Genomic DNA, 142,796 nt, shown 5'->3' with positions numbered 1-142,796 from the left:
GAAAGCCTAAACACTACATAACAGACAGGACATCCTCATTTCCAGGTGGGCTTTCTGCTGAATATATGTACCCCTCGCCATGCTAACCATCTGTGCAGCCCATGTAACCAAAGGTCCTGCCAAACTCTCCAGGGAAAAGTCTCTGGAGATGGGCGAACTCCGCAGAATCCAGTTATCATAACTATGCAACTTGATGGGCATAAAAGGAGAGAAGAAATCTATCTAGTCTCACATTAAGTGGTTGAGTTAGGAGCGGTTGAGGTCTTCTCAGTGGGCAGTGTGGGACAGGGACCAGAACATGAATTTGGGCCAGGTCTGTGCTGGGTGGAATCATTATGCCACCATTTTAGAACTGTGTGACCTTGAGCTGGACAAACCCTCTGGATCTCAGTGTCCTCACCTGTAAGTTCTCAGGAATGTCCTCTTTGTGGTATTATCCTCAGAAAGAAAGAAAGAACACCTACCAAATTAAGTCCATCTGATCCCAAATTCTGCTCTCGTAGTCTACTGCTCCAACTGTCTCAGAACGTGGTGGGTGAAACAGTAACCATTTTACCATATCTCACAGATGCTGGGACCCAGGGACTCGGTCCAGTCTTAGCCAGAAGATTTCTCTGCTGCTCATGTTACTGGCTGGTGTTGTTCAGCAATACTCAGCTGGTGATGCGCTGGCCTGGAGAGAGCAGGACCAACTTCACTGATAAACAGACAAGTCTCATTATTCACACCAGCTATGTTCTATAAAACTGCCCTGAATCCTGAATTAGCAAATACTGAGCCATCACTCCTAGGGGAAATTCAAGGTTAGGTCCCTGAGAGCCTCTGCTCCCAACATTTCTATCAATTAAAACATATGTAAACTTTTTTTTTTAATGAATGTTTCTGTGTAGACACTTCCTTTATCACATATTTCTTCAACATAATTAATTTAATTATAATGACATCCTAGCAGTATTTCTTTATACTAAATCCTAAAACACCATCTAAGGAGGGTTTAACATCCTTCAGACCCTGAATAATGTGATCATGAATTTCTCTGGCTTTCTGCCTCACTATAGTGTCCTCCACCATCCTACATTTATTTATTTTTCTTAATCATCATCTCATGAATCCACAGATTTAGCTTTCTTTCCATAGCTTCATCTCACATACATGTGCAACGCTGGCATTTTCAGAAGTGGGTGGCCTCACGTACAAATTAGCAAATTTCCCCTTCCTTTTCCATGATGTACCATGTTGTTAGTGCATTAACACTGAACTCACCCAGAATTCACACATGAACGAAGCTTTTCTGACACACATATTCTCTCCATGAGCACACCACAGCCTTCCTGAACTCAGGAGCCACAGTGAGCACTTCAGCACTACCCTTGGGCCCAATTTGAACCATGAAATCACCAACAAAACACACAAAAGTGCCAAAAACATGGCACCAAGTGGGCCATGAAAAAGACATTTGTCTACCGTCTGAGAGCCAAAATGAGAAGGTCTAGCTCTACCTCTGCTGGGAATGTACACACTGGGAGGCCAACTATTGTCCCTCTGTACACATCCATGAATGACCACAAAGGTGTGGCAAGCACTGACTTGGGAGTTATGGATAAGTTCTGGAGAGCAGAAGAATTCGCAAACTCAGAGTCTATGAATAATGAAGATCAACTACATCTGGTGGGGGTTTTTGTGCATGGGGCAAAGGCTGGAGGACTGCCAGGACTTCCCACTAGAGCGTCAAGGTTGCCTCTCCAACATGGTGGCCTCAGCGTAATTGGGCTTCTTAGATAGTGGCTGGCTTTCCCCAAAGTGGGCATCCCTAGAGAATAAGGAGGAAACTTTTTATGATCAGTCCTGACCTAGTGCTAGGTGTCACACAGAGTCACTCCTGCCACATCCTGTTGGTTGTAAGTAAGCCCAGCTCCAAGGAGAATAAAATTAGACTTCACATCTTTGTGGGGGAAATGTGATGGCCATCTTTGTAAAATACAATCTGTTGGAAGACTGGAAGAAACAGTAGCTATTATTTGATACCAAACAACAACAACAAAAGATGTTGCAACCAAATGCCCACAAATTTAGAAGTAATGACTCAGGATTCCTTTTGTAACCATCTCCTACCCCAGAAAACTGTTAACAGCCAGTGGGATTTCTGTCCTGGCTATATCTTCAAGGAAAAGACGGACAGGAGCTAAGAAGAATGGTCAGGAAGCCAGACAGTCATATAATCCAGGATTTAAAAAAACAAAACAAACAAACAAACAAAAAAAAAACAACTTAGGGGCACCTGGGTGGCTCAATGGGTTAAAACCTCTGTCTTCAGCTCAGGTCATTGTCCCGGGGTCCTGGGATCGAGCCCCACATCAGGCTGTCCGCTCAGCCGGGATACAGACTCCCCCTTCTCTCTCTGCCTGCCTCTTTGCCTACTTTGTGATCTCTGTCTGTCAAATAAATAAATAAATTACAAAAAAAAAAAAACAACAACAACACAGAACAAAAACTTGGAAGTCCTTAAATCCAATTAGGACCATAGCCAAGAGCCAGGAATTCACATTTCAACCATGGTGATCTAGAACATTGGTTTACTGAGGAACAAGCACCTGGAGAACACGTTAAAATATAGATTTTGGCAATGTTGCTTTATGTATAGGAATCCGTAAGTCTATAGTACTTTTATTTTTTTAAGATTTTATTTATTTATTTAGTTGAGAGAGAGAGAGAGAGAACACAAGCAAGGGGAGGAGCAGAAGGAGAGGAACAAGCAGACCTTGCACTGAGCACCAGCCCGACGTGGAGCTCCATCTCACAAACCTGAGATCATGACCTGAGCTGAAATTAAGAGTCAGATGCTCAACTGATGGAGCCACCCTGTATTTTTAACAAATACTCCAAGTTATCCTGATGAAGCTACTAGAACAGGTGCCCTTCTCCTACCTGGGCACCTGGTGGAAACAATCAGCCCCCACACCATTAACTCAACTCAGCTCCTTCTGGAGTTACCAGAGATCATCGTGGGGCACTTGGAGACTCACTTCACATTCCCAGGATCTGCTGAAATGGTGTTGAGTGTTGGGCAAGGCCCATTTTCCCAACAAACCCAAAGGCCCTGGGTCTCCCTGACTCTGTCACAGAGCTGAGGAGGAAGATACCACATGCTCCGATGGGAAGATGTAAAGCCTCCTTGAGAGGCATCACACGATCAGAGAGGTAATATGATCGGCACCCGAAGCTCCCACCAAAGATGCTCATGTCCCAGTACCTGAACGCGTGAATACGTCGCCACACATGGCAAGGGAATGAAGGTTGCAGGTGGGATGAAATATGCCCTGTATTGCACGGTCATTAATTTCTCATTCTGAGAAAAGACAACACCATGACTGGCACATAGTAGGGGAACGGGAAATGACTGTAAGGTTTCCCTATTTTACCTTACTCTAATCTTCCAAATACTTTAAACTAAAGACTCAATTTCACTTTAGTCCAAGAGTAGTTAATCAAGGGAACTTTGCAGAAAGCATGCAGAAAGAAAAGGCAATTAACACGGGCTTTACAGGTTAACATGGAGCTTTTCTGTAAACATCAGTGACTGGTAGTCTGCACTGAATTCATGAAGTTTCTATAGTCACTTCCAATCTTTATAATCAAAGGCAATAGAAATGTGTTCAAACATAACAAGAAATATTTACAACTCAAATCACAGGGAAAGGGCCAGTCTCCTACACATGTTGAGATCCTGGAAAGTATTAAGAATAAGGCTTTCAAAAAAATAAAACAGAAGCAAGGACAAATGACCTGAAGGATAGGAACAGACACTTCATGGGGAAGAAATTACAAAGGGCTGTCGGTACAATGAATATGCACTGAACCTCACTCTTAATAAGAAAAAAGCAAATTAAAACTCTGTTGAATTCCAGAGTTTAACAACACTGCTGGCAAAGTTCTCAAGGAACAAGTGTTTTCATGCACAGTTGATGGAAATCTATAGAGTCCCAATGGAGAGAAATTGGGCAATATCTGTGAAAATAATAAGTCAGTTCCTTTTGTCCATCCACTCTCTTTGGGGAATTTATCAGACAGCCATATCCACAGAGAGATGAAATGATATGTTGAAGCTTTGTTGATAGTAAAATAGTGGAAGCAACGCATTCATCAATAGAGGACTGATTTCATAATGACTTACCCATGTTTTGGGCTACTATACAAGTGTAGAAAGAATGATAAAACTTTCTAGATGAGACACAGAAACTCTTCAAGACATACTGCAAGAAAATAGAAACACAGAAAAAAAAAAAAAACAGAAAAGAAAAAAGCAAGAAAGCAGAGCAATGTCCTGACTATGTCATCCTTTGGGTCACAAAGAGGGGATAGAAAATGAAACTCTATGATAGATTTTTGTTTGTATGTGTACATGGAGGGTCTCTAAAAGGATACACAAGATTTGAAAATGAGATTGGCAACCCGCTCAATGGATGGCATGGATAGGTGGTACATTTCACTGAGTACCATTTGGGTTCCCAAACATTAATGTGTACAAATGCATTAGCCATTAAGCATTTGATTAAATTAAAAGCATTATTTAGTAATTATAATTTTTAGTGTTCCAAATTGCAAACAGTAGATGTCTCCTCAATAAGATAAGGAACACAGGGGTGCCTGGGTGGCTCAGTTGGTGAACCGCCTGACTTTTGATTTCAGGTCGGATCATGATCTCGGATTGGGGTTGTGGGATCAAGCCCTACATGGGCTCCACGTTCAGTGCAAAGTCTCTTTGGGGTTTTCTCTCTCCCTCTGCCCCTCCCACTGCTCATGCATGCTCTCTCTAAATAAATAAAAAAATTTAAAAAGATAAGATAAGGAACACAATATTCTTAGTGGTGAAATATCTTCCTTTCTTGTAAACACAAATAAGAGTGTGTTGTGGGGGGCCTTAAGTAATGTCTGTAAGAGGATTGTGTTACTCTGTATTCATTTTCAAACATGTTAAGGACAGGAGAATTCTGTGCCCTGTTGAGTAGAGAAAGCTTACCCAAAAAGGACCATGATTTCACGTAAAATATGCTTTCTTTAAATACTTCTAGTTGTACTAAGTTTTGAGGGTAAGGAATCCTATACAAAATCCTATACAAAAAATTGTTTATATGTATGTTTGTGTTATGTATATGTACGTGTGTGTGTATATATATATATTCATATATGTATAATTATATTATAATTGGGTCAAAAGGCATTAAAGGGGGGTAGTTGTTGGATGTTGTCCTGTGTTGGTCCCTTAAGAAATTTCCAGGTTTGATATATTTAGAACAGAAGTCCATCACCAAATCATGGCCTTTTAATCACACAAACCTACATCTAGCCATAGTCTTTCTTTCTGCCTTGATTAACAAAAGGACCTAATCATTTATCATCCAGCTGGGAAACTATTTAGAACTAAAAAGACACTCGGTAATTATGCAGGGACAAAGGTCTAACCCAAGCTGCCAGCACAAACGGAGACACTTTATCTACTGTGATGTTCATAATAAATGTAAACCACAGAATAGTTATAAGACTGGTTTGGTTGCAATGACTTGCATCTTTCCAATTATGGTACAAATTGCTTCCACGGGGCACAACTTGAACTATTCTCTGTAAAGGCACATTGAACAGACCTGAATCGGTTCACAAACCCCTCAAACTATCTACGAGACCTATCCACAGAAGCTCCTCACTTTTGTCAAAACTAATGATGTGTCCGCGATGGTTAGCGACCGCCATGATAAACGCGATGAAGACTTTCTAACGTTCCTCTTGCTGCCTTTTGTTTGAATTTATTACACCTGATTCTTTCCCTAATCTGGAAATCATTTGTGTGGGGCTTTTTGTTATTGTGCTATATTGCTTCCTAGAAAAATACCTTTACATGTTAATTTCTCCCCATTCAAAACCTAATAGATCCTACCAAATGTATCAAGGCAGTAATAATCCGGGTGTTCTGTTCTTACACTAACATCTCCCAAAGAGAAAGATACAGTCCTCTTTGCACGATGTACCCAAGTGGCTTTCATCGTTTTGAAGATTTTGTCAGTTCATCCTCTTCTTACGCATGTACCCCAAATCCCTTTGTTCTACCTGTAAAGTAGGAGTAACATATTACTACAGTATCATTAGTATTGTCATCCTTGCCCAGAGGCTCGGAGACATGAGAAGGGCACACGTGTATCCCCTGAAATGATCTCCTGCCTATTTTGTGTTTGTGTGTGTGCTTTTCTTTTCTTGTGAAAAATGGTTCGGAGCGTTCCTCAGACTCCCGGAGGGGTTCCTCGAGGACTCAGGAAAGGTTAAAACAGACGCGTCTGAGTCGGGAAGGCAGCCTTGCTCTGGGCACCAGATGTGTGCAGAGAGATGTGTCCACTGAGGGGACAGAAGCAGCCTGCGGTCTGGGCATGCGTGGTGGCCTCGCACCACGGTCACACTGCAGATGGCCTCCCCAGCTTGCCCCAGTCTCAGGTTGTTCCTCTATTGTCTGCCGAATTCAAGCTTTCACAGAAATGACCCAGAGGACGCGTGTACTCCTGACTCATTCACTGACATCAGAAGGGACGAAATCGCTTTTCAATGACCTTTTCTGATGTTCATATTTCTCTGGTGCCAGGAAAGTACGTTCTCCCTGCCTACATGCCACCAACATCTTGGGGATGTGTTAAAATCTCCATAAACATAAGACTTGCCTTTCTAATCATCTGTTTTGACAAAGAAAATTTGCTCAAGAGAGAAAAAACTGGCCATTTTACACAAGTGAGAGGCAAACAGAATTTTCGAGAAATGACTCAGGAGTCTCTGAAATCCTCATCTTCCTTCAAGCTTCTCATAGTCGGACATATTAAATCTTTACCAGCACCCAGAGTCAGCACATTGGATCTGAGGACAGCTAGGGGACACTGCCGCGGGGCACCCTAGGGATCTTGGTTAAGCTCTCCCAGCCTGGCTGGACCACATTCAGACTCAAAGCTGGCCCTAGACCTCCTTGGGAATGGATTTCTTGCAATTTCCTCTCTTGTTTCATTAAAAAGCTCAGACACACTAAGTCACTTACCTGGGGGAGGTCTGGATGTCTGCCAGCTTCCACCTTCTCCAGATGAGATGCTAAGAAGCAGGCAGACTCATGCCTTGTCCTTTAGAGCAGACTCTGGCTCTGTTTCATAGGCTCGTGGAGAACACACCCAGGACGACACGGGACTGTTGGCAGTTCTAATGATTTTTCCTGGCCCTTTGATCCTGCGGGCAACTCTCTGCTTCGTCGGCCCAACAAAGAGAGTATCTGTGCATCATGCGCAATGACGTTCATCTCTGTCTTTGGGTCGCGTGGATTAGGAATTCCCGGTTCAGTGAATGGTGCCTCTGGCAGGTCCTGTCTCAAATCCGTGGGAATTTGACCCATTTTGTGTCAGTAACTGCCTTTGCAAGCTTCATTTGGCCTTCTTTTAAAACAACAACAACAGCAGCAACAAAACAAAAGGAAAGACTGTAGTCGGAACTGGGCCGGGGAGGCCGATTGGCGCTGAAGCTTCTGGAATGTTCAGTCGAGGGCCAACAACATCTCCACGGGAGTAAAGTCAATATCCACGGGCCTAACTTCCCTCTGAGGATGCAGCTGGTGGGGCTGGGACATTGTTTTCCAATAGGAGGACTTGAAAAACCATATGACTGAGTCTAGACTGAAGCTGCTCTCTTTATCCCCAATGTAAACTGGCCACATTCTGCTCTGCTGAGAGCCGGGAGGCAGAAACCCGTCCTCATTAGCCTTGCTCCTTCTCGTGTAGACGGTCACGCATTCATCTCCTCGACGTTTCAGAAAGTCTAGTTCCCTGCCCCTTCCTAAGCACCCGCGTGTCCTTCTGCTACATGCATTTTCTTGAACTACCTCATGTTTCAAAGTCAACCGCCTGGATAAATCTCATTATGTCCTCTCTCATATGGCAGAAATGCCCAGAGCAGAACTTGCTTGCCCTCTGAGGCTGAATCTGAAACACTTCGGATTATCTGTGATGACCTTATCTCAGAAAATGCAAACATAGTAACATGTGTCAAACACGCCAAGGTGATTATTTCTGCCTTACAAAGAATAACATTTTATAAATATATAAAAGCTTCACATCAAGGCTGATCTGTTTCAGTATCCCTGGGTCCCTGTTTGAACACTCAGCCGTGGACCCTGGGACATGGAGAGGAAAGAGGTTTCTCCGGGCTGAGTCTCTCCCAATTTGTTGCATTTTTGATCTCGTTTAATTCATGAAAGCCCAGAACTGGATATTCCTGAATTCCTGTTACATACAGATTAGGAAGCTGAACCTGGTTCTATACTTTGCCCATCAATCCAGCTTGCAGAGTCCGGATGTGAGCCATATTTGACTCCCTGTGAGCCCATCATGTCTCTGGGGTGAGGAATAGTGGACAGTCCCCCCCAGAACACAACCTTGAGCAGTAAATCAACTTCCTGCCAAATAATCCAGTGTGTGACCTAGACCTAGACTAAGTAACCAGAGAGAGAAAGAACCATCCAGTGCCAAAAGCCTATGTTTAGGTATGACCTAAACCTGGTCCTCAGAGGACCCCTCGGTGGGCCTTGGTGACCCATAGTACAAACTGGACAGCTTGAGGCGGTCTGGCCAGGAGGCATCAGGACTCTGACATCTATCCAGGAATAAGGGGGCGATCTCATCCAGAGGCTGATCTGAACTGTGTGTCCTAGGGTGTGGTGAGGTCGCACTGGATCTGTGGGCAGAACGTGATGGGAAGTCTCTATGGGAGGGTGAAGAGAAAGGGTCCAGAGGAGGGTCTGAGACTCAGGAAAACCCGTGGTCTTGGGAAAGTCAGAGAATAAGCCTAGAGGTGGCCAGGACAGACGCCATGGGAGCGGCAGGTGCCCAACTTCTGGGCTAATGGAAAGATGGTTGAGGGCATGCGGCAGGGAGCCTCTGTCCTGGGGCACCCAGCTTGCTCAGTATTGTCTGGGAAGCTTAGTAGGACAAAGCCGTCCACCACTGGCCTGGCCACTGCCGCTGCCCAGCTGCGAGGAAGCATGACTGACAAGAATCCTCAGGACAGATGTGGGAAGGCTCTGGAAGCCAGTGAAAAATGCATCCAAACTCAATCTGCTGGGAAATTAGAAAAGAAATATAACCCAGAAACAAACTATAGCTCTTCCTCGACTTGCGAAGGGGTTATATGCTGATAAACACATCATAAATTGAAAATGCCACATATAGAAAATGCTTTTAATACAGCAAACCTACCAAACATCAGAGCTCAGCCTAGCTGACCTTCCATGTGCCCAAAACACTTAAAATTAGCCTACCATGCCCCCACATCATCTGACACAAAGCCTTTTGGATCATACAAGTGCTGATACTGCTTGTGATGTACTGAACACCGTACTAAGCGTGGCAGACAGAACGGCTGGGTGGGCACACAAGGGAGGTCCGTGGCAATGTTGTTGACCGTGGTGATCGCCAGAGGGCTAGGAGTCACTGCTGACCAGCATCGTGACGGACGATCAGATCGCACATTGCTAGCCTGGGAAAAGACCCATATTCCAAGCTCCAAGCACAGTTTCTACTGAATGCCTATCGCTTTCCCACCATTGTACAGCCTAAAAATCGTTAAGTCGAACCATCCTACATGGGGGGGGAGCCCTCTGGAGGAGTCTGAGGATCAGAACTGAGAGGTCTTTTCCTCTGGAAAGCTGCCCCGGTCGGTGCTGGCTTTGTCTACAAAACCCATGAGGTATCTCCAGCTTGGGTAGAACTGAGAGGATGCAGTGTGTTCCAGGTGGAAGAAGACGAAGAGAGGTGGGAATGTTGGAAAACACTGGGAGTTTGGGTGATCTTGAGCCAAATGGCTGCACCCCAGAGGGCAGGAAAGGGGAGCACAGGGAGTGGGGCTACGTTGGGCTCTGCAGGTACCCTTCTCAGCTGTCGCATACTCAAGAGCAAGCAGAGCTGGGCTTGAGGCTTTAATCCGTATCCTTGTGAGGCTGAGTCATCAGCAAAGTGAGCCACATGGGATTCTTTCCCTGCTCTGTAACTTGCTGAACCATCAGTCTGAGCGTCCCTCCAAGCAAAAGTGCAGATACTGCCCCAGAAACACCTAGTGCTCAGGAGTCTTGGAAGGGGGGGAGGGTGGGAATGTACATCTGGTGCTTCCGGAGACTATCCCTGGACAGGAGGATGCGAAATTTCAGCCTGTCGACATCTGCCACGGCTTTCAACATACAGGCAAGCACGGTTCTGAGATGCCTAGGAAGGAAGAGCACTTCCCTGATCTGCTTTAAAGGAAGCGTATGGACTTCTCCAACTGCAGTCTAACACAGAAGCTTTATTTTCTCCGTTTTGCTCATTTTTCCCCTATTCTGGTGTTTATGGGTTTTTGTTGGTTTTGTTTTGTTTTGTTTTTTTACCAGTTGTTTTGTTAGTAAGAAGGGCATTTAAATCGCACCCATGAAGAGATGGAATTGAGAGCATCTTTACTTTTCCAGCATGCAGGTGCTCTCCGACCTGCCAATCTGCACGTGCCACCTTGATCCTCTACACGTCTGTTTCAGTGTCACTCTCCAAATTCTAAGGCCGCCACTCTGCTGCCTTCTGGATTATTGATTCTGTGGAGAAGGCGGAAGCCAGGCTGATTTCTGTCTCCTGTGGGTTTTTCTGACTTGTTTTTGTTTCCGTTACTGGTTTTTGTGTGTTTGTTTGTTTCTACTTGTTAAGAGTCTCTTCTTTATGCCTGAAATAAGAAAGTGTCCCAGCGTGAAATCCAGATGTTGGGCTCTTTTAGTAAATTTTGCTTTGATTTTCTAAGACCTTTCAATCTGAAAGCCCACTTTTCTTTAGCTCCAGAAAGTTCCTATGTGTTTACTGCTTCTTTCCCATTTGCTCTAGCTTCCCGACGTGTACGTGAGGTCCCCTTGAACTTCCCTCTGTCCCTTACTTTACCTCCCACCACATCACTTCCTTGTCTTTTTCAGGTCCTTGACCCTCATTTTTAGGTCCAAGACAATTTCTCATGTACATCATCTACTTATCTGAATCCGTTTCCTGCAGTGTAGAATCTATTACTCACCGCTTCCATTTAGGGTGTTAAATTCCATTACTATGTTTTTCATCTCCACACACTGTTGCCTGGTCCCACTATCTTTCCCTGCTCAATTTTCACAGGGGCAAACTTTTCCTGAACGTTCGAAGGAACACACAGTAGAAAGCTTGCAACACGTTCTTCTATTCCTTATGGAACTCCATGTCATCGGAAAACATCTGTTCTGGTTTCTTTTGAAGCAGCTTTTTTGTTCGTTTGTTTTGGTTTGTTTTGCATTCACTAGTGATTTTTTTTCTATATTATCACTTTATAAAGCTAATTAATTCTTTCTGTCTCTGTTAATTCTCATGAAATGTTTGTTATCAGAAATGAGTCTGGATTCTGACACATATTGTTTGAATCCCTTCCAAGCTCTTTGGACTCAATGGAATTTAGAAACACGGACAGAGGTTTGGTTAGTCAGATCAGGTATGCCACATTGTGTAAGGAAGGAGTCTGACCCAACCCTGTGGCAACCCAGAGCTTTGCTTCTATACCAAGGAGACTCTTCCCAGCCATGAACCCTAGAGCATAAATTCTGAAACTAATACTCCAAAACTATCCAAAATATCTTGACTTAATCCAAACATGTCTTGAGTTATGAAAGCAAATTTAAAAAATAGCACAGTAGGGGCACCTGGGTGGCTCAGTTGGTTGGGTGCTGAGCCTTGGTTTCAGCTCAGGTTATGATCTCAGGGTCCTGGGATCGAGCCCATGTCAGGCTCTGCACAGAGTCTCTTTCTCCCTCTGTCCCTCCCCTACTCTGCACTTGCTCTCTCACTCTCTCTCTCTAAAATAAATAAATCATTATTATTATTTTTTAAATAGTACAGTAGTCATCACATTAACAGACTAAAAAAAGAAAAATTTCATGATTACGTTAATGGATCAGAAAAGGCATTTGACAAAATCCATTACATATTCATGGTACAGACTCTCAGGAAATCAGAAATGGAGGGGAACTTTCTCAACCTGATAAAGAATACCTACAAAAAACCTGCAGCTAGGGGCGCCTGGATGGCTCAGTGGGTTAAGCCTCTACCTAGGGCTCAGGTCAAGATCTCAGAGTCCTGGGATCAAGCCCCACATCGGGCTCTCTGCTCGGCAGGGAGCCTGCTTCCCCCTCTCTCTCTGCCTGCCTCTCTGCCTACTTGTGATCTCTCTGTCAAATAAATGAATAAAATTTAAAAAAAAAAAAAAACCTACAGCTAACATCATACTTAATGGTGAGAAACTAGAAGTTTTTCATTAAGATCAAGTACAAGGCAAGGAAGCCTGTCCCCTCTCACCAGTCCTTTTCGACACTGTATTAGAAGGCCTTGCTAATGCAGTAAAGGCCAGAAAAGGGAACAAGAGGTAGACAGATTAGAAAAGAAAACATAAAACTGTCTTTAGAGATGACATGACTATCTATGTAGAAAATCCAAAAGAATCTACTAAAAAACTCCTGGAATTAATAATAAGCGATTATAGCAAAGTTGCAGGGTACAAGGGTAAGTAACAATATAGTATACAAAACTATACCATTGTACTAGCAAGGAATAAACACTGTCCATGCTATTTTGTAATTTGCTTTTACTTTTGTTTTTTACTTAATGGCATACCTTAGACAGCTTTCCCTTTTGGTACATGTAAGCCTCCTTCATTCTTTTTTATGGCTGTCTAGCACCATTATATGGTATCAAATTCACTCACCCAGCCCCCTACTAATGGCATTTACATTGTTTTAGGATTCCTTGGTTGGTTGTTTTTTTCATCAATGGGTGGCTTAGTGGGTTTTTCCTTGAAGTATGATTTCATAGGACTTCTTAGTACTTCAGTATTCCTTTAAATCTTTTCAAAAACAAAATCTTTTACAAAAATGTCTCCAATATGCTCATTTAGATAAAGATTTTAGAATAATATTGTTAACAACAGTTACCTCTAAGAAGTGAGATCAGAGAGGCAGGTCATGTACCTGGAATGTGTTAATGTATTTCATTTTATATCATTTTCTATTATCAGAGGTTTTATAACTAAATGTGATCTTTTTCTAATTTTAATTATTATATGTGAATAAAGGGGCATCTGGGTGGCACAGTCAGTTAAGTACCCAGCTCTTGGTTTGGCTCAGGTCATGATCTTAGGGTCATGAGATCAAGCCCCACACTGGGGTCTGTGCTCAGTGTGAACTCTCCTTGAGAATCTGTCTCCTTGTCCCTCTGCCTCTTATGCTTGTGCTCTCTATCACTTTCTCTTTCTCTAAAATAAATAAATAAATAAATAAATAAATCTTTTTTAGAGCCATGCAAATAAATAATGATAATTAATAATATATATAATAAATAAATGATAATAAATAATATGATATAATATAATACAAAATGCTACAGTAACAGTTGTACAAATTGTTTTTCTTCTTCTTTAGGTTGTGTCTCAAGGGAAGTATCCAGAAGTTAGATTACTGGGTTAAGCAATCCACTCTTCTAAAGACTGGGCCAACTCTCATGTTCTGGAGAGGTTTCAAAGGTTCAGCCTTTGGTAGGTGGTCCCAACCTGAAGGAAAAGTCAGAAGCAACTATATACAACGGAGTTTTGTCTCATAGTGGAAGTTTTACTCGTGTTTCTAGTGTGGAGGATTTGGTCTTAAAATCCACCGGAAATAATTCAGCTGGTGGAAATGCTGAAACAGCATGCATTCTTGCCTAGCTCTAGATCTGGATCAAAACCTAAGGTGAGGGCCGGAAACTCTCTCTTCTTACGGAAGCTTGAAGAGACAGCTGGTGCACGAGCGAGCGGGGGACAGAATGGTTAGGTAACTGAAAAGGGCAGCTCAGGCTTTGTCCAAACAGGGCTCCCTGCTGTTTCCTAGAGATGCTCTCTGTTCTGCCCTTTTCTCTTGCCGGCTTTACCAGCAGTAGGCTTCCCTTAAGATCACAAGACACCCTCCACAGCAGCCAGGGGTCCAGCTGCTTAGCTCACACACAGAGGGAGAAAAATAAGTCATGGAACTTTAGGTTGATGGATCCGTCCTTACCCAATCACCGTGCCCAGGCGACTGACCTGTGCTGCCCAGCTTTGGCCCGCAGCAGTGAGAATCGATCACACTGGCAGGAGGAGAAACAGGGAATTAGCTGAGGTCAATCAGGACATGGTACTGCGGGCCTGGAGGGGCCCGTCCCCATCAAACCTCACTGCTGCACAGCGAGAGAGGTGGTCAAAAACCCACTCTGTCCTACACGAGTGTTTTCTGTAGATGCAAACGAGAGAAAGACCAATAGGTACTGAGCCTAGATAACATGCTAGGCACTGAGCAAGGGGCTTTCTTTTATTATTGAATCTAATCCTCACAACAATGCTGTGAGATAGGCATTGTGATCCTTATTTCCCAGATAAGGAAACTTTGGCTCAGAGAGTTTGAATCATTTGCCTGAGGTCACACAGCTAAAATGCTTCAAAGCTTATCTCACTGCTTTCATATGCTGCTTGGCACAGCTTGCTAATAACCCTGAAGTGTATCCAAGTTCAGCAAGATAAATAGTTTTAGATCCTACTCCCTTGAGGTCTTTTTTTTTTCTTTTTTTTTTCTTTCTTTTTTTTTTTTTTTTTTTTTGCTTGTTTGTTTGTTATTGCTGTTTAAAAGTCATGTGGAATATTTTGAATATATATATATATATATATATATACATATACAAATACATATATATTTAAGTCTAAAGTCAGAAGGAAGAGAATATATTTGTTTTGTTTTTTTCCAGTTAGGCATCTTCTAGCCATTGAAGTATTTGGTTTGTGTTATCAGATGCTGGCTTAGAACCAAATGATAGGAATGAATCATAGTTGGTGTAAAATGCGCCTTATGGAGCCATTATGTGGTACCCAGGTGCACTGCGCTGTACAATATGAAATCAAATCTCTGCCCTTGTCTCGGGTGAGCAGTTATGACATCACAAACCGGGCTCTTGGATGCGGTTCAAGGAGCCAGGAACTAGTTACCAAACCCAGGGAAAGCAAACGTTGAAATTCCAGAGAGGTCACACAATTTCCCCCAGGCTTGCAAAGGTGCTGATACCAGCTCTCTGTGGAACCTCGTGGAGGAGAGCTACGAGGGCAGATTTGTGCTTTTTTTTTCCCTGAAAAAAGAGGGGTCGTCAAGAACTGCGTGGCTGCTGGTAGGGGAGTCTTGCAGAAAATGTTTGCCAAGAACTTCACAGGAGAGGAAATCCCACATTCCCTCCAGACTTGGGAGCTCTCTGCTCCATGACCAGGGTTTGAGATTGGACCCAGAGTTTCTGACTGCAGTTCTAGGGAGGGTGTGCCTGTGTGGGTGGGCAGCGGGGTGGAGGCGGGTGCCTGGGTTAAGGCACACAGACAGCCACACCCCAGCGTGGATGGTTGTCTCTGCCCAGGAAGGGAGCACTCCTGTGCACAGGGGGAGGGAATCCGCCAGACAAAAAAGGCTTATACATCCTCCGTTCTTTGTGCTTTGGAAGAACTGCAGTTAGGAGCTGCTGCCCATGAAGAAGGAATTATTTCCCACATCTGCACATCTAAACAACAAATAAACAAAGACCAAAAACAAAACAAAAAACAAAGAAGACTCGAAGGCCTAATATTTCATTATGATCCATTCTCCCCCAGAAAGACTACACAGAAATTCTGTTGTTGGAATAATTAATTGTGCTGAGCTTGTCATCTGACATGTTTAAGACAGCCCATTTCATCTTTTGCCATTGTTCAAAATAACCTGTTGCTTTCCTGTTAATACGAAGCCTAGCACATGGAAGGTGAATTTAAAAGGGAAGCGAGGGGCGCCTGGGTGGCTCAGTGGGTTAATCCTCTGCCTTCAGCTCAGGTCATGGTCTCAGGGTCCTGGGATCCAGCCCCACATCAGGCATTCTGCTCAGCGGGGAGCCTGCTTCTCTCTCTCTCTATCTCTGCCTACTTGTGATCACTCTCTGTGTCAAATAAATAAAATTTTAAAACAAGAAAAGGGGAAGCAACACCCATTTTAACAGTTTCTCAGACGCAATTAAGAAATGGCAGTCAAGTTTCCTAGGCTGAGGAAATGTTCCACCTCAAACTTGGTATGATATTGTTTAAAACAGAGCAATGAACAAGTGCTTGCTGGGGAAGAGGGATGGGAGACTTCCAAAATACTAGCGCTTAAAAAAATGGTCTTTTTCCCAGGGCTCCAACATGCTGTGGGCATGGGAGCAGGCCAGGCCTCTGGGCCTCTGACCTCCCATCTCCAGGGGGTATCTGAGGAACCAGCAAGACCAGCCCTCAGAGGGCACCTGTCAGCTCTCCCACAAAGCCTGCCTGCAAGTCTAACCTCAGAGGCAGCCCCAGGCTGACACAGGCGTCCTAATTCCGGTCCTGGCTCTCCTGCGGTGCCAACAATTCCTCCAGCATGCTGTGTAGAGACCTGAGCCATCTAAGAAAAAGACAGGAGAAGAAGGACCACCACTCTCTCGAGGAGGTCTACACCTCTTTGGAAAAAGAATGGCTGCCACCGTGGCTGCAGAGGGGCTGTGGGCCAGCATCCCAGCGACAAGATGTCCCATGCCCCCGCTGTACGATGATGAGAAAAGCAGTCACCTCTGTGGGCTTCCACCCGAATGCCAGGAACCTTGCCTTCAGAGTCAGACAAGCCCTGAATGAGGATCCCTGAGAAACTCTGAAGATGCTATGTATGAGGTGGGGCCAGGCCTGAGAATGACGCCCTGGGGCATCCCCAGTCAAGGGCCCAATGTTTTTTCCAAGGTTTGGACGGAAACATCATGGAAACCTGCCTGAGAGGCTGTCATCAGGGGAAACTGAGCAAGGGCTATAGGAGCCCTCGGCACCATCTCTGTAACATCTCCGCAAACCTAAAATCACTCCAAAGTAAAAAGGCTATAAAGGGGCGCAGTAGGTGGCTCAGTGGGTTAAGCCTCTGCCTTCGGCTCAGGTCATGATCTCAGGGTCCTGAGATCGAGCCCCGCATCAGGCTCTCTGCTCAGCGGGGAGCCTGCTTCCCTCTCTCTCTCTCTGCCTGCCTCTCTGCCTACTTGTGATCTCTCTCTGTCAAATAAATAAATAAAATCTTTTTTTAAAAAAAGGCTATAAAAAAATAAAAAATGAAAATGAAAAAAAATATATATATATATAGCACCTTCCCTTCTGATGAATACTTCCCAGGAAGTTGCCCCAGGCTCTTTAGGAGGCAGCCATATTTTATCTCACGTGACTCTTGGCTCCTAAACTGATTGGACCAGAGGCCACGCCCCTAGAGGGCACATGGAAACCCGTGGTACTGCTTCCTGTAGGTGGCGCTGTGCAATCTGTGGGGTCTTGGGCAAAATGAAAATACGGGTTCTCTGTTCAAAAAGAAGGAACATGTCATTAAATGTTATAAAATAATAAAGTGTCTTCCTTTCTTCTGCAGGCTTTCACACCTTATCATGGTGTTTTTTATTTGCTATTTAACGTTGTTTCAAATAAAGAAAAATTAAAATGTAAAATTTTTACCTTTCCTCTTTATACTGTGGGATTTCTGTTTAAATGCAAATAAAGAGCATTTAACTCATATGCTGAAAGCCAAAATTACATGATTTGTATTTTGTAGCTTGTACATGCTCATGTATTTCCTTCCTACCAGAATATCAGAAACCCTGCAAAGCATTAACTCAACTGGCTTTATTTCACTTCTTGATACACACATATTCTACTAACCCTCTATTTTTGACTTGCTTATGAGTAAGGAAGGACTGTCTTTTTTTTCCCCTTTCTTTGTGTGTCATTATTTTTGGCATAAGTCGTTGGCTCATACCGGGAGTAAGAATGGGTAATAATAGGGTCTGTGGTCATTAGTGCTTCTCACTATGCTATTGACTTTTTCTTGCACTTGAAGTTCTGCATCTAATGGAAAGTATGTCTCTTGGGTTCATCTCTGTCTTCCTCCCTGAGTTCAGCCATGGATGCAGCAAGACTATCACTCAACTTTTACTCGCTTTTGAGTCTCACTGAACTCTGCATGCATCCTGGGTCCCCAGAATTCTATGCCTATGAGACATCAAAAAGTTGCATGTGAATGGGGACACACACATTGTGGGTACCTACTCTGCACACATAGTTGTGCTCCATTGTCCCCCCAAGTTTTGCTTCCAAAACACAAATAATAGTTAAAAGACAGTAATTCAAGTAACAAAACATTAAACCAAAATCAGGGACCCTCTGCGCACAGGGATTACATATCCACAAAGCTGGCTCTGCTCCTGGTGACAAACATCACAGTAGTTAGTTTGGCCAATCAGATTCTCTTTGTTGGGAAGTTAAACAGAAATGTACAATGAGAGAAGCATCAGTCACTAATGACCAGAGGTAGGAGAGAAAGAAAACATCTTCACAAATGAAGCACCATAAAGAGTATTCATAAACCTCTGGTCCTGAGGTATCTAGAATTTTCCTTAGCTTCTGATACCCTCCCATTTCCATCTCTGCGTGGTCTGTGCTCTATCACAGTTTCTGCATCTTGCAGGAGGTCTGGATAATGTGACTGAAATTTTGCTGATTACCACACTTTTCCTTATAATGCGTCCCTTATTACTCAGCATAATTTGAATAATTCTTTGTTTCTTGCAGTGAGGAGCCTGATAAACAATTAAGGTAAATGATTGCTATTGGTACTATAATTTTTTAACAAAAGGAGGAAAGACAGCTGGACTTGAGATAAATGAATCCCAAGAATGAATACATCAATGTCCCTAACACATTAGCTGAGACAGTACCTGTGCACACAGCAACTTCCCTTCTTAGACATATGGAGATGAAATAATGACTGTAGTTATTAGATTATTCAGTGACACTCTCTCTATATTTATATGTAAGTATGTATATGTGTATACATCAGGGTGCTCTTCCTGAGTTAAAAAATATTTAACAGTACACATGTCAAGATGATCATAATTAGAAAGACAAATAAATGTGTATACTTATCTCAACATTGACAATTATGCTCTGAAAGTATAAATATTTACTTATGCACTTATTTATATGAATAGAACAAAAACTATGAAGTTACAAGCTATTTATCTCTGGCCTAGAGGATTAATAGCTTCTTCTATTCTCCATTTTATAATTCTTAATTTTTTATGTATTTTAAGACATGACAAAAAATTAAAAATTTTCTCCAAGAAGCTAATAAATTCCCGTCAATGTAATTCCACACTCAGTAAATAACGTTATAATTATGATTTGACCTCTCATGCAGTTAACTATAGTGATTAAGAGGATGTGTCTCTGAAGTCAAAGAGCTCTTGGCTCAAATTATAGGTCTGTCACTTTCTAACTATTTGACCTTGAGAGAGAAGACTTCATCAGCCTGTTTCCTTATCTGTAAGATGAAGTTTTCAATAAATGGCCATTCTCAGGGTCATTGTAAGAAGTAAATGAGATGATTAATTCCCTTCCGCTTATTGTCCTTTCTGTTCATTTCATATCTGAGTGACCAGGACTGGCATATAGTAGCTGCTCACGAAATACTTAATGAGTGGGCACATACCAATATGTATGCATCCAGAATGAAGTCAGTGGGAATCACCACAAAATCAGGCCAATATAATGATATCTTATTTTCTACTTTCTTTGTTGACATTTTGCATATCCCACAATTTGTAAAAATAAATATCAGCTTATAACACCTTCGGCTTCCTTTTATTAAAAAGTCTTAATGCTGTTTTGTTTTGTCTTTAATCTTTATGTCGAAGATCTAGGGTGACATTATAACTGATAACACCTCAATTTTACCATTTTTTACTTAGATTTATTTAATATTTAATAAGTAGCTGATTTGTTGCATTCAAATCTTTAAATAGCTTAAAAATGATATAAAGGCAAAATTCTCCTTTCCTATCCTGTTGCTTTCTCTCCTCTTCCTATTATTCTCTCCAAACAGATAACTGCTGCTATCAATCCATTATGTGATTTCCAGGGATATTAAAATCTATTGTCATTTAAATTTTGGTCTCCCCCAAATATGTCCAAGTCTGAACACCCAGTACCAATGAATAGGACCCTATTTGGAAATAAAGTCTTTGCAGATGTAATTAAGTTTCTAAAAGTGAGGCCATCCTGGAGTTAGAGTAGCCCCTCTGTCCAAAGCCAGGTGTCCTTTCAAGAGAAGAGAAAGGCAGAAGAAGATCTGAGACATAAAGAAAAGGGCCATACAGCCAGACAAGCACATATTGGAGGGATGGGATTTAGTACTTGAAACCCCCCGGAACTATAAAAGAATACATTTCTGTTGTCTTTAAGGGACCTAGTCTTTGGTACTTTGTTACAGCCCAAGGAAACCTAACATCTAAGCAACATGAGAATATCCATTGATTTGCATTCATTAGGTAATAGTTGTTCCTAGAGTTTCAGTGCGCCGTCTACACTGCCGTCACAAAAGTCAAAACCCTGAACAGTTTTTAAACCATAGGAAAGTTGGAAGAAAAATATTTTCTACTCTTTGACAATGCTGGGGCTTAATTATACGTTTCTTGAATTGCAGCTTCAGGAAATTTCAAAACCTGTAATTTATCCTTCTTCTACCATATGAAATATTCTATTGGGACAAACAAGATCAGCGCTATTATATTCATTTCATCTTACCCAGAAGGTAGAAGTAGTAATTCATACTTTCAGAGAGAAAGAGAGAGAATTTGCCTGAAGTGGCCAATTTTAATTTTTGCATTTTCTAGTTTTTAACACTGGGGTTAAGCTGCAGTTAATGCTGAAAATAAATGTGTTGCTTGGAGCCAAATGCAGAAAATGTGCATCTCGTGAATAGTGCCAGGCATTAACCCTTTTGTTCTAAGATAGTGGGAGTGAGACCAAAGGGGCCAATGGGTGGGTGGGGTGGTCAGAGACGTGAGGAACTCTGGGAGTGGGCAAAGGGGACTCAGGAGGGCAGCTGTTTACAAAACAAAGAACTCCAAGATTTAACAGTGCATCATGTTCTGGAGCATGGTACAGCTGTTTATAGTTCCAGTGATATTAGTATAAACACATATTACCACGTACTTTCCCAACGGTCATCCCGCCTGATTCTACGATTGTCCTCTGACATAACTGTTCCACCCATTTCACAGATGCATTCACTGAGGGTTCCCAGACATAAAATCACTCCACTGGGGTGGCCCCAGTAGGGAATCATACACAGGTTTGAACTCACAGTTTCGGATTTCAAATTCAGCCCTCTTTTCATTAAACAACAGCTACTTTTTAAATGACAGTAAATCCGCCCAGCCCAGGTATATGACCCCACTGGCTCCACTGCAGATGAGAGAACCAACTAAAGCTGCTCCTGAGCCCAGGAACCAGAGGGGAAGCTGAAGTCCAGGGTGTGCTGTGGGAGTTCTCATGAGGACCAGCTTTCCAAGCAAAGCCCTCTGAAGGCTGTGCTACAGGTGAGACCCTAACATCATGATGGGCGTGGGTCAGGAGAGTGTACACAACCCCCTTCAGCGAATTCTCTGATAGAGGTTGGCATCAGAGCAAGAAAACATGCCCACTTTACCCAATACGTAGCAGAATGCAATAGCCCAAAATGTCAAACAAAACATTCCAAAGGGAGTTTGTATTAAGATAGAGGTGATCACCCAGAGGGATTATTTCACTGAGAAGAGCACGTCCTTGCATTTGAAACTGACAACACAGCACCCCGTTTCCCTCTATCATGGTAACTGCCGAGCTGGCCTGACCCACAGCTTCTGGAGAGGTGAGTCTCGTGTTCTCCAGCTGCTGTGTGCTGATGGCGGGATCCCTGAAGGTCAGGTCTAAAGATACACAAAGCAACCTGGCGCCTCTTGTCAAGGAAATGCCAGACCATGGCTGAGGTTTGCATCTCTTTCTATAGGTTTGCAGGGAGAGGCACTGAAGCGTCTCTCTCTTTGTGAACTCCAGTGGGCCTAGCAGTTGCCAACACTGAAGTAGGACAGGTGCTGTGCGAGCACTTTTATGTGCTGCATTTGCATATTTTATTCCTGTTTGAAGGCTGAATAATGGATTCAGGTTCTGAGCAGTAGAAACTCTACAGAAATGATTTGCCAGGCTCTGCTCAGGTGAACCTTGCCCCACTCCTATTGCCGCTAGTCCTCAGAAATGAACCCAAGGCGTACACCTCTGACGATGCAGACTGGGAGATGCAGAAGGGTCTGGGGGAGGCTGATCCAAACTATAGGATGTTTTTCTCAATGATCAAGGACTTCACAGTCTGTAGAGTGCTAAACAGCATTGCTCTGCTCAACCTGAATATGAGTTCAAGGTTGCCGTGTGCTGGGAAGAAGTGCCCTTGGGCATCACATGGCGCTAGGGGTAGAGATGGTCTCCATGGGGCACACCACAAGCTGGGAGATGGACTCATGACCACTGGTTGGGAACCAATGTATTCAGACCCACCATGAATGACCCCCCTGATGTTCTGTAACGTGTTGGGGATGGGAGAGATAAAGTGAAAAGAGTCTCCACTTAAAAAAAACAACAACACACAATTGATTAATTACATGTTATCAACATTAACAAGAAAGGTAAGTAAGCTATCAGGCCCAACGTTAAAGTGAAGGAGTCTGTGGTAGAAATGATATGAAATCCACAATTTGCTTTAAAATCATTGGGCAGGGAAGCCGGGGTTGGGGGGAAGAGGGCATTAAAGGGCTAGAGAGGAAGTGAGATTAGCCATGAGATAATAATTGTTGAGGTTTGGGTTTCAGTATATTAGAGGTCCTTCTTGCCTCATGTAGTGAGCTTTTCTAAGTTTTCCCTGTAGAAAAAAATGTAGTATTTCATTTACCATGTCAAAACCCACCAGAAACATTAAATTAAACATTCTAAGAATCATGCTGTTGCTTTTAGAAAGAAATCTTTAACACCTAACTGAAAAGCCTAAAGACCCAAAGAGACAGAATATTCCTGGATGGAAATTGTTGTTATCATGATGGCATCAGATTTCACTGGAATTAATCTGTAAATTCAATATAATCCCAGTCAAAATTCCCATAGGAATTTATTAGAACTTGATTCTTAAGTTCATATGAAGTAAATATGCCAGAGGACCAAAAAAATATAAGAAACAAAGAAAAAGAACATATCATACCAAGTATCAGAGTACATTGCAGTTATAATTAAAGTAGTATGACACTGGCCTGAGAAAGGACATGTATTAATAGAATAGGAAGGGGAATTGAGAAATAGACATGTATATATGTGAGAATCTGGTTTAATATAAAGATAGCATTTCAAGTCCTTTCCCTCCTGATCTGGAACAAATTCAGTTTTTCATTCAGAAAAAAAATGCGTTTATGAATATTTATTTATATATCAGTATACATATATATATTTTTAAAAGATTTTATTTTTAAATAATCTCTACACCCAAAGTGGGGCTTGAACTCACAGTCCTGAGATCAAGAGTCACACGCTCTACCAACTGAGCCAGGAAGGTGCCCCTTAGTATATTTATATATTGCTATGTCTATGTCTATCCTATTTCCATATTTATAGAGCCATACAAAATTACATATTTACTTTAAATGTTTATGGTTTATGTTTATACATTTTCATTTGAAAAATATTTAATTAATATTTGTTTATATATTCCATGTAGATAAAGGTGAATAAAATAAACTTTCCTCCTGTGTGGCACTCAGTGTCTACATGTATAAATCTAAACCACACATGATATATATACACACACACGAATAGGCTTCTATATGTACACATACGTGTATGCATGTATGTATATATATATATATATATATATATATATATATATATATACTTTGTAACTATGTGTAAGTGCATGTGACAATATAAAGAGAGCTATGGAGACACAGAGGCATGTCAGGCAGGCTGAGGAAGGCTTCCCCAGTGGGACACCTGGCTGGCTAAGAGGAGGCGGTCTAGCCCTGGCAAGCAGCCCTGAGAGCTGGAGGGGAGAGGCCTGAAAGTTGCCGTGGTTGAGATGCCATAACCACGTAGTGTGATCACAGGAAGAGATCTACGGTGAAAGGCACCAACAGTGAGGGTGGAAATTAACGGCAGAGACAAATCATGGCTGTCATGACCAGGTGAGTGTAGAAGGACCCTTTGGAAGACAGACCAGACAGAAGCAGACGCATGTGGAAGCCCTGCCCCCAACCCCCCAGTGGGCCTTCGGGAGAACAGAGGACTAGAGCTGGGAGAGGAGGGAGGGCCCAGGTGAGGAGGCTGGCCTCTCAGTGGGAAGAGGCAAAAGGAAGGTCAAACATTTAGACGGGGGTCCAGCCCTGGTGCCCATGGCAATCACTTGGGAGCTTTTTTGGCATGCCAGTTAGGTAGTGGTGCAAGGACCCACTGGTGCTATTGTCAGAAGCTCCTTGGATGATTCCACCAAACAGCCAGAGCTGAGAACCACTGAGGCTCTGGGCCAGGTTGGCTGGGGGCAGGGTCAGAACTGAAACAAATAAGCAGGAACAGGAGGTATGTGGAGGAGGCCTTTGGGTTAAGGGGAACTTCTGTCAGCACAAGGAGCTCTGTCGCAGCAAGATGGCACCTGCCTGAGTGAGCTCCGGCTGCCATGACAGTCCCACAGACTGGGCAACAGACATTTACTTCCTCAGTCCCAAAGGCCGGGAGTCCAAGGTCAAGGTGTTGGCAGGGCTGGCCTCTGGTGACACCCCGCTCCTTGCTGGCAGTGCCTTCTCGCTATGCCCCCACATGGTCCGTCCCCTGTGCACACATTCCTGGTGTCTCTTTGTGTGTCCTAATCTCTTTTCATGAGGGCAACGGTCAGATCAGGTTAGGGTCCATCCTAACAGCCTCCTTTTAATTCCATCACCTCGTTGAAGGCCGTAATTTAAATACATTCTAAGGTACTGGGGGTTGTACTTGGGGGACACATAATTCAGCTTAGAGGCAGAGAACAAATCAAGCAGAAGGCGGCTTTGCCCCCTCAGCTCTGGAGGGACCAGGCCCATGGGTCTCATCTGATCAGGAGCCGGGGATGTTCTCATTTAGGGGGGCTCCTTCAGGGCGTATATTGTTTACCTTCCCACTGTCCACCAGGCCTTGGACGGATGGGACGGGTGACTCGTGTCCCAGCAGGAGAATTAAGAACATTTTTATTGCCTTAAAGTCAAAACAAGGACAGTCACATCTCACTGTTGTCAAGTGCTTCCTGTGTGCCCAGTGCATCCTTACTTCTGCCTCACGTTAGCCAATATGGGATGAGTCCACCATCACTAGCCCTGTTCCAGGATGTCTCTAAGAAACAGGTGTGGTGCAGTGGCATGACCTATTAAAGCTCATGGCGTGGAGAAACTGTGCTGCCAGGCCTTGACCTTGGCCCCTCTGACTCCAGAGCCTGTGCCTTCAACATCCACACCACATGGCTTCTCTCCAAGTTCTATCACCCACTTCTTTGCTGAGAAACATTCCTGATTCTTTTAGAACTCAAAGTTCTTAAGGTGATTTTAGATCAAAGAAGGAATCTTCTATCAAAGTTTGCAGATCTTTTCTTATCCTTGGGACTCTGAAAGCCCTGATCATGTTAGGGCTGTGACTGTTCGGGGCAGCCCAGCTGGGGCATTGGCTGGGTGTCCTTGCAGCCAGAATGCATGCAAGGCAGCCCCCCCTCGGAGATAGACAGAAGAGGGAAGGAGAGGCAGCAGGGCGAGAGGGGGCGCACAGCTGGGACAGCAAAGGCTGGTGATGGGCTGTGGGTTCCCATCTCCTGGCCACACCCAGGGTGGGTGCCAGAGGACAACCTGGGCTGAGGCAGGGATGTGGTCCTGGGCTTGCTAAACCGGTCCATGCCTAGGGACGCACGCATACAGGGGTGTACAGAAGTCACCCTTTGCATCACAGCACAAACATCAAGAGTCAGAGCCTGGAGGGTGAGATGCAAACACCCACATTGGTGTCCACCAGCATCTGGCTGTCAGTCGCTCTCAACAACAGAATTTCACCCCTTGGGGGAAGACAGGTGGTTTGCTGACTGCATATAAGAACCATCAGAGTCATTCTGGAAGAACCCTTTCTATATACATCCTGCTAAGGAAGACAGGCACACAACCAGTAGGTATCAAAGTAATTAGCTGGGGAAGTTGTTTTTCATGAAACAATAAAAATTATATAAAACTCAGTGTTGCCAATACAGGGACTTGTAACACTAACGAACCATACGGGGGTTCAAGCCGACCGGAATGGCGTTCTTGGGCTGTGAGTCTGTGACCCACAGAGAAGGATGTGCTCACAGCCTGTACAGTTATTTGCTGAGAAAATTTTGTGCTAAATATCATTATTTTCTGAATATCCTCTTCCTGTCTCCAGTGCACAGAAAGATGGAGATCACCAGGTATCTTTGGAAATCATCTCTGAATTGGAAGCATTTGGATATTGCAGAAAATTGAAAAATTTACTAGGGGGATAATTTACCCTACTTTTCATATATCATGCAACCAGGACAAATATATGCAAATGAAATAAATTTGCTTTCAGTGGCTGCCATCAGAATCCATTAAAAAAAAAAAAATCCCTCTGGCCCCATGACATCAGAAATAAGTTTGTTCTGAAGGGGGAAAATAATAGAAATTGGAAAGAATTTTGCTATTGCTTAACAGGATATGCACTGCCAACTGACATTGTGTCTTTTCTCAACTTCGTGGGTTGTCTGTGGTGATGTTAAAATCCCCTGAGGACTTTCCCTGACACCCTACCCAGCTGTGGTCAAGTACAAGTACGGATTTGAGTGCACCGGTGGGTGGGGCTGGGAGGAAAATCAGGTGCAGCCTCTGGCTGGCGGGGGACAGTGCCCCCCAAGGCCATTACGAATGACTTGGAACTCCTCTCTAGCTAGCTACCACACCTCTTTCCAAATGGACTGAGTGACTAAGACATAATAGACATCATAAATCTGTATTAAACATCAGTTTTCATGAATTTCAAATATTCCAATAAGGCAAAAATGGATATATTTTCCTCATGATTCACTCAAATGCATTCTAGCCCTTTTGTTTGATAATATGTTTCCTACTCTGTGCTGGCTCATTCTGCTTCTTGGAGTGTTTCTTATTTCTCCTCCAGGAAAGACCCGATGAGAGCTCCTGCATTAGTTAAGCGTCCTACTCTTAATTTTGGCTCAGGTCATGATCTCAGGATTGTGAGATCAAGCCCTGCTTTGGGCTCCGTGATAGGCACGGAGCCTGCTTAAGATTCTCTCCCTCTCCTCCTGCCCCTGCCCCCTGACTTCTCTCTCTCTCTCTCTCTCTCTCTCTCTCCCTCACTTCAAAAAAAAAAAAAAAAAGGAAAAAGTAAAAGATCCGTTGAAAGCCTGTAATGATAGGAGGCTGGAGTCAGAGGCAGCCATTGAGATAGAAGACATGCTCATACCAACATCTTCGTTCCAAGTGACATTTCATCATGACCTCTGGGTCTCCCACCACCAACAGAGACCCTGGTAACCCAGAAACCACACCTTCTAGGTCCTACACCATGGTTGTCCTTTCCCACCTTTGGCACCCCATCATCTGAGACCATGAGATGAATAATGATTTGCAAATCTGAGACCATGAGATGAATAATGATTAACCAAGGCTAACTGCTTGGCGTTTTCCTAACTGAAACAGCTCAGGGTGGAACCCATACCAGAGGTCCCAGGAGGTGGTCCCCCCCTGTGAAGAGGGCAGCTGACAGTCACACAGGCCAGCTCTGAGGGACTGGGGGTATAGGAATCCCCAGTAGAGGGGCTATAAACAATCTGCCTTTCACACCTCTTTCTAGCTGCTCTGGACCGAACACCTAATGTTTTCGCAGGACCATCTGCGCCAGGCTCCCCAGAAGTCGGTTGGAGAGCTAGCACTGATTAACTGCTTACTCCGATTATTAATTGGCCCCACGTGACAAATGAGGCAAACAAGGATGAGAAGTTTGGGGAACTTGCTGGAAGCACTTAGGGGTAATGCGGAAATACAGGCCAGAGGGCAGGTGGTGTCCAGCACTTTCCCTGCTCCGCCCCTCCCCTACATTTAGTCAGTGCTCCACCGACAACCCCAAGCGGATTGTAGTCAGCATGAAAAAGCAGCCCACCTGGTCCAGGCTGCATGAGGTCACCTCCAAGAAAACAAAAACACAAAAGGAATTCAGATCACTTCGGGTCGCCAAAAGGCCAAAGGGAAAATAGACAAACACTGAGAAGCAAATTTTCTTGAATATCCTTCTCTTCTGTCATTCTTCACATCATTCCACAACTGACAACTGCTTCTTGCAATGGCTTTTTTCTCTTCAGAGTTGCCTCTGAAACCCAGCCGCCTGACCCCCAACCCTTCCTCCTCCCCATTGCTCTCCAGGAACGTGTTGATTCTCTTCCTGCTGGACCTGCTTTCTCTTCACTACTTTCTCTCTGGTCCAGGCTGTGAACACACACACACACACACACACACACATACACCCAGGCACAACTGCTCGTGCACACATACGCACACGTGCACAGTAGTGAAGCTGGAAAGAAGGGAGCAGTAGATTCGGCAAGAATTTTCCCACACAGAATGGTGGGCATCGGAGAATGACATGATAACAGGGTGACATTATTTGGTCCCAGGTCCCCTATTCCGTTTCGGTTCTCTGTCCTGAGGATCACCTCCAAGGGGGGTCTCAGCCTGAAGAAGCTGTCTTAGGCTGTTAAATATGCCTATTGTTTTATTTGTTTGTTTCTGATTTTGTTTTCCAGAAAGGTTGGATTTTTGTTTGCTTTGTTCACATAGAAGATTTCTGTTTAATAATATAGCCTACGCTTAAGAAATACAACTCTCGATCTTTTTCTTTTAAGTTATCTCTTTACTGTCCTGCTCTTTAACTTATCACTGCCACAGGTTGAATCGAGTCCCCTAACCCCACCAAATTTCACTTAAGTCCTGACTCCTTGGGGCTCCTGGGTGGCTCAGTGGGTTAAGCCTCTGCCTTCGGCTCAGGTCATGATCTCAGGGTCCTGGGATCGAGCCCCCTGTCAGGCTTTCTGCTCAGCAGGGAGCCTGCTCCCCTCCCCACCACCGCCTGCCTTTCTGCCTCCTTGAGATCTCTCTCTCTCTGTGTCAAATAAATAAATAAAATAAAATAAAAAAAAAATCCTGACTCCATTATGTCTAAATGTCATATTTGGAAAGAAGATCATTGCAAATATAATTAGTTAAGATGAGCTCATACTACAGTAGGTTGGGTCCTAATCCAACACGACTGTGTCTTCATTAAAAGCAGAAATTGTGACACAGAACCACACACAAGGAGAATGCCAGGTGAACACAGAGGCTGGGACTGGATTGTGTTTCTCCAAGTCAAGGAACACCCAGGCTGACCAACAAACCACTAGAAACAGGAAAAGCTTGGAACAGATTCTCCCAACACCTTGGTCGTGGACTTCAGACCTGAAGTCCAGAGCTGAGATACAGAGCTGAGACACCCAGTTTGACACTTTGCTATACAACACTAGCAAACTGATACAAACTAATACTAATAATTTCATATTGTTTTCCTGTTCACCCTCCACTCTTACACTGAGGTGTCATTCTTATGTCACATTTATTTCTTCAGTTTGATTTTCTCTAGCAAACATTTCAATCTTTTATTATTCAAACTTTGTATCTCTGCTGTTTTGCTCTTTTTTATTCTTTGGGTGACATATCATCACATGCCTCTGGTCCTCTCAGTAATTTATTGGGTGGGTTTTGCTGACTTTTGTCTCTGTCGTCAACGTGATTTCTTACTGCCGTCGTTGGGACAATGGTGTGACAGACCTGTGCACCCCACAAGCCCCCCAGGGTAACTAGTGCTTTTTCTTTTTCTCTCTCTCCAGTTTTCCTTAACGGATCTTCTGTCTCTTTCAATGTTGATCTTCTCCATACTTTCAAGTTATTTATCTTGAGACTTTCAAACCAAAATGTCTCCTTAGGACAATCATGATTCTCTTTGCACATGTTAAACATTGGATTACTGGAATGTGTTGTTTTTGTGTTTTTGTATGTCATTTACCATCAAGGCCATTTTGGGGAGAGCCACTCCATGATCACACGGGTTGGGGGGGGCATGCTCAGATGGTCGATGGGCGGTTTAATGCTCTATGCTTGCATTTTAAACTTCTAATTTTCTGCACTGGGCCCTGGGAATCACGCAGCTAGTCCTGTGTGGAGGGGAGCATCCTCTAAAACCCATACCTTTGTATCTTTAACCACCAGGTGCTGAGAAATTTGCACACACTTTGTGTTATAGGATAGCAGGTCCAGCAAGGAAGGAACTTCTGTGTGAGGTGTGGGCAGGATGTCTTGAATTTCCCAATTGATTTTCATGGAAGGTAGCCCAGACGAGGCTCGAGGGTCAGTCTTTTCAAAGTATTTCTAGGCAGCCTGCCTTGAAAGTGGGATGTTTCCAGGAGGACTGGAGCTCACTGATACGCAAAAATATGTTTTTACAGTCTTCAAAGCGTAAAAGAGAAGATTGAACAAAAAAAGAATTTTTTCAAGATTGTGTTTTTAAGCAATCTCTACAACCAATGTGGGGCTTGAACCCACAACCCTGAGATCAAGAGTCATGTGCTTCACCAGCTGAGCCAGCCCAGCACCCCAAACAAACAATAATTCCACAGCAGGCTGACAGCTCTTGCTGGGGATTCAGAAGGATCATCAGGTCTGTAGGTTTGGCAAGCTTCAGGACTCCAGGCCCCACAGCAGCCTCGTGTCCGCTGCATCCCACACTGCAATCTTCTTGCCTCACTTCTGCCCACAGACACAGTCCCGGCACGACCAGCAGGCTGAGCCCATCTTGACTTGCCTCCCACACCCTAAGTCGCCCCCAAGAATCAAGGCCATCTTGACATGCTCTTAGACCCTCCCTCTGCCCTCATTCTTTCCAGAGCCCTGCCCCATGCACCCCTGCCAGAGCCAGGTGGACCTCTGGAAACATAAAAACACCCACTTTCTCATGAGTGGAGTCCTCAAGGAATGTCTCCTTGCTCTGCGGGGTCTTTCAAAGTGGGCTTCCCCTGCTTTTCTCACCACTGAACAAAGCCGGCTTCTACAACCAAGTGAGGGACCCTCAGCCCCTGCACAGGCCTTGACCCCTGACACAGATTCCCAGTGTGCCCTAGTTTCCTCTTATAAAACAAAGCAGAACCAAACTCATCAATATGCAAAAATGTGTTTTCATAGTCTCCCAAGCCTGAAAGAAAAGATTATTTTTTTAAAATGTTGTAAGAGCTGTTGTAAAAATTTTCTTTCTCTTTTAACCCCAAAATTTCATAAATATTTTGTATTTGTTTTAACAAAGAAGAAAACTGTTCTTCATTTACCAAATATTATAAAGCTCATCGGACAAATTTTTAAGAACATCTAATACATTTTTGAAAAATAAGGATAATGAAAGGAGACATAGCCTAAAGGTTATCATAAAGGAAAACAATGATGTTAAATAAAAAAGAGAAGAAGAATTAAAACAGTACCGTGATGGCCCAGAAACTGGATAAAAACACGTTATACATAAATATAACAGTTTAAAAAGATTGAGTTACAAATTAGTGATGAAGTGAAAGATTTTTCAGCAAAACCATTATGTGTGAAATTGACTAAGAATTTGGGAGACAGAATTAAGTTCTTACTTTTCATCTTAAACCAAAATGAACTCCAGACAGATTAAAGATTGATAGAAAACAAAGCCTTAAAAATAGTTTTTTAAAAAGTAGCGAAAGACTTATATTACATCAAGGTGGAAAGGGGACTTAAAAGTTTGACACCAGAGACAGACAAGGCAATGGGAATGTTTTGACCAGGATCGCCAGATGTTCACCAGGCCAGAAACACAGATTACAAATGGTGGCCTGCCTATCACATGTGTAAATATCCAAAAGCTATAAATCAAGCTAACACATTGTTAAATGAAATCTGTTTTATCCTAACATGACAAATACATTGTCATAACAAATAACAAAAACAAAAATTTACATAAAGCTATGGTTTTCATATGATTAGAAGTTGGCAAAATATCCAAGATTGAGTTTAATAATTATTGTGCTGTGTCTGGTGTTCTGTTGCTGAATCAGCAATGCCTGGATGAGTGCTACAACAAATATATACATAAGTAATAAAATATTTTTTCTATAAAAATGATTTCTTTGTCTTCACTTCAACAAAAATCACTATTATTTTCAGAATTTTCTATGTAATTTAGATTCCTTTGACACTAATGATCTTAGAGATTAAAAAGTATAAATCAATTGTATGCCAAATGTACAAAATTTGAATTATTTTTGTAAGTTTTCAAAAAATGTTTCTTCTAAAATATCCAAGATTACCTATTAAAATTAAAGGACCAAGTTTTAATTAATGCCTATCAGCATTTTAAATAAGAGTTGTCTATGTAGAGCCACATTTTAAAATTTATTTTCATTAAATCCTACTAAATATTTTAATAAAAATAACGCAACTTGCAAGTTCAGCATTCACGGTCTTTGTAGCCAACATAAAAAAAAAAAAGAATCATGCTTCACCCTTGGTATGTATATGTGTGTGAAATACTAATCTTCACAAAGAGAAGAATGTGTGTGTGCACATGTATATAGAGACGAGGAGACTGAATTATTTAGTATTGCCACACATTCCTTTGCCACCATGTGCAATCACAAATGTCATGCAAATCTGGAAAGACTTCCAGATTCAAAAATTTGCACATGCAAAGAAGCAAGGAAATGGACACAGTCCAATGATGAAATTATACTTTAATATGCAAGAATGTATTTAATTCATGCTCTGGAAGATGCAAGTTTTGACCAATCTTTCTCTTTTCCCCCCAAGTGCTTATGTCCACTAGTGCTCCCTGTTCAGGAGCAAAGGCTCTTCCCAACTTTAGCAATTGCCCAACACACATAGTCAGGATGTGTTCACCTTTGGCTTCAAGAATGTAGGCAAGAGACAAGAAATTTTTTCTAGGAACATGAACGATCTTGGTCACAACAGCTGTCATTTAGCATATGGACCCCACTGTACCAATGGCAGGCATTCCCACTTCATAAGAGGTATTGGCTTTGACAACAATTTTTAAAAAGCACCTTCTTATAAAACAAACAACACAAAACATCCATGAATAAAATTAAAAAGCAAACTAGAATATACATGTGCAACATACACAACTAACCAAGGATCAACCTCATTACTATGTTAAAAAAAAGAATCTTACAAATGATTTTACACCTATCCTCCAAAGAAAAGTGAACAAAGATAACAACATCAAGGAGCACCTGGGCGGCTCAGTTAGTTAAGCTTCTGACTCTTGGTTTCAGCTCTGGTCATGATCTTGGAATCCTGGGATCAAGCCCTGCAGGAAACTCTACACTTAGTGGGAGTGTGTTTAAGGATTCTCTCTCTCCCTCTGCCCCTCTCCCCACTAACTCTCTCTCTTGCTCTCTCTCTCTCTCTCTCTAAAATAAATTGTAGAATCTTCAAAGATAATGATATCAAACAACTCATAAAAGGAGAGCTAGACACAGCAAATGTGTGTGTGTGTATTTGTGTGTCATTCAAACTTAGTAATAGGTCTGACCTCCCAGACGAAAGTGTGTTGATAGAGATCCTTAGTGGCCCAAATACCTGCTATTTGCAAGTCTGAGGGAAGCAGGAATGGGAACCCATAAGGACAGGGAGTTTAGGCGAGAACTCTGAAGGCACCAGGGATTCAATCTCAGGGGGCAGGGGAGTGGCACAGACCACAGAGAGATCCAGCAGGGTAGGGCCCTGCCTACTTCACCATTGGAACCCAGAGATGAAGGAACATGGAGGCTGCACCATCACTCAGGGTATCTGCTGGAGTAGCAGATGACTAACCAACACCACCGTTGTTCTGATGGTCCATACCATCTCAAGGGGGACTAGTTCGAAACTTGACAGCCTTTACTCATTTGCCCAGACACAAAATATATTTTGTGGTTCTTGAGAGGTCACCAAGGATCTCTGAAAGAGTGTGTCAGTAAACGATGGCTTTGCCAAATGCACATTCACAAGTCAGGGACCTGAAGCTATTCTAATTAGCCAAGTCTTCCACTAATACAGAAATTAAAATCACCAGCTTTTCCATATGGTTATTGGGTTCTACATCTAAAACATCACCCTTTTTTTTTTTTTAATCAAATATATAGCTAAAAACGTGATGCTACTGCTATTAATTTAAACTAGCAATAAACATTTAACTAGAATTTCAGGACAAATAGCTAGTGAACCTAAAAATAACTTCTTTTTATTTGACATTAACTGTGCTAATCACCTTTTTGTTTAACAAAGGACTTTAGAAGTCATTATTAAAAGGAAATGTTACAAAAGCCAGCTCTTGGAAACCAGCCCATTTGTCACTATAGCATAGATTTATATATTAAATAATAGCAGCCCAGATAAAATTATAACACACTTTTCTCTAAGTCATCCTTTGCCTAGCCACAGTCTCACTGGAATATTGTACTAAAGGAAGTGACATTAATTTTATCCTACATTTCACTAAGCTATGATAATTACAACCCTAGATTTTAGTTTAAAAAAAACACACAAAAAAAACTATTCTCCATTGATCCAGCAGATTATTGCACTCTGATATTTTTCTCCCAGACCTACCACCCACAAAATACCATCTCTACCTCATAGAGAAACTCTCTGTGGAAATGACATTTGATCTTGCAAATAACAGACTAATTGCAAACAAAAGTGTTTATCATTTGCCACTTTCAGAAGTGAAAGACCTATGTATTAAATACTACAAGACACTGTGAAAGCCATTGGAAAAGACAAATAAATGGAAAGGTATTCCATGTTCATGGATTGAAAGAATTAGTATTATTAAGACGTCCATACTACCCAAAACACTATACAGATTCAGTGCAATCCCTACCAAAATCCCAGTGGTATTTTTCACAGAAATAGAACAAACATAAAATTTGTATGGAACCATAAAAGACCCCCAGTAGCCAAAGCATTCTTGAGGAAAAAGACCAAAACTGGAGCCATCAAACTCCCTGATCTTAAACTATATTGCAAATACAGTTTAAAAAAAAAAAAAAAGGAGTGAACAGTACAGTATTGCCATAAACACAGACACATAGGTCCATGGACACAGGATAGAGAACCCAGAAATAAACCCACCCATAGATGATCAATTAATTTACAGTAAAGGAGCCAAGAATATAAAATTGGGAGAGGACAGTCTATTCAGTAAGTAATTTTGGGGAAATTGGACAGTCACATGCAAAAGGATGAAACTAGACTATGATCTTAGATCACATACAAAAATTAACTCAAGATGGATTAAAGTCTTGAACATAAGCCCCCAAACCATCAAACTCATAGAAGAAAACATGAGCTCCTTGATATGGGTCATGGTGGTGGTCTTTTGAATCTGACATGAAAAGCAAAAGCAACTAAAGAAGAAACAAATGGGACTACATTGAACTAAAAAGCTCTGCACAACAAAGGAAAGAGTCAACAAGACAAGAAGGCAATCTGCTGAATGGGAGAAAATAATTGCAAATCATATATCTGATAAGGGGTTGAGATATATATATAGATATGTATATAGATATAGCTATATATAACTATATGGAGAGGGATATGTAGATATATAGATATATCTATATATATATCTATATATATATAAAATTATAACACACTCTTCTAAGCCACAGTCTCACTGGATATATATATCTAGATATAGATCTAGATATAGATACAGATTTAGATATATATATATAGAGAGATCTAGATATAGATATAGATACAATTCTAGATATATATCTAGATCTGTATATATATAGATATATATATCTATAGATATAGATCTGTATCTATATAGATATATATCTAGAACTGTATATATATTGATATATATCGATATATATATATATATCTAGATCTGTATCTAGATCTAGATCTCTAGATATATATATATATATGTATCTAGATCTGTATCTAGATCTAGATATATATCTCAGCACAATAGCAAAAAGAACCCCAAACAATTTAATTGAAAAAGTGGCCAGAAAACCTGAATAGACATTTTTCCAAAGAAGACATCCAGATGGTCAATAACTGAACCACAATGAGCCCTGGGTGTTACATGCAAATAATGGAGTAATAATATTAATAAATAATAAATAACAATGGAATCATGGAACAATACATCAAAAAAGGAAGAAAGAAAGAAAGAAAGAAAGAAAGAAAGAAAGAAAGAAAAGAAAATTTCAAACCACAGTCAGCAGTTTTAATACACATGTCCATAATTATTAATGAAAAAAAAAGAAACCACAATGAGATATCACCTCCCACCTGCTAGAATCGCTAGCATCAAAAAGATAAGAAATAGCAAGTGTTGGTGAGGATGTGGAGCAAAGGGAACCCACGTGCACTGTTGGCAGGAATGCAAAGTGGGGCAGCCATTGTGGAGAACAGTGGGGGGTTTCTTCAAGAATTAAAAACAGAAATACCATAGGATCCAGCAATTCCATGTCTAGGTATTTAACCAGAGAAAATGAAAGCACTAACTTAAAAAGGTAGCTGCATCCCGGTGATTATTGCAGCATTATTTACAGCAGCCAAGATATGGACACAACCTGAGTGTCTACTGATGGATCAATGGGTAAAGAAATCGTGGTGTACACACACACACACACACACACACAGAGACATACAATGGAATATTATTCAGACATGAGAAACACAGCCTCTCATTTGAGACAACACGGATCGAACCAAAGAGCATTGTGCTACGTGAAACAGGTCAGAATGAAAGACAAATACCTTGTGATCTCTCTTACATGTGGAATCAAAAAAAGTAATGGAAAGAAAAGAAAAGAAAAAGACCCAACTTCATAGATACAGAGAGTAATGGTTGCAAGAGGCAGGAGCTGGGGATAGTAGAAATCGATGAGCTGTTTTGTTGTTTTGTTTTCCATTTAAAATAAATAAATACATATATTTCACTGAAATTACAACAACAACAAAAAAATCCTGAGATGCTGTTTCACCCTGGGTCACCCTGTTGGTGCTCGTATATGACTGCCCTTCAGCAATTGGTCTAAATTCACACCACACCCAACGCTTCTGTTTCCTAACGGTTAAAGATAATAAGCTCCAGAGTGGCGGCACTTAGCAGGTGCTTGTGAAGTGTCTGTTAATGAAACATATGTTCACTAGACCTCTCTGCTGGGTTGACTGTTTCTGAGAGGCAGTACGATACATGTGTGAGATCTGGACCTGCTGACTTAGGGCTGGTTCTGCAGGGGAAAAGCCTGTAGCCTTGTCACCAGACTCTGCACTGGGGTGGGGCAGATGCCCCGGGAAATGGCAGAGATGCTCGCTCCAGTGGGAACCACTATGTTGAAGGGATGCAAAGCTCTCCAGACATGGCTCAGGAAATCTGCAAGACCACAAAGGGAGGCTTGTTGATGTGTGAAGGAAAAAGGTCAGATATTGGGCAGGAAGGTAACATTGGTCTGGGTACATGGAGCAGGGCACAGGGATGTGTTAGGTTTCGGTCCCGGGGGTGAACACGCCCAGCCCCAGGAGGTCCGGGCTATAAATGGAAGTGGGACAGACATTAGACCCAGTACAGAAATGACAATAAGGCCCAAAGCCAAGGTCTAGGTGGAATGACTTGAACCTGCAGTGGGCACAGAGTCTGGGGACTCAGAAAGAAAGGAGGGGTCAGTTGTAACAACCCATCTAGTCGGTCAGACTGGTTGCGAAGGGAAAACCCGTCTAAGCCTCTCAGGTTTGGTCTGGCCGTTAAATATCTGTCCAAGAAGTAAAATGCGGGGCCTCAGGGGTGGGGGGAATGTCCTTGGGACGCCAGTTAAAGGAAGAAGAGGATCTTTGAGACTGGGCTGCAGAAGTGAGAACAGACACAGGAATTTACCATTACACTGAAGTCATTCTGCCAAGTCTATCACATCATTTACTTTGACCCAACATGATTATAAAAACAGGGAGAAAGGGCAGGAAGCAATAATTAGGATTTGTCCCAAACATAATTGCTTTTAAAATAAAACTTCTCGGGGCACCTGGGTGGCTCAGTGGGTTAAGCCTCTGCCTTCGGCTCAGGTCATGATCCCAGGGTCCTGGGATTGAGCCCCGAATAGAACCCCGCATCGAGCCCTGCATTGGGCTTTCTGCTCAGCGGGGAGCCTGCTTCCCCCTCTCTCTCTGCCTGCCTCTCTGCCTACTTGTGATCTCTCTCTCTCTCTCTCTCTTTCTCTGTGTGTCAAATAAATAAATAAACAAAATCTTTAAAAATAAATAAAATAAAATTTCTCAGGGTAGTGCATATATATACACCAAGAGGAGACAATTACAAGACTTTTGTTTAAAAATATATTATATAGATTCTCAATTCTTCAATCACACCTATCACTTCCTATCACTGTTAGGAAGAATCTTGGAAGACACTGAAGTGGACGAATAAGAAGATTCCTGTGTGTCCTGTCTAGCACACGTCTCCAAGTTCCCTGCTCACTATCTTAGAGGTATTTTACAACTCTGTAAGTTGTAGAAATCAACACCAATGCAAATAATTTTTGCCCATAAAAATGTAAATTAGTTGTGTCTCATGAAATGCAATTGATTGTCAACCTGTTTGCATCTCTTTGTAAAATCAGTTCTGTATCTTGCCCACCTTTATCTATGTGGTGGTCTGAATTCTCCTTCTAACAGTTTGTAACATCTTACTGGTTTCCCCATTCACTAATGAATTGAATAAAATTTGGGGCATGTATTCATTCTATAGCAGTATGCAAGTCATCATGAAACTTCTTTTTAAAGATTCTCTTTAAATGCTACAAAACAGGTGAGACTACTCAGTCAATTTGAAGGAGGTAGGCTTGTATTTATGTGTACTGGACAGAAATAAATAAAGTCAAAAGATAAAGCATTTGTGACAGAAGGTGTGTGAACCAGTCCCTGGGAGACCTGGGTTCCGTTCCAGGGCTCGCACTGATGGTGAGAATCTAGGCAAGTCCATGCCTTCCTCTGGGACTCAGTTTCCCCCACTGGGAGTATAGTTGAACTACACTCGCTCCAATTTCTGTGATCCTATGCCTTCAAATTCAATTTGTTTTTGAACATGTGGCTCATAGTCAAACACATATGTAAAATCCTTTCGTATCCTAGTGCACGAATCCAAATCATCAAATACTGAGTTGAAATACAGTTTTCTAGATATAAAGCAACAATCTCTGTTTCCCGTCACCAAATGGGAGTGCTAAGTATGGAGTGCTGCCAGCACCCAGCTCCTCAGTGCGGGCTCCTGAGTATGAGCCCCTCAGCAGCCAAGAGATGCTCCAAGGACTTCAGTCACTCAAAGGGGCCCGTGGGAAGGGGGGCCACGCAGGCAGTGTCACAGCCCCAGGATTCAGTGGCTGGTGGTTACCATGTCTAGAAGCGTGGTTTTAACGCAATTATCCTACATTCAACCCACAAATTATCATCAGTCAATTAAGTTATCAACAGACATGATGGCCCTGGCAATTTTTTTTTTTTCCCAGAGAGAGAGAGCACGCACGCAGGCATGCACACATGCTCTCGGCACGTGAGCCAGGGGATGGGGGGAGGGGCAAAGGGAGAGGGGAGGGCGAGTGAGAAAATCTTCAGCACAGAGCCCAACACGGGGCTCCACCTCACAACCCTGAGATCATGACCTGAGCCAAAATCAAGAGTAGGACGGTTAACCGACTGAGCCACCCAGGTGTCCCAGCACCTAAATTAAAATTAAATTTATAGAAATAAAGTTAATAATTTATAATAAAATTTTATAAATTTATAATAAATATAAATATATTTAAATAATAAATAAATCATTTAAATGATAAATAAATATAATAAATTTATAATATATTAATAATTTATAATAAATAAAATTAAATTCCCTTAATTAAAATTTAATTTTAATTTTAATTTGAGATAAAGGAGAGGGTATGACTGAGTTGACAAACTGAAGTCCATTAGCTTGGAATATATATATATTATATACTTACATATAAGTATATAAGATATAGATAGATATCTACCTTCGTGTGTATGTGTGTGTGAGTGTGTATGTAAATATTTGGAACTGCTAACAGTGAAATGTTCCAAATACCCATGGAATTTTTTAAAAGTCATTCATTTACAAATCTTCATTGAGTATTTATAGGCCCAGATTTAACTGGGCAGGAAGGAAGGGAGTGGGGTGTAAAGAGGTCTTACCAGCTGGCTGTTGCTTTGGGACCGGCTGCCCGTCTCACAGGAGAGCTTTAGAGATGCTTTCAAAGTGACTAAAGATCCGAAGTGTCCACCTGCGGGAAGGAGAGGGGGATGGAGGTCCCAGCATCCACTCCTATTAGTCAAAGCTACTCACCAGAGCATGTGGCCCTGAACTTGTGGGTTGGATCTGCAGGCACCTGGTGGGTCCTACGCGGTCGGGCTGTGGTGACAATCAGGCTGCAGGGGTGGGGGGGATGGGGCAGAGACAAGAGTCACATGATGTGAGTGTGAGGCGGGTCTGGTCCTACCTTCGGGCCACAAGAAGGATGGGGCAGCCACCGTGCCAGGTCCCTACGGTGCCCGTGGCCTTGCTCCTTGACGCTGCCAAGGCCACTCTGGTCGGAAGCTGAGGCACACACAGACGTGGGCACACACACGGTCCAAGCTCATGGTAACATTCCCGGGGTCTGTGTGCATAATCCTATTTGGCATCATTCGCTCTCTTCCTTTTTCCAGGAGAAAAATATCTGATCGCTCCCATATTCAAGCCTCAGAGGAGAAGCCTTGGTTTTTTATTCCTCTCACTTGGCTTCATGAATCAACATGAAATGTATTTTAGAACAACTCTGTAAGGAACGTTGCATTTTCAGCACGTTCACAACCTAGGAAAAAATCACCTCTTATACAGGAAAGTTCACTGTCATAAGTTTAAATTGTCCCTAGAGCCAGTCAGATCCTGTTCCTAGAACCTGTATATATTTTATGACTCACTTCCTGTTACTGGGGCCCTAAATCTTCCGTAAAGGAGTCATTAAAACAGAGGAATGCTAACCAGCAGATGGGCCTCGTTCTCCGGCGTCTGGCACAGTGCACGCTTCTACTTGGACGGATGGCGGTGGCTCTCACTCACCCCTCCCAGGTCCCATTTGACACAAGTCTACAGCTGTGTGCAACAGAGGCTTGGCCTGATTTCCGACTTACTCCTTCGGCAACATTTCTCTCCTTCTTAGGATGTTGTCGGTGGCCTGTAATGTTAGGTGTCATACTCACAGTACTCCTCATTGATGCAAAAATGTGTCCAGGAGCCAACATGAGCTTCCTGCCACGTGTTCGTTGTAGCATGGCAAGTGACTCAGCATGGCAAATGAGAAGTACTTGGTCAATTTTTTTTTTTTAAGATTTTATTTATTTATTTGACAGAAAGCGATCGCAAGTAGGCAGAGAGGCAGGTAGAGAAAGACAGGGGGAAGCAGGCTCCCCGCTGAGCCGAGAGTCCGATGCAGGGCTCAATCCCAGGACCCCGAGATCATAACCTGAGCCAAAGGCAGAGGCTCAACGCACTGAGCCACCCAGGCGCCCCTACCTGGTCAATTTTAAAGAGCTACACAAGGTCAGTGGCCCAGGTAACACCACCCTGGAAGTAAATTCAGTCACAATAAATCATTGCCAGTGATTTTGTTTGTTTGTTTTGGCCACCATCTGCTATGTAAGCTCCCAGCCTTTCCTTCCACTCACCTTACCCCAGTCGTGGCTTGGTATCTACCAGGTGAGACTCACGTCGACCACATGCAGAATCTCATTTCTCTGCTGACCTGCAGCTGAGTATCGGGCGTTATGGGTGAACTAAGCTCTGATGCATGTTTCCCTCTCCCCTTTGAAACTTCACAATCTCTGCGAGTTTGTCTTTTCTTGCTCAAGGATTCTTTTCTGCAAGAAGATGTGGAAAGATGAGCAACCTTTGCAATGGCTTCTCAGCAGCTCTCCTGGCATTGGCTCTCTTGAGTTCCCTAACTCTTGAACAAGTTTTGGCTAAACAGGTGATTCTATCAAGAGACGTCACGGAAGCCCCTTACATCCCCTTGCCGGAACCATGGCCCGTTCAGAAATTTGGTTTCCTTATCCCAGAGCTCGATCTCACCCAGCCATAAAGAACCTCAAGCCTGGAGTGTCCTGAGTTATATAGCTGGGTGGCCAACAGGCCTGAGGATCCCTGGGGGAGGACTGAGTTTTCAGAGAACAAGAAGTTTCAGCCCATAGCTTGGGTCTGCACCTAGATTGATCAATTTGTCTTGATTTGCCAGGGACATGTCCAGAGAATTGACTTAGTCCCAGGAACATGAGACAATTGGTCATCCTACCTGTATTTTATGTGTTCTTCTTCCCTGCTTTAGCGACCACAGGCTGGTGAGAGTGGAGGATACCTTTCCAACCTATTTGCCCCAAAAGCATTAGAATATTCCAAGGAAAAGTTATCTCTTTCTAGGACCAACCTCATCCCTCAACCACAATAAATATGCATGTCCCTAACACCATGAGAATCCCACCCTTAACCCCTCCTGCAACTTCTAAGAAGACACAGAAATTTCCCTGTCCTGGAGGTGTTGCAAGGTACTGTGATACTAGAACTCCTCTTGGTCTGAAGTCACATAGGGTATGGCCCAAATGATTTATTCTTCCAATGCTCATTCCAAAATAAAGGTCAGTGGGAAAGAAAGATTCCTGACCAAGCATCATAAGACACTGTAAGTGCCAGATGTATCTCCTGATTCCTCCACTTCGCCAAGTGTGTTTCTACCTCAGGCTCTTTGCACTAGTTCTTCTTTCTGTTTGAAATAAATGCTTCCCCTTCAAACCTTTTCAGAGTTCACTTCTGTACTTCATTCATATCTCTGCACAATGTCCCCTCCTTAGAGAGATCTTCCATAATCAACATATCTGAAACCACATCTCCCCACTCATACCCTCTTCACAGCTTTCATATTATCTGTTCTTTGTATCTGTATTTCCCTATCATCTGTCTTCTCCACTAAAGTATAATCTTTATTAAGAAAGGAACTAAAAACGTTCATCACTATTGTGCCCCAGTGCCTAGAACAGTGCGCCCAATACAACAGATTCTCAGGTTAAAAATGCCAGTTTAAGGTAAATAATGAGTGTCACTTGGTTTCTTGGGTTTCAGATAAGGTTGAGTACATCACTGCCATGTATTATGTAACGGTCCAATGACTTCCCCTGCAAGCCTTCTCCACGTTCTCTAGGGAGTTCCAGATATTTCATGGATACCTCTGGTTCCTAGAGTCTGAGATCACTAACATCATTCAGTCTGAGTAGCTTGCTTCCATGCAAGTTGGGCTGTCTCTCTTCCAATCGCATGGAGACGCAGTCTTTTCAACTGGTTTAATTTACGAAACATTCAGAAAAGTCCTTTGTGTCAAGGAAGATGAAGATCACTGTACTGTGACAATGCCAGCAATTTAGAAAGTAATACCAAAAGAACAAATAGGCAGAAAGCAAACACAGAGAAGACACAAAGAATAGCATGAGGCAACATAATGTAATTGACACAGTTGACGCCTCCAACGGCCGAGCTTGCATCCTTCACAAATGCCTACCAACCGTTCATGGAGATCAACCGTGTGTTACCCATAAAGCAAGTCTTAATAAATACAGAAGGGTTAAAATCATACCATTTTTTTTTTGGTTTGTTTGTTTTTTAATGGGCAAAGTAATTGAATAGGCTCTTCACAAAGGAAGGTTTGTACATGAACAAAATAAAATAATTGTGAAACTTGGTCCATTATCCTTCATTATTCCGTGGGATAATGAAAATTAAAACCATCATGAGGTACCACTCACACTCACCGAAATACCTAAAATTAAAAAGACCAACAATGGCATGTGCTAGAGAGACGGTGGGGCGCTGGCATACGGTCCACTGTGCACCTTCTTTGGAAAACCAGCGAGCCATTTCTTATGAAGTGAACCATAGACCCCACTGTGCCCTGCAATTCCATGCCTGGGATCCATCCAAGATCAATGAAAGCATCCTTTCACAAGATGTGTGCAAGAATGTTCATAGCCCCTTTTTTCAGTTGCCAAAACTGAACTACAGAGCTCAAGTATCCATTAACAGGAGAACCGAAAAAGAGAACACTGTGGTGTATTCATACACTGACTCCTACTTGGAGATAAAGTCCTGATTCACTACTGACTCACGAAACGTGCACCAATCTCACAAGCACGTATTGTATGGTTTGTTTTGCATAAAGCTGGAGAACTGGGGAATAATCCATCATATCTAGGAATCAGCTGAGGTCCTTGGATTGGGTGGAGCATTGAGCAATAGATGACAAGAGGGAAGCTTCCAGAGTGATTGAAATGTTGTATATTTTGACTAGAATGCTGGTTTTGAAACTTTCAAACTCATCAAACCCAACACTTAGGATCTGAGCACTACATTGCACGTAAATTTTTCCAGGTGGTACTAAGGTATATTTTTAGGGATGTGAAAGTCAAAACAAAGAAAAGAGTTCATTACAGAATGAGGGTAGCCCGTGTGGTAGAGGGGAGGTAGGGAGCTGTGCCGGGCAAGAGACACATCTGGGGCTCTGGGAGTCCTGGACCACTCTCATTCCCCACCTTGGACAGGATTTTTGGTTTCATAATCATTTGTTAAGTCATGTATTCACATTTTACGCTCTTTTCTATATGTATGTTACATTTCATAATTTTAGACTTTTTTTTTTTACATTTTATTTATTTATTTTTGTGAGAGAGAAAGCTTGAGCATGAGTTGGGGGAGAGGCAGAGGAAGAAGCAGACTCTCCACTGAGCGGGGAGCCTGACGAAGGACTCAATCCCAGGACCCTAGAATCATGACCTGAGCTGAAGGCAGATGCTTAACCCACTGAGCCACACAAGGACCCAATTTTAGGCAGTTTTTTAAAACTCTAAAGACCAACACTCCAATTCTTAGAAGTCGTTCATCTGCTTCCACCGCTCACAGCCTCCAGCAACACCGCTCTGAGCCCCCATCCCTCCTAGGGCTCTTACCCACTCTCTTGTATATTTCAACAGGAAGCAGATTTGCTGCTAGATTTTTGTTTCTTGTACCCTATCCTGCAACACCCTCAGGGTTTTAGGTTTTCATCAAGCAGCTTATCACAGTATTTTCTTAAATGAGGACAGCTCCCTGCCTGAGAATCTCTAGGCCTTAGTCTCATACAATTGACAACATTCCTACACAGATGAAAGACAATAGCAAGGTAGATGGGCGGGGGTAGGGGGTAGATACAGACAAATATAGACGTTCCTTAAGAATACTGCATTTTCAGGATTCTAGAATAAAGCAATCTTCATTATTTCACTCTTAAGTCCCAGTTTCTACGGCGATGTACTATCTATCCCCTGCCGTAAATGCCTTTTCCTAAGATTCCTTAAAATTACACTAAGACATTTGGTATCAAATCCTTAATACACAGCTGAGTGAATAGTATGTCATTTTGACAACACATTTTACGGTGAACTGCAAATGGTTATGCATTGAGAATGTTCATCACACACACACATGGATAAGGTGTTAAATACTCCGAAAATGGATGCATTTGTTAACGCTCTTCAGAGCTCAGACATGTCCTCAGGAGAACAGGGCTGGGTACAAGCAGCCTCTGTCTCTAAGCCCAGTTTAGAGGCAGATTCCTGGAAGCACCAGGGGATCCATAATTAAAACTTGCTTCTCAACAGAACCCCAAATCATAGAGTCTGTTACTGGAACAGCAAGACTCCAATATACCATCTTGTATTCAGCCTATTTTTTTAGGACACAAAGTATGAGGAATCATGAGCATTTTGTATTTTCCTACTTTCTTTCCATCTCTCTAGAAATTGCATTCGTCTGTATGATTTTAGTCCCTGAAGAATTCAGAAAGAAGATAAGACTGAGAAACAAACTGAGGGTTTTGTAGGAGAGCAGTGTGGGAGACTGGGTGAGCCTGATGGTGGGTATTAAGGAGGGCACGGATTGCATGGAGCACTGGGTGTGGTGCATAAACAATGAATTATGGAACACTGGAAAGAAATTCAAAAAATAAATTAAAATTTTAAAAAAAGAAAGAAGACAAGAAAAAGCATGAAGCATAGGTCCCTGCATCTAAAGGTGGCCTGTTGACTTCTCAAGCTCACCCCCCAGTTCTGAGCCAGGCACACCGAAGAACAGGTGCAGGAGGGTCATGCCAGATGTGGGAGGCCATTCTAGCACAACATGGTGTGACATTCTCTGCAGAAACACCTGTGAAGCCCAGGTAAGGGCAGAGCTGCAGAAGGACTGACTTAAGAAGGCAGCTAGCTCTTGCATCAGCATCTGTGGGGGATTTCTGCCCCTTCTGCAGGATCTGTCCATATCCTGTCCTAGATGCACAGGTAAGTGAAGATCCCGTCATTCCAATGGTGCATTTTACAGTGTGACCCAATGGCTCACTGTTGTTCAGAGATGAACCAACAGAGACAGAGAACAGAGCTGCTAGGGATAAGCCAACAAGGAGCCATGCTCTAGCCCCCAAGAAAAGGAGGGCAGCGTGGAGCACCCAGCACCCCCACTGTCCTGCGAGCCATGAATGCAATGTCATCCCAGTGGCCCAGGCTTCAAGCAACAGGGGCAACAACGCATCTCCTCCATCCTGGCCTAGTTCTGTGGTCAGTTCTCTGAGTATGAGGGCGTGCCCTCTGCACCCCAGCTCTGGGGCATGAGTCCTGTCTGTGTAGAGGAGTCACAGTTGCCTGAACGCTCTCAGCATGCCAGGGGCAACACCATACTCCAATTATGACATTTGTTAGGGGCTAAATTGTGTCCCCTCAAAATGCAGGCATTGAGTTCTGAGTATCTCAGAACATGAGGATGACCTCCAAGACTTCTATGGATATAGGATCTTAAAACCTGTTCTGTTGCTCTAAGAGGACAGAAATATACCAAATTGAAATTTACTGGAACTTTGCTCTGAGTAGGCACAATTCTTGGCACACGAGAGGAGTGCCCTTAGCAAAGGACATTGTCCTTTTAATTGAAAAGAAGAAGAGCAAGCATGCAAAAAATTGAATAATTAAGTTTCTGAGTAACAGCTCAAAGTAGTATTTGGGTGGATGGCATACTACACAGTTCAAGAAAAATCTCCAGATGACTTTAAAGACAAAGGTGTTATTTGAAGAATATCGAGTTTTAGAACAACTCCCCCAGACATCTAGGAAACATAGTTTTCAGAGAATGAGTAATTAGGACCAAGACATTAAGTGGTCAGTTTCGCACAATTTGGGTGATTACCCATCATCGTTGGGACTTTGATAAATTATGCTATTTCTGTACTTGGACACAGTGTTAGTTTCTGTTCATCGGTTTTTAAACCAACACTCAACTCACGGAATGGAGATGATCCAATTTGTAGATTTCTAGTGTAAATATTAGGTTCCAGTTTTTCTTCTTTAACCACCTTGGAACGGCTTCCTGTGACTAGCCCGGGCCGACTCAGCACAAGAGGAATGTGCACTCAGCGTTAATTTCCACCTAAGAAAATACAACCAGGCAGGACGATTGGTTGGAGACACACTCTAACCCTGAAGGTAAAGACCATTAGATTTTGTGCCCATCATGCATTATCTTCTCATTACCTCCTCCATTAGCACAAATAATTTAGTTTTATAAAGTACATCAAAACTATTACACAAGCATGAACCTTATATAATAAACTACCTCCTTAGCTCTGCCGGAAGGTTTCCACATCCGGCTCAGACATCAGGTGCTTTTGCCAGAACTGCCTCTCTCACCTCAGGGAGAAAAGAAAGAGCTGGAAGCATTGCTGGCAAACAGGTAACAGAAGGCAAGACTTCTCCAGCTATAACTCCCCAAGTTACCCTTGACCAGAAGATGCTCACAGACATGACACAGCCCAAGGGCTTTGCCAGGACAAAGAATGAGCCACTGCTTGCCGGCTGTCGCTCCAATGCTTCTTTTCTTTTCCAACCAAGCAAAACGGATGTCAGGGAAGGAGGCTGTCGTCTTGGAGGTGGCAGCTCTAATTTATTTGGAAGTAAATCATTAGCCAACTTTGGTCCTTTACGTATTGGTAGTAAACCAAATGCATATGAGACCCCCACGGGTTGCAACACCCCGCCCCCCATGAAAAGAGCTAACATAGGGGATAGAATAAAACAACCCCCACCATTTGAAGTAAACACTCCAAAGAAAAAGCAAGAACAAAATTCATTTCACAGGCAATTGCATCCACAGAACTTCAGGGCAAAGCCTCAGAGACTTGGGTGTAGACAGGCTTAAGAGAACCCCATTCTCTCTTACCAAGTAGCGTGCTGACGGCACCAGTTATGGAAGGTCACAACTTTTACGCCAAAAATTCAGAGTACACCTGCTACACGCAGTCAGCAAATAGACTAAATGTTAAAAGTTGCAAACGGTCCTTTAAAATCTAAGAGATGACATGAAGTCAGACAAGGTGTGTTGTTTGGTCAGTATGGGGACAAAGGTGGACAATTAGAATGAAAGAAGTTCTGGAGAAACAGCAAGGACCAGCAGGCCTTCCCCACCCCCGCCACGTGTGCATGCCAGGTGTGCGTCCCGATGCCTAGCGCAGGCGCACAGCATGTCCGTCCACCGCAGCTGTGATCCAAAAATAGGAATCTCCATCTGTGATTTTCGGGTGCCACTCTTCTCCGTGGGCCTCGGAGGAGACCCCTCCTGCAGATGGTCCCATGCATTGGGTAAGCATTTCTCCACGTGAAAACCACTGCACAAAACGTGACAGAACCAAATCTTCCAGTAAAATCGGGGGGATGCCAATGGCCAAGCAGGCCTTCCCTGCTGTTGTTAAAACCACTCCAGGCCTGTGAAGTGATGTTGCCCTCACTTTCTCCTGGCAGTTTTGTAAACATAACTTTGCAAGAGGGTTCCTGAAACGTAAATATTTAGAAGGCATGTTTGGTGATAAAAATACTCCATTAATAAATATTTAGGGAAATGGAAGTGTTTCTGTAAATGATACCAAGACAAGAAGTTCTTTCAGAAAAAGGAAACACCTCTTGGGTTAGTAATAAATGGTGAGTCTATTTTCATTCTTTATTTGGGGATTCCAAACTTTCTTAACAAAGTTGAAGAAGTCCAAAATCTTAGGAAACTAAAATGTATACAAAGTTAAACTTTTGGGAGGCAAAACAAAGGGATACCAACAAATTGAAAGGCAGCGGGAGGGTTGGGAGGAGTGGAGATGTTCCAGAACGATCTCCATAGAAGATAGCCAAATGAAACACACACACACACACACGCAAATGCAGTTGTGTTTTGTCATTTTATACTGCTTTTATTTTATTTTTTTTTAAGATTTTATTTATTTATTTGACAGAGATCACAAGTAGGCAGAGAGGCAGGCAGAGAGAGGAAGGGAAGCAGGCTCCCCACTGAGCAGAGAGCCTGATGCGGGGCTTGATCCGACGACCCTGGGATCATGACCTGAGCCAAAGGCAGAGGCTTTAACCCACTGAGCTGACCAGGCATCTCTTTATACTGCTTTTAAAAATGTATTTAAAGGAGCAAATTTGGAGAAGTTGCCTTGTGTATTCAGGAAGGTTCCTGACTAATACGTCATCATTCATGTATTCTTTTGTTCAACCAGGCGTGTCCCTTCTCCATGACAGAGGGACTCTGGCGGACCAACCTTCCTGATGTGCCTTGGACTGTCCCAATCTAGTACCAGAAGTCCCGGGAAACCATGAGGTCCTGGGTCAACTGGGATGGTCGGCCAGCTGGCAGGTACTTGGGTCAGGCAGGAATGGGTTACAGACACAAAAGGATAGACCCAACCTGGGGTGTAAGTTGGGAATGGTCAGCACACAGATGACAGGTGAGCACCCCCTTCCTGGTGGTACAGTGTGTATGCCTCTTGCACCCACATGAGCTGACCTCTGTATCCCCCCCACCCCCCAACTGGGGGATGCTTTTCACTTGCAACGATGACGTTAACACACTCTACCTCCCTTTCCCGTTCTCTCCAACTGCTGCCTGTTTGCCTCTGCTCCTCCCTTTCTCGCCATGTTTTAGGCCTGCCCTTCGTGAGGAGCGAATCACTAGAAGTTGGTTTTTTTTTTTTAATCAGATTTTTCCCTTTTACTTAAAGAATAAACCCACTTGTATTCATCGTCATCATTTCTGTTCAGTGATGTTTCTGCATCTTGTTTTATGCTCTTTTGTGTGTTTTCTGACTGGCTGCCTTCTGTTCTATTTTGTTTGGGTGGGGGTTTCCCCCCTTTTTTCTGTCGCCCTATAGAAGACTTCTTCGTGATTGTAGGGCAAATAGCCTTTTAAGTCCATCAACTGTTATATCATGGATTTTAAAATACATTCTTAACCTTAAGGGAAACCAACCCTTGAAGTTAGCAAGAAAGCAGATATTGTGATTTCCTCAGAGGGAGACAGTGGGTCTGTTTTTAGAAAGGCCAAACTTTATCTCAGTGTGTTTAACTCTGCTCACTGCCTGCTCTTCCCAGCCATAGGAAGGTGGCCTCATGACTTTCCTTAATTTTGAGGGCTAGTCGAGGGCAATATATATTTGAATTCCCTATTTTTTTCATTATGGGCTTTGGTCCATGTCCATTCTGGACTCTTGTCTCTGAAATGCTATTGTCCATAATCCTTAGAGCTGTCCCTGCCAATGTTCTTTCTCTCTTCCTTCCGGTCAGCTCAGTGGCCACCACACACACCACAGACAATGACCTCCCACAGTTCCAGGGGACCAGGGGTCCCAGATTGACCCTGGGTCCACTCTGGTAGGAGTCCTCGCCCAGGTTTGCAGCCTGTCCCTGCCTCCCCACCCCCCATGTCCTCACATGATGGGGAGCCAGGAGACAAGGGAGCTCTCTGGGTCTCCTGATCAGGCACTAATCCCAGCAGAAGGGCCCCACCCTGATGACCTAATACCTCCTAAAGACCCCGGCTCCAAACACCATCACACCACGGGGAAAGGTTAGCATTTCAGTGTACAAATTTTGGGAGGACACAAACATACACTTACGTCCTCCTCTATTGGACAGTGGGCTGTGGTCCTCCTATTTGCTTCTATCAGCACTCTCCCTAGCAGAAAACAGGTATTTCCTGAAGCGCATTTTCTCAGAACACCCCTTAATGGGAACTGGGAGCAGTGGAAGGGAAGAGGCAGGAAGGGAATCTCATCCAGACTTGACCTCAGACAGACGAGTACTGAAGGCTAAGTACTGAGGCTAAGCACTGAAGAGAAAAAGAGAGGCAGAGCCTCTGTGGTAGCCCCATCACCCCGCCTTCACGGCCACACCTTGGCTCTTGCCCCCATCATAAAGGCCTCCTGCTCTGGAATGGTCCTCTCCAGACTCCCTTTCAGACTGTGTACCCTCATTTAGCTGAATGTCACACCCCAAACCATCATACAGCAAGTTGGAAAAAAAAAAAAAAAACTGGTCACCCTCTTGCTATTGTCCTCTTTGTCTTCACACATTCACAGCCAATTTCTTGAGAAAGTCTTGAACGCTGGTCATCCACGCTGTGCCCAGTCACTGCGGTCTGCCCTCTGCCCCGCTGCCCTGCCCCATCCCCACAAGATCCATTTTTCTACAGCCAAGCCAATGGATGTACTCCTGCGTTTATCTTTTGAGCCATCTTGGGGACACCTGATCCTGCTGACCCACTCTTATGCTTGAAATCTTTTCTCAACCCACCTTGAAAGGATCCTATCCACCCTGACTTCCTTCCTGTTTCTTTACTGTCCCTTAACAGTCTTGGCTTCCAACTCCTCTTAGGATGCTCATTTATTCACTCAGCAAATAGCAGTGGAATATCAGCTATTGGCTGATGGACAAAGCTATGACAAAAGCCTCTCTTCTCGAGGAACTTAAGATCCAGCATGGGGCGGGAGGAGGGAGGAAGAGCAAGAAATGAGTGATAACAAAGCAAGGGATAAATATGTAATCTGATGTCTACGGGCTACGTGTGCTTGGCAGCAAAAGGAAGCAAGAGTTGGTCAGGGGCAACGCTTGAGGAGGTCTCTGAAGGGAGAAAGGTTCAGAGAAGACCTCTCCCAGGACACAGTTGGTCAGAGATGGGACAATGTGAGGACCTGAGGCAGGGGCACGGGTTTGATAAAACAGCAGGTCCAAAGTTGCCGAGGCGGGCGCCTACTAGACCAGAGGGACCTGCCCAAGAGCCTGCTGCAATGATTCAAAATGGTGGAGCCCAAGCCGGCTTGCCCCGCCTTGCCCCTACTTTCCCATTGCTGACATTCACCTCCCTACTCACTCTGCCTCCCAGCTTACCCTGGTGCGGCCCCGCACACCAGGCCTCCTGTCTCTAGGGAGACACTTCTTCCTTCATGACAGTCACTTCTATGGCTGTGTGTCTTTCCATGTCTGGTGGAAACAAGTCCTGGGGACTCTTAAAATAGTTCCAACTCTGAAGTGGGGTGATGAGGGTTAGGCCCACCTCAGTGAGTGGCTTTGGGGCTTGAGTACAGTTGCCCAGAGATGGTACGAGGTGCAAGGTCCCTGCCAGGGACTATAAATCGAAACTTCTATATTCCAGGGCTACCAATGATGCTGCCAGAATGTGTCCCTCTCTAGCCCAAATTCTTCCCTCCCTTCGATGAGCTCAGCTGGACCCTCTCCTGGCAATAGCAAAAGGCCACCATGTCTCCACATGGCTTCCCACCCATGATGCTTCCAGAAAAATCCTGAAGTTTAAGTCCCATTGGCTGACCTGAGTCATGTGTCCATCCCTAAGTTTTGGAGGTTCTGATTGGCAGCGCCTGAAGTTGGGGATGGGGTCATGACTCCCCAGAGGAAAACTGGATCCCAGTCAAGGAATGAGGGGATTCAGATGGCAGACAAGATAATCCAAACACGCACACAGGAAGCCAGCAATTCAAATGCTTATCGTTAACTTTTGGGGGGGGTTAAAGACCACACGCTGAGCAGAACTTTATCTAGGCCCAGTGAAAAGTGTGCTATTGAAATGGTAATCTCAAGTCCCAGGAAAGGGCAGTGAAGACAAAAATGTGACTAAGATGATAAAAAGACCAAGAAAGTTTATCATCACACAGAACGGTAAGAGAGGAAGGAAGCAGGATGCCAGGGTGGCTCAGTCAGTTAAGCATCTGACTTCGACTCAAGTCATGATCCTGGTGTCTTGGGATAGAGGTCCGCATCAGGCTCCCTGCTCAGTGGGGAGCCTGCTTCTCCCTCTGCCACTCCCCCTGCTTGTGCTCTCTCTCTCTGACAAATAAATAAATAAATTCTTTAAAAAATATATAAAAATAAAAGAGGAGGAAAGGACCATGTGGAAAAGCCACGTGCATACGACCAAAGAGATCCAGGTAAATCTCAGACCTCCAGGCAGACTTTTCTGCTGTTCATGCTATTTTCTACTCACAAAATTGGCCATGGGTTGCAAAACTGTCATGTCTCTCTTCTGTTCCCAAACTGACTGAGCACTTTTATTAAGTTCTCACAGTTTGACATTGAAATACTCCCCGTGGGGAGGCCTGGCCTTGTGCAGTTGGGGTCCTGGACCCCGGAGGACTCCCCGGCCTTAGAGCTAGGCTGTGCGTCCACACACACTTCCTGCCCCATGCCACACGCTGCTCCCTCCCTGCCCACGGCCCCTCCAGCCTCCAAGCTTGGTACTGGCAGACCCTGCCTGGATGCTGTCCCCCTCCCATTTCTCCCCTGTAACTATTACAAATTCAACCTTTGCCATCCCAGCCATGAGGATGCCCAGCCCCACTTGCATCTAGGCTGGGGCAGGTGGCTATCCTGGCACACATTTGCCCTCGAAGCACTCGATAGCCTAATTGCTCGTTCCCCAGCTGTGCACTTCTTAGATAGAAGGATCTAGAATGTACTCCTCTTCTTATCCCCAGCGTCTAGCACACCACCTGATGTACAGTAAGCATTCTAGACATAACTGTTAAATGAGTAACTGAATAAAAATGAGTGAGAAAGTGAATATTCATTAAGAAGTATTTCTAGAAATTTCCCGAAGAAAGTCACAGAACTCCCCTCAGCCGACTGTTTTGTCTGCATCCCTTCTGGATTCTGTGCGAGAGAATCGTGTGCTCCCTTGCTGCCCTAGTTATGCCCCTGTGTGTTTGGAGTAATTAAGGACAACAGCAAGATGGAGGGCTCAGTGTTACAGCATCTCGGGGCTGCAAGGGTGGAGGCTTCCCAGAATGGCAAGCGGGTCACCCAACATTTTTTGACAACAGACACTCTCTTAAAAAGCTAGTGCCTGCTCGAATTCTTGGCAAAGCAACTTTCTCTGAGCTGCCGCAGGAGGGTCAGAGGAAAGAGCAGCATCTGAGCACCCCACACTCCTACGCTTTGGGGGGTCCAGCTCCTGCCATCTGTCCGTCCTCACCTGTCCCCATTCTTCACCTCACTTTTTCACCCCAGCCACACAGGGTGGCATTTCAGTTTCCTAAACGTGCAAAGCTTTTTCTGGCCTCGAAGTCTTCACATGTGCTGTTCTCTCTGCCTGGCCTGCCCCTCCCTGGCTTCTTTCACTTTGGGTCTGATGTCATCTCTCCTGAGAGGGCCCTGTCTGGCTGTCATCCCTACAGCAGGTGTCTCCTTTCTCAGCCCCTGGCGCTTGCCTTGAGAGCATGTGCCACCAGCAGGCTGGCCCCTCTCCAGTCTCAAATCACCGCTGGGCTCTCGGCACCAAGACAGTGGAGCTGATTCTGGCTCTCTCAGCCTCTGATTCTCAGGGCCTGGCACACAGTAGGTGTCTATTTTGAGAAGCCCCTAGCATGAATCTTTGGTCGTGGCAGTTGGGGTGGAATAAGTTTAACCTATTGCTCATCGAAATAAAAGTTGTGCATGTTCCAAACCCACCACACACCCTTCCTCTAACCCACATGCATATTTTACTTTCCAACCCACAAGAGACCTTCTAGGACAGCATTTTCTCTTCATGCCCTTTTTAAGGAGCCCATGCTCAGGGAGAAATCTGGCAAGTCTGAAGCCTGAAGTTCACGTTCTCAGACCATCTCATCCACCCTTCCCGCCTCAGAGCGACATGGTCGCCCCCTTGGTAACTACTTATCAAGAAGTCTTGAAAAAAGATATTTCTGTGTATAGCTGATGCAAAACTAGGATCGTTCTCTTGGGTTTTAAGTGATTCAAAGCACAAGTTGCAAGTGTGTGTGTGTGTGTGTGTGTGTGTTAGTAATAATGACGGTAGCATATGTTCGTAGATGGTCTATCTGCACACATTATCTCACTCAGTCTTTGTTAGCAAGCACTGCCCCCATTCTCAATGTCTTTGAGCATGTGTCTACAGATATGGGGTATGTACACACATTCACACATGACCGTGGACTCTTGGGAGAGGGTATGAAATTGGGGATTGATGCCCACTTGTTACACTAAACCCATCTCTGATCGTTTGTATCCTTTAAAACAAACGTGCGTTGGTTCCACACCTAAAACACCAAGTTATTGATTTTGCTGTATGTGTTCCCACTAGAAATGCTTACTGAGTAACTGAACATTAGGAATATCATACCTTTTTTTCCCCTTTTGTCTTTGGAAGGGCAAGTAAGAAAAACTGGTGGAACAAGAAAGCATATACTCAACTGGAAGCAGTATCTTGAGATCTCCTTGACTTCCAGAGCCAGGAAAGGCGAAAGGGTCCACACACGAACCTCTGCCTAATCGTGTCACATTGTCACCCAGCTCCTACCAGGCTCAAGTGCAATTCAAGCCGTGGTGGTAAAAGAATACACAGTATGCTCTCGTTTCTTCCGCCACTGTCTTTAGACATTCTGACCTCTGGGAATGCCTCTCCTAGGATGTAAAGATGCTGATGGCATCGTGAAAGCCAAGTCCCCTTGGTACAACTATGGTCACCATCAGGCAGGCTCTCTGCGTGCCCCCAGGCAAAATGAGTGAGCGTTTTATTTTTTTCGCGTGGTATCCTGCATGTCCACAGTACTTTGTTCCTTGTGATTTTATTGTCTCTTCCTTACCGTCAATGAGCTCAGCTTCTCCCAGACGAGACTCTGGCTTTCTTATTTGATTTATCCTTATGTGTTGCTTTTCCTCCCTGGCTGTTGGACCATTTGTGGGGCCTCTGGGCATTGTCTTTTCATACCTTTTGTTTATTTCTTAATTTTCTACTAGTTTGTCTTTTCTTATGCATCACAGACATTTTTTACACAGCAAGGATGTCATTCGGAATAGCAGCTGAAATTTATTGAATGCTGATCTGTGCCAGGCATTGAATGCTAAACTGTGCTAATCTGCTAAACACTCCACAGGCGGCATTGAATTTTCATACTCGTATAGGAAACTGAGTCACAGAGAGGTAAAATAACTCACCAGAGATCAGAACCCAGTAGGCTCGCTCCTGGGTCAGTGCTCCCTGCACGTCCCTATACCACTGAGAACTCCCTGGGCCCCCGCCATGCCCCCTGGATGCCCTCTTCCTCTCTGAGGCTCCTTCCAAAGCCTGCGGCATACATTTTAAGGCTAACTGTATCCGTTTTCAGGAATTCAGGAATTCAGAGCCCTCGATCTCCAACCTTCTTGAACCACATCTCTGTCCTCCAGTGAATCCTTCTGCAACACAGACAGCAGATCAAGAAAAACAGATTCCTTAGGTTATGGGAGATCTCCAAGACAGAGGGAGCAGCAAAGACTTGGGATCCAGAAATTCCAGGGATTGAATTTAGGTTCATGTGCCCCATGAGATCATGATAAACATAAGGTCTAAAGTCACCTATCAAATGAGAGTAAGAATATCTGCCTTGCTAGGTAATGGTGAGAAACGCCTCCTGAGATATCTAAGTCTGGACCTGGTTGAGGATATGAGAGCTTTTGTCCCAGGGAAGACCTGTGCTTCCTCCTTTCCGCATTGTAGGGGGCCTTCAGTCCTGCAGGGGACTACAGTCTTGCAGGAAGACAGCTGGCAGTCCCCCAGGTAGTTAGAGTCTAACCTCCAGAGTGACCTCAGGTCAAATTCTGGTTGTACTACTTTCTCACTGTCAAATCAACCCTCGGAGCTTCAGTCCACTCACTCGTGAGACAGACTAAAAAGAGTAGCCAAGTACGGGATTTTGGGGGGATTGTGTCATTCCATGGAAAGTGCTTGCCACACAGTAGGTGGTGGTTCAGTTTACTGAGCATTTATTGAACGCTTCTCAGGTGCCAAACATGAGGACATAAGCTAGACCAAGTATAAATGGTTATGATACCATGTATTCCCCCAGCACTCTGCTCAGCCGGAAGTTCTCCTTTGTAATGTTCTATGTGACTGTCTTTCTTCTCGACTTACTTTACAACTTTGTGCTTGCCCCCCACCGTGTGTGAGAAACCGGATTCTCAGCATTAGGGACCACCCACCGAATCCCGGCTCACGCCCGCGGAGCCGTACCTCACCCAGGGGTCCGCGCGTGGGGCTCTCCGAGAACGAGTGGGAGGATGGGGGTGCAAGGAGCACTGGAGCGCGACCAAAAGGTAACGATGGAGCTGCCTTATCTAGATCTGCTCGGTTCCAGGGCCCACGAACACCCGGGGGGGGGGCGCCCCCCAGCCGTAGACCCCATTCCCCGACTGGCGCCCGGAGGAGGAAGACTAGGAGGCACCGAAGCGGGGTCCCCGCTGGGGCTCCGGGAGACGCGGCGCCATCCCCTGCCAGCGAGCTCGTTCCCGGGCCGGCTCCCCGCGGCCCCGCCTCCGCCTCGCCCCGGCGCCCTCGCCCGCCCCGGCAAACCACACCCCGCCCCGGCCTCCGGGTGGCCCCGGCCCGACTCCGCCCCCTTCGCGCTCGCCCCCGCCCCCGGCCTCCGGGCAACAAGGGCTCGGCCCGCCCCCTAATTATCCACATTTTCCCCCTCCCGGCCTTTCGGCGGCCTCAGCTAAGCCCCGTCCCTCCTTAGCACTGCCCCTAATTATTCCCACCCCGCCCCAGACTAGCCGCCTCCTTGGCTAAACTCCACCCCCTTCGGCCTCGGCCTTCCCCCCCCCACACCAAACCCCCCAGACCGCCCCCAACTCATCCACACCCCGCCCCTGCCTCTGGGCCGCCCCAGATCGGCCACGCCCCCTCCGCGTTTGCCCCGCCTCCGCCCAATCCGCCTCGGGAGGCCTGAGCTTGTGTCCCCCTCCTCGTCTCCCTTTCTCCCCGTCCTCTGTCTCGCTAGGGGCCTCGGCTCAGGCTCCGCCCTGCCCCCAGGCTCCACCCCCCGCGGAGACCACCCCTGCCCTCCCACCTGCCCCCCCCACCCCCCGCTCTCGCCCGCCCCGCCTCGCGCGCCGCGCCCCCGCCCCCGCAGCCCCGCCCCGGCGCGGGGACCACCCTCCGCCCGCTGAGGCGCGGGCCGAGCGCTCGGGGCACTCTTGGCGGTCCCGGCCGCTCGCCGCCGCCGCGCGGATATTCGCGCGGAGATTCCCGCGGAGCCGCGCGCGCCCCCGCCCGGGCTGAGCTCCCAGACCGTGAGGAGAGCCGCAGGAGCCGGCGGGGACGCAATGCGAGCCAGGTAGGCAGGCGGCGGTCCGGCGGTCCCCTGCGGGCAGCTCCCGCCCAGTGCCCGGCCTCGCTCCCACAGAGCCTGCCGGGACTCGGCGGGCTCTCACCCCTCGTGGGCGCCGATCGTTCCCCGCCGCCTGAGTTCGGGGTCCGGGTGCTCCGGCACGGCTGGCGCCGGGCGGCTTCGGGAAGCCTCTCTCCCCTTGCTGCCGCCCGGGAGCCTGGGTTACCCGGGCGCAGACGGGCGGGCCGGGGTTCCCGGCGCCGAGCCGCTGTCGGAGCCCCCGCGTGCGCCCGCGGAGCCCCCTCCCCCGGCCCTGGCGCCTCCTGGGCAGGCCCTGCGGGGTGGCCCGGCGCGGCGACCGCACGCGTCCCCGGGGCGCCCTCTCGCGCGGTTCTGGGGAGGAGAGGGGGGCGTGCGGTCCCGGGTTAAACTTGTTAGTGACAATGCATATTTCAACTTCGGAGATGCCTGGTTCTAGGATGGAAATACAAATCCCGGGTTGTGGCTGAGCCGTCCGGGGAGCGAGCAGTCGCGAGCTGACAGCGCGGGCTGCCGGCGGGTGGGGACGGTTGGAGGAGAGGCACGTTGTTCTCTAAGTGATGTTTCCCGGGAAGCCTGCTCCGCGCTGCGGATTGGTGGTGCCCGAGAGTGCGGGCGGCTCCTGGCCCGGGGCCGCTCCTGCAGCGGGGGACCAGGCCGACGCTGGCCCTTCCCCGGGGTGCTGGGCGGCGCGAGAGCCGCGGGCCCTCTGCGTGCTGACCGGCTTGCGGATACTCCCCAGCAGTGAGATTTCGAGAGGGGACGCCGGGCTGGATTTTATTCGTGCTCATTCTTGGCGAGTTAGTGCAGCAGATTTGTAGTGTGTCCTTTATCAGTAATAAGTTCGTATAACTTTTGTTTTGATCACAGAAGCAAAGCAGTATATGCTTTAGGGAGAAAACGTGGTAACAAAAAGAAATATAAACAGTAAGACAGAAGACATCCGTGACCCCACTGTTCCTACCCGCCTTTAATATTTACATTCTTGGGGTCACAGGCTTGCGGATTTAATGAGTAAGTTGCAATTGGGGCTTCTCTTGCCTAAATCAAAATAATCCCTTTACACAGCTCTCGTCTCTGCAACCTTTCAAGGGTAGTGGTCTCTGAACACCTAAGTTTATCTTTAGTGGCCTGCCTCCCTTCTGAGCTGGCTCCCCTTCTGTGGGCCAGAGGTGGAGAGAGAAGGGAGCATCAGCCTAGAACGTTGGGTGAGACTGCATTGGCCTGGTTGTTCTCCGCCTTCCCCTGTGGTTTGGGTTCCTTGCCTTGTAAAAATGAAGGTAATCATTCTCAATCTGCTTCTCAGGCCACCATAAAAATTAATGGGTGGTTTGTGAAGCGTTTTGACATCCATGGATGGACAGCGACTGTACTTTAAGGGGCTAGGGAGCATTTTGCTGTTCACGTTGCTGTCATCATCCAGTGAAACAGCGTACCTTCCACCTGGCCCTCCTGACCAGGAAACAGACTCCAGGAATGCCGGGTGAAGCCTGGAGAACGTTCCTGGTTCTGGGCTCTTTGCATTCTGTCCAATGAGGGTGGCGGGCGGGGCGGGGGGGGGGGTTTGCTTAGAAGGAGACGCACTCCCCAGTCCGCCTCCTCCCTCCTTGCTTTGTGCATATGGGTGGACTTGGAGAGGGTAAGGGGCAGGTCCCCCGTTGCCCAGGCCCGATGCTTGTCCATCTGTGGAATGCCAAGGCCATGCTGATCTGGGAGGGAACAGTTAGTTCTGGGAGGACTCGGAAAGTGAACAAACCTGGCTTCCTAGGGATTTGTCTTATGGCTCCCTTGTTTACTAAATGAACAATGAGCCGCTCAGATCTGTGGTGCCTGAGAAGCTTCTGTGAGCTTTAATTTTTTCCTGTTGTTCCAGGACTCAGGCACCACACTCCGTGGTCCTTTCCCACAATGGATAGCGACTCACACCATTTGTTAATTTCAGGTATGCAAAGCCCCAGTGGGGAGAGGCACACACAGGTTGCCTTTTGTTCCCAGGGCGGTGAAACCGAGCCTTGCTGGAAGAGCCTCTGTAGCTGGTCTGCGGGGCTTCATTCTGTCATTTGATAGTTTTCATTTTTTTATTGTTTGATCCCACCGGCACTTTGATCTGCCCGAGGTCTGGTGGCTGATCCCAGTCCAGACACAGGGGGATTTCCAGAAGGACCCAGAAAGGGGGCTGGACAAGTTGCTGCTAAGTGTCCTTAACTGGGCTGTCTGCCAATTAGTATTATGCTCTTAATTTTCTCGGTGGAGGGAGGAAGAGGGAGTCTTCCTGGATTTTCTCCTTTGCTGTTGTTTGGTAACTTGATTTCTGGTTACCCAGCAGCCTGGAAGTGCTTTCCTGTGGCTGCTAGAACAGACTTTTTCTTATTCTAATGGTTTCTCGTCTGTTGATAAGGTATGCTAATGCGAATGGGGTTTATCTGCCCTTGGGTCTTGAGGCCCCTCCCGCATTTAAATCTTCCGATCCCAGCGGGTTACTTGTGGGAGGGGGCCACTTGGCTTCCCTCCGATTCTTAGTGGAGCCCTTGGCCCGAGCAAGGTTAAGAGCCACGGAGTTTGACCCTTGCTGTCCTCCCTGACTCTGGGCAGACCTCTCTGGCTCCCTGTTTCGGGTATCAGCCTTGTTTTGACTGATTAGCAGCTGCTGTTTTAGCAAGTGGGCCCTGGGCCAGCCACGTGGGTTTTCCTTAGCTTTGTTATTTTCAAATCCCGCACCTGTACTGGATGGCGGTGTGATTTCTCTTCTGAGAATTCCAGCCAGGCCCCTGGGATATTTCCGAAGGCCCTGGAGCTGGGCACTCGGACTTCTTTGTCCTGAGGTCACTGCTTGACAAGCCGGAACCGGCAAGGGTCACCGAACAGCTATGGAGACTTCACTCAGAGTGCTCTGGCCGGCTTTGCTCCTGGCCAGGAGGGGAGCCTGGTGCCGTCCTGTGTGGGGGCCTGAGCTGGGCTGCCTACCTTCTCAGGGATTGGCACAATAGAAGCTCCACATTCCACCATCACCCTCTGGAGGAGTGACAGAAGAATAATTCACCGAGTCCCCAAACACCCAGGGAACAATCTTGCTACTTACTGAGGATCTCTCAGGAAGCCTGAGCCTGCTTTTCAGTGGGGCCCCGGGGGCATCCGCGAGTTACATAACAGCACCTGATGCCATCTGGCCCAGTGTCTTAAGGGAAAGGATGTCAATACTCAGCCTTCTGAAGGCCAGGGCTCTTGGAAGGTATTTTATTTTATTTTTTTTTTTTAAAGATTTTATTTGTTTATTTGACAGACAGAGATCACAAATAGGCAGAGAGGCAGGCAGAGAGAGGAGGAAGCAGGCTCCCTGCTTAGCAGAGAGCCCGATGCGGGGCTCGATCCCAGGACCCTGGGATCATGACTTGAGCCGAAGGCAGAGGCTTTAACCCACTGAGCCACCCAGGTGCCCCTCTCGGAAGGTATTTTAGAAATTAAGGGATGAGCAGTGTGTTTCGAGAGGGGAAGGGTGGATCCCACAGAGTGCATCAGTTCCCACCCACCGCCCCAAGGTGGACTAGCGCCTGCTCAGACTCGACCATCAGTAAGCCAGTAGGATCTCAGGAAGGAGTTCACCTAATTTGAGATTTGGGATATTTTAGGGCTAGAAAGAGGTATCATTTGCTGAGGGCTTACGAAGCACCGGGCCTGGCCAGCACACGTTAAGATCCTCACCAAAATCATGAAGGGTTCCCTCCTACAGAGAAGCTGTGAGGATTTACGCAGTCCCCGCACAAGGGTCCCAGAGTGCTGGAGCCGGGAATCGAACCTGTGTCTGCCCAAGCCCAGCGCTCTTATTCACATCTCCCAAGGTGCTGACATCAAAAGCGCTCGTGCACGAAGACAGGTGTGTGAAGCCTCCTTACACAGTTACAGAACTTGCACTCTGAAGGTGATGAAATTCTTAAAGCCTGCAAAATGTTTGCAGCCTGAGCGGAAGGCAGCCAGTTCCACCTTTATTCCCGGGGATCTGCGCCCTCTCCCTGTCTTCTGCAGGGTCCAGGTTGGTTCTATTGGAAGACTGAGGTGTTGCCGTTGAGGGTAACACGGACGGGAGCCCCCGTGAAGTCTGTCCTTGTGCCCTGAAGCGAGGGTATAACGGGCAGACCGAGGTCTGGAGAATAAGATAAAGATTACGGGCAGTCTCTCTAGTAGGTGTAAGATAAGGATTCCACCTTCCACTTCGCAATGAAATAAATGACACACTCAGGAGATTATTCTTATCTGCTCATTAAAAGCTCAGTCTCTGGAGAAACTCTCGAGGCTGGTTCCTGTTAGCCCAATGCTTCTGAACAAATTGAAAAGAATACTTCCTGTGGAAGGATTTTTGTGGTTCCAGATTCCTGTGATTCATCTTCTCTTCTCTCCTTCCCCTTCCCCCAGGCTGTGGGACTCAGGGAAACCCTGCCCCATTTTTAGGAACCGGGAAGCTTGCTCTAGTCTCTCGGGGCCTGAAGGGAATACAGGTGTCCTTCCCTGGCTTCCCAGTGTCGGAGGCCCTTGTGCATGTGGTCTGTTGATAAACCAGCTCGGAGGAGGGGAACAAAGAGCTGTGACCGTTGCACCTGCTGGCTTCAGTGGTGTGGTCTAAACAGCACCACTGTGGCCCCTGGGCAGCTACCGGGTTGAACCACCCATGTGAGCCAGTGAGAGCCAGCTGCAGCTCGCCCTTCATTGCCCTGAGCCCACCAGCCAGCCCTCCTTAACAAACAAAGGGGGCCACATGGTTGCCTGGCTTCTGCAGGGACCGAGTCTGCCCAGCAGCTGGGCAGGGAGAAGATTCGGATGTCATTGGGTGGCGAGTTTTGGCCAGCTTCAAAGCATACTGTATGTTGAAATCACCTGGGAGGTGGCTTTTGTTTTGTTTTTGTTTTTGTTTTTTTTTTAAATCCATCTTTGCGCGCCTGATCATCCCCAGGGGAAAGCAGATCTCTGAGGGCGGGGCCTAGACCTGGACAGTTCCCCAAACCTCCCATCAGAATCCCCATTCTCCTATGTATCCAGGTTGCTCTATGCTGAGGGACGGTGTCTGTTGAAAGGAAAGCAGAGGTGTGGTTTGGGACACAGGGCAGACTCTGTGTCGGAGGTCAGGAGGGAGTTGCCACTTTCCCCTTGTGGAGCCAGGGAAGGTGTTCAGGGCCAGGTGAGGCAGGCAGAGGCCCAGATCTTTCCAGTTGCCAACTGGAGATGTTACTCCATTGACCCTTTCTCTGCATGGCTCGTGATCCACATACTTGTTCCTCCTTGGTCGCTCTAGCTGGTCTAGAACAGAAAGGGTCTTCATGGAAAAGGGGGGTCAGCATGAACCCAGGAGCTCTGTCCTTGGAGAGACCGCTACTTGGTTGGTTTGATGAGCTGATTTCTGATGTTAAAGCAGAGAACCAGAGTCTAGAGGAGCTTCCTGGGACCACCCAAGTGAAGACAGGAGAAGCTCCCTGGTTAAGGGTTTTGTCAGTCTGCACTTGGTTGCATACATAATTCGGATTATTTTTTCTCTGCCACAATTAGCAGTAAAATTGTTGTAAAATGTGAGAGCTCCTTGGGAGGCAGCCATCCACATGGGAAGGGGGGGAGTGTCCTTAAACGTCTGAGCCAGTCCTGTTAGCAGGTCTGACACTAACTAGCAAGAGGGAAGCCAGGCCCCTGGGGTGCAGAATTGAAGGAGGGGTCCCTGGGGTTGTTCACCTGCGGGGTCTGCCTCACTGACCGAGAACCCTTTGCGAGGGCCAGCTCAGGCCTCATTTCCTTGGGGTTGAGCACACGTGTGTGAAAGAGCTCCCTGGAGACTTGAACATGAGGCTGGGGGTCTGGAAGCATGCTTCCAGCTCACCTCAAGAAGATGGGGCATGAAGGCCAAAGAGAGGGAGCAGAGAAGCAGCTGGAGGAGGGAGAACAGGCAGGGGGTGTGTCCCTGCAGCCAGGCTGCATATGGTGGGGGTGTAGAGGAAGGGCGTTGGGAGCCCAGCGCAAACAGGACAGTTGTGGGGTTGATCAGAGAAGCAGCAACGAGGGGACAGGGAGCCACTGGGTTTGGCTTGTTAGAACTGTGCAGTTATGGTAGTTGGAAGATACTAGGAAAAACAGAGAACATGGGAAAATGTTCACATAAAAGAATTAGGACTGTCATTTGATGGTGTTAAGACAGGAAGAACCCAGGGTTGGGTTGCACAGAGGGCCTGGGATGCCGGGGGGCCAGCCTACAGCAGTGCAGGGCAGTGAGTGACCTCACGCCCTGCGAGGGAAGGAGATGGACGTGGGTGGTTGTCTTCAGGAAGAAGAGGTTCAAAGACTTCCCAGATGCCTTTTCGGGCTGTTATGGTGAGGAGAGTCCTTGGCGCTTAAGACCTAATTCAGGCTCCTTCAAGAAACCTTTCCTTGACTCCCAAGGTCGGGAGCTGACTGCTGCTTCCCGCACGAACATTGTCCTTCTAGGCTGGGCACCACTGGTCACCAGTGACATTTTACTGACGGCCACATCTGCGGTGCCAGACAGCACGTCCCACGAATGTGGGACTTACAGGTGGAGATGGACTGACCAAGGTGAACACTGCAGGGGGCGACTTACCGTATAACCATTGGGAAGCTCCATTAATACTCTCTTCTTAGACGTCTTAGCAGTTCCAAGTGCACAATATGTGACAGAAGTAATTTCTGGCTTTTAAGAATTCTGGCCTGTGAATAGTAATCAGCTTACTCATAAATTCTGTCAAGTGGTACCCCCTCACTCTGACATTTAACGTTTTATTCAGAGAGCCTCACCCCGCCTCTGTTTACCCATTTTACTCCACTGCCCGCTTTGAAGGATTTGAATTTTTAATAGGTTTTAGATACAAAGAAGTAAGTGGGATATCCTAAAAAAAAAAAAGTGCAGATGCATTCCAGTATTTTTTTTTAATTACCCTGAGAATTGTTGCTTTGAGAAGGAGAGTCAAATATTTGCATGTGTCCTTTGTGTGAATGGGAAATAAAAGCACTAGGTTGGAATTTCACTGGAAATAATAACTGGAGCCGATATAATCCATATAAATAATTCACGAGAAGTGCTGGGCCCAGGACCGAAGACCAGAATCGCTCAGTCAATGGTGGTGAGGACAGTGGGTGTAGGTAAACCCAGTCATCCATCGGCTCTGGTTTGATTCCCCGATCCTCCCCATGACCCCTATCCCATTACCCCTCTTAGAAGTTGGGATTTTTTTTTTCCCTTTGTGGTCTCAGAAATCAGTGTTGAAGATGTTCACAAGAGGAGAGCCCTGTCCCTCAGGGTCCTGGCTCTGTGCTGGTCGGCAGCTGTTGGATGGATGTCTTCCATTTGTAGTGCTGGACCGGGAAACCCAGGTTTCCCATTTCGCTCACCTTTCAGGCCCTTGTCAGAGGGTGCAGACTCCGGGTGGCGCACATCAGAAATGAGTTCTTGGGGTTTACGTAGTGTACGTACTTGGCTTGTATTTTGTTAGAACCACCTGTGATTTCGGGGCTGTTCATGTGGGGAAGAGCGTGGGGAAGAGAGAGATGCCCAGGGAACCTTCTGTGCTCCGTAACCCTGGCTGCAGCTGATGGGGCCCAGCCAGTCCCGGGGAAGGGTTGGGGGGGCCCAGGTGTTCTTTTCCTCTGGACAGGAGCTTCATGGGTTCCTTCACTTTGTCTTCTGTTTATAATCATTTTAAGAGCTTGAGAAATTCAGTTTCAGGTAATTTTGACAGTTAGGTGCTAATCTCTCAGAATCATAGTTACTATTTGAGGACATGCGTGCACACACACACTTGAGATACTCCTGTCCCCCTCTTCACATAGGGATTTATCACATTTATCACATAGGGATAAATGTGGTTTTACCCATTTATCAGGCTTTTTCTCGGAGTCAGGCCCTGTGCTGGAATCTCCTGTAGATGGCTCTTTCTTTTCAATTAATCTGTGAGGGAATAGTCGGATTCGCACAACCAGAAGTCATATGTGCTTCAAGGAAAATCCTTATTAAGAATTAAGTGGCTAGGGATGTCTGAGTGGCTCAGTGGGTTAAGCATCTGCCTTTGGCTCAGGTCATGATCTCAGGGTCCTGGGATCCAGCCCTGCCATCGGGCTCCCTGCTCAGCCAGTAGTTGTGCAGGGGGTGGGGGGTGGTAAGCTTCTCCTTCGCCTGCTGCTCTGCCCACTTGCTCTCTCTCTCTCTCTCTTAGTCCCACATACCTGTCTGTGTTCCAGTCTTGCACTTCTGTTTCCTTCTGGATGATACTGGATGACTTTTTGGACTTGAGACCCAGCTTTCTCCTTGGTAACATGGTGGCTGTAGATACTTAACTTCTGGGACTGGGAAATGTCAACATGGAGATGTGGATTTCACCGCCTCATCCCCTCGTGTTGGGCTTTGGGCCCCATACCTATCCTGGGGTGTTCTTTTGTGAGTCCTGTGTGCACCGCGGATTTTTTCTTAAATACTGAGTAAGTAGAGATTTTCTGCGATGTTTCACCATCTGCATTAAATAGGGGTGCAGGGCTTTGATAGTTTTAGGTGTTTGGTCTGACCTTTGAAATATGTACAGGCACAGTCTACGGCCATACCACCGTGAACACACCCAATCTCGTCTAAAGTACATCCGGGCACAGACGAGTTGTGTGATGTATCCGTTAATGTCTCAGGAAGGATTTGCTCTCCCAGTCCTTGCCCCGTTGCTCAGGTTTCTGGGAGCAGGAGGAAATGCAAGAGATAGAGTCAGCAGGTTGTGCCCTGGCTGGTAGTGTGCGGGGACCAGCAGCTGGTCGATGGAGGCCCCTGAGTCTGGGTGTTCCAAGGCCTGACCGTGAGCAGGGGATGAGAAGCACATTGTGTTTGATACAGATACTTTCTGGGTAAGCAGATTGTTTAGGGAATATTTTCTTGTAGTTTTCCTCCTTTTCTTAAAATAAAAGAAAGAAAAGCCATTCCACTTGAGTTTTTCCCCTAATTACCCAGGTAATTATGCGTTGATCTTAAAAATCTTAGAAAATGCAAAAGGAGAAAAAAGTTCACATTGCTGGAACTTTGCCACCTCTGAGAACCAGTCTGGTCTGAACTGGATGTTTTTTGTCTGAGTTTCCAGTGTTGTCACATGGAAGTCTAGAAGCTTCCAAACAAAGCAGGATCAAAGAGTGGGGACTTGTTCTGTGCATGGCAATTCTTTTCATACGGATCTTTCAAATGAATGCTACACTTTTTAAAAACTGCTTTTTATCTAAAATTATGGTTGACTTATTTTCACATCAAAACACAAATTCGGCTGGGGCGCCTGGGTGGCTCAGTGGGTTAAGCCTTTGCCTTCGGCTCAGGTCATGATCCCAGGGTCCTGGGATCGAGCCCCCGCATCGGGCTCTCTGCTCAGCAGGGAGCCTGCTTCCTCCTCCCTCTCTGCCTGCCTCTCTGCCTACTTGTGATCTCTGTCTGTCAAATAAATAAAGTCTTTAAAAAAAACAAAACAAAACAAAAAAACCACAGATTCAGATCCTCAAATGACTGTCGGATGGTTCCAGAAGGCACCCTGTTTAACAAATCCTTATTCATAGACAGTCCAGTCACTTGGAAATTATAAAGAGCACTGCAGTGAACATCTCAATACATATGTCCTTCAATACGTGGAAGTTTTTTCTTGGAATCACTTCTTTAACACTGTTGTGCTCAATTCTACAAAGAATTTCTGATTATATTAATAGTTGGATGAATGTGTAGTCACTACTCAGAAAAGTCTCCAAAGGCAGTGATCTTGGGAAAAGTTTCCATGACTGTTGTGTTCAACTGGGTGAACTTTAAGACCAGGTTTAGAAATGCTGGTACCCCATTTGTGGGGATTGATTCCCGACTGTCCAAATGCTCGGGCTGCTCATTTTGAGCTTTCAGGATGGGGTTGAGAAAGCACAGCTCAATTTGAAAATGTACACTTTCACGCCAGTTTCTTTTCTTTTTTTAAAGGTTTTATTTATTTGACACATAGAGAAATAGAACAGGCAGGGGGAGGGACAGAGGGAGAGGGAGAAGCAGGCTCCCCATTGAGCAGGGAGCCCAACGCAGGACTCGATCCTGGGACCCTGAAGTCATGATCTGCACTGAAGGCAGATGCTTAGCCAACTGAGCCACCCAGGTGTCCTACCTACTCGCCAGTTTCAGAAACATCAACCTATGGGGGAAGGTGTGTGTCTTAGAACATTATATGTTCTTGGAAGGTATATGTCTCAGAACATGGGAGGTATTTCTTTCTGGAGGTCCTCAGGGCCCCCTTGCTCCTCGAAGTGAAGGGCTGATGATTTCCCTGCGGTCAGCTTCAGGAAGGACAGTCACTGTCCATGCCCCTGGGGTCACGGCCTTCTGGGTGTCCGGTGCTGTGTGGGGAGGCGTCTGGGGTCCACTCTGTCAAGGAGGACTGCTGTAGTTGGATCTGACGCAGGGCAGTGCCCCAGACTTGGTTTACAACTTCCAGGTTCATTAGGAGGAGAAGGTACTTTTATCCCTTCCTGGACAGGGAGGCCATCATTTGATTTCTAACTGCGGTCTGGTGTCACAGGGCTTCTCCATTCTGGCAAGAGAGGAAAACTAAATTATGGGTGGAATGTATTTTGGCCCGCCTCCTGAGCGTGGCTTTGCAGAGGGCCCTGGCTGCCACCTCCAGTCTTGGCACCACCGTGTCCGTGAGTCACCGCTCACCTATGGTGACATGAGGCAGCACTTTGGGGGCTGCCGGGAAGGCCGGAGGACTGCTCATTCACTCTGGTGGTTTGTTCTGGGGGGCGGGGAGCCCCTAGATTGGGTCTGAGAGCTGAGCCTTTTGTAACTGTCTGGACACTGTCCCTGGCCCTTTTGATGATCTGTTGGTGGATTGCATGGAGCCTGCTCTGTTCCAGGCGGGGGATGGGGAAACCACTGGGGAAGGCCTCTGTCCAGGCAAGTGGCTGCCAATACCCAGGAGGAGAGGTCAGGGTTCCGAGGTGTACTGGGGGATCAGGACATGCTTCCTGCAGGAGCCCCACTGAGTGAGGGATGAAAGAATTGGGCAGGCACCTGCAGAGGGTTTGGGGGGTAGTGGGTAGCTGAGTTAGTGCCAGAAACCCAGCGAGGTGACAACTTTCTGGAAGCACCTGTCGGGGGATACAAGGGTCAGGTGGTTGGATGGAACAGTCCTTCTGGGCTTCATTCAGTTTTGAACGTTAAGGCACTGGAAAAACTTGATTAAACATGTAGGCCTAGCTTGAAAGGGACCAGGGAGGTGCCCCAAGGCCCCACCCCTCATCCTGGACATCTCCCCACATTCTTCATCTGGGGGGCTCCCGGGACTCCACCCTGTGACCCACATGGCTGCCTCTCCCTCCCGACTTACTAGAAAAGTCTCACGAAATCATCTGATTGAATGACACTCTGCACTGTGTTAAGAGTTACCTTTGTTAATAAAATGACACCAGAAACTAAGCTAGCCGTCTGATTAAGAGAGCATTTTCATAGTCCAGAAAGGAAAAGGTATTGAGAAAGAAGGGGAGATTTTCCAGTGAAAGCAACATTGGAGGGACCCTGAGAAGCAGATCAGAGCACCTCTCCCCAGTCAGCTGTCTCTGACCTGTGCCCATGGCATGCAGAGCTGCAGTCAGGGCGATCCCTGGCTCTCCTTGTCAGGTTCTGAAACCCACCCAGCTAGGCCATCCTTCCCTCCCAACAGCCTGCTTCTCAGGCCACAGGAGCCTGAGTCGCTGGGAGGTGGCGGCTTTGCTGGCCATCCAGCGGATTTCTGTGTTTAACCCACGTTGACCTGGCTAATCCCGGTCCTTGGGGGGGTACCTTCCATGCCATCTTCTGCCCTGGGAGGACCACCAGCTGTCCTCAGCGTGCTTGGAGTAAAACCATGACTTTTTCAAGGTGAAAACATATCTAAGAGCTGGAGCATGAGGTCATAAACACTGCCTTTTTGTCATTAGAGGAATTGTCAAGAAATTGGCTGCTTGCTAAATTGGGAGCCTGATGATTTTTCTGGGAAGGAGCTGGGTTATTTTGATAAGCAGAAACGTGGAGAGAATGGCAGTGATCCCCGAGGGGAGTGCGGTGTTGGAGGCCCGGAGTAACAGGTGAATGAGGCGTGCAGGACAAAATGCCGATTTATGGTTTTGCGGAGGACTGTGAATTAGGCACTACGGGAAGAACTTGAGCGAGTGTGACTTTGAATATGTCAGGTTGTTTGTAGCTGCCCTCTGCCTTCAGATTTTACTGCTGGGAACTGCAGATAGGCAGCTCTCTGGAGCCCGCAGACAGGCCTGGAAGGGAGTGCACAGAAATCATAGTGGTTTGGATGTGAAAATTGGCGGGCAAGGACTGGGGTGGTCGCCCCCTGTCCACCCCCAGCTCCCTCCATTGACACCAAACCCAAGGGGCTCGTGAATGGGTCCATGGACCCAGCGAGAATCTGGAATCGTGGGGAGTAAAGTTTAGTTTTATGTAGCATTGAAGCCTGCGTGTTAAGTGACGGAGCTGTTTACTGAAACACGTGACCGTGAACGCAGGGGCCTACACGTGCCGCTGTGGGTGTGAATGCGTGGTCCCTGGCGGGGAAGGACTAAGATCATCGAGGATGACTCCGCTCAGGACGTGTCCCGCCAAGCGCAGCTGGGGTCAGCACCGCTGTGGGGTCGACTCGGTTTGACAGGCACCTCGTTTTCCATTGTGCTTCCCACACTGGGGGGGCGTCTGCGTCCTTGACCCCTGTGTATTGCTCTGACCTATAAGGATCCTCAGAAACTTCAGAAATGACGTCTTTTTCATAGACAGCAAGTAGTCCTGGGGTCAGATTAGTGTGAACATCTCCTGCCTGGCTGAGAAAGTGTAAACACCCTCTTTAATTAAGCGAGCATTATACTTGATAATAGAAATATTAAAAAACTGTGAAGCTGTGGAATGCTGCTTCACTAACAAATTGTATTTCTATAGTTCCTCTCTTCTTCGGGTTGTTCCTGGGCGTTTTTGCCTAACGCAGAGAAGTGATGCTTGTAATAGGACTCCTAGCTAATAGTGGGAGTTAAGTCGTCACTGACATTTACTGTGTGCCATCCTATGGCTTTGTCCTTACAACTGGTGTGGGGAGGGACTCTTACCTCTTACCGTCCTTGTGGAACAGGGGGAAACTGAGGCACCAGGAGGGTGGCGGACTTGCCTGAGCTGTGTGTGTAGAAGCCATGTTTGGGTCCAGACTATCAACCGCTACCCTGCTCTGCCCCACACTGGGTACCTGGTCTCCCCCAGGGCAGGGAAATCCCGGGGCAAGCAAGGTGCTAACTAACCAGAACCAGACCAGGGAGCGTGGTGGGGGGGCTGCTGTGAGCAAGCAGGCAGGGTGAGGTCTCAGGTGAGTTGGGAATAGACATGTGATGGCCACGTGGGTGGCCTGGATGATTCCAGTCCCCCAGCAGGAGTCAAGCTTGAGGATGGGGATTGTGGTGGGGGGGACCCCTGTGCTGAGAGGGTGGGGAGCTGGTGAGCCTTCCCGTGTCATGAACGGCCATGGGACCATGTCCCCTTTATTTCCATCCATGCTGTCATTCGTCAAAAGCGTACCACGCTCTTGTTTAAGATCATCTGGAATCATGGATCCTCATGACCCTGAGTGGTAGATGTTCAGAGGTAAGTCTTCATACCTAAGAAGTTTGCCTTCAGATAGCTCCCATTTTGTGGTGCCTTTCTGGTTAGCCCCTATGTATTGCACTAAGAATTTGTACAGTATGAGAAGCCCTTCTGCCCAAAGAGGTGAAGGTACCTCTGCTTTTCCTGCCACCCCTGGAGGAGCCCCACAGGCCCTTCCCTCCACCAAGTGAGGGGGACCTGGTGGAGGGTCCCCCCAGGCCTTCATAATTGGGCCATGGCAGATGGAATGAATGGCAGGCTGTAGTCACCCAGAAGGTCTGGAACTCAGGTTAGCTTTGTGGTAAAGGTGATGATGGATGGAAAGTTCCAGAATATTTGAACCCAGAGGGAATAAACGGAAGGGGCAGCATCCATAGAACCCTGGTGGGGACCCATGGTTATAATTGTGTTCTCATGGTCTGCCCCCCCTCCCCCACCCCCACCCCCACCCCCAGCCAGGAATGGCCACGTGATGTCTGCCTAGAGCCAGCAGGACCCTACTTTGTCTGAGGAGTCTTTAGCTCCTATTTTAATATCGTCTTCAACCCAGGAGTCAGTTTTTTTCAAGTACTTAATGTTTTTCCTTTTCTGTTTTTCCCTCTTTCGTCCCCTTTATGGACGACGCACTGGGGCTCCGTACAGGCTGCAGGAATGCCTCTCGTGTTTTCCAGTATTCCATGGATACTCTCACGGCAGTTGTATTTTCTCCAGGACAGGAAGTTGGCTGTGGGTCGATTAAATTCAGCTCATTGATGAGGTTGTGCTTTGCGGTAGGTGCCATATGTGCCGGCTGTGGGACTATCGGATTTCGGGAGCTGGGCTCACGTTGCCCCATACGACTGCGGGGACCGTCCTTCTCTGCAGATTACCGCTGACCGGGTCTTCAACATGATAATCAGATCGTTTTGTCACTTCACAGTTTGGTCAGTGTAAAAATCCTCTTTAGCGTGTGTTTAGCGTTTCAGGTCCAGGTTTCTGACACTCAGCTGCCGCTCTTTGTGGGTCGTCTGGTTTCGGGTGGATTCCATGCCGTGCCTAAGCGATTCTTTTCACTGGCTGAAAGCCCTGTTTCTGGACCGTTGGTTCTGTCGCCACCCGATCTGAAGCGTTTGCTTCTCGGCCCTCTTAGGGAGCCCTTTCTCTTGGTTGGGGGTCAGTAATGGAAGACACGCCTGCTGGAGTCACCTAGGGCATGTCAGGAGTGTGTGCAGGGCTGGTTCTCATGGACTCCGCTCCTGGGGCCACCGGAGACTCTTGGCCAGGCTCCCATCCTTCAGCTCTCCTCTTCCCTCAGCCTGGTTTTCACTGAGACGTTTTGATGTGTATGTTTTTGCGTCTGTTGTTACCCAGATTTTGTTGCGTGGGGATATCCCATGAGTGGGTTTTGCAGTCTTGTGTGCATATGGTTTTCATTGTGTATGTTTAATGCTTTCATCTGGGGATGACTGTGGGGTACAGTGAGGGTCTGGGCCCCATCCCCCACCCCAGGACTCTCAAAGCCCTCTCTTCTCTGTATTGGGGACACTGCATGATACGGGTCCCGATGGGTTTCTGTGTCCTGTCCTGTGTCACGCCTTGTGTATGCTGACGTCAGCTGTGAGTGGTGGGACTCTGTAACCCTGGCCTCCCTGCACTCCTGCCGTTCCTTCACTGATTCCTTCATCACAATGGACACGGTTCCGCCGGGGCCTCTGCTCTTTCCCAAGAACTGAAAGTATGATGTGGCCTGCAGACTTCCGAGGCCTTCCTGAGTTTGTGGAGTAAGCCCAGATTTTCAGCATGGTGTGGCCTGCCTGGGGGACTGGCTGTCTGGCCTTGGAGTAGTTTTAGTTCCAGCCTGCTCTTCCCTGCATGCCCAGACCAGTTCCTAAGGTTCCATCGTGGTCCCCGAGGTGATGCGTGTTTGGACCCCCGATCCCTTGCTTTTGCTGGCTCCTGCTGGGTGGGCCTCTCCTCACAAGGCCTTAAGGCTAAATATCCCTCCTTCCCTGCTGCATCTGTCTGTCTCACACACACACACAGAGCCTCAGCGTCCTGGCGTCTCAGTTCTGGTTGCTCCGGGCAGAACTACGTGGTCACCGGCATCAGTGCTGAGACCTGGCACAGGCAGCATCCTTATTTTTCTTGTGACGGTAATGGAGGTCTTGGCATATCTCTGAACGTCAGCAGGTTTAGACTATGACCTGTCAGGGTTAAAACTATCACAAAGGTCCCTCCTCTAGAGAGTCTAGCTGGGACCGCTGCCTCTCTAAATTTAAAAGCATCTTAAAGTGATTGCCCAGCTGAGACAGAAAAGTACCAGGTTAGAGTGACCCCTCCCCAGCCCCCCATTGGAATATGTGTCTCAGTTATCATTCTGGACATGATATTTCTAAGCTTTTGGTATACCTAAATCCATATTATAAGAATAACAAGTGCTTTTGTAACGATTCCAAGTGTTACAGACACATAGAGGGTGAAACATGAGTCTCTCTTCTCCCAGGGTCTAGACCACACCTGTGACCTTGACTGACCTTGACTTCTAGGGCTGATTCTATTGGGCCGCAGTGGATTCTGCTGACCTGTACCGCTCAGGTTTCTGTGTCTGTGTGTTCCCAAGTGGTGTGTAGGTAGAGTTGTGTTTTTTGTTTGTCAGCTTTGAGGGAGCAAGGTCACTTTTTGCCACATGAAACTATTGGCACGGAGGGGTTTTTTGTGATTGCTTCAGACCTGTCTTGCAGGTACCAGGCGGGAATCAAAAAGACTGTGTCTGTTTTACTGCAGGGTGTTTCCAGATAGACATTTACTCAGAAGCATCCTGAGACAAAGTAGGCTACTGTATACATGAACTATCTCCCTCTCTCCCTCACTCTCTCCTTTTAAAGATTTTATTTATTTATTTGAGAGAGAGCACGAGATGGGGGAGGGGCAGCGGGAGGAGGACAAGCAGACTCCCCCCTGAGCTGGGAGCCTAACACGGGGGTTTGATCCCTAGACCCCAAGATTGTGACCAGAGCCTAGGGCAGACGCTTTAGTGATGGAGCCACCCAGGAGCCCTGTGACCTCCGTCTTTTAAAAAAAATCTTACTTATTTTTGGGGCACCTAGGTGGTTCAGTTGTTGAGCATCTGCCTTTGGCTCAGGTCATGATCCCAGGACTCTGGGATGGAGCCCCACATCCGGCTCCCTGCTCGGTGGGAAGCCTGCTTCTCCCTCTCCTACTCTCTTGCTTGTATTCCCTCTCTCACTGTCTCTCTCTCTCTGTCAAATAAATAAACAAAATCTTTAAAAAATAAAAAAATTTTAAAAATCCTATTTATTTTTAATTGTAAAAAAAAACCACACACATAATATGAAATTTGCCATCTTGATGGTTTTTAAGTGCGCCGTTCCATAGTGTAAAGTGTATGCACATTATTGTGCAACATCCCACAACTTTTTTTGTCTTGCAAAACCGAAACTTACCCATCAAACCACCTCTCCTCATTCCTCCCTCCCCCAGCCCCTGGTAATCACCTTTCCGCTTTCCAACTCTGATGAACGTGACTGTTTTAGCTCCCTTCTGTGGGTGGAATCGTGCAGTGTTTGCCCTCTTGGGACTGGGTTCTTTCACCCAGCGTATTGTCCTCAAGGTGCGTCTGTGCAAGAGCAAGTGACAGGATCCCCTTCCTTTCAAGGCAGGATAATATCCCATTGTGAGGATAGACCCCGTGTTCTTGAATGGGAATGTGCAGATATCTTTTGAGACCCTGCTTCGATGATGATTTTGGATGTACATACCGAGAGGTGGGCTCACTGGGTCACGTCGGCGGTTCCATTGTTAATTTCTCGAGGCACTGCTATGCTGTTTGCACAAAGCTTGCACCTTTTTACATTCCCAGCTACAGGGTCACAAGGGTTCCAGCTTCATGGGGTCCCCAACAACTGCTGGGTTCTGTCAGTTTGGTAACAGCTCCCTGAAGGCAGGTGCAGTGATACCTCCTTGTGGTTTTGATTTGCATCAATGAGTATTGACGGTGAGTGTCTTTTCACGCTTGTTGGCTCATCTGCTCCTTCTAAATGGCATTTATTTACTTAGGTTTTCCATAAAGGGTTTTCAGCAACCCTTTTTCTTTACTCTATAGGTACCAACATGGCTTGGGGTAAAAAGAAAAGATGCTAGTGAATTGTCCTAGGTGTCCGGGCTTCTCTCCCATCGCCCAGTTGCTGGGGGAGCTTATTTCTGAAAAGCCTGGTCAGAAGGAGGAGTTTCTTCTTGAAAAGAGGGAACATGCCTTCCCCCGGCGTTACTCCCAGAAGGCCACCTCCCTCCCCTTGCAGATTGTTTAAAGAACCCATATAACGGAAGTCCACTGAGAGGAAGAACATGTGAAACACCCACATTGCCCTGGGAACCTGGAATCTGAGACTCGGAGCTGCCCAGGGCAGCTCTCACTGTCTCTCTCTGTCAAATAAATTAAAAAAAAAAAAAAGGTCACCTGACAGCCTATAGCTCCCTCACTGCTGGGTAAATACCACTTGGACATTATTTCAGAAATGGGGCCATTCACACTCAGTCCTGCAAAACCTGCTTTTTCACTCAGCAATGGTGGAGACAGGCTGGCTGGCCCCACTGACGTCCCCTGCATGCGCTGGGCGACATCACCTTCCAGGCGTGAGGTGGCGTGCTGTCTTCCCGGGGGCATCGTTGGCAGAACCTCTTCACGCCCCCACGTTGCCTGAAAGCAGAAGCTCACCCACCCCTGCCTGCTCGAGCCAGTCTTGCGGGCAAGACTTCAGCAAGCGTCCCCAGCGACATCGACACCCTCGCTCGGCAGGAAGAGTGCAGTGCTCCCTCTGTTCTGAATTCAAACCAGCCAAGTATTACCCACCACCTCCCATGGGGCAGCACCAGCCTAGAGGCCATTCCCACTCGGGGGAAGAAATACACGTTTGGGGCCCTCTGGAATGGACGGTGATTGCTTTCTCTCACTTCCCTCTGCCCTGCTCCCCTTTCCGAAGCCTGGATTTGGGGGCTTACGGGTAGTACCGCCCACATGGAATGGGAACCCCTTAGCGAAGTGCTTTTCTGGGTCCAGCTTGACAGGTGTGGCTGGGAAACTTTGCCTGAACCTCCGAGAAGAAATGTTTTCCTTTATTGTGGGTCAGCACCTCACCAGCCATGGGGAAACTAGGTCAGAGATCCGTGAGCGCAGGGAACCTGACCCCACGTGCTCTCCTGGTGAGATACCGCACTGGGCAGAATGGGTGGGGTGCCTTACCCTGTAGACATAGGGCTCTGGGCTAACAGCGATCTGCAGTCGTGACTTTGAGGGACTTGCCCTTTCGGTGCTCAGGGAGACCAGGCCCCCCCCCCCCCCCCCCCCCCCGCCCCTTGCTGGCATGGTCGAGCTTTCCTAGCTCAGAAATAAAGAAGGGATTCATTTCTGGGCACGGCTTCTCGGGCTCCTTGCTGCTTCCTCCCTCCTTGTGGCGGCCCCTGTGTTCGCTGGGTGGTGTTGGGGTGCTTTTTGGCCGAAGAGTGGGAGGAGGGAGGGAATTAGGTAGATCCGAGCCAGTCGGTTGCGCCCAACCCGGAGTGGGATACGGTTCATACCACAGCAGGCCTGCCCGGCTGGGACGCGTGGCAATTCGTAATGGGGATAATCATAAAACTTCCCCTGATTACAGGCGCGTGTGACATGCGTCTGGCACACATCTTGGCCTTGCCTCTGGGAGCAGGCCGAGCGTGGCCCGGCCAGCAGCCGCCTTGCGCTTTGCAGGGTTTAGGGCCTGGACAGGTGAGGGCTGGGTGTCCGGGGCAGAAATTGAACTGTCACAGCCACGAGGAGCCACGGGAAACCAGACCAAATGTCACGTGGTGTCTTGGATGGGATCCTGGAACCGAAGAAGGACAGTGGAGGGAGAAACCAAGGGAATCTGGATGAAGAGTGGACTTCAGTTAATGGTAATGTGTCTGTGTCCGTTCATCCTCTGGACACACGTATCATCCAGTGTGAGAGGTTAGTCATAGGGAAACTGCGTGTCGGGGGGTATATGGCAACTCCCTGCGCTATCTTCACGTCTTTTCTATAAATTTGCATCTATTCTAAAATAGAGTTTACCTTTAAGGATAGACAGAAGAGTGTCAGGGAGGGAAGCGAGTGGGTAGCATGGCTCTTGGCCGGGCTGGCCCTCTGTGGGCACATCTGCGTTATGAGGCCCCACCACAGCTAGTTTTGGGGTTTGGGTGGCCTGCCAACCCTGGCCAGCGCTACCAGGCGCCCCCTGCCAGGAGACGCCCCGGCCAGAAACAGCCCTTCTCTACAAAGCCAAGTGCAGTGGGCCCGGTCCTTTCCGGGTCAGGCAGTGGCTGGACTCTTTCCTTCAGCACGGTTCTTTGTTCTCTCCTGGGCCAGACATTTAGAGGTGAGCCGCTCTCCTGGCCAATGAGGGAGGCTTCCAAACACAGACACAGATCATCTTTTTGCCAGGTGAATTTGAGAAAGGGGGCAGGGCCGCCGAGACAATGGGCCCATTTATAAGCTGCTCTGACATTCAAGAGTCCAGAGTGTCCGGCTTCAGAGCGGGGTGGCAGGTGTTGGGGTGGCGGCCCCGCTAATCCTGTTAGCAACAGGAGGCTGATGCATAGACAACAGGAGGAGATTGTCTCCTCTGGAGACAGCCGATTAAAGTATGTACAGAATGCACTCAGGTGCTTGGAGGTACCTGTTCCCTTGATGTTTTCCAGTTTATGCACTGAGTCGTGGCACAGGGATCACTCCCCACAGCAGCCCTGCCAGGTGCCCAACACCGGGAAGGCCACCGAGGGCACACATGCACACACTTAAGGGCTCAGAATCTCAGGCAAGAAGCCTTTCTTACAGGACCCGACTTGAGAGCATGTTGACCAGTGCTGGTCTTGGGCTGCACCTGCCATCTCCCAGCCTGGAGCTTCTCAGAAATCAGCCTGGGATCTTCTTAAAATGCAGATTTTGGCACCAGAGGTCTGGGGGGCGGGAGAGGGAACTTCATGATCCCTCAGGGTTTCCATCTGGGCTGGTGATAGTGGTGCTCCCTGGGAGGAGAGGGCTCCTGTTTCACAACTTGTCAGAAATTTTGTTAGAAGGATGAATTGGGAGTTAAGCCTGAGCCTGAGTAAAGGGAGGAGATTGTGCTAGAAAGTTCTAGAAAGAGACGAGGAGGTGGCAGGTGGGAAGAGCAGGGAGCGGCCAAAGTGGACTGTGTGTGCACGTGTGCGTGCGCACATGGGATTCTGTCCTGTGAGCACCCAGGTGGCTTTGGCATTGCTCTAATCACTTCACACCTTTGAGTCACTCCCCACAGCAGCCCTGCCAGGTGGACACTGCTTTTGACCCTTTTCAGAGAGGAAGGAGGTTTTCCTGCCTGCTCAGGCCCTGCAGGCAGGCGGGGGTGGGAACCCAGTCCTGAAGCCTGGACAGTCCTGAGTCTGTGCCTCAGCCCTGGGGCGGGGGCCGGGGGAGGGGAGCACAGGTGGCGTTCCCAGCTGGCAGGTTCACACTCACGTGCATTGAACCAGAGTTTATGGGCCCTGTGCTAGGGGAGCACCAGCCACCTGTGGGCCTCTGGGGTCCACCCTTCTCCTGCGCCCCAAGGACTCACGTGAGGTGACCCAGAGCCAGGGTGGCCCCTTTTATAGGGTCCTGACCATGCCGGGGACTCTATTGTGGCTGGCCAGGCTCTCCAGAAGGTCCTTCCCCTGGCCTCCCTTTGCCTCTCAAACCCGGGTCCATGTGTCTCTGTCCCCAGCTGAAACTCATGGCACATTTCGGTTAAAAACCACAACATTCCCTGTACTGTCATGGGGGAAGCTGGCGCAGATTTCTGCATGCCTATACCATACGTTAGAGAGAACACATTTTCTGGCCCCTTCCCAGGGGGAGCAGGCTCTGCGGTTTGTGGAGGATTTTCCCAGGGAAGGCCTGGGTTTTAGGGGGCTGGGCGTCCAGAGTCCTTATTCCTTTGTGTGCCTTCCTGCCTTTCAGAATGTTGCCTGGCCGTGGAATAGGGATCCGGAGGGAGAGCAGGGTGGCTGCTGCCATCCCAGGCCTCACGGTTGGCGGGTGGGGGGGGGGGGTTGCTCTGCAGCCAGCAGTTTGGCCCCACTCCGAGGATCCCTTCATAGTGTGTGTTTCCCCAGGCCGTCTGGAGAGGGCTTCATTCACTCAGCCACTATTTGGGAGCCTGCTAAGACGAGGGTGTACCGTGTCGGGCACAGTGCAGGGTACCAGGCTCCCCTCCTCCTCACCCCGTGGGCTCAGGGACCAGACCCCCCCTCCCCAAACCTCAGAGGCCTCGCTGGCGTGCCCTCAGGCCGCTTGTGCCCGCTGACCAGAGCGGGAGCTCTGGCTGGGCTGGTTCCCTGCCGCAGACATCACGTCTCTCTTCTGCAAGCCTGCGTAGAAAGTTCCTTTGTTCGGCAATATTGGCATGCTTGAATCAATGCCGTGGCCAAACAGGATGTGGGCTGGGTGACTCCCATGGGGCTCTCAGCCGGGGGTGGTTCTTGTTTTCAGTTGTCTTAAGAGGTAACACCCACCACTGCCACCACCGCTACCACCAGGCACAGGGCGCTTCGGGGCCCTGGAGGAGAGCCCTTGGCCGGATGGGGGGCCTAAACTCTGCCCGCCCTCTGACCCCACCTTTAACTGCAGGGAAGGGAGTCGGGGAAGAGGTGGGGTGAATTCTGAGTCATCATCCAGCCCCTGAGGAGAAGGCTTCCAGGTAAAGCTTGGAGGCCTTGGAACTTGGTTTGCTAGGAGCCGGGTACCTAGCAGGTGGGCCCTGCTTCTCCGAGGAAGCTGGTCTGTTTTGTTTGTGGGGCAGGGTGAACGGGAGGCAGCTGCAGTGGACAGAGAGCCTTTCCTTGCTCTTCCTGAGGTGCCGGCAGGCCAGCCATGGGGTCCCCTAAATCTTAACGTCGATTCAAAGAACACTTTGCGGATGAACAGAAAAATCACAAAAGCAATGTACGCCTGGAGAGATTTGTACAGCCACTACCCAGGCTGAGAAGTGGAACTTCAGCTTTGAATTCCTTCCTCCCCCACCCCCAGTGCCCGTGTCCACTCACCATAACCCCAGTGTATTTTACGCAGTCTAGCATAAGCATTTAAGTAGCCCCTAACTTGAACTTGGTGATTTTTCCCCTGCTCTTTACAATTTCTTCACATAGCCAGTAAATTTGGGTCCTTAAGCGTTGTCCATCGTTTTTCATGCTTGTGACGTGCATGTACATGGAAGCCCGGGCTTTCTGGTCTGTGGGTGGCCCACCCTGATAACGGATCCCCACCTGATGTTCACACCCTTGCGTAATCCCTCTCTCTGCCTGGCATCCCACTTCTGATAGGGATCGCCCACTGATGGACGTCCCTTCATGGTTGGGTTACATGGGATTATAGCTTTCTTCTGGATGGCAGTCTCTGTCTTGTGCTTGCTTTGATCAAGTACCATGCCGTACCCAGAGTCCCACTTGGCAAGGACCCGAGGCCCATGGTCCCGTAGCCAGCAAGGGCCTGAAAGCTGCCAGTAAGGACACGAGCCTTCGGATGGCTCAGGTCTTGACTGGAGCCTGAAGTCGAGGACCCAGCCAAGCCCGTCTGGATCCCCGACCCACAGAAACCGTGAAATAGGCATGTCACGTGTGGTTACGTGTTCCGCAGCACGGGGTGCCCAGTGCTTGATCTTCCGAGAGTTCCTTTCTGGCCGCACACCGTGCTCCTGAGGTTCACCTGTGTGGACGGGGTGTCGCTGTAGTTCATTGACTTTTACTACGGGGTGGTTTCCCTATACGCTCGCACCTCCGTTTGCTTCCACTCTCTGCCCTCGAGGTCTGGAGCTTGTTCACAGCCCTTGCTGTTGGCGGCTGCCTCTTGGAGCCTGTCACGGGGGGGCTCTGCACGCCCACCCCCGCTCCCTGTGGTCGGACTTTTCGTTTTGGGAAGAGGGAGTTCTGATGGAAGGGACAGGCTCTCTGATTTGTTCTAATTTATGCTTTCTTCTGGACGAATCGCTCTAAACGAATGTTTTTCCGCTCTCCCTAGGGCTTCCAGGGTGAAGGTTCTTTCCTGGTTTTTAACTCCTTCTCCTTATTGAATTGGAGGATTTCTTTGAATTTTCTGGAAAATGAGCCTTTCTTGCTTGGAGTACTGCAGGTTTCCCCGTTGGCCGCTTGGCCACGCAGACTTTCACAGTGCCTGTAAGTCACATGCTGAATCCTGTCGCTGGGGGCCCATTTGCAGAATTACTTTCGAGGGTTCCAGTTCTGGCCGGTTGAGGTCCAGTCTTTGGGTGGCCCTGGCTGTCCCTGTGAAATTAGGCTCCTGTTTACGGTAATTATTACTCCCTGTGGCGAGTCTGGCCGCTGGGTCTCCTGTGGGCCACCCCCTGGCCTGGGAGTACTTTCTGCTGGAGGGGCTGGCGTCCACCTCTCAGTTTGGAGAAATCCGTGAGTCAGCGCTGGACTTGGGGCTTGGGGATGCGCCCGCCAGCCGCTCTCAGCCTGCATTTGGCTCTGCGCTCTGGAGGTGATTGCTGACGGAATGCGGGTCTGGGGAGACTGTGCCCACATGTTGAGAGCAAGTGCATTCCTAGAGAAAGTTAAAATTAGAAAAAGCGTCTCCATTTCCTGCCATTCAGTGGCAGTTGGCTTGTGTTTGTTTGCACAAGGATTTTTCTGGTAACCGTCTGTAGTCGGTTTCTGGTGGAATGTGAGGTGAAGTCATGATTTTCAGGATGGAGGTGATCGGTTTCCATGGCGATCTTTGTTGTTGGAGAGTGACTGCTTTGTTGTGAGTTCTTGCAGATTATGCGGGAATGGAAAAATATTATTGAAACAACCCTTTCCTCTAGCCAGCAAGAATGTTTCATCATTTTTTTTTTTTAATTCTTTAGTGGGAAGTTACCATCTTTGTTAGTGAAGTCCAGGAGGAGTGGACCACAGTGGGTTTGGCGGCTGATCGCCCCACCTCTTCCCTGGGAGGCCGCCCCCCACCCCTCCCCAGAGGTGAGGCGCCTCCCTGTACAGCCCTACTTTGTTTAGCAAACAGAAACACAGGACACCTAGGTATATTTGACTGTCTGGGACGTCTCTCCACTAATACAATTATTTGTCCTGCATTTGAAGTACAGATTTCACTGGCTGTTCTGTATTTTGTCTGGAGACCCAATGCCCACCTCGGCCCCGGCTGTTCTTTGCGGTCCTTGTGCTGGGTCTTGCGTGGTGCCCAGGCCTCTGGGCGGGCTGGCTTGTGGCACTTGGGGACACACCTATGGCTTCCCCAGTTTTGTGTCATGTGGCGCGTGGACAGTCCCCGGTGCCAGCACAGGGCTGGCTTCTGTCGGCACCGCACCGAGGGAAGGAGCTCACCCATGCTGGCCGGCCTGGAAGTGCCTTCCTCTAATGGGGGTGTGTTGCCAGGAGCTGAAGTCACAGGCTTTGGGGGAGAGGTGGGCAGGCGCTGGGCCTTGGGCAGGGAGGGGCGGGGGAGGCATTCCCTGCAGCAGGAGGCGGGATGTGTGTGCAGGAGTTTGGGGCACGTGTAGTGGCTGACCTGCTCGGTGAAGGGAGTTGGCCGTGGGTACTAGGAGGCTGGAGGTGGACTAGGGCCAACTGAGGGAGAGCCTTGAAATGGCTCAGGAAAGCTAGGCCCCAGGCCCCAGGGCGGGTGAGCAGGGGAAGAGCAGATGAAGCAGCGGGTGGGTGGGTAGGTTTGGTGCAAGAATAGGGGAGTGGGACCTCCTGGGAGCTGATGAGTTGCTCCAGAAGCAGACGACAGGTGGCAAGAACGTTCAGGCGACAGGTGCTAATAACAGAACGTCTTACCAAGTGCAAGGTGCAGCCTTGGGGCTGGGACACAGTGGGGAGCGAGACAGGCATGTTCCTGCCCCCACAGGCGGAGCAGGTTAGTTTGTTCTGGACACAGACGCTGCCCCCTCTGGGGTCTTCCGTAGGGCCATCCGAGCGAGCACCTGCTGTGTCCAGGCGTCCCAGCTACATGGGATGAAATCCCGGCCTTCATGGAGCATTTTCTTATAGTAGAAGAGAAAGGAAATAAGACTATCAACAGAATGTCAAGAGTGAGAAGTGAAGTTGGCTCCGGGATTAGGGGCTGAAAGTGTGCTGGTTTGGATGGGATATGGGAGGCTGAATAATCCCCCCGGCCCCCGAGATAGTCCCATCTTAGTCCTAGATTGTGAATGTTTCTTTATATGGAAAAAGGGCTTTGCAGGTAGGAGTCATTTCAGGAGAGATGGCCCTGGATTATCCTAAATATGATGTAATGACAGGTGTCACTTTAAGAGCGAGGCAAAGGGATCTGACCTCAGGGAGCGCCTTGTGAGGAGGGAGACAGGTGGTGGGCTTCGAGGAAGAAGAAGGGCCCACAAGGCAGGAACACAGGTGGCCACTAGAACTAAAAAAGGTGGGGAAGGGGATTCTCTCCTTAGAGCCTCCAGAAGGAACCAGACCTGCCAGGGCCTTGACTTTAAAGTGTGTTTCAGATTTCTGGCCTTCAGGCTGTAAGAGAATGAGCTGGGGTTCCAGCCACCAAGTTTGTGTGAGGGGTTGAAGATAGACATAGAGCAGAGCCCCAAAGGCCATAGCTCCTGGCGCCTTCAGAAGGCTGTGGTGGGCTGGCTTCCTGACGAGTGGCCTGTGGCCTCAGGGCCTGAACCGGATCCAGTCCCAGTCTAGGGTCAGGAACTCCTTGGGCGTCCGGAGCTCAGATGGCCTTGGCCTTCAGCCTGGACGTGAGCCACGGCAGACATGTTTATTTTGAATGTAAAATGTCAGTTGGAGTGTGAATACCCTTTGCTTTTCTCCAGTTTAGGAGAGTGTGAATGTATCTCATTATTATGATGATGATTTTGGAGAGAGAGCTTCTGTGAGCAAGTAGGGAGCTGGAGAGGGAGGGAGACTCTCAAGCAGGCTCCATGCTTGGCCCAGAGCCTGCCACGGGATTCTATCCCACACCCCCGGGATCACGACTGGAGACGAAATCAAGAGTCAGATGCCACTCAGGTGCCAATGTATCTAACTAATGGAACAAAATATTGCCTTGGCTTTCTAAATTGAGAATTTCTGACACTTAGAATAGCCCACTGGCTTGGACCAGAGCCGGCGGCACGTGCTCATTCCTATCACCCAGCTGTGTCTGTGCCTTGGCCAAAAGGCCCAGTGCTTACCGGCCAGTTTCACATTTGTGAACCCATCTGTTCTGGTTTGCCCTCTGAATGCAGAGCCTGATGTAAGGACTTGGGTTCTGGTGTGGGCAGGGAGCTGGTCCCTGGAAGCAGGAGAGGGGAGCCAGGAGCCGAGGGTGGGGAAAGCAGGCGCAGGGTGAGTTTCTGAGCTCAGGATCAGTTGTGCCAGGGACTGTCCTGAGGAGCCCTGTGAATAAGCTGTAGATTGGTCCCTCTGGAGGGTAGGAGGCTGGGGCACTGACCCCAGGGCCGGCCTGGGGAGTGTGTGGCGACTGTTCCTGGGGAACAAGAAAGGCCGCAATTTCAGCCCCATCCAGCAACGGCTGAGACAGCCAGCAAGGTCTGGCATGATGACTGCCCACCATCAGTGTGGCAGACGGTGTTCTGAGGATGGTCGGAGAAGGTTCAGACCTGCGTGACCATGAAAGCACACAAAGACAACGGGCTGCCCACCCGTGGGGGACTCAGCGTCCCCCATGCACCTGGCGTCCTCCCTGGGCACCTGCTGGCTGGCGCCTTCCTGGCCTTGAGCCCCTGCATCCCGTTCTGTGCTCCGGTGAGCATTTTGCCCCTCATTGTCTTCCGTTTCCAGGCTTGAGTTTCCACCCCTGCTGTACTCCTCCAGTTCCAGTTCCAGAAGGCAGGACCTGAGTTTCTGACTTCCCTGGCTGTCCCCTCTGTGCTTGACGAGGAGCAGCAGCCCAGTGAGGGTTTCTGAGATGATGACAGAGTGGCCTGTTGACACTCTAACCTCCTGTCCCCCGACCCGAATGGGCCATGGTCACGGAAGCTCGGGCTGTGTATTTAGTCATTCACCTTCCGTGCTTCGTTTTTGATTGCTTAGGATGAAGGCAAGCCTAAGTAAACATCCAGAGCCATCATTCATCATTCGGAGAGACGGGTCGGGGCAGATGGCTTTGTTGGGAAGTGAGAGATGGCGGACAGAACTCACCTTTCAGGGCCCATAATAACCACCTGGCCTGCTGCGTTCTGCCCAGGACCCGATTCCATGTGTCTACGTTGTAGCTGAGAGCTGAGGGGACCCAGGAGGAGGGGGAGTCCCCCAGCCCTGCAGCTGTTGTCCATGGAAATGCTTCCTGAAGTGCATACCACTCTGGTGGCGTTTTGAGTTTGCAAGGTTTTCATAACTTTTTTTTTTTTTTTGGAAGATTGCAATTTTTAAAACGTCTTGGTTAAGAAGTAGGATATTCCCTGAGGTTGGGGACTGCTTTGCATTTCTGGATAACATTGTGCTTATCTCACCAAAGAGATTTAGGAGCTGCAGATTCATTTTGGATAAATATTTAAAAATACAGAATGGCTCCCTTATTACTTTATTCAGGTCTCGGGCTTCAGAAAGTGTGTGTCCCAGCGACTCTGTTTCTGACCCAGTTTCTGTATATGCTTTGCAGGTATGGCTTGTTCTCTGAGGCCGGGGGAGGGGAGTGGTCTGTGATACAGAGCCAGATGAATGAATAATGAATCATTTTATGCTCTTAGAAAGTAAGCATTCTGCCCTTTGCTCTGCCGCTCTGGCTGGGTTTTCTAAACAGCGAATATTACCACACAGTCCAGCAGCGAGGCTGCCGGGGTGGAAGGGAGGCCTTCCCCCCACCGAATAGCCCTCTAACAAAGCTCAATGGGGCGGGCAGGGGGTGCTTCCCAAGGCCTTAGTTGGAGATGAGTCAGGCGTGAAAGGGAACTGGAATCAGTTGGAAAAGCTGACCCCGGAGGCTCCAGCTGTGGGTCTCCCTCTCTTGCCTCTTGAACTGTTGCCCAGGTGACAGGTTGCCAGGGTGAAAATTTGACCCCAGGAAGGAGCATCTGAGAGGTCACATGGCTGGCGGCCCTGGCTGAGGTGGAGCCAACAGAGTGCAGGAAAGGAGGGTACTCCGAGGGAGGAGGTGGCCGTGGGGCTCTGGACGAAAGCAGCCGGCACTCATGCCTGGGCAGGGTGACTCCCCACCCTGCCCACCACCCTGCATTCATCACAGCGTTCAGAGAGAGCCAGGACTCCAGTCCCCGTCCTAACAGGGTCTGAGTCTTCTATCCACCAAGTCATCTGAAAGGCTTTCAGCCTTCTCTGCGTTTGTGGGCGAGGGTGGCGGGGGTGTGGGGGAGAGCTCTTGACTTTGCACCGTCTCCCAAGACGCACACCTGAACTCCCTTCGCCTGGTGCAGGCAGGATGTTTCATTTCCTCCTCCTTCAAAAGCCTTGGGAGGTTTTATAATTTATGTCTCGGAAGAAGGAATGAAGGAAGGAAGGGTGACATTGGGGCCCAGTCTGACAACTTAAGTCCTCACTCGGAGACATTGGTCTCAGGGCAACCTGCTTTGTCTTCTCTGCTTGCTTCCCGTTTGACCGTTACTCTCTGTATCAGTCATGGGTGCTGGCCCGGCTCCCTGCCTGGTGACCCCGGCTGTCCACTTCCTGACCTCAGATCGGGGTCGAGAATGTCCCGTCTCAGATATGGGCGCAGCGGTACCTGCTTGCCCACCTCCCAGCGTCACTGTGGGAAACAGCCAAGAGACCAGGTAGGAAAGTACAGTATCGACCATCATATGTAGTACCAGTGGTTCTCAAAGTGTGGTCCAGGGACCAGGAGCATCGCCATCACCTGGGAGCAAGGGAGAAGAGCGGGCTCTCAGGCTGGCCTCGGGGCGGGGTGGCTGGAGCCCAGCCGGCTGTGACTGTGAGGCCTCCATGAGTCCGACCCGTGCGGGAATACACCTGCCGCCACTGTTAGCAGTTAGGTTCTCAACCTTGTGTTTCTTCCCCCAAGCATTTTGTGGGGCTTCTGTGCAGTTGGTGTTATTTGTTCTTTCACGTTCCAAAGCAGGAAAAGAAAAGTCTAATTGGATAGACTCTTGCACGGTATGGAGAGCCCAGTTTTACATTGAGGACACCAAGGCCCAGACTTAAGTTAGGCCTTTTAAGCAAGGCCCCCGAGCTCGGGAAGGGCTGCGTCCTGCTGCATGGCCCACTCGTCCTGCCCACAGGTCCCTGCCTGGAGCCATCACCCATTTTATCCATGGGCAAAGTTAGAATCAAAAAGAATCAAAAGCCAGGATGCCGCCCTTGGACAATCCTCCTTCATTGTCCAGACACTGGACTTAAACTTCCTATCTCGCTGGGGAAGCCCAAGCTCAAGATCCGGGTCAGATTGCGAACGTCCTTAAGTGACCGCCCAGCTAGTTGGAAAAGTTACTCAAATCCTGGAAGAAGAAGAATGTTCCTTTTTTTTTCTTTTTTTAAGATTTTATTTATTTACTCATTTGGGGGTGGGAGGAGCAGAGGGAGAGGGATAAGCAGACTCCCTGCTGAGCCTGACCCGGGGCTCCATCCCACAACCCTGAGATCCTGACTTGAGCTGAAGTCAAGAGTCAGAGGCCCAACCCACTGAGTCCCCCAGGCGCCCAAAAACTTTGCTTTTTTTAAATGCCAAAAGCCATGTCCGAGACTCTTCCGTTGGGTGGAGGTCTCTTCTGAGTGTGAGTCTGACAGCGCCGCTTCCTGATTTCCTCCTTGAAGTCCACAAACAACACAAAGACGCCAGCAGAGGCATCTGTGTCCAGCTTGTTACCTTTTCCTCGAAGGTTCAACGTTGTCTCCTTTGGCAGCCCATTCTTAAGCAATTTTCCTCAGTTGAGTCTGGGAAATGGTCCGCTGGACTGCTGTGGAACCACTCCTGTCTCACGCGTGGCCGTTTGTTTCTGTGATAATTAAATGCCTACAGTTTTCCAGAACAGGGCTCACCAGCTGCAGCCAGACAGGGTAGAGACCCAAAGGAGGAGGAGAAGCCCTGTCTGGCCGCAGGTGTAGGAGTCTGTGTGTCTGAGACAGCAAGGGACGGGTAGCACCGGGTCCTTCTGTCACACGCACAGACACGTGAGCCTCCACGCAGGGAGGAAGGCCAGCCGGCCAGCTGCACACAGTCCTGATGACCACCGGCTCGGTTCGCTCCTGCGTCGGGGGCCCCATAGGAGCCCACAGGCCGGGATCGTGAATGGAGAGACACGTACATAAATCAGTGCAGTGTCTGGTTGTTTGTCTCAATCCCCCCTTTCCCTTTGTGCTTTAATACTCAGTACGGGTTTCCTGCAGGAGTGGGGAAAGGAACCCATGTTCTGTAAATCACATACTCTGTAAAATTCCAAATGCTGTGTAACTAGGGGAAATATCAGGGGACCAGCTCTGCATTCTGGGTAAGAAAATGTCACCACCTAAGTCAGGTGAGATTTCCGACACGTCCCCTTGGCGGTATTCATCCCCCACTTCCCTGAACAGGCTTCCCGTTCATGGTGGTGTATGTGTGGATTTTGATCACGTTGGACGTAAAGACCATTGCCAGTCTCCCAAAGTGTTACTTACATATTTATATATTTTAGTTTTATTAATTGGCGCTCTTAAAAGGGACTGATTTCCTCTGATAACAATGAAGAACGTGGGCTGACGTCAGGCCAGGAGATCCCACTTTGTTCTTTTTTAAATTCTATTTTATTGTATTTTTTCAGTGTTCCAAGATGCATTGTTTATGCACCACACCCAGTGCTCTGTGCAATACGTGCCCTCCTTAATACCCACCATCGGGCTCACTTATCCCCCCAGCCACCTCCCATCCAAAACCCTCAGTTTGTTCGTCCACAGTCTCTCAAGCTTTGTTTCCCCCTCGGATGGCCCACGTGTGCAGTGGAATATTACGCAGCCATCAGAAAGGATGAATGCCCAATTTTTGTCCCCCACTTTGTTCTGAGGCTCATGGTGCTGAGCTGCTCTTGGGGCAGGGGCGTGCCTTCCTGGCTGAGGTCAGGGATAGCAGCTGTAGGTAGCCCTGTGAGCTGACCGAATTTGTCTTTGGGACCATTATCTGTCTGGGTTTCGAGCCATGATGCCCGTTTTCTTCTTTCTCTCCTCCCTGCCTCCTCTCGGCACGGCTGGCATTTAAGCAGGCACCTCTGGGTACGTGCCCACTTTTGCCCTAAGCCAGCCATGGCCTGGCCCTTTTTGCCCCATTGTATAAGTAAGGCTCATACAGAAATGGTCAGCAGACTCTCCCAGTAGAAGGTGGGACAGAATGTTCCCAGCTCTGTATACGCGATAGGCATGACTCTTCATCACAACCTGACTTACGGACACTGTAATTTGGAATTTCATGTAATATTCATGTCCCAGAATACTCTTAACTTTCATCTTCCACCTCCACTATTTTTAAAAATACAAAAACATTCTTTGTTCCTGGGTGGTACAAAGACAGATGACGCCCTAGATTTGGCCCTGGGGCCGAAGTTTGCCTCCAGTGGAGGACAAGAATTTGTCTGGTTCTGCTTTTTGCTTTCGGTCTACTACTCTGGTGCCTTGCGGCATAAGGCATAGGGATGAGGGACAACCCGTTCCTGCTGTGGAGAGACACCAGAGATTGGCTGACATGGGGTACAAGCGATCCTCTGGCTGATGGAGCCATACATGTCCATCGTGGTGGCTTGGAAACCTTAAAAAAACCCTGTCATCCCCACAGCAGCCCCTGAGATGGTCGGGATCGTGAGAATTCCTTTTCCGATTTGCAGATACAGCACAATAGTTTCCTAGGGCTGCCTTAGCGAAGGATTCGCTGGGCGTCGTGAGCACCAGGAATGTGTTGTCTCGTGGTGTGGAGGCCGGAAGTCTAAGATGGAGCGTTGGCAAGGCTGGTTCTTCCTGAGGCTATGAGGGAGCATCTCCTCTGTGAGTCTCTCCTGCTTTTGGTGATTTGCTGGCTTTTTGTGACATTCACTCCAATCTCTGTCTTCATTCTCATGTGGCGTACTTCCGTGTGTGTGTGTGTGTGTGTGTGTGTGTACCTCAAAATTTCCCCCTTTGTAAAGACTCCCATCCCATAGGAGCAGGACCCACCCTGAGGACCTCATTTTAATGCCATTACCCCAGTAAAGACCCTATTTCCAAATAAGGTCACATTCTGAGGTCCTGGGGGTTAGGGCAAGACTCCAACATAGGAATTTGAGGAAGCATAGTTCCATGTATTAATAGGGGATGTGGAAAGCCTGGTTGAGTGTCTTGTTGGTGATTGTCCTAGAGTGAGAACGTAGGACACAGCTGTCACCTCTGTCTTTGTATGAATATAGTTTCCCGTCAAAATGTCATGAGCCTCTCACTGTTTATGCCCCCAGATTTCCAGACCTCCTCAGGTAAGGTAAACTCTCCATATCTGTGTCTTCAGCTGAGACTGGAAGCTGGTAAAACGGCTACTGGCAGACGGACAGGGGACATTGGGCTGCGGGTGAAGACAAGGCGTGTTCAGAGACTCCCAAAGACAACAGAATTTTGTGTTCTCCGAATTGCTTTTTGACAGTTTGGTGGTTCCCATCCACTTTGTCCATTGACAGCCCTGATGTTTCATGACACAAAATCAGGGAGTTGGGCATCTTCTAGACTTGGGACTTGATGCCAACTTGATCATCCCACATGAAGTCCTGTGGTTTCTTCTGGGGGCCTTGGGGACTAGGGAGTATGGCCACTCCCTGGGGATAGCAGTGCTTGGTCCAGAGATCATGTCTGCTTTGCCTCTCAGGAGCGCTGGTCTTTGTGCGGAAACGTAGGACATTCAGAGGTCGACCACAGAGCTAGGGGGTTGGAGAGGGACCAACGGGGTCCTTTCCACATAATCCATTCTCCCCTGGACCTCACTGGTGGGACCATTTACAGCCAGATCCCCTTCCCTCCCTGAGCTCCCAGCACCAAGTTACCAAAGGGTTCCGTGAGTGTGTGTGTGCGTCCTTGTGTGCCCGTGCCCCCACACTCCCGTGCCTGCCCAGAGTCCAGCATGACCATCTGAGTCAGCTTGTTGGGCAACATTGGGTCCTCCCATGTTAGGTATGAGGTAAGAGTTGACCCAGTCACCCCTAGTCTGGGGAACCTGCCAGAGACTCACGGGATGAAATTAAACTCTACCTATCTGATCCTTTGGAAGGAGCAAATGGCAAGCCCCAGAGAGCTCCCAAGGCCCTTCCCTCAAAATGCTAAGTGACTCAGCCCTTAAAGCAACAGGGAATACGAGTGTTGTGGTTAGCTCTTCATAAAGAAAAAACCTGGCAACTTTTTGCGGTTCTGATGACGTAGCGGTCTGCAGTTTCTCAGCAAACGTGTATTCTTGTGGCTGCGAGAGAGGCTTTGGGCAGCCTGGGGGTGCAGGAGGCCGAGGCAGGGAATACGGGATGGGGGTGGGGGTGCTCCTCCAGGGAACTCGGGGCTTGCCGCTTCCTGACCACCTGGCTCGGCACGGGGGGCCCCCGCACACAGACCAGAGCAGGGGAGTGAGGCTCCGCAGAGCTGGCATCCGTTCAGAATGCTGCAAGAGATTCCCACGACCCCAGCCAAGATTTGGGGGAGGGGTGGGGAGTAGGAAAGGAGGCACCCCAGTTTTATATAGGCTGGTGTTGTGACAGGAGGGATGACTTAACAATCAGAAAAAAAGAAGTGCTCTACGTCATGTTCTACTCACTGTGGAACAGATCAGCAAGAGAAGAGACGGGACACACAAGCCCCCGCAACCCTCTGCTGAGAAGCCAGGTCTGCTAATACTGTCACCGCCTCCTGTCCCTTTTCAGCATGTTCCCCCCCTTTTTAACACGAGGAGAGCTCTCAAGTGGCATCGATCTTCCGAGTGCCGCAAGTGTCTGGACGAATATTCGAGAGTCCCACGAGTCTTCCTCGGACCCACGGGTAGCGAAGCAGACAAGCACATCCACGGTCAGCGCGCCGGCTGGATCGCAGTATCTTGTTCCCCATGTCTTGAACATCCCGTCCCCAGCCCGGATCTTTCTGTCTCCTTTGGGATCTAAGTCTTTTGTCGTGTTTGAATAAACATTCTTACGTCCTTGAGCGTTGGTTGACTTTGATGGAGCTATTCCCTTTGCCTTTGCGATTTTGGATGTCGCTTGTGCCACGTTCTGTTCCGTCTCGAGATTAACTGTGTCCATGACGCATTTTTCTCTTGGCTTCGGGTTGATTTCTTTTCCTTTGTGCACACCTTGCTGTACATCTAGAGTCCGTTTTATTGTTGAAGCCCCGAAGTGGGGGGTCAGGGGGAGCAGCGTCCTGAAAACTGGCCAGCCGCCCCAGCGCTCTTGCCGTCGCATGGGAGATACCCGTTTGGAAGAGGGTCTGTCTGTCCCTGCCATCTGTTCTCAGGGGAGGGGGCCGGAACGTCGCAGGCCTGGTGACCCTGATTTGGGGAGGGCATCCAGGATGCAGTTTCAGCCTCACGTTTCACCCCGTGATTGGGCCAGGAGGCCAGGGGTGGGGGGTAGGGGTGGGGGGGGGAGTCCGGCATGGTAACTGTCAGTCCCGCGCCATCCTGGGGTAAGGGATCCTTCACAGATGTGGGCTGCGTAGTGTCCCGTTGGTTGAGTGGGGCTGGATGCTGCTCCTGAGTGACCGGGAGTTGTGTGTGAGGAGGAAGCCCCGCTGCTGGCGGGGAGACTGGGATGCATCCCTGGGGTTCAGGCATGAGAGGATTCTGTCGAATGGCCAGGCTCTGTAGCAGAAGTGACCACAGGTGAGGGGAGACACCGCCCTGGGGGAAGATAGCAAAAGAGCCGATAAAAATAGTAAATAAAATAACAAATAAAAAAAAATAGCAAGTAACAGATTAAAAAATGGCAAATAAAAATAGCCTTGTTGCAGGCTGTGATACAGGTCTGTGTGAGAGGTTTTCTGGGGACGCGTGTGCTTGGGGTCTGCGTCCCTGGAAGGCCAGAGCCAGCCTCTGAGACCCCAGGGGAGGCCCTGCCTCCTGTTCTCAGCAGCAGGGAGCCGGGAGGGGGCAGCATCTCATCCCTGCGCACAGTCTGAGAAGGGAGAGGAGGGGAGGGGAGGGGAGGGGAGGAGGGGTCTCCAACGCCCATTCCAGGCCAGTCCCTTCCTTCTGCCGGCCTTGCTCCTGCAGCAGTGATGGAAGGTGCATCTGGGGCCACATCGCCGCGCCCACCACTGTCCCCACCTTATCGTGTGAACATGGCTGAGGGCATAGTTCACCCTAGACGTGGAAGAGGGAAAGTGCCGTCATGAGGTGTCGCTGACCAAGGCTCTGAATCCCACATTCCCCTTCTGTCTTGCAGCATCTGCCTTCTGTGGATGGGAGGACAGGTCCTGGGACTTGCACTCTGACGTCAGGAAGCGGGTGGCCTGTCGGAGGTAAGCTGTGCAGCCTGGGTGTTGGAAGACCAGCTGTTCCCACCTGCTGTGTGTGGAGGCCACTGTGTTATGGCCAGGGTGCAGGGACTCCTGCAGGGAGATGGGTGGGCCCCGTATGCCCACACGGCAGTTCCTGAGGGAGGAGTCACTTCCAGAAGCTTCTTGGCCTTTTACAGCTCTGCAGACCTCTCCCTCACAGCTCTGTCTTCACATCCTTGTCAGCTCTCAGTTTCCCCAACCTGGGAAGGTCAGATGGCACCAGGGACTTCCCTTTCTGGTGCCACCCAAGGAACATCTGGCTCTACCAGAAGACAGACAGGCAGCTAGTTCTCTGCCCTGACAGCTATGGGGCAGAGCCGGGGTTGGCCGTCCCTTTCCTGTTTGCACAGAGGAGTTAGTCTTACAACAGAAGAGGTTATGAGCTCCCAAACAGCGGCCACCAGTGATGACGTGCAGATTGAGAGAGCTCCGTGTGGCCGTGGTAATGGCTTGCCTACGCCGGGACTCGGGGCGGGCGTCAGGCCTGGGAACACAGTGGCAGACTGGGCATCCTGCTGCAGCCAGGAAAGAGTGAATGGTGGCCTCATAGCATGTCCCCAAGTATTTTCTTGGCTGTTCTTTTTTTCTTCTTCTTCTTAACTGTTTACTATTAAAGCGCAGTTGACATGCAGCGTTATGTTAGTTTCAGGAGTACATTGTGGTGATGGGACAAGTCTGTCCTGGGCTCACTGATCCCAGGGTCACTGTGGTCCCCGTCTCATTTCACCCAGAGGTGGATGTTAGTGGCTCTGGGTTCCTTCTCCCTTGACCCGTGATAGAACAGTCACCACAGTGGGGCAGCCTTCTGGGGATGAAGAGCCTTCTGTGCCCTTGCCAGGTGAAAGGATCGGGTAGAATTAAATGGATCCTCTGCGTACAGTGGGTGGAAGAGGCAGTTCATGAGGAGCCGCTCAGAGGCTGCCTCCTTCCCCCTCACGTTGGAATAACAAAAACCCTTCCAAGTAAAATGGGGAGCTACCCGGATCATTCCAGTTTTTTCCTTAAGTCTTCCGTATCCTTTGTTTGACTTGGGATGGGTGACTGGATTTTGTTCCAAGGCTTTTCTCTCCCCACCCTTTCTATCAGGTCTCATTGTCTTCTAGTATCTGCTTTCCGACAGAAAGAATGTTGGGGGTGCCTGCACGTTACATGCCTGGGGCGTTTTCAGTAGTGATGTGAGGAATTCAGGAGCTTTGTGGTCCCAGGGTCAGTCCTCTCCACACTGAGGTCTCAAGACTTAAAATACTTCTGCCCTTGCCTTATAAGTACAGCTCCTTGCCCTGGAGGCTGTGGTCTGTTTGGGTTGCGGGGAAACCCAGCGAAAGGCATCCAGATTCCTTGCATTCTTTTGGCCTGGCACCATCCAGAATGCCAGGATTTCTGAAATCAGCCAGCAGATACGCAGCTCGGCTCTTTTTTCTAGATAAACTTGACCGACACCAGTGGGTTGTGCAACATACTCGCTCTCTGACCCCCAACGTGGTCTCCCCTCTGGGTTTCGATTCAGGGTGCAGCTTGGCGAGTGCGGGCCCACCACCCGGCCAGCCCCGGTGTGCCGAATAAGGCCGGTGGAGGTTCCTGGGTCCTCTGCCCGGGACCCCGCACCTGCTCCAGTAGTCACCTGAGCTGTATTTCTGTGGCTTGCTTTCTCTGGCACTGAACCAGGGTTCTTGGGAGCAGCAAGATGTCTGGGAAGACGAAGCAGGTTGGTTGGATGGGGCCCTCTACCTGGAGGTGACCCAGAATGGTGCCTCGTCTCCATCTTGGCATAAAGGGCTCCTGTGAGCCTGGGAGGCTTACTTTTACCTGTTCTGGGGGAGGGGGGTGGTGGAAGACGTGCCATCGGGCTGAGATTTTAGGAGAGTAGACATGTGTCCTAGGTCCTACAGCATTTAGAGAACTCATCGACTGGCCGTGGCCAAAACAAGGCATTGTGATACATGCAGCCAATTTTTGTGGCCCCCCCCCCCCCACAACCCAGGAACATAAATGCGGTTTTCTGTGTGCATCTGTAATATTTGAGATCTGATTTATCTCTAGTTCACTGTGAGGTGGAGCTTCCCGGGGTTTCAGTGTGTATGTCCAGAGTTCTGCCTGATTGTGTGATTTTCCGTGTCCTTCCAGCAAGTCTCAGCCTGTTAGCGATCCCCTTGTTACTTCCATCACAAATCGTTCATTAAAACACCTGCTCCGAGGCTGCGGCTCGAGATGGTGGACCAAGTGAGGGAGCAGAAATGAGCCCTACCTTTCTCTTCACTTTAAGACCCGTGTGAATGATTGTGTAACCAGCAGATACCAGAACTTGGCCTCAGCTCCTCAGGGAGCGTGCCAGCCAAGGACAGAGCCCAGTTCCTCCTTCAGGGGAGGCTACAGCTGGTTCCCACAGTTCTGCCAGTGGCTAGGAAGGCTTCAGCCAATTGTCCTCCCGTTTTGTTTGCTCGAGTCCTGGAGTAGGGCCCTATCCTGTCCGTTTTACAGATAAGACGTGAGGCTCATTCCCTAAGCCCCCATTTCCTGGCCCACCCCCCCTTATCTGTTCCTGGTTAGACGCACACCTCATGCAGTCAAGGGTCCCCAGTCCCGTGCTGGCCCAATAAAAACAAATGACAAGCCATGAATGTGAGCCATCTTGCTAATTTTTAGAGGGGACACCAACTTTTTCTCCTAGAACTGTCCATTTACCTAAAAGTCAAGGATATGATTCAAGAATGAGTTGATCTTAAGTGAAGTTACCCTTTAGCTACCTGGACCCTCTTCTTTCTCTGGGTAGGGCCCACTCTGGCCAGGCACCCTCGGCCTGGACTATGTGGAGAAGCACCAACGGGGTCTTCTTTTCAGGGGATACTTTTCAGCCCAGGGATCTCCAGACGTTTCTGGTGGGCTGGAGTTTTGGGGGGTTTGTTTCGTTTCGAGGTGAAATTCACATAATATCCAGGAAGCATTTTAAAGTGTGCCGTTTCCTGGAATGGAGTGCCTTCTGCTCACGTTGGTGCTTAGCCAAGCCCCAGAAGAATCCCCTGTCCCCGTGAAGTAATTATTCCCATCACCCCTGCCCCCATCCCCTGGCAGCTACTAAGCCGTGACCTTTGAGGATGGAGCTAGGCTCCAGTCCGTGTGGTGGGAGATCCTGCTGTCAAGACAGAGCTGCTCAGTCGGGCATGGTCGCCCAGGCCTGCTGGGATTGTCCCTGGCCAGATGCCCCCAAGGCACTGCGATCCTGTACCTGCTGAGGCCTGCAAGACACCCCCAGGGGCAAGGTCTGACCTCACATTGTCCCAGAGGGCGGCCCCCCCAGCCAGGCCTTGAATCTGAGATATGGCTCTGCCGAGGTCTCCCCTCAGTGCTACCTCACTCAGTAAAGAGTGCGGTTGAATCTGAGTGAGGTCAGGATCCGGCTCCGTGGAACCCCGGGGAATGTGGACACAGGAGAAAGCCGAGCCTCCCTCCAGGTGCTGAGTGACACTCAGAACGGCATCCGTGTTCCTAAAAGCCTTGTGTGTTAGCCTCCTCGAGGCCCGCCCTCTTCAGCCTCCTTCGAGAGCGGGAAGTCTTGAGAACAGATGAGAAATGTTTAACATAACTTGGTTTGGAGATAAAGGTGTGAGTGACAACTCCGCCATTGTTTTTTTCAAGAGCCTCCCAATCTCTTGCTGAAACTCGCTTAGATTACAAAGAACTCCCCAGTCTAATCAGAAAACCCCTCATTTCCCTATCTCTCTGGCTTGACTTTTCTCCTTTATTAGTTCAGTACTTAAAGCCCACGGGGCTTTGGGAAGGGCAGAGTGAATGCATTTTATTCTGGGTGAGAAAAGTTGTCTCTGGGAGCATGTTCCTCTTTTCTAAGTGTGGAAGGATTTCAGTTAGGAGTCCGTGAGCATTTTGCATAAATTAATTTCTTTGGAGCTCGGTTTCCTTGTCTGTAAAAATGGGACCAGTGTCTAGAAAGTTCTTAAAGATGAAAAGGAATTAAATATGCCCTCAGACTTGCTCAAGCGGAACAGGAGGGTGACTGGAAGGGTCCAGACCAAGCACTGCAGGCCATGGAGGACCCGGGAAGCAGGATTTGAGGCATGAAGCTGCTTTTCAGGAATTACATGTCCCGTGTGCGCTCCCCCCGCTCCTCCCCACACCTGTGCACCTGCCCCCTCACCTGGCCCGTGCTGCTCAACCAGCGTGCACCGGGCCCAGGGATGGCCGCCTGCCAGTGCACAGCTCTCCTCGGCGAGACCTGCCTCTGGGCCGCTTTCACATTTCCCGGCTACCAGCCCTCAGAAGTGGCTTCAGCCAGCTCAGCCTTCTGAGCCAGTCCTCAGTGGTTGGGTCGGCAGGCGGGCTGCGGATTGGCTCCCCTGTAGGGGCGTCCATTGGTGATTCCTCAGGGGGAGCGTGCAGGGCCGTGGGGGCATCCCTGGGCCTGGCAGTGACCACTGCTGGTCCTCTTGGCCAGTGAAGAGCTGACCCATGCTCTTCCTCACCTGGGCTTCTATGCAGTTTCCTTTCCTTCCTTCCTTCTTCCTGCCCTCTCCTCCCCACCTCCTTCCTTGGGAATGTGGCACCACCTGTCACTTCGGGCAAGTCCAGAACCTTGCCTTTCTCACCTCTCGCCATCGTGGTGGTCCCAGAGGTCAGAAAAGAGATTAATAAGACCCACTGGCCAGAGTGAATGATGTGGGGCCCCTCCTTCCAAGAGGTGAGCATCAGGCCTCCAGGAGGGCTGCGTGGAGGGCCCATCTGGGTCTTCCTGGCACGCTCTGGTCCTGTTTTGTAGACTCCCATCACCATCAGGCAGATAGATGCAGGTCCAGAGTTCCACTTGTGATGCTCCTGGAACCTCTTTTCCACTCTGCCCACAGCGGGGAAAGCTTTGCATTTGGCAGAAGACGAAGCAGAGATTTTAAAAAAGAAAAAACAAAAAAGCCGGTGTCTGTCCTAGCTCAGCGTCTTCCCGAGGTCACAGTGTCTTCCCTTTACAACCTGGCCATCCGCCTTCCCGGCAGGCAGGCAGGGTCCACCCTCTCCGCCCTCCGCCTCTGGTGAGGGTCTGCTCTGCTCAGCACCTGTGCTGTGTGCCATTGCCCTGGTTTACATGTGAATGGGGATCCCCATCCCCACTCCCATCCACCCCTGGGCCGCCCTGGACTCTGCTCAGTAAACACAACTTGATCCTTTTTCCTTTCTTCCTTTTTGTCACCATAAATCCTGTTTATCTTCGCTGTTCCTGTGGGAGCTGGAATGTGCAGCCCCCTCTCTGCCTTCAGCTGTTAGCGAATTTAATGATCATCCATGGATGCTTAGTCGGCCTGTGGTGTCCTCGGGTCGTGCCCATCCTGTTTTGGGCCTTGTTCTGTTGAACATCATTTTTATGACAAGCAGGTCAGGGCACCTGGTGGCTCAGTGGGTTAAGCCTCTGCCTTCAGCCCAGGTCATGATCTTAGGGTCCTGGGATCGAGCCCCACATCGAGCTCTCTGCTCAGCAGGGAGCCTGCTTCCCCCCACCACCCCACCTCTCTCTCTGCCTACTTGTGATCTCTCTCAAATAAATAAAATCTTAAAAAAAAAGAAGAAGAAGAAGAAGAAGCAGCAGCAAGCAGGTGTTTACCTGGGGTCGGTGGCCTCCTAGCATGGTCCTTCTAGAGGGCCTGCTACAGAACTTCAGGGGCACAGGTGGTTTCTGCAGAGAAAACCTGTCACCCTTACTGCATTTCTGAAAATAATCTGCACCTTCGGAAAAGGCAACAGCTCGACTTGGAAGAAGACCGAAGACAGGCTTGGGGATAAGTGGGAGGTAAGAGGAGCAGGCTAGGGTCCGACAGGGGCACCAAGTGTTTCCTTTAGGCTGGAGTGCTTAGATGAAACCAACATCAAACTGGACAGAAACCAGTTAAATCTTCTTTCCTTCATCTCTTCGTTAATTCTTTTGCTAATTTTGTTAAATCTAGATACTAAATTTGTTGATTTACAGATTGAGGGAGACTTGGCTTGCGGAAATTCTTTGGATTGTAGTTGAACTCAGGCTTTCTCAGAGCTACCCCTGATCATCAAAGGCACTCTGCTGGTGGTTAATGGGAACCTAGCATCCAGGTCAAGGGCAGCATCCACAGTACTACCAGGCCATCCACAGAGCCTCCCAAGTCCTTGAGACCATACGGTGCTGAGGTCTTAAAGAGGAGTTAATGAATTGGCTTTCAAAGGAGGCTGGTTTTTTGAGTGGCGCACAAGGTCCTAGGGCCCAAGTCAGATTTGGCAAAGAGGAAACCAGGAGGAGAAATGTTAAGTGTGCAGTGTTTGAAGAATTCCCCCGTAGCTTCGTTTCACATATAAATTTTGCACAGCACTTTACAGTTTGCAGAGCTCTCTCCAGATTTGTTCGTGATCTGCTCAGGGGACGGCAGGGCATGCCAGATATTAATTACTAATTTCATCGTACAGGTGAGGGAGCTTCATGCCTCCGAGAAGCTGGACAGTGATTAGAAGCGAGGCCAGATAGAAGCTTCTGACTTGGCATCATCACACAGGGGTCCCATAGCGGGAGATCTGCAGTCAACTGGTGGAAGGCTAAGCGGGGTTCTAGAATTGGCCATCAGCGGAAGTCGCCCAGCTGTGGCAGAGTCCAGGGGCACCTGGATGGACCTGACATGAGTATTGCTCACCGAATTCCCATCTGGTTTGGATCCCTTGATTTTGGAGGGATTTCATGTAACTTCAGAATCAGGCCTCCGTCTGCCAGGTCCTAAATATTTGTCAGGGGAGCAGGTTTGGGTATAAGCCACGAGAAATTAGTTGCCCACCTGGGGATGCCAAGTCACCATGTTAGTGTTTCAGGGAACCATCATGAGTGGGCGTCAGTGTGACCCTGGATGGGCCTGTGGATGGGTAACACCCCCACTTTGCTGTCCTCCAGTGAGACTGAGCCAGCGTGACCTAGACAGTCTCTTCTGACCAGGGTCTGGCCCCCAAACACTGGACTCGAGGATGGGCTTCGGTTTTGCAGATGCAGATGCAGGCCTTGGAGGCCAGGCAACCCGTTCATTGATCTCACGTGAAAAAAGCAAATGCTTTGGTGAGCGCACCCTGGCTGTGCAGAGTGGGCCCTCTCAGGGGGACCCTTTTGCTCCCACTTAACCAGTGGGGCTCTGGAGGGGTGTTGCCTGGACTCCAGAGCCGACCGTGTGGGTGGCTGACAGCGATGCAGCCGCACTAACCGACCCTCTGTTGTGCCTCGGTTTGCCCATCTGTAAGATGGGAATGGGAGCTGCAGTTGCCGGCATGTGACGCCTTCCCGGTTCTTGTTGCTGCACATCGTGGGAGTTCTGGTTCCCACGTTATGCAGAAGCGCGTCTGTGGGTGGAGCTAGACCCGCAGGGACGGGGCTCGGCTGCCTGCGGGAAGGTGCTGAGTGCACCCATACCCCTGGCCTTGCTCAGCTTGCTTATGGGAATCTGTTCCTGTTTTTGCTTAGTGAGTGGGAGTTGGGTCCTTAGAGCCCTAAAAAGCACCCAAGTGGTCCCAGCCGGTCCCTGTGCGGGGTCACTGCTGCGGCAGGACACGTGCTCCAGGCTTTTCGTCGGTGCCTGCCTCCTGTCTGCGGCTGCTGCTTCGCCCGCTTTTCCTCTTCCTTTCCTTTCCTGACCGTACGTGCGTTCCTTTTGTCCTTTAGTGGGTTGTTGCGGATTATAACTAAGGTATGTCTCAGTGTATACCAGAGTTTTGCTGAAGTTTTGTTTTCCAGGTGTTTCCTGTGCACACAACATTTTAGCCCCAAGCGGGTATGTTTTAAAGTGTCCCGGGGCGCCTGGGTGGCTCAGTGGGTTATAGCCTCTGCCTTTGGCTCAGGTCATGATCCCAGGGTCCTGGGATCAAGCCCGCATCGGGCTCTTTGCTCGGCGGGAGCCTGCTTCCTCTCTCTCTTCTCTGCCTGCCTCTCTGCCTACTTGTGATCTCTGTCTGTGAAATAAATAAATAAAATCTAAAAAACAAACCAAAAACAGACCAAAACAAAACAAAAAGAAAATGTCCCGATTCCGCGGCATTTAGTAGAATCACAAAGCTGTGCAGTTACCCTGTCTGTCTGGTTCCAAAACATTTGACCCAGTAAGAGACCTGTGAGCCATCACTCGACATCGCCCTGCCTCCGGCTGCCAGCAGCCACTAATCTGCTCTCAGTCGCTCTGGATGTGTCTGTTCTGGAACCATATGGTAATGTGACTTTTTGTGACCATCTTCTGCATTTCCCATGATGTTTTCTGGGGCCGTCTATGGTGTGGCATGGGTCAGAGTTTCCTCCTTTTTATTGAGAGGAAGACCATTGTGTGTATGGCTGGACACGTTTTATTGGTCAGTTTCTCCGTTCATGGGCACTGGACCGTTGTTGCCTTTTGGTGATTGCCCGTAGCACTAAGACTCATTCTGTTTTGATGTTCTAACTAAAACGCTAAGAGCCATCTTCTCTGGTTTTCCGCCTCTTGGAGAGACCCCTGGCTTTGGATTCCAGCCCCGCACCCGGCTCCCATGCCAGTCCCGAGTATTTATGAAACCTCCAAGACCTAGGACTTGACCTTATTGCCTCTTGATGACAGTCCCCTCATGGTGCTGATCTGAACACACCGTCCCCTTCCTGTCGGGACTCTAGAGTGACAGCTCAGTCTGTCCCCACCTGTGAAACACAAGGGCAAGGCCCAGGAACCTGCCTTTCACAGGCCCTGCTACACCCTGCTACAGACCCACCTACAGTGGGTCCCCACTGTAGCCGGCTGCCTTGGGTCCACACTTAACCTATCTCCGCCTTTTGGAGGACCCCTCAGAAGCCACAGATGTTTGCTGAGCCCCCCTGACAAGCAGATTCTGCAGGTTGGACACCTACCTTACTGGCCAAACGTGGTAAGGGCAGGAATGGAGAAGGGGGAGCCAGAGCCTGTTGGCTTTCGGAACAATGCTCTGCTGCAGGGTCCCCACATGCCCGAGCACTTACCTTCCGTTATGCGGCGACACCAGGCCTCCCAAGGTTGTATCACCATGTCCTGGGCAGTGGGGGTGTGACTCCTGGGGGGCAGGGAGCAGGCAGAGCCCCTGCAGCTGTCCAGTTCTCCCCGCTGGCGCCAAGCACTAAGCCCGTCCTGGCCTGGACAGATGGAGGAGACAAGAGAGTGCTGCTGTCCTCTCTATGTTTGGGGAGTGCACTGGACACCAGCTCTTCCACCCAGGGTGCAGGTGCAAAAGGAAACAGGACGGCAGGTGGGCTGTGTGGCCTTGGACTTCCCCTCCTTTGTCTCTTCCCGCTTCATGCCCAAACGGTTTTGTCCTCCTCTTCCTTTTTCCTCTCCTTTCCTTCCCTTTTCTTTTTTCCTCTGGAGATGGCTATGCACAGGGAAACCTCAGAAGGGCTACTTGCTGCTTTGGGCCATATCCTATCTAACATTCTCAGGCTTTGGTTAAGAATAGGTCATTCAGAAATCTGCAGAGTAGCATTTTTATGGGAAATAATGCATATTCCCTTTTATGTTTAATGGGTTTTAAGTGTGATACTGAAACATTCCAGAAAGGAACGTGTGGGATGAAGGCAGCCAGTCCTATAGGATGCTCAGGACCAGCTGTCTCTGCCCTCCGGTCTCACCTCACTTTGCTTGGCCCGTGGGGGCCGCCAGCCTGGGTTTCTGCTCCCTGAGGCTTCCAGGATCACCCCTCCATCCTGTGACTGTGCCCCGGGGGCCAGAGAAGGGCAGAGACGGAGAGGTAGTGGAGGAGGGCTCTGGGCAGGTGCCTTGACAGCAGCAAATGGTGTACGTGCCATCACGGCTGAAGGGGAAGGTTTGGGGTACCATGCAACGTTTGTGTGTCCTGGGATGAGCTGGTTCTCCAAATCCGTTCCATCAACTCCACTCATCGAACCTGCTTTGGAGAATTTAAGTTCATTGTTAGGCTTTTTTCACCAGGCCTGCCTAGTGATACAGGCTTCCTGGTGTGAATTGACATGGTCTCTGCTTTTCTGGGGCTGGAGTGATCCCATACCCAAGAAATCAAGTGGGGGACCAGACTGCAGGCAGTTGGGGTTGAGGGGTTCTAGGTGAGACGTGGGGAGTGGCTGAAGGCAGGCCAGCAGCAGGGGAAGGAGAGAGAACTGGCCAGGGAGCCGGTCGAGTCTAGGGCAGTGACCAACAAAGTGTGGCCCTGGAATGGGGAGACCAAACCCTGCGTGCACCCTGGTTTTGTAAAGAAGGTTTTATTGGAACCCACATGTGCCCACCTGTTCATTGTCTGCGTTGTGTTGGCCGTGGGGGAGCGGAGGTGACAAGTGGCTGTAGACAGAGGCCCACAAAGCCTGGAAGGTCTGTCCCTTTACAGCAATGCTGGCTTGGGGACACGCGACAGTGTCTGGACACATTACCAGGGGTCACAGCTGGGTTTGGGGCTGCTGCCGGCATCTAGCGGGTAGAGGCTGGGAGGCTGCCAGCCGTTGAGCACGAGGTGTAGAACGTCCCCACAGCAAAACCTGCCCAGGCCCCAGATGGCCGGAGCCCGAGGTTGAGGATCAGTGCTTTCCAGAGACAGTCTTCTGTTCCACCCAGAGAACCGCCTGGTTGCGGGGGAGGGGGAATCTAGCATGGGTGATCTCTAGGCGGTGCCCTTTGCCAGGATGGGGATGCAGGGGTGCGGGGCAGGCCCACCTGCGTGCAGGGAGAGGAGGCCAGCGTGTTACCTTCCTGAGTGGCCGTGGGAGGCAGCTGTATGGGAGACATGAGTTTGGGCACCCCATTGCTTGGGGTGGTCTAGCTGTGGCTGGCCTCCTTAAGGAGACTGCCCCAAGCGGCAGAAGGACAGAGACGGACAGTGGGGACACTGGGCACTCTGGGCAGGTGGAGGAGGAGATAAATCTGTAAAGGCAGGTGGGCCTTCATGGGGGCCTCCAGAGACCCCTGGCACCCTCGAAGGCCAGCCCTGAGAGAAAGGTGAAGGTAGTGGGAGACCACCAAGTGGTCAGTCGTTAGAGAGCTGCCCAATGAGACAGACAGACACACACACACACACACACACACACGAAAGCACCCTTAGGACCTGGGTCTCCGTGTGGGTTCACTGCCAACCCCAGTGAGAACAGTCTCTGAGCTTCTAGGCGGGAGGGACTTCCAGGCCAGTGGGGCGGGGGGTATGTGGAGGGCTCCCGCAGGGACCCCAGGGCAGGTGGGGGCTGCATGAGGGTTTCCAGTGAAAGGAAGGAGGCCCGTTTGCAGCTCTGTCCGCCAGCACCAGCCAGCGTGGAGCCCTGTCCGGGGCCGGCGATCCTGCAGGAAGGAGGCGGAGTGGGCTCTAGGATAGTGGACGGCGCAGCCTCCCAGCTGAAGACAGCGGGGGGCCGGGGAGAAGAGGCCGCCAAGCATCAGCCCGGCGTCTGGGCATGAACCATGACAAAGCCGACCTAGCACAGAGTCCTTCCCGGCGGTGCCCTTTCTGCTCTGGAGTGGTTTCTTTCTTCTCCCGATCCTCTTTCTTAGCCTCTGTATGCAACAGTCACCCTCGGGTACCTTTTATGTTTAGTTGGAAGCAGAAGAAAAGCTTCTCCCAGCTCCCCTTGGCTCTAGATCATCTGCTCCCTGGCCAAGCGCCTCGCCTGTGTCTCTCTGCATCAGAACAGCTGAGAAAAGCAGCCGTGAAAGCCTAGAGGGGGTGTGGACCTGGCTTCCAGAGCCTCTGGTGAATTCTCTCCCCTAAGAAACTATCCAGCCAGGCTGGATAGGTCAATTGAAGTCCATTTGATCTGTGCCTGGTACAGACTTGTAGCACAGGCTGCATGGAGAGACAGAGAATAATTCACAATAGGTTTGCTAATGTATGCTTTGATTAAAAAGTAAAAGGAAAAAAAGATACAGAGGGAAAAAAAATAAAAGGAAAGAAATTTTTTAAAAAGAAATAAAGAAAAAATGGGAGCACCCATCTGACCATCCTGTTCGCTGAACCACAACAGCAGGACTTTGGGGATCCTGCTCTGGTCTCCAGGCGCTGGGCTGCTGTGTGCCCAGTGGGACAGCTCATGTTCTTGGAATTGTCTAGAAGTGAGCTGACCCCTCCAGTCCTGGTTCTAGGCTCATGCCGGGCTCGCCCTGCGGGCCCTGCCTCCCAGGAGCTGGAGACCGTGGCCCAGCTGCTTGGTTTCTCCAAACCTCGACTGCACGATGGAGGCAGTAATCGTCAGTCTCAGGAAACGAGTACACGGAAAGCACCTAGAACATGCCTGATGTGCGCAGGTGAATGTGCGGGTGTTCCCCAAACCGTGGGACCAGGACCACCAACTGCATGGCTCAAAACAACAGAAATTCATTGTCCCAGCCTGGAGGACACAGAGCCACATTTCCTCGGGAAGAACCCATCCTTGCCCCTTCTCTTGTCTGGCAGTTTCCCCTCGGTCTTGCAGCTGTGTCTCTGATCTGTCTCTGTCTTCACGTGGCCACCTGCCCTCTGTGTGTGTCTGGGTCTCTGTGTCCTTTCCTTTCTCTCACGGGGACACCTGTGGTTGGATCTAGGGTCCACCCTAATCCAGAATAAACTTATTATTTACTTTTATCACATCTGCAAAGACCCTGTTTCCTGTTGTCAAATTCAAGGACGCTGGGAGTCAGGATTTAATGTGTGTCTTGGGGGACAGACTGTTTAGCTGGCCGTGTGGGCGTGGTTATGTGCATTACCTGTAGTAAGACTTCTGTTGTGCCTCACGTCCTCGTCCTCAGCATTTCTAGGAGCCGGCTCTGAGCCGGAAAGCTTGTCTTTGTGCTGTGTTCTTGGAGCAGTACCCTGATATGGGGCAGATGCCCTGTACCTACTTGGTTGACTTAAGGAAGATAATGCCCCCCACCCCCTGTTTTCAGAACAGCATTCTGCATTAAAGAGATGTCAGGAAGGCTGTGAACATAAGAAGTCTTGCTTTGGAGAAGCAGCCACATTCCTGAACGGTGAGACTGGAACCGCCCACATGCCTTGCACTGGTTCAGGTATTTGCTGAGTGATGGTTACTGTGTGCAGAGCACTGCAGTGGCCACGGAAGGGCACCACCCTTGCTGGCCCAGGACAGCCTGGCTGGATAGGCCCACAATTACATAAAGCCACAGGCAAGTGTTTAGGTCCTATTGTAGTAGAGCCCCGGGGTGCCAGGGCTGGTGAGTGTAGATGTGGCACTGACTCTGACGCTTACTGTTTAAGGAGCCTGGATATCCCCTGGCGGCTTCCCAGGGGCCCCAGCATGGGCTCACATGGGACCCCCAGGGATAACTGGCTGTAGGAGACACAAGGACAGTGAGAATGTTCCTTGGCCTCTGCAGACAGGACCTGCGGTGCCCTCTGGATCACAGCACAGCCCAGGGACCGAAGACCGGGCTGGGTGATCGAGTTTGCCGGACAGGTGGTCGTCAGAAGGGCTGTGTTCGCCAGTTGGGAGTGGGCTCCGTAAAGTTCCTTTCACGGGAGCCGAGGCAGAAGGCAAAGTTAACCTCTCCAGTGTCACCTTTTAGTGTGTTCTCAAACATGTGTCTTACATAAAGAAAGCTCCAAGATGGGTTTATGCCTCACATCTGAGTGGGGCATGTGAATTTCCTTCACTAGGAAAGTGGGCTCCTGCTCTCACTCGCGGCGAACCTGAGAGCATGAGGCCTGGCCTGATCCTAAGCTATATGCAGATTTCCTCTGTCACCTGCCCAGCCTTTTGGACCCGGGTGCCCATGCACTGCTGGGACAGGAGCCAGCCCAAGGGCCCATCTGTAACCATATTCCTCAATGTACAGGGCCCACAAGTGTTCCTCAAATGGCATGTCCATCAGGAACCTCAAAATGTGAACTTGTTGGAAATAGGGTCCTTGTAGAGGTGACCTGTTCGGTTCGGAGGAGGTCGTGCGGGAGTTGGGTGCCCATCCCAGGAGTGGTGTCCTTAGACGTCAGCCGTGTGCAGATGGGGAAGAAGGCTGCCTGGTGGCCGAAGTGGAGGTAGAAGCACCCATAAGCCGAGGAGAGGCCAGGCTGGCCTGTGGCCCCTCACTCCAGGAGGGAAGCCTGGAACAGTCTTCTCCAGAGCGTGTGAGAGCATGTGGCCCTCTGACACCTTACCTACAAAAGACTGCCCACCTCTAGAACTGGGACCTTTAAAGGCCTCTTTAATGTAGTGATTTGTTCTAGCCTCATCCACCGTGTCCCAGCCTCGCTGAGCCCAGGGCGCTACCAGGAGGCACGGGACAGTGTGGGCTGTGGGGTCCGGGCAGTGGGCTGGTGGGGTTGGAGGTGTGCACACGGTGTGAGCTGTGCTGGCCAGGTGAGCCTCTGCCTGGGTTGCAGACCTGCCTCCTGTTGACCTCAGTGTTGCCTGGGGTTTCCGCAGAGACCTGAAGAGTGTGTCCTGCTTCTAACGATGAATCGCGGTGTGCTGCGGGGTCGTCCTGATACAGTTCTCCCAGCTGTCGACTCTGTTCAGACAGAGTTCACACTGAGTTCACACTCAGGGACGCTTGCCTCGTTCTCTCCCACCCGTGGATGACAGGGCATCTGCACATGGTCGTAACCGCAGCAGGACAGGGTCCCCGGATTCCTGAGGCTGTGCAGGCTGCCCTGCTGGGGCCCACTGGGTCACATACCTCTTAGGACACACGTTGATCTCTTCAGGGTCCAAGTGTTAAGACGGAGCTGCCCACTGATGAGCAGAGCTCCCCTCGCCTGGGCATTCAGGTCTGCCGCCTGTGGGGGAGCCATCATTTCGGGAGTCCTGTGTGTGTGTCTTGTGCACGGCTGTGGAAGAACTTCACCTCCAAGAGTGTAGTGTTGTGGGTGTGCAAGGCTGGTGTGCAACACCCAGAAAGTGCTGCTGCTTCCGGGGCCTTCGTGATGAGGACTAGTGGGGGGTGGTCAGTGATGGCAGAGCTGTTTACAGACCATTGGTTGAAGGGTTTGGCCAGCAGAGTCAGGGAGACAATTTTCCAGGCAAGGGAAACAGCACACCTGCTGAGTGTCAGAGGTTAGACCGATGCAGGCAGTGGCAGACATGAGGACTGTCACAGGTGAGAGGCCGGGTGGGGGATGGTGGGGATGAAGGGGTTATCTTGGGGGTTGAACTAGGGCAGATTTTTTTCCCAGTAATGAGGCATGTAGCTGGGGGTTCAGAGGGCATTGGAGAAGGATCGGGTTCTTACAGGTAGAGTTTGCTTGGGCCTGGAGGAGGCCAGGCGGGGGACCCACCGTGGGCAGTTGAGATTAGGGGAATGGGAGCTGGGGTCCACGTGGGGGGACTGCTGGCGATTCTTGGGTGGCCGGGTGCAGGCCGTGTGGCAGTACCCATCCTGTCTGTGCGTCAGGGTCACGTGAGAGTATGGACACGTCTCTGGCCTGGGACATGCTGCTGTGGGAGCCCTTTGGGGCACAAGCATGTGGGCACACGTGACACCCCCGGCTTCTGGTGGGGAGATGCCAGGGGTGTTGGCGAGCGTCCTACCGTGTGTGGGACAGAGCGCGATCCCGTCCGAGAGTTAATGTGCTGGGACTGGGGACCCCGAGCTCAGGGGGGCTGGCACTGAGCACGTAGGAGCAGGTTTTATCCACTCACCCGGAGGCGGTGGGTACTATTGTCCCCCTTTTATAGAGAGGAGCTGGAGGCACCGGGAAGCTGAGTGACGTGCCCAGACTGAGCGGCTTCAGGCTCAGGGACACCATGGATTACAGGGGAGGTCATCCAAGGTGAAAATGTGGTGACTTTGGTTTTGAATAAACGCTGATGTCTCCAAGTGGAAGTGCAGAGAATTTGTGGTTTGTAGAAGACCAGGAACTGGAGGCCCTGGTTCAGAGCTATCTGGGGACACCAGTGCTGTGCCCACTCATCTTCATTCTCCAGGGAAGACCTTGAGGAATGACAGTCTGAGTACCCACTGTGTGCTCTTCTTGCAGGGTCGGTTTGCTCCTGCAGGTGACAGAGGCTCAGAGAGGTTAGGTAACTTGGCCAAGAGCACACAGCTAGACCTGGCATATACACTCAGATCGACCCAAGGGCCCTGTGTTTCTTCCTTTGTGCTAGGCCGTCTCTGCAGTTCAGTCCCCACTGTGGTCCGGGGCGAAAGAGGAGGAAGACAGGGTGATCACTTCATAGTTTCCCCAGCATCAGGTGAGGAGACCATGGCCCGTGGCAGAAGACCAAGCCAGGACTCAGCAGGGCTTGCTGGGGGGCAGGGTGCACACTGCAGTCTTGCTCCGAGAGAGGGCAGGAAGGGACCTGCTTATCTCCCAGGCTGCCCTGAGGGAGGCCTCCAGGGAAAAGGAAGGGCAGATTAGCTCACCAGAACAGCCTTTCCCTGGTCTTTTTCCAGAATTACTTTCTTTAGATGCATCAAAGTAATAGTGAGATCACGTTTGGGCCAGAAGACATGCAAACCCTCAGTGCTGAGCTGTTGGGGCCTTGTGGCCCGCCAGGCACGGTGGGCCTCCAGGCCTTCGCTCTCGCTGCCTACACGTGCGGGCAGCTGTCAGCCCTCCTTCCCGGGCGCCAGGCCCCGGAGCATCTTTGCCACCGTCCAGGGTCAGCTGGGCTCTCCTGCCTCGTCCGGCTCAGTGTCTCTGGGGTAGCGCCAGTGGCTTCTGCTGCCTTATCTCTCGCCCTCAGTGGCTGTTCTGCTGGGCTCCTAGCAGCTGCTGAAAATTTCTGTCCGGGGTTTTGCCTTCCTGTTTGGTTTCAGCACTGTGACTCCCTGGGGAGTTGACTTGTTCTCCTGAATGTTGTCTTAGTTGGCGCGTGGACTGCTCCAGACTGGCTGGGCCCCCAGAAGGCACTTGACACTGGCTGCCAACTCTGTGGGTGGCGCCCGGGGCGGGGTGGGGGGCAGTCTCCCCTGGCCTTGCCCATGGCCGAGCAGCCACCATTCCGTTCTACCCTGCTGTTTCTTCCCTTGCCTCCTGTTTTCCAGTGGTCCGAGCGTGTTCTCAGTTAACCGTGACGCCCAGACACCTCCAGTGTCTCCATGTGAGCAGCTTGTTCCAAAGCTCCAGTTAACTTGGTCGCCACTAAGAAACACCTTTGCAAGGGCCCTGGGGTAACTTGGCAGGAATTTTACAATAATATTGAGGGTGTAGAAGTTTGGTCACCCGTGGCCTGCCGACATCAGACTTCTTCAGGAGTGTGCAGTGAGCAGTCATTAGTGATGGCCAGGCAGTTTGGGATCCTGGAGTGTTCTGAAAGTGTGGAGGCAAGGTCACATTTTTCAGTAGGGCCTGTAACTCTCTCGTTTGGGGCCTTCTGTTTGTTTCTTGGCGTTCAGTTGTATTAGGTGTGGAGACACGAGGAGAAAGAGGCTGGAGATGTTTATCTTCCTGGAGCCACCAAAGCAAAGTACCACAAATCGGGTCGCTGAGAACAACAGAAATTCACTCTCACGGTTCTAGAGGCCAGATGTCTGGGATCTTGGTGTCCTTAGGGCTGGTTCCCTCTGAGGCTGTGGTTCAAGGCCTCTCTCCTCGGTGTGTGGTCGGCTGCCTTCTCCCTGTGTTCTCACATGGTCTCTCTGTGCCCAAATTTCCCCTTTTTGTAAGGACCCCAGTCGCAGTGGACGGGGGGCCCACCCTAATCACCTCATCTGAACTTGATCATCCACAAAGATCCTATTTCCGAATAAGGTCACATTTGTAGGCACAGAGGGGAGCCATGCCTCACAGGGGTGGTTCCGTGGTTCAGGCTCCTTACAGAGAGTATTAGAAAAATGGGAACACAGAAGCCTCCACAGCATCACTCCTCCCTGGTCTGGTGGCATTTAGGTTTTCACCAGAGACATTTGTTCCTATGCATGATTTGCTGTGTTATCCTAGAACCCAGACCCACGGTTGGGCCTGAAGTTGCTCTAACCATGGAAATACGGTGCAGCGAGTACCATCAAACCTTCATTCCATGGAACCTGCCATTATAGCAATGGAGATAAAGTTCCCAAAGTGATCAGTGGCTTACAGAGAAATTACACTGGCTCATTTGATAAAGTACGTGTGAACCCAGCTAGATGCAATCTTTGCCGCGGCAAAATTGCAGCGTTCTGGACCACAATGGTGCAGTTAGGAAGCAGCAAGGCCATGTTAAAAAAGAATGTGTTTCACACAAATTCACAGTACTTGCTGATGGAAAGTACAAGGCTTGTGTGGGCGCTGAGTCATGACGACAGCATCACTTCTTACCTCTGTGGACCGTTGACTGTGCCCCAGGCCCTTTGCACTGTGTGTGGGCATTGTCTGTTGTGTGAACCCTCAATACAGTTGTCCCTTCCTCTTGTGGGAGGGGACAGTCGGGCATACAGAGGTCAGGGTGAGTGTAGCTGCAGTGGTGAGTGGTTAGATGGGTCTTTCTGAAGCAGTGAGCAAGACCCGAGTGGAAAAAGCAGTCAGCAAAGTGAAGTTTTCAGGGACAGAGTTGTCTGCCAGAGGGAACTGTGAGTGCAAGGGTCCTGCGGCAGAAAGGAGGTACACTTGGGAAATGAATGTACCAAGGAAACAAGGTCATGGAGGGCTGGGCAGGGCCAGATCATCCAGTCCCGGTAAGGAGAGTAGATTTCATGGAGTCCCAGTGGATTGGATAGATTTATTCTAAGCACAGGGAGATGCCGCTGGAGAGACTTAATTTGTGAAGAGGACCCCAGCTGTTCTAAGGAAAGTGGCTTAGCTGTGTGTGTTTGGGGCTGACTGAGGGCTGGGGGGGGGGGGGGGTGGGAAGGGAACGGGATTTGGGAGACCAGGTGGGAGGCTGCTGTAGTGAGTCAGGGCAGAGAGAAAGTGCTCAGATAGAAGCAGGTAATAGAGAGAAGGGGTCAGATCAGCTCACATTAGCGGCAGAATTGCCTGGATTTGAGGGCAGAGTTGAGTCTTTATGACAGAGAATGTGTGGTCCCCAAAGTTTAATTTATTCTCTGTTCCTTTACAGAAAGAGTTTGCCTCTCTTTGATTTACGCTGCCCTGGGACTCATTTTTAAATAAATGAGCCGAACCGTGTGTCTGGAAGGAAAGAATAAAATATATAAAGGTGTCACTTCTTACCAGTGCCATGCCAACAGAATCCCAGTGGGGTTCCCTTTGTGGGAGAATGACGAGGTGGGAAGACATCTTATTAAATTATTTTAAAGTTCATTTAGAGGGAAAAAATAGGTAAAAATAGCTGATAGGAGACTTCAAAATATCAAAGTGCGAGTCCTTCCAGGTAACCGTGCGTGATCAGACTACCATAGTACAAAAGGCTGATGTGGTTCTAAAAATATGCAGGCTAGTGGCACAGAATAGACCAGCTTCAGACCCCAGGGTCTGTACACATTCGGAATGCACAGAGATGATGACATCACCTCGGTCGGGAGGGGATGAATTAATTGTTGGGGACGCGACAGGGGTGATCGCTTAGGTGTTTGGCAATGAATTTCATAAAGTTCCTCACCGGGCAGCAAAATAAATTTTGTCCATTAGTGTCAGTAGACAGACCACTTTTTTTAAGTTAAGGAGAATAGATGGGAATGTTTATCAGATTTTTCATGGAGGCAGACCTCTCTGTTTCAAGGCAAAATCACGAAGGGAAGACGGATATGGCTGCCGAACTGAGACTTGGTCACCAGTTAGGAAGTAGATCTGAGTGTGTGTAAGTGACAGTGGGGAAGACAGTGGTGCAGAGAGAATGAAGTGTTAGACTCTCATTGAGCCAAGGATACAAAATAATAGTCCTAAAGAAGGAAGTAAGAAGTAGTAGTTTCAAGATTTTTCTGACTGTCACGGTCCCAGGAATATGAATTTGAACTTCAGTATTCTGTTCGCCACTTGTCCTGTTTAGCTAGGCCTTCCTTAAACTGCTCGGGGCGGGGGTGGGGGGGTGGTTAACACTCACTGCTGCCTAGAGCCTGAATTGCTGCAACTTCCCAGGAAAGCATCTGGCAATGCTTCACCCTCTGCTGGAAAGTCATGATAAGAGCGTAATCCGAAATGCTGAGGAAGATGAGTTACAAAGATGGTCCTACCACTGGGTCATCTACAGCAGCAAGAATCTGGCTCCAGCTGGGAGAAGCAGGGATCAGGCTGTCCTCCAGCTGCTGGCCCGTTCAGAGCTGGCCCCTTCATGAAAGCATCTGTGTTGACATTCCCTTCTCATGCCCCTTCCCATCAGGCAGCCCGTGTTGGTTGGTTCGCGGCAGGAATGTCCTGGACCTGTCTGTCCAGCATCTGCGTGCATTGGGGGCTGTTTTCTAGCTGGGCTCTTTGGTGGGCTCGGCCCCGTTCTGCCGCCTGTGGAGTCGTGCAAACACCGCACTCATCCCCACGGGACCCTTTTGGCACCCGCTCCTGCTGCCGTGTCTTCAGGATAGGAAAGTCCTGCCTTGAACTTGAGCCTCAGACACGGCGTCTGTGTGTCATCAGCGAGCATGGTCAGTCTGACCGGCCCTGCACGACTAGAAGCCATGTTCTCGTCTCTCCTTGTCTGAAGCTGGCATTTTAATCCGAGTCTCAGAAACAGGCCTCAGGGGGACAGCCCTCTCAATAAAACCAAATAAGCCTCAGTTGACTCATCTGTAAAATGAGCAGCACCGACTAGGTGTCCGCATCCCAGAGGGGTATCTGAGATGAACTTTTTTTTGTTTTTGTTTTTGTTTTTGTTTTAAATTTATCTGTCTGAGAGCGAGCTCGAGCAGAGGAGGGGACAGGGAGAGGGAAGCAGACTCCCCGCTGAGCAGAGAGCCCGATGCAAGGCTCAGTCCCAGCACCCCCAGATCCTGACCTGAGCCGAAGGCAGACACTTAACAGACTGAGCCACCCAGGCGCCCCTAACATGAACTTTTCACAAAGCTTTTTAAGGTAACGTGTACTAGAAAAGATATCAGTGTCTCTAAGGGAGATCTTTTTAAAGGATAGACTGGCTTCCTTTTTAAAGCAATAGAAAGCTGCCTTCTTTAAAGTAACTTCCTTAAATAAACTTCAGTTATAAAAGTGTGTTGCTCTAAAGAGAAGTACCCGTTTGGTGTTTTTTTTTTTTTTTTTTTTTAAGAAGACAATGAATCCATGACTAACATTTACAAACCACAGCCCCTTCGAGCGCTGGTGTTTTGATGAGTGTGTTGTGCAGGAGTCCTGCCCCCTGACCAGCAGCCCCAGCCCAGTGAGGGGGCCTCTCTTCTCGCGATTAGAACAGTTCAGAGATAATTACGCTCGTTCCTCCTGCTCACCGACTGGCGACTGGGTGGGGTTGGTAAGTATTTCTCATCTGGGCTGGTCACAAGACCCCCCCCTCACAGCCCGTCTGCCACCAGCTGCGTCACACGGTGGGCTGGCCTTCCCATGTGACTCCGGGGGGCACAAAGACCTTCTGAACCACCAGACCGCAAACCACCAGACCTTCTGAACCCCATTCTTGAATGAGCAGTCAGCAGGCCACACGTGGGTTACTCTTTGAACCGTCAGCAGCAGCAGGGTCACGGGGTGGATGAAGGGCCGCTATCGGAGCATCCTTGGTGTGATGGGCAGACCAAGAGGTCTGTGGGCTTCGGGTCTCCTGCTTGGCAGGAAGATGTGACGGAACCCCCTTCATTCTCCTCGTGCTGTCGGTGTCCTATATGTGTCCAACAGCTGCATGATCAGGAGGGCAGGAACTGGGTCCCCCATCTGCTGCGCCGTTGGCGGGCCCCCGTGCACACTGGTGCTCGGGAATGGGTTGGCTGAGACATTGGTCCGTTCCGCAGGCAGCATCAGACACAGCATGAGTCAGGCATTGAGCCGAGCCCGGAACAGAGATGGGATTCCACGGGCAAAGGTGCTGTTGGACGGAGGTCCCTCTCAGATGGGCAAGTTTTAATGGGGAGAGACAATAGGACCCCTGTAGGGTCTTCGGGAACGGGTGTAGAGGTAGGGAGCCAGCAGAGTCCGGGAGCTGGCTGGGGGGGGGTCTTGGAGCCAGATGAAGGTACAGCGGCTGGGTTTGGTGAGAGTGCTGGAAAGACAGAAGGAGGTGAGATGCAGCTGTGTCCAGCAGGTGGGTGAGTGTGTACAGGGCTGGCAGGACCAGCCTGGGGTTGGCGTTGTCCTACACAGACTGGAGAGAGGAGCCCGGGATAGGTTTTTACCCAAGGAAAGAGTGGGATGGATCTGATCCCCAGAAGGAGCTGTCCCCCAGCTGGGCGGCAGGTCCTTGGTGGGAGGAGGCCTACCCAGTGACTCTCCAGACCCAGAGTGTCCCCTCTGTCACTGGCCAGTGAAACACCATGCCGTCTTGCTGGTTTCCCCGGCCCTCCCTCCTGGGATGATAGAAACAGCAAGTTAGAAATGCAGATGTGCACTACCCTCCCCCCACCCCCAAACACACATACACTGCCCATGGTGCCCTGGGTGATGGTTCCTGATCTGAGACCCCAGGGCTGCTGCCTAGGAGATGCCTAGGACTCAGGACCGGGGTGCGTGATCCTCGCAGCTGGCCTGTGGGGGACTCCGAATGGCAGTAGGCCACTGCCCTCAACTACACTGGGTTGTTGAACTTGAAGTGAAGCCCGCTCTGGGTGCTGGTAAGTGATGCTAATTCCCTGGGGTCCTCTCCAGCGGAGCCTACTCTTTGCACCCCCAGTAGGAGGCAGCCCTCTTCTGAGGGTTATTTTCTCGTGCTGAAGGTACCCACAGGCCAGGTTCTAGAAATGAGACTCCTGATGTCAGAAGCCTCCACCACTGTAGTGCAGGAGGTTGGGTTTCGCTGGGCTGGGCTCTCGTAACCAGAGCCTCGGCTATCCCTACCCACTTGAGAGACCTGGAAAGGGGACACTGGTCACGTGCTGGCCTTCCACTTGGGTTCTTACCCACACCAGTAGGGTCAGGGGTCAAGATGCAGAAAACCAGGGAGCTGGTTTGCAGACTGAGCAGTCGGCTCCAGGGCTGTTGGCCTCGGAGGGAAAGAGGTGGTGGGGATGTTTGTGGACAGACGGAGACAGAGGCTCTGCCTGGCCTTGCTGGGTCACTGCCAGCCCCGCCTTATGGTGTCCTCAGAGTGACTGTGAGAGAGCTCAGGCCCGACGGGCTCATGGGCATGCCTGTGGGCTTCTCTGCAGCCAGCCCCAGTGTGTTGGGGCTCTAGGCAGCCACTGACAGGGAGACAGGGTCAGCCAGGGATGGTGTCTCTGAATTATTGTGACTCTCCAGAGCTCACTGTCGTTTGGGGAGTGAGCAGGGTGAGCAGACGGCATGGAGTTTCTGTCGAAGGTCTGGTGGCTGAAATCACCCAGAGCAGGTTGAAACTCATGTTTTCTTTTTAACCTGGAGGAAATCTGATGCAACCAACACGCCACTCTTACTCCAGAAATGAAAATCAAATGTGGGGATGAGTCATCGCCGGGAAGGCGCGAACTGAATTCGCCAGGGAGGAACCCAGAGCAGGCAGCATGTCCTGTTGCTCCTGCACCTTTGGGTCAGGGGACTCTGGGCGGGGTGGGTCACTGCACCCCGGGGCCCTGAGTAAGGGACCCCGCAGATGCTCAGGCTCTTAGGTTACTCCTGGTGGCCTTGTGTTTGCCAACGTTCTGGGGCGGCTTGCTGGCGGATCAGCCCCCACACTACCATTCTGTGATTCTGGAAGCCGAGGCAAGGGCGGGTCGGCACAGGCAGCTGAAGGCTTGTTTGTAGGTTCCCGAGTCTGAAAATAATTCTGTGTGAGTACGGCGACACTGTTGTCTTCGCAGATCAGCCTCCTCGTTCCTGGGGAGGAGCCAGGACCAGGCTCTTTTCTCCCCTCATGAATCAGCCTTTATACTCAAGCAAAGAAAAACTCATTAGTTGTGAGTCAGACACAAGTAAGCTTTATGCCCCTCCTGTCTTCCCAGACCTGACTTCTATCAAGAGGGTGGAGAGTGGCTTCCGGGGTGCAGGCGTGGCATGGGAAGGATGGGGGCCGGAGAGGGGGTGGAGTGGTTCCTCCCACCCTTCAGAGAGTTCCAGAGGTCCTGGGCCAGCCACCCTGGGCACGGGTGCATGCCGCTGCAGGGTGTCCTAGAGAAGTGACCCACCCTGGGGGAGGTTGGCAGGACTTGGAGGCCAGGCCATCCGGGCACGTCTGAGGTGCCACCCAGGGAGCCCATCGGTGATTAGTAGGGGTGTGTAGCTTAGATTTCCAAAACAGACTAGAATTCCTAAATTTCACCCGGCATTGTATAATCGAGTCACAAGGCCATCAGGGGACACTAGACATTCACTGGGGATTTTGACTCTTTAAAAGACGAGAGAGATTATCCCAGGGATACTTGTGAAAATATCTCTGAAGCATTTGTCTTAAATTTTTTAAATATTTTATTTATTTATTTATTTAGAGAGAGAGAGAGCAGGGGGGTGGAAGAGGGAGAGAGAGAGAACCCTGGGCAGACTCCACGCTGAGCATAGACCCCAGTGCAGGGCTCAGTCCCATGACTCTCAGTTCGCAACCCAAGCCGAAATCAAGAGTCTGACACTTAACTGACTGTGCTACCCGGGCACCCCCTTTGTCTCATTAAAACAGAATTCATCATTGGTGATCAGTGCAGGTCTCACGGCAGAAGGGGGGACAGAAGCAGAGCAAGTCCTATGGCCTCCTGGAGCTTACTTACATTCTCTTGGAGAAATTGGGCTGGTCACAGGAAAGCACAGGATCCATGGTGTTGATAAGGAAGATAGGGAAAGAGGGTGGAGTTAGGGGTGTTGCTGCTGTAGCAGATGCCTGTCCTGTTCATTAGGTGACATTTGAGTAAGGCCTGGATGAAGTGAGGGATCAGGTCTGGTGAAACCTAGGCATGGGCCTCCGAGGTGAGGAGATAGCAGGTGCAAAGGCCCTGAGGAAGCACTTCAGGAGAAGCAAGGACCCATAATAGGAGGCCTTGAGGGTACCGTAAATACACTCAGGGCTCAAAAGCTTTCGGAGAGTTGTGAGCCGAGTCCCAACTTGTAAAAACATTCTGAAGGCTCACTGAGGGGCAGGCTCAGTGGACTTGGTGGAAAGGAGCCAATTACTGTAATTGTGGAGGTGCTGAGGTCAGGTGGAGGTCATGTTCTAACTGGGCTGCTGGGGAGGGAGACCAGGCTTTTTTGGCTGGGTGAACATGCCATTCAGCCATGACTGAGATGGTGAAGACTGGAGGGGGCTTGGGGCAGCCCCCGAGCTGGATTTGGACCTGGGAGGTTCAGGACGGACGCCCCTCAGCCTTCAGGAGACCCTCAGTGAGCTGGGTCTGGGGTCCAGGGGTCACATGTTTGCTGAGCAAGAACCTGGCCGTGTCTCCATGGCCCGTGAGGGGGCTCAGCTGCTTGGGCATTTGACCCTGTGGCTCCTTTGAGCTTTTCTCAGTCCGAGGGGAATGCATGCGCATGTTCCTGACCGTGTCTGGGAAGGCAGGTAATGAATGTTCCCTAATACTGCTTTCCTAGGGCTTTTTGGTTTGATTGCAAGCATTTTAAAACACGTATGTAAATGGAAAAAATAACAAAAATAAAGTAGTAAGTAATTTAAAAATAATAAAATGGGGAATAGTGGGAACTACCTTGGGTAGATAGTAAAATGTTGAGTAAATACAGTACTCGCTAGCAGTCGTATTCTGTGCTATAAAATAAAGTCCTGCATCTTCACAAACTCCTTATTAAACAGATCTGAGCCTTGTGTCCTTTCCCCGACATGACTATTCTGGTACAGCAGGGACTGACTCAGGAGGCCTGCTCCGTGAGCCCCAGCGACTTGAACTTGGAGCTCGGGGGACACGGACTGCAGGTCGGCGCCCGTCGCATGAGTCAGCGGAGAAGCCTGCGGGCCTGTGGGCAGGAGGGTGGAGGGAGAGGGTGGAGGGGGAGGACCGGTTTCCTGGAGGCACAGGTGAGGGGCGTGTGTTCCGGGAGCAGGCGCTGAGCAGCACGGGGCACCCTGGAGAGGCAGCGGGCCACGCGCGGCCACAGACTCACCTGGGTGTGGAGGTCAGTGAAGCCTGGAAGGGCAGGTGGGAACCGAGTGGCGGAGGGCCCCGAATGCTGGGGCAGGGCTCCGAATGCTGGGGCAGGGCCGTCTGACTTTGCTGATCTAAAAGCAGGGAGCTGTCCTGCACAGTTGAGCGGGACAGTGACGGGGCCTGGAAGGACGGTTTGGGAGCCAAGGGCCCCTGATGGAAGGGGCAGCGGACGAAATCGGGTCCCACGGTCGCTGGCAGCGAAGGCCCGGTGCACTCTAGGTTTGGAAAGAAGTGGTTGTTAGCAAGTGGGTAGAGCACGGAGCAGTTTGCTGGCCGCCGCCTCTTGAACAGGTCCCCCCAGACATCTCTGCACGCCAGGCTCTGGCACGGGTGGAGGTGACGAGCCGCTCTGCGAGCTCTCACCCTGATGGTGTCGGGTCAGAGAAGGTTCCAGGAAGAGAGTCTGCCAGGCTTGCCCAGGGGAGCAGGGGGGCTGCCCGCTTTGCTGTGAGGTAACATCCCCGAGGGCAGGGGCGAGGGTCGGGCCTTGTCTGAGGATGGAGTCCCACATGCCTGAAGGAAAAATGGCCATTCTGGGCCTCCCACAGGGCCCTGAGCCCCATGGGACCGATGCCCCTGTCCCACAGGAGCGGCCGCGTGAGTGAGTGCACTGAGGCTCGGTGGGCACAGTGGGCACGCGGTGCCGCCGGCTGTCCGGCGATCACTTCCGTGTTGTGGCTTCGCTCTGGCCGATGAAGTGAGGTGGTCAGAACCGTACGGCTAGTGGCTCTCCGGCTCCTTGAATGGCTCCTCTATTTCTAAAAAGACTGCGGATCTCTTTATGTCACTGCTAACCCCTTTTCCTGGTTCTGCACTGGCTCAGGGCAAAAACTATGTCCCCATCCCCAAGGAACAGAAACCGCTGTCTCCTGAAAATCCGGTGGGGTCCAGTGATGCTTTCTGCTCTGCCCACCCCTGAGGCCCTGATTCACCTGCAGGCTACCTTCCCGGTGGTGATAAGGAATGCAGGAATCCTGTCGCTCTTAGCATGTTTATCTCTAGTTCTTTAGGGGTTTTTTTTTTGTTGTTGTTGTTGTTTTTAAGATTTTATTTATTTATATGACAGATCACGAGCAGGCAGGGAGGCAGACAAAGTTAGAGGCGGAAGCAAGCTCCCTGCCAAGCAGAGAGCCTGTTGCAGGATTTGATCCCAGGACCCCGAGATCATGACCTGATTCGAAGGCAAAGGCCTAACCCACTGAGCCACCCAGGCGCCACTGTTTATCTCTAGTTTTATCTGCCAACCTGCGGATTCTTCAGGTGCTCCCTGGGAAGCTTGGTCCTGTTCTGTAGGAGCCTCCCGGGACTGGCTCCCACTGTCCCCACCCTGGATTAAATCAGACCCCACCGACTCCCCTCCAGGACTCCGAGGGAGGTGGGGCTCATCCAGGGGCTCCCAGCCCGTCACCACGGGCACCTGCATCCCACCCACCTTCCCGGGACTCCTCCAGCCAGCCTCGGGGGTCCTTGGGCCACACCAGCATGGGAGTGGAGGCACCGCTTTGCAGTAATGTCTCACGACGGTGCCCGTTTCGACTTTTCTTTTAAACCCTCCATGAAATAATTTCTTGTGGCCGCAAGTGGAAAATCAGCTAATATACATTGAAAAAGAGTGGGGAGGGCAGGTGTGCAGCCGCCTCCTTGTTCTGGGTCTGTCTGGAAGCTTGGTCAGAATGGACTCTTCTGGGAGACGCCTGGGCCCCCTTTTCTCAAGCAGACCTGTGCTGGGGCCCGTGTGTCCTGAACAGGAACTCCATAACGAGGAGTGCATGGACGGGTTTGTGGGGAGGATGTGGTGGGCGCAGCAGGGAGAGCATCGAGCATCCTTTGGCACAAGTATGGTCCAGAGCACTTGCCCTCCTGCTCACCCAGCCCTCGGAGCAGCTCTGCACCAGGTGGGGAGCCCCTCACGGGATTTCACAGCTCACTGGCTTTCCCCCCGACCCCACCCGCAGTTTCTTTGGCTGTGTCTGTCTGCGGTTTCTACCTGTCCTTCTCGGGCCCCGCTCCCCACATAGGAGTCCCATTTCCAGCAAGTGAAACTCGTCTTTCAGGTCGGAAGGATTTTCACATTCTCTCGTCTCAGTGATGTAGATTCACAGTATGGTTTCTTTCTGCGCTGCCCCGAGGTGGGCTTTGCTTGCCTTCCGGTGGCCCCTGTCTCTGGCCTGGGGGGGGGGGGGGGGCGGTCTCTATGTCCAGCTCGGTGCCACCTTCCCTCCAAGAGCATTCTGCGGAGAAAGGCGGTATTCTGTGGGGGAGAAGGAAAGCACTCGTCCAGGAGCCACGGCTCCTGTGGGTCACGCTGAGCCAGGCTCAGGACAGCCGGGGCCCTGGAGGTGAGGGCGTGGACTGTCTTTGAGCCCTGATCCTTGTCCCATGCACCTTACAAGGATCGTATTTATACTTCGCACAAATCAGTCAGGATGGTTCGGTCGTCACCCCGCATGACAAGTACAAAAACTGAGCGTTGGTGGAGTTCAACATTGAACACAGGCTGTCCCCATCCCCACGAAGGGGGGGTGTGGGCTGGCAAGGCTGGGTGTGCCCCCTGCACGGTGGGCGCTCAGCCTGGCCTGCTGTGTGCAGAGCGTGGGGGAAGGACGGCCATGGACGATCCCCCACCCCCGGGGCCCTCCAGGTCCCTCCGACGAGTGAAGGCAGCGCACCTGGGCCAGAGGCCACCTTCCCAGCCGTCTCTGGATAGCGTAGGCAAGGAGCAGCCAGGTTACGTGACCCCTGTTACCATTGCGTGAAGTTTGCCTGCCCTCAAGGTGCTCTTTTGCCGTTTCCCTTGAAGGGCGTGGGGAATTCGCTGCTTTGAAATTGGCTCCTGCCCGTGGGCTGGTGAGGGTGTGCCCGTGGCCAGTCACGTCCCAATCTCCAGAATCCTCCTTTGTGCTCCTTCCAGAAAGAGACAGGCCTTAGAGCCATGATTCGTGTGCTCCATGCACAGACATTCTCGGGCGGCTGGCCGAGTCTGTGTACCACGGCTTCACCTGCGCACGGTACCCAGGGGTGACTTAGAGGCAGAGATGGCTGTGTGTGTGTGTTATTTGGGGTTGTTGTTTGTTAGGGATCCAGGGAGGATTTCAGGGGAGAGTGTGAGCAGGGAGCAATCCCCCCCGACCCCGCTATGTGGGGCCACAAGAGGCACCTGGGAGCTCCTCTCCCAGGTGTGGGAGCCACAGCAGGAACTGTGCCAAGAATGGGACCAGCCGCTGTCAGGACAGACGGATTTATTTCTTCTTTCCCAGACCCTGAAACTGGCTGTGTGGACCGTGCAAATCCTGTCTGTCCTCCTCTTTCACTGTGATAAGCAGGCTGGCCAGGGGCTAGAACAAATGTCCCAAACCCTGTTGTGCCCCAGGGTGCAGACAGCAGGCCAGGAAACACGGGCTGGCTCTGTGCGCTGACAGGACTGATGAGATGGACGTAAGGTGCCCAGAGAATCCAGGGAGGAAGCCCTACTCTGCTCTCCTGGGCTGGGATGCGTTTTATAGGAACAGCCTCTGGAAGAAAGAGGATTCCCATTTCCTATAAAATTACTGTTCAACCCATGTTCACTTGCTCAAGGGACGTTCTCTTGTTTTCCTCCCCCGCCTTCAGGAAGAAGCTCATTGCCAAGTTGACCCCATCCCGCGGCATGGTTGCCTGAGAAGAGCTTCGGCAGGCGCCAGGGGTACCTGGAGGAAGAGCGATGAAACCTTAGCCGTCCCCCCGGGCAGATAGTTCGAGATGGCAGCTCAGCGGATCCGAGCTGCCAACTCCAGCGGTCTCCCTCGGTGCAAGTCCGAGGGGACCCTGATTGACCTGAGCGAAGGGTTTTCAGAAGCGAGCTTTAATGATGTCAAAGGTGAGCTCACAGGGTACCCTGGGTGGCTCAGTGGGTTAAGCCTCTGCCTTTGGCTCAGGTCATGATCTCGGTCCTCGGATTGAGCCCCGCATCGGCCTCCCTGCTCAGCGGGGAGACTGCTTCCTCCTCTCTCTGCCTAACTCTCTGCCTACTTGTGATCTCTGCCTGTCAAATAAATAAAAATCTTTAAAAAAAAAAAAAAAAAAAAGGTGAGCTCGTGGGGACAAAACTGTGGCTGGGGGAAGCAGATTGGGGTTTGCAGGTGCTCAGAGACCCAAGGACTTCTCTGCCTTAAAGGCTGCCAAGTTCCCAGTTAAACTTTAGCTCTCTAAACTTCACCAACCATAAATCCAGCCTTAGAACAATAACCACTTATCTTGGGTTTTTTTTTTTTTTTTTTTTTTTTTGGTGTGTTGGGAGGTTTTGAATATTGCCCTTAGTAATACAACTTCTTCATGCAGAATGTGTTTGTGTTTTCTCTTGTTGAGAGTTTTGGTGACATTACGGTAGGGAGCTGGGTGCTCAGGATACTTGGGGGAAGGACAGAGTATGGCCAGCCAAGGAAATATTCAGAGCTGCTACAGAAGAAAAGGTGGTCTGGGACTGGGGTCAGCAAGCTCCCCCTATGAGGGTCACCCACAGCATACTGTAGTCCTTGCAGGCCCCAAGGGTGCCACCACAGCTATTCCTCTGCTCTTGCAGCCCGAAAGCAGTCAGAGAATACCGTAAGCAGTGGACACGGCTGTGTTGCAATAAAACTTTATTGACAAAAACAGCAAAGGGGCCGTTGTTGGCCAATCCTTGCTGTAGAGGTGGCCCCAGGGGTGAATCACCCTGAGCCTCTGGTTTTCTCTAACAGCCATGTACAGCTGGGTCGGTGAGGTGGGTAATGGGTACTCATGGGTCGTTTTCTTCCGGGAAGTCCCCTCTGACCTTAGTACGTGCTTCCATCCAGCAGCTTCCCTACGGCATTCACCACAGCATGTTCGTTACCCGCTGGGCCATCCAGAGTACGAGCTGAACAGTGGGAGCTGCTCTTGGCCTTCATAGCTTTAGCCCCTAGTGCTTAATGAATAGTCCTTGAACCAAACTTCTCTCTCCCTGCTAACACTGTGGCCCTCTTCCCTGTTGTCCTAAAAACCATATGCTCCCCGTTGTGTCTTCCTAATCGCTTTTCCCTTCACTGTATCCTCAACTTCTTCCTCTTCCGGTCTGTGCTTTATGCTTAGAGCCCTGGGCATTGCGTTTAATGTTCTTCACACGAACAGACTGGCAAAGGAGGTCAGGAGATTTTTATTAATAAGAGCGGCACTGTTATCAGGAATTGCCATAAATAATGGGACCCTTCGTTTTTCACAGGCTGGTAAAGGGCATCGTCTTCTTACTTGATAGCCCAGCTAATCATGCTTAAAGGTAGAAACGGAGAGCATCATTTTGTGGGATTTGGGCTGGGGTCTTGAAATAGGAGAGCTGAATTTTTTAAACAATGACGATGACTTGAGAGGTGTTAGGGACCTAACAGAACACCATGGATATGGGGAAAAGACAAACGAGACAGCCCGGGATGCCAGCTTGGCTGGTCAGCCGAGGGCATGATGCCCACAGAGCCGCTGGACCCACTTCCCAAGGCAGCTCTGCCCGATGGACAACAGGCTTCAAGGTGGGGATTTGTTGCAGCCAAACGGCCCGCTGTGAAGCCTTCCACCCCCTCATTAGCATTCCACCTGCACCAGAACTGAGGCAACGGGGTAAAAACTGTAGGACTCGGTGCTTTGTGACACACAGGGATTTTTTTTGTATTAAAATCAGGATAGCTGTAAATCTGGACAGTGCTCCTCAGAATTCATTAAGATAGGATTTGATAAGGATTCTTCTGCATTTGATTGGGTGGAAGCCCACCTGGTGTCCCCGGGTGCCCGGTGACAGGTGACTGATGGAGGGACCCGTCTGGAAGGAGCTCACACCAGAGTCCTCCTCCACGGAGCGGAGCGGCCCAGCAGGGAGGAGCACCATTTCCCACTGAGTGAGCCGGATCCTTGAGTGAAATGTGTTACTCCTTCTTTGCTAAGGAGAGTGCTTGGAATTTTAAGTAAGCCCACTTTTATTCTTCAGTCTGGTGAAACTAAAGTGATAATTTGCACTGATACATTTTCTTAGGCTAATACACAAAGCCTGCTTAATAGCTTTTGGGTTTTAATTTTAAAAATATCACTCTAAGGGAATTGTTGCGGGGAACATAATAGGGATATAACTTCTGAGGGAGTCTAACGAGATTTTAATAGCTGGCAAGCTCTCGGATTTTCATTGGGTTTTCATTTTTATGTGACATTTTCATTAGATGTGTCAAAGAAACAAAAAGTGGTTTATATTACTGGAGACGGTGCCTGGAAAACAAACGGAGAAAGATCCTTTTGTCCCCTGACCCCAGCCTGACCCATCCCCTGTCCCGCCACCTCTGCCTCAAAGGCATTCTCTTTTTCTTAGCTGTTTTATTCACTCCCCTCCCTTCACTGTAAGCGATTTGTTTGGGGCACACCCAGGGAGAACACCTTGGCCCCGTAAGATGGATAAAGGCTCTCTGTCACGTGCCTGCAAGATGAACATTCATCCCAAGAATATTGTTTGAACACCTGCTATGTGACAGGCTGTCTTCCAGGATATCACTGTGAGCAAAACAGACCCTAAGGGAGCTTCCATCCTAATGGGGCAACATAGTCCTCCCCACAGAAAAAAGTGTATGTATATGATGTATCATTTAATGGAAGTGCCATGGAGAAAATAAAATTAGGAGGGGGTAGATAGGTCCACTTGAACATAATAACCCTTTGTGGGTCCTTACCTGGGGCTAAGCATCTTTATGCTAAGGACGCTATCCGAAAACCTTAACTTCAGCAGAGTCCACTGAGGGAAGAATCTTAGTTCCTGAGGCCACACGGCTTCTCAAGGTCTGGATTACAGCTGAGGCACAGTGAGCCCAGGGCCAGATTCCCTGCCAGCACTGCACATGGAGGGTGGGAGGTGACGGCCTTCGCGGCCCAGGTTATAGCCCTCTAGATACCCCTCTAACCTGGTTCATGGAAATAGGAACTTCCTGCTTTATTTTCCAAGACTTGGCTAAGGAAATTCAATTCAGTTTTCATTATTTGTTTTCAGAGGAAAAGGAAACCGGCCGAAGGTGTTCTAGAGGGCCCGTTGGATAGACCAGAGCATGTGTTGACTTAATCGTGTGTTAGAGACGATGCGGGGGTAGTTCCACTAAACACACGGGCCTGTCTTCCAGTTGTTAGTTGCAGGACCCCAGAATATTAACAAGGCACACTTGGGGTGGGGACTTAGTCCTCTCCGATGGAACTTTCCGCAGCCTCTGGACATAGTCTGTCGTGTATGAGAGGGAGAGAAGACGCTTCGGTATTTGATTAACCCTTAGTGTTCAAAGACACACACCCCTGGTTGAGATGACTGACTTCGGCCACTCCGACTGCTGTTGACCTCCGTAACCTGCGTCATTGAATGGTGTGAACCAGAAGTTAGCTCGAGTCACTGTTCTAAGTGTCGGGGTTTTTCAGACTTCAGCTTTGGCTCAGAAATAACGTGATTGCCACAAGATATAAAACTGTTGTTTTTCCAGGTATGTGGGAGAGGCGGTTTCCACGTTGTCATTCTGAATGATCATTTAAAGGAGGCTGAAAGAGGCTGGCCTCAAAAGGCTTAGTTTGGTGGAGATGGGTTCAGCTTGTCAAGGAACCTTCTTCCACTCCGCTCACATGTTCTGTGTTGAAGGCAGAAGGTGTCACCCACTCAAAACACTGAGAGCTGCTTTGGAAGATCTTCATTGCCCATCCCCGGCCACAGACAGTGGGTCACTCTGCTCAGTGCCCTGCATGCCTGTGGGCCTCGCCCTCACCACCTGTCTCTTTGTGTTTTACGCAGTGCCTTCTCCCAGTGCCTTGCTAGTAGACAATCCCACACCTTTTGGAAACGCAAAGGAAGTCATTGCAATCAAGGACTACTGCCCCACCAACTTCACCACGCTGAAGTTCTCCAAGGGGGACCACCTCTACGTCCTGGACACGTCCGGCGGGGAGTGGTGGTATGCTCACAACACCACGGAGATGGGCTACATCCCCTCCTCCTACGTGCAGCCCCTAAACTACCGGAACTCCACTCTGAGCGACAGCGGGGTGATCGACAATCTTCCAGACAGCCCAGACGAGGTGGCCAAGGAGCTAGACCTGCTCGGGGGGTGGACGGATGACAAGGGGTCCAGCAAAACCTATAGTAATAACCCTTTCTGGAACGGGGTCCAGACAAACCCGTTTCTGAACGGGAATGTGCCGGCGACGCCCGGTGTGGACGGGCTGACCCCCAGAAGCACCGTGGATCTGCTGCTTTTTGATCCAGGCGTGTCCTCGTTCACGGAGTCCAGCTCCGCCACCACCAACAGCACCGGGAACATCTTCGACGAGCTGCCAGCCGCGAACCGCGTCCAGGCAGAGGCGCCCGGCAAGCGGGACAACCCGTTCTTCAGGAGCAAGCGCTCCTACAGCCTCTCGGAGCTGTCGGTCCTGCAGGCCAAGTCGGATGCCCCCGACTCAGCAGGGTTCTTCACGGGCCTGAAGTCCCCGGCCCCAGAGCAGTTCCAGAGCCGGGAGGACTTCCGAGCCGCCTGGCTGAGCCACCGGAAGCTAACCCGCTCCTGCCACGATCTGGACTTGCTGGGCCAGAGCCCTGGCTGGGGTCAGACCCAGGCGCTGGAGACGAGCATCGCCTGCAAGCTGGACAGCTCTGGGGGCGCCGTGCAGCTGCCCGACACCAACATCAGCATCCACGTGCCAGAAGGCCACGTGGCCCCTGGCGAGACGCAGCAGATCGCCATGAAAGCGCTGCTGGACCCTCCACTGGAGCTCAACAGTGACCGGTGCAGCAGCGTCAGCCCGGTGCTGGAGGTGAAGCTGAGCACCCTGGAGGTGAGAACCCACATCATCCTGGAGATGAAAGTGTCAGCCGAGGTGAAAAATGACATTTTCAGCAAAAGCACGGTGGGACTCCAGTGCCTACGGAGCGACTTGAAGGAAGGGCCCTATGTCCCCATCCCCCTCACCTACAGCTACGGGGACACGGTCCAGGTCCAGCTGGACAACCTGGAGCCCTGCATGTACCTGGCCATCGTTGCCCACGGCCCAAACATTCTCTACCCTTCCACGGTGTGGGACTTCATCAATAAAAAGATCACCGTGGGGCTCTATGGCCCCAAACACATTCACCCTTCCTTCAAGACCGTGGTGACCCTTTTCGGGCATGACTGTGCCCCAAAGACGCTGATGGTCAGTGAGGTCACCCGCCAGGCCCCCTGCCCTGCCCCTGTGGCCCTGCAGCTCTGGGGTAAACACCAGTTCGTCCTGTCCAGGCCCCAGGACCTGCACGTCTGCATGTTTTCCAACATGACCAATTACGAGGTCAAGGGCAGTGAGCAGGCCAGAGTGGTCAGGGGATTCCAGATGAAGCTGGGCAAGGTGAGCCGCCTCATCTTCCCCGTCACCTGCCAGAACGCCAGCGAGCTGTCCGACTTCACCCTGCGGGTCCAGGTGAAAGGCGACCAGGAGGCCATCCTGACCCAGTTTTGCGTCCAGACCCCCCAGCCACCCCCTAAAAGTGCCATCAAGCCGTCCGGGCAGAGGCGGTTCCTCAAGAAGAACGAGGTCGGGAAAATCATCCTGTCCCCGTTTGCCGCCACCACCAAATACCCAACGTTTCAGGACCGCCCGGTGTCCAGCCTCAAGTTCGGCAAACTGCTCAAGACCGTGGTGCGGCAGAGCAAGAACCACTACCTGCTGGAGTACAAAAAGGGCGACGCCATCGCCCTGCTCAGCGAGGAGAAGATCCGGCTGAAGGGGCAGCTGTGGACCAAGGAGTGGTACATCGGCTATCACCAGGGCAAGGTCGGCCTGGTGCACGCCAAGAACGTGCTGGTGGTGGGCAGGGCCAGGCCGAGCCTTTTCTCGGGGCCCGAGCTGAGCACGTCGGTGCTGCTGGAGCAGATCCTGCGGCCCTGTAAGTTCCTCACCTACATCTACGCCTCCGTCAGGACCCTGCTCATGGAGAACATCAGCAGCTGGCGCTCCTTCGCTGACGCCCTGGGCTACGGGAACCTGCCGCTCACCTTCTTCTGCCGCGCGGAGCTGGACAGCGAGCCCGAGCGCGTGGCATCGGTTCTGGAGAAGCTGAAGGAGGACTGTAACAACACAGAGAACAAAGACCGCAAATCCTTCCAGAAGGAGCTCATGATGGTAAGTTGCTCAGTGGGGAGCCTGGGGCCTGACAGTCCGCTCTCAGCGCCTCTCCCTGCACACTGGGGCGTGGGTTTGGTGAATCACCCGGCCAGCATCCGGGCGCGTCTTCACTTTCCGGAACGCACAGGGCTTAAGTGTGCACGTGCACCTGGAGGGCATTTGGGGAGCCCCAGACAGCTCAAGAGCCACCATGGAGAGCACCGTTCAGGTGGCTTTCTGCTGGATTCACGAACTCCTTGAGGTCTCTGATGGACCCCTCAGGGCTTGGTGGAAGTGGGGGGCACAGGGAGACTCTCACTCCAGTTTGCCTCTGTTTTGATGTCTTGGGGAGAAGATCCGTGTTTCATCAGATTCCTGCCAGGATCTAGGACTCTGACGCTTTCAGAACTGCCGCCCCAAAGTTTAGCTTTACTTTGATAAGTGTTTCCCTATCCTCGAGGTTTCCACGTTTCTTTCTGTCTCCTTTTTGTGTGTGTGAGTAGGGATTGAGGATGGCCTCTGTTTCTCCAGCACGGCTGGGAATTGCAATCCTGAGACTAGGAGAGGGTGAGGTTGGTGTCATACCACAGGACACGCCCAGGCCTCTAGCCAACGGGGAAAGCATTCGCTCAAGTCCCCCACGGCCTGGGCTCTGCCACCCTCTCCCAGCTGTGTGCTTCTCGTGTCCTGTCATAGAACACTGACCTGCAGAAGCTTGACGGTACCCTCTTGGCATCCCGCCTTGCATCTGGTGGATGTTGTTTCCGTGGCAGAAGCATCCTCTGTCTCTTTCCCCATCTTCCCAACCTGTCCCTGGGGCTTCTTCCTGTGGAAATCCTGGTGATTCGGTCATTGGCGTTCCTTCCTTGCTCCCCCAGGCTCCACACCCTCTTTTTGCCTCCTGACTTTTTAAGAGGTGAGTCTCAGCACCTCAGAATTTCTGCCACCTGTATTCTCCCAACTGCCATGCGGCGAGAGCAGTTGTGGGAACGGATGAGCCAGGTATGCGTGTGTCTGAGCATGCCCCTGTTGCTGTCGGAATGCCACTGAGGTCCGTCCATGGCACATGCAGCTCTTGGCTGTCCTGGGAGCCAGGAGCCAGAAGGGATACCGTCTCCTGCAGGCTGGGGAGAGGCAGGGCTGCATCCCCACCCACTCCCTGCGGGAGGCCCCTCCCCTAGCAGGCCCCCAAGCTATGGCAAGCCCAGCAAGGCTGGTGTCCTGTTGGATGGACCCGGCTCAGTGGATAGGGGTGCACATCCCTCTCCAGGCCCTCGAACTGCGGTTCGCTGTAGATTATAAAATCGGGTGCTTTCATGAACGTAAACAACACTGATGGCTCCTTCATTACAGTCTAAGACGCCCTCACCTCCAGTGGCTGGAGCTGGGGAAGGGGACAGTGGGAGCAGCCCTTCCCACCTGGGAAGGAGTGATGACAAGGGAGGCCCTTTGCTTACCACGTTCCCTCATCTCCTTCCAGGTCTTTCCAGACTTAAGTGGTGGCTCTTTCTCTTCCATGTGGGGCCCTTCTCTGACAGCACATGATTGGGGGCCATCCCTGGGTTCCTGTCCTGAGGCATGGGGGTCTCTCCGGGGCCTAGTCGGGTCTGCTGGGAGGTTGGCAGTGTTTTCCCTCGTTCATCTCCTGGACTAAATCCGTCACCGTCCTGAGATCGGGTAGATTAGAATGTTGGCTGAACGTCTAGAAATCACAGGCCGATTTGTCCCCGTGTGTTTCAGTTTCCATTTCTTGCCACACTCGAGTCTCTGAACAGTGGCTTCCTGCAGCCTCGGGGGGGTGCACCAGCCCTGCAGCTGTCACGGCCCCTCGTGTGGTGGCACGGTTTTCTGTTAAGGTGGGACTCCCTGGTCTGGAAAGAGTGAACCCACGGGAAGGGGTGAAGGTTTGGGATCGTAGGTTTGCAGGGAGATGGGAAGAGAGAACAACATCGTTCTGTCCTCCCGCCATCTGAGGGGGGGTCGGTCCTGGGCCCACGCTGCTCCCTTGGCCCGGAACTCTTCCCCGCAGACCCTGGACAAAGGCTCTTCACATCCCCCGGTGCCAGCCCACAGGTCATGCCCTCAGACCTTTTCCGTGCTCTGCTTCATCGGTCCAGATCACTGTCTGCACTGAGCTTTCCCCAGTCCCAGGTGGCCTTGTTGCCTCGAGTTCGTGTTCTTGCTCTTGACCTCATCAGATAGAAACACCGCTCAGGTTCTCGGGCCCCGACCTGCGCCGCGTCCTGCGGTCAGACCGTGCTTCTGCTCTGGTTCTCCGGGCGCCTTCCCTCCTGCCATCGTTGCTTGGCCTTGAGGGGCGTCTTGCACAAGCCCGTGGACTCCCAGTGTGCCCCTGCCTGCCCTTTCCCACCCAGCCTGTGCAACCACTGCCAGGGGATGCTGCCCCCGCCCCGTCCCCTTGCCTTGTGGTGGAAGCCGCGACCATCCGTGCCAGAGGACGGCCACCCCGCCGACCGTGCCCCCAGGCCGGACTGAATGCGGCGGGGAGGGAAGGGGCGATGCGGGGCTGCTGCAGGGAGTGGGCAAGACTGGCACTGAACGAGGCAAGTAGCCAGGGTGGACGGAGCCCCTGGGGACCTCTGCCGGTAGGACTTGTGGTGGCGGGTTGGGGAGAGGTCAGGAAGGGGTCCTCAAGGATCACTGAGTAGAAGGTAAGTGGTGGAAGCTTCTGACACAGAGCAAGGAGGCGCCACCACAGACAGCGGTGCAGGTGTTTCCCAGCTGCCTCCTGTGTGCGCAGGGGCAACACCGGCTGCTGGGCTTTCTAAGGGCAGGGGTCCTTAACGTGAGCGAGGCGTGGAGTGATGAGCACGAGGGCGGGACACGCTTGCCGGGAGCCCCCTGTGTAGACCAGGGAAAGGTGAGCAGGCCCGAGGGTGGGGGCTTGTACTGGTGCAAAAGCCCACTCGCCGAGGCGGGGGGCCGCCAGGTTGAAGGCACAGCATGAGCAGGATCAGGGTCCTGGAGAGCAGAGATGGGGGCAGACCAGAGACCACACAGTGATCCTGGAGGGATGGTATGTGGGGTGTGGGGCCACCCGCACCGGATCGCACTCGAGCTTTGCTCTGTAGGCACAGAGAGGGGTACCGTGTTTGAGGGAAGAGAAGGGGAGCCAAGCTGGATCCAGGCGTGTCCCTGCGCCTTGCCACACCCCACACCCCCTGAGCCCCTCAGAAGCCGCTACCCATCCTGCCGGGAACCCCGCTCCAAATGTCATTCCTGCAGAATATCAGGAGGGCACCTGGGGCGGAGGATCCCGTTTTCTAGATACTCGTTTCTAGATCTACGTGTGTTCAGGAGACGAATTGGCAGCTCCTTTTTATCAGTGGTGAGAGGTGCGCCCAGATCCGAGGACTGCCTGGCGGGGCCGCCCTTCCAGGTTGGTGCGGAGATTGCCTGGGCCGCTCAGCCTCCAGTCCGCTGCTCACCTTTGCAGCCATCAGAGGGGCCCCTCCTGCAATCAGGCCTTCCGTTTCTGGCTGCAGTGCGCGCTTTCCCTGCTTCCAGGCCGGTTGGCCCCGGGGCCCATGGCCACTCTTGCATGGCGTCATCGGTGAGAAGCGGTGTTTTCTTGCCGCGGGCCCGGCGGTGTGGCCCTTAAGAGCTTCAGGGGCCTGTGTTTGCACAGCTGTCTGGGCTCATCCCGGGTTTTGTTTGGTCTTGAATGGAAAATGGTTTTGTCGCTGGGGAGTACACAGCTGGGAGTGACAGGAAGTGGGTGGCAGGTGCTGTTACTATGACGTGGACTGTCCCGAGACCCCTCCTCCCATTTGCCAACCTTGGGCTCCCTGTTGGGACTTTTGTTTTCTTCGTGAAAGGGAGAAAGCAGAGCCTGTTCTTTGCTCTTGGCACGGTGAAGTTCTTGACCGCGTCTCCTGCTGCGTCTGGTGCCAAACACGTGCTTGTGTGTGTTTGTGCCGGGAACTGTGAGGGCACCGAAGGAAGGGCTGGGTGGGGAGGGAGCACTCAGGGGCGTGGGCGGGCCTGCCGAGGGGGCGGTGGCCGGCGCTCAGGGCTGGGGCTGGAGTCGCTGGGCTTCTGAGTCCGGGGGCAGACTCTTTGGAGAAGGTTCTCTGAGAAAGAGAAGGTTCCTCTAAGACATACATCAAGGGAAGGGTAGCTGTTTCCAGGAGCGGAATAAAGCCCAAGCTGATGGAAATGAGGGGTGAACTGGAAGATTCCGGAGGTGGGGTGGGGCTGGAGAGGACAGTCTGGAGTGACTCTCCGAGAGTCCGGCAAAAAACCCCTGATCCCCCCAGAAAGAGGGCCGTTAGTTAACCACTGCGCCTATAGGGGGTTCCTGGGGTTCTTCTCATGTTTGCATGTCTTGGGAACAGAAGCATGGGTGGGGTGACCATACAGCAAAACCGAAAGGATACCTCATTGTCTTTTCATAAGAGTAATTCCTAAAACGGAGCCTAGCAGACTGGCTCCTGGCCACCTGCTTTCGTAAGTGAGGTCACACCGGACTGAGCCGTGCCTGCTGCTTCCCACACCGTTCGTGCTGCTTCAGCCCCACACCGGCCGATGCAGGGGCTTGTGACAAAGATGGCAGGGCCCGCAGAGCCGAAACCTCTGCCCTGTCTAGCGCTGGGTCGAACAGGTTTGGTCACCTGGCTCAAATTCCCGTTCGCTCCGATCAGATTGCTGCCAGGGTCAGCCTCGTTTCGAATGGGATTTTCTGGGATTACCTGTGGGCATTGGTGTGTGTGTGTGAATTGAAGAGGAAGCTACAGGGAAAGGAGCCCGAGCCTCCTGCTGGAAGCTTTCCACTGCTAGGACCCGGCAGCACCCACAGTATGCCCTTAAAAAAATGCCTAAATGCCTCCTGGGTGGTGGTGTGGCCGCTCCGGGGCCGTCGAAACCCGGGCCAGCTCATCCAAGTGTGAGCAGAGCAGAAATTCGTAAACGAAGGCACCTCCGTCCGCGTTCGTCCTGCTGCTCACATGGAGCCCCGGTCCTCGCCTGTGGCCCGGGCACAGAGCCATTGTCCTCACTCCCGCCAGGGGCGACCCCAGTCGGAAGCGTGACTCTGGTGCGTTCTGTTTCCTAGAAAAGGAGGCCACCTCCAGAGCTGGGAAGCCACGGGCAAAAGCCAAGTGTAGATGCGGAGGGACTGACTGTCTGCTCTGTCGGGGAGGTGACCTGCCCGCCTCAGTGCCTTTGGGGCTCCAGACTCCCCACACGGCAACAATTTAAATCCAGGGTCCGACCAGGGTATCGCACGTCCCCCTGCCGCACACGGGGACGTGCGTGTGTTTAGATCCTCTGAAGCACGGATCTACTAAACATCGATTTTTTTTCTTTTTAAACAACATCACTTGAATGCCTCAAAATTCAGAAAATACATAGAGCTGAGAAGTCCCATAGTCCGGGCCCGTGTTTTCTTTGGTTCCGTCCTGACGTTGAGGAGTGAGTGAGTGCCCGCAGAATTTGGGAAAAGGCCTGCCTCCACCTCTGTCCCCTCAGGGACCCTGGACAGGCCACCTGCAGGTGTTGGGCCTCTCCGTTGCTCCCTCGGCTTTGTCTGCAGACTGGGGTGAGCCTGGCGCCTGCCTGACAGGGGTTCTGAGGAGTGGATGAGGCCCTGCCCGGCTCATCGTAGGAGCTCGGTCCTCTTGGCTTATTCCAGAACACAACAGAACCAACCCAAACAGGACCACGGGACCCTCACGCCCACCCCCCACCTCCTGCCCAACGCAGTTCCAGCTAGCCGCCACCAGAGGGACCCATCACCCCTGCTGCAAACGGCAGAGGTTCCCGGGCTGGGGCATGCGGCTCCTGCATTCCACCAGAATGCATTGCCAGAAAAGTCACCATTCCTCCATCTTGCTAAGCTCCCCCAGGATCAACATGAAACATAGATGGGGATATTCCGTCTCCGTCAGGGACTCAGCAGACGGTAGCTGCGCTCAGTCAGGGCCGCTCGCCATCTTCGCAGGCCAGCAGGCAAAGTTCTCACAGGGTCTGTGTGTCCGGCTCAGTCAGGAAGGGGCTGCTGGGCCGGGTGTTCCCAGCATGTGCTCTTGGAGTCTTGGAGCGACAACGGCAGGTCCCCAGACAGAGCCCAGAAGGACCACCAGCTAACTTGTTCTGCTTCTAGCCTCTCCAGGCTGAGGCTGACCTGTCTGAGGGCCTGAGAAACTGTCTCCCGGGGGCCTCTGAGGCCCTTCTGCACCTCACGGTGGGTGGACCCGGGGGCCTGCTGGTTTGTGCCGGCTGATTTGGTTTTGTTTCTTTAAGACCCCTGCCTGGTGTCTCGCAGAAGACATTGGACTGTTGAGCTCTGCTTTGGAAGCTTGCATGATCCGGCCCCTTTCCTGGGGGGGGGGGGGGTGGGAGCAAGCATGGGGACCCAGTGGGGATTTGGGCCGGGCTCCGTCCCCTTGCCTCCTTCCTTCCCAGGGTGGCGGGCGTTTGTTTATTTCCCTCCGGATTCTCGCCCCAGTTGGTGACTCCTGTCCTGAAGACACACTAGAAAGTTCTTCCAGCTTTGGCCAAGGGAGCAATCCTCTTGGTTGCAGAAAGGGTTCCCGAGGGGGTTTAGCCTCCAGCCCTCTCCATTCTCCTCACCCTCCTCCCACCCTTCCACCTGGGGTCTTCACTTTGTCACTAAAACCTGACAGCCCAGATGCCTGTGTCCAGCTGGTGCCCGAAGCACGTTCCCCCAGCCTAGCTCCTGGTCCGGTCCCCTGAGCCCCAGGTGTCCGGTCCATCTCAGGGAAGCATCACTGTGCCCAGCTGATCCGAGGGAGCGGAAACAGGGCCAGCAGCCCGCATCCGCCCTCGCCCCATGGGTCAGCATCCTGGGGCTGCTGAGACAACGCGTCACAGACAGGGTGGCCCAGGACAACAGAGACGTGTTCTCTCCCGGTGCTCGGGGTGTTGGCAGGCCTGCTTCCTCCTGGAGCTCAGAGGGACTGTCTGGTCCAGACCTCGCTTTTGGCTCCCAGTTGCTGTGACAGTCCTCCATCCTTACGCATCTCTGTCTGTCTCCTTATAAAGACAACCAGTCATTGGACGAGGGCTGCCCTAATCCACCGTAACCTGGTGTTAACGAGTGGCAGCCACAAAGACCGTGTTTCCGAACACAGTCGGAGTCTCCAGGTGGATGTGACTTTGCAGGGAGAGTGCTGGCAAACCCAGTCCACCCTGCAAAACTCATTGCTTTCCTTCCATCCTGTGGGTGTCGGCCATGCCTGAGTTCAGGGGGCACTTTCTAGGTCCTAGAACCTTCGGGAGAAAGAGCCCATTGCCCTCGCTTGAAACTGGAGCCTGCCCTCTGACCTGCCCCGTGCCCTGCTCCTTCCTCCGCAGGCCTTACTGAAAATGGACTGCCAGGGCCTGGTGGTCAGACTCATCCAGGACTTCGTGCTCCTGACCACGGCGGTCGAGGTGGCGCAGCGCTGGAGGGAGCTGGCCGAGAAGCTCGCCAAGGTGTCCAAGCAGCAGATGGACGCGTACGAGTCTCCGCACCGGGACAGGAACGGGGTCGTGGATAGCGAGGTGAGCCTGGGCGAGGAGATGCACTCAGCTCTGTCTGCTGGACAGCATGTGGACGGGGACGAGTGAGTGGACGTGAGAAGGGGAGGCTCTCCCTGAGCGGGGTGAGTGTCCTCTTTCCCTGGACTTGGCTGCGCGTCCCGATCTTCAGGGACCTTCCGTCAGACGGAGCAGCACATGAACGGAGCCCTTTGTGGCCACCTCTGCCTGGTCTCTGGCCAGGTCTGTGTTGGCTAAACACCTGGTATGTTGTGAAACTTGGGTTCCTGCTCACAGGTTCTCTGTAGTCTCACTTGGTGGCGGAGGTTGCTTTAAGCTTCTGGAAAGGGGTCAGGCCAGGAGACGTAGGAAGGAGGAAATCCCAGAACAAGGGTGTCCTTTAATCACACAGTGAATTTCTAAAGAAATGGCCCACCTGGAAAGTGCTGCAGGGATCAAGGAGAGAGTCCTTCCTGCCTCCTCAGATGCCCTTTGCTACGTACCTGTTCTTGCGCAAAACACCTTCCCTCGGAAATGTGCTGGCTCTGGACAGGGTCTGTTCCTCCTGTTTCTCTGGGTTTGTCCCTCGCTCCAAGGAGAAACATAAGTAATGAGCAAAGGAACTGCTTAATAGGATCAAATAATAATAGGATGAAATAATAGGATTGAAGAATAGGGTCAAATCTCTTACTGTCCACCATCTTCTCTCCCCCCTCCCTTCTTTTATCTTGGACGACTCCACCACCATCCAGGCCATGTGGAAACCTGCCTATGACTTTTTATTAACCTGGAGCCACCAGATCGGGGACAGCTACCGGGACGTCATCCAGGAGCTCCACATAGGTCTGGACAAGATGAAAAACCCCATCACCAAGCGCTGGAAACACCTCACTGGGACTCTGATCCTGGTGAACTCCCTGGACATTCTGAGAGCAGCTGCCTTCAGTCCCGTGGACCACGATGACTTTGTGATTTGAGTGGGTTCCCTCACACCCACCGCTGCTCTGGGCACTGCACCGTCAGTCTGTCCTGGATGCCCACGCCCGTCACATGGAGCGGGGGAGGGAGGAAGGGCCAGCTGCTCAGACGCATCTGGGGTCCCTCTAGGGCTGGGCCCACACCCAAGGACCAAGCACACAGCAATGCTCCACCGCCCTCCTCCATCGCTGGTGGGGGCCGGGAGGGGGGGGCCTAAGGGAATTTCTACTGCAGGTCATTGCCAATCACATAGCTTTCTACTTGTTAGGTGTAAATTTAAATTGAAAACTCCTTTTTTTAAATTTTAGGGGGAGGCAGTTGAGAAAGGTGGTATCTCATTTTTTTAAAGGACCATAAAGGTTTAAAAAAAAAACCAACCTTAATAGGAGAGGATGCTGTTGAGGTTTTTATGTTCTATAAAGACCTTTTTAAATTATGTCACAGATGTATATATGTATTTAAAGGTCACTGGGGACATTTGTGATTCCCAGCCACACTTAGCACCCGGAGAGACGCTTGTTCAAGTGTTGGACCCCTTTTGCTCTCTACTTGTAAATCAAATAGGAACGTGGTTTTCAGTTGATGAGTCCGGCGCTTGCCCATCCTTTCCAAGAGTGTCCTAGGTCCTGCTGTCCCCTCTCGACTTGATTCTCTTCTGTCTCTTTGCCTCGTGTTACAGGAAATGATCAGTAGACCTTCTTCGAGCTTTAGTGGGCCAGCAGGTGCCCATGAGATGAAAAGGCAGCTGGGAGCTGGTGTTCATCCTGGCCCCCACCTGTGTGCAGTCCTTCAAGAGAATGGTGCCATTGGCCGTGCGGGGGTTCCCGCAGCCGTTGGGCCCCACAGCCATCAGCCACCGCTGTCCTGTTTCTCCTTGGGGGCAGGAGAGGGAAGCCCTGCACCAGCGTGTGCACAGAGGGGCCGGCTGCCACTAGCCAACTCCACTTCATTCATTACAAAGTCAGCCCCTGTTCCTTCCTGGCATACCCCTGTGGCCTAGGAAATAACCTAGGGGACACCGACTTTTTTCTGTCCAAGAGAAAGATGAATAGGCTCCAAGCAGGATGAACGTTTTCCAGAAAGGAAACTGTTTCCCACTGAAAGTCGGGGACTCAGAGCGTTGCACTGATGCCCTTTACCGCTGCCGATCTCTGTGATTGTACATGGGCACACAGTGCTGGGCTCTGCCATCCTGCTGTGCTGGTGGCAGCTTGGGAGGTGGGGATGGGGCAGGACGGAGGAACTACCTGGCAGATGGAGAGGGATGATTCCGGGTATGTACTAGGACACGCAGCCTGCTTGTGTGGCTTGGTGGTGGGCCACTTGGGATTCCTGGACCTCATTCTCTCTATCTGCTGTCTTGAGATGTGTTATGTTAATTACCTAGTGTAATCAGTGGGTGATCCCTATTGGGCTGAAACATTCTTATGTATCTGCTGATTCAGATCCTGAAGATCATCTGGCTAGGAACACACAGAAAAACACTATGTTTCTTAATGCTGCAAGAACCAGGACACGCGATTCCCCAATCATCCCACGAAGTCACCGTAAACTCCGCTTCTCTCTCCCACCATCATTCTTTCAGAGGTATCTCTCGCCTTCTCCCCAAAGAAGAAGCAAAACCAGTCGCACCTTAAACCATGGATATTTTTCCTCAGGGGCTTTAAATAGTTTCCTATGCAACATGTCTTGTAGCACAAAAATTAAATTCTACAAAAGTTGCAGTAAATTTTATTTGGATATTTTAACCTATTGTGTGTGTGTGTGTGTGTGTGTGTGTGTGTGCGTGTTTTTCTGTACACAACCAAACTTTAAATAAAACAATAAAACCTTGTGGAACCATCTGTGCATAACGGCTCCTTCCCAAAGAGCCATCCCTCGAGGACAGTATGACCGTTGGTTTAGCAGATGACTTATATTTTTACCGAATATTCTGTAGTCTGGTCCAGGAAGCTTAGTTAAAATCTCTAGTTCTCCAGACGCCTGGGTGACTCAGTCAATTAAGCACCCAACTCTTGACTTTAGCTCAGGCCTAGGTCTACCTCACAGTCATGAGTTCAGGCCCGGTGCGGGCTCCCTGCTGGGCATGGACCCTACTTAAAATTAAAAAGAAGAAAAAAAAATCTCCAGTTCATTATTAATGTTAATTCTGATATTCAAAGTAATAGTCATTTGCGTATAAAATTATGGTGTTGGCAGGTGTTTTTAAAGACCAAATATTCAGGAAAAGGATTTGGTTAAAAATTTTTTTTTTTTCCTGAGAAGACGACATTTTGTCCATAATAAATTCCTGCCTCGGTCCTCACTTAACTGTCATACAGTCATGTCACATGGGACCGGAGCCAAATCGCTTGTGATCACCAAGCTCCCCACACCCTCTATCACCTGTTTTGGCAGCCAAGCCCAGGCTCGGTCCTAGGACAGCCTTCCCCGCGAGTTGTCACCAGATCCCAGCACCCTGTAGTCTCCCGTGCATTTCTACTGCCACAACGGGACCTCAGTCTTTTGCCTTCTCTCCCTTTGCTCTCCTTACTACTCACTACTCAACACCCTCCCCGCCACCTGGCCACTCTGCTCCTGCTTCCTGCTGTATGGTCTGCTCCTGGCTCATGCTCAGGCTTGGCTGCGCCTCCCGAGAACGTTCAGCAGTAGAGCTGCTCCCTGGACCATCCCCACAGTCCTACCTCCTTGCCTTTGAGCTATTCCCCCATGCTAGAACCCCTCTCCTTCTCCATCAGCCACACTGAGCTCCTTGAGGTCATTGAGCATCTGAACGCGTTACTGAACCCCCAGAGCCTGGTGCCACAAACGTATTGTGGGAGGGAATTGACTGTGACTGATAGAAACGGTCCTTCAACGCAGATAGCTTGGTTATCGGGGGTCCTAGGGGAGGCTTCGTACTGGGTTTACAACCAGTGTAAGACCTATTTGGCCAGCGATGAGAGCATTGGACTCAGCAGTTTGTGAAATGTTCGAAGGGGGAGAACATGGCAGGGATGGAACTCAAGTGTACACCAAAAGCAATTAATTTACCTAACAGTTCATTTCTGGCCATGAGGGAAATGCTGTCAGTTTGGTCCATGATTTATGCTATAATAAAATTCAATTTTATGTAAAATAGATTGAAATGGCATCATCTGAAACAGTAACCTGAATTCAGGGGAAAAAAGAGTGTCGCCAAGTGCCCAGGCTTTGTATCACACCTGCGGTCTCTGAAAGGTTTGCTCCAATTCATCTTCGTGATGACCTTGTTTTCAAAGAGGAGGGAAGCAGCTGGGAGTAGGGGGAGCAGCAAACAGGCCCAGCTGGTGCAGTGGCCAGCTCCATCCACCCCCAGCTGTGTACTCCCGCCGCATCAGCAAAGAGAAACCCAACAGCACACAGGCCATTGTCTGAGAAGCAGGTGCCTAGGAGCGAGCGGGCAGTGCCACCGACCGCTGTGCTCTGGGGGACCAGGGGACCAGCCAGCAGGGTTGTT

General features: G+C 50.0%; 1 protein-coding gene across 3 annotated transcripts; it reads left to right on the top strand.

The window, feature by feature from the left end:
* Positions 1 to 58,599: 58,599 nt before the first annotated feature.
* On the top strand, positions 58,600 to 141,157 carry SH3BP4 (SH3 domain binding protein 4). Of its 3 annotated transcripts, XM_059167643.1 has the most exons (6): positions 58,600 to 58,663; positions 94,652 to 94,727; positions 124,322 to 124,568; positions 128,499 to 130,855; positions 138,176 to 138,364; positions 139,093 to 141,157. In XM_059167643.1, exons 3-6 carry the CDS (start codon positions 124,451 to 124,453, stop codon positions 139,315 to 139,317), a joined length of 2,889 nt encoding a protein of 962 aa, XP_059023626.1. In that variant the 5' UTR covers positions 58,600 to 58,663; positions 94,652 to 94,727; positions 124,322 to 124,450; the 3' UTR covers positions 139,318 to 141,157. The 3 variants fall into 3 exon arrangements, with proteins under 3 accessions (XP_059023626.1, XP_059023627.1, XP_059023629.1); XM_059167644.1 differs by lacking the exons at positions 58,600 to 58,663; positions 94,652 to 94,727 and adding an exon at positions 120,609 to 120,680; XM_059167646.1 differs by lacking the exons at positions 58,600 to 58,663; positions 94,652 to 94,727; positions 124,322 to 124,568 and adding an exon at positions 126,457 to 126,591.
* The last annotated feature ends 1,639 nt before the right edge of the window (positions 141,158 to 142,796 follow it).

The sequence above is a fragment of the Mustela lutreola genome, chromosome 3 (genome assembly GCF_030435805.1).
Source record: "Mustela lutreola isolate mMusLut2 chromosome 3, mMusLut2.pri, whole genome shotgun sequence".
NCBI classification, from domain to species: domain Eukaryota; kingdom Metazoa; phylum Chordata; class Mammalia; order Carnivora; family Mustelidae; genus Mustela; species Mustela lutreola.
This window is presented reverse-complemented; position numbering and strand designations above follow the sequence as displayed.

Bases quoted from the DNA above. Each gene is read 5' to 3' on its own strand.
- SH3BP4 (XM_059167643.1), top strand. From the start codon at position 124,451: ATGGCAGCTCAGCGGATCCGAGCTGCCAACTCCAGCGGTCTCCCTCGG. The intron at 124,569-128,498 runs GTGAGCTCACAG...TGTTTTACGCAG, and splicing joins GAGCTTTAATGATGTCAAAG to TGCCTTCTCCCAGTGCCTTG. The intron at 130,856-138,175 runs GTAAGTTGCTCA...CTTCCTCCGCAG, and splicing joins TCCAGAAGGAGCTCATGATG to GCCTTACTGAAAATGGACTG.